General features: G+C 35.8%; 3 protein-coding genes and 1 pseudogene across 7 annotated transcripts; 1 reads left to right on the forward strand and 3 right to left on the reverse strand.

The window, feature by feature from the left end:
* Nucleotides 1-1,022: 1,022 nt before the first annotated feature.
* Nucleotides 1,023-77,954, reverse strand: TOGARAM1 (TOG array regulator of axonemal microtubules 1). Of its 3 annotated transcripts, none has more exons than XM_041758433.1 (21): nt 75,699-77,954; nt 60,419-60,575; nt 58,923-59,057; nt 52,360-52,653; nt 50,947-51,209; nt 48,152-48,384; nt 45,370-45,467; nt 41,164-41,316; nt 36,553-36,651; nt 35,159-35,334; nt 34,326-34,479; nt 30,880-31,033; nt 24,420-24,525; nt 23,565-23,800; nt 23,006-23,164; nt 19,006-19,132; nt 18,210-18,328; nt 8,731-8,920; nt 6,457-6,676; nt 3,989-4,075; nt 1,023-3,161 (listed from the first exon to the last, which is right to left on the reverse strand). In XM_041758433.1, the coding sequence occupies exons 1-21, from the start codon at nt 77,739-77,741 to the stop codon at nt 2,908-2,910; spliced, it is 5,457 nt and encodes a 1,818-aa protein (XP_041614367.1). In that variant the 5' UTR covers nt 77,742-77,954; the 3' UTR covers nt 1,023-2,907. The 3 variants fall into 3 exon arrangements, with proteins under 3 accessions (XP_041614367.1, XP_041614365.1, XP_041614368.1); XM_041758431.1 differs by having other exon boundaries at nt 52,348-52,653; XM_041758434.1 differs by lacking the exon at nt 41,164-41,316 and having other exon boundaries at nt 52,348-52,653.
* A 205-nt stretch (nt 77,955-78,159) lies between these two features.
* On the forward strand, nt 78,160-111,699 carry KLHL28 (kelch like family member 28). 2 transcript variants are annotated; one of them, XM_041758436.1, is made up of 6 exons: nt 78,160-78,319; nt 80,686-80,848; nt 94,257-95,155; nt 103,311-103,754; nt 105,701-105,909; nt 107,138-111,699. In XM_041758436.1, the coding sequence occupies exons 3-6, from the start codon at nt 94,257-94,259 to the stop codon at nt 107,299-107,301; spliced, it is 1,716 nt and encodes a 571-aa protein (XP_041614370.1). In that variant the 5' UTR covers nt 78,160-78,319; nt 80,686-80,848; the 3' UTR covers nt 107,302-111,699. The 2 variants fall into 2 exon arrangements, with proteins under 2 accessions (XP_041614370.1, XP_041614369.1); XM_041758435.1 differs by lacking the exon at nt 80,686-80,848.
* Nucleotides 111,700-121,537: 9,838 nt separating this feature from the next.
* Nucleotides 121,538-131,668, reverse strand: C6H14orf28 (chromosome 6 C14orf28 homolog). 2 transcript variants are annotated; one of them, XM_041760051.1, is made up of 5 exons: nt 131,531-131,668; nt 128,253-128,777; nt 125,896-125,985; nt 124,416-124,550; nt 121,538-123,452 (listed from the first exon to the last, which is right to left on the reverse strand). In XM_041760051.1, exons 2-5 carry the CDS (start codon nt 128,774-128,776, stop codon nt 123,269-123,271), a joined length of 933 nt encoding a protein of 310 aa, XP_041615985.1. In that variant the 5' UTR covers nt 128,777; nt 131,531-131,668; the 3' UTR covers nt 121,538-123,268. The 2 variants fall into 2 exon arrangements, with proteins under 2 accessions (XP_041615985.1, XP_041615986.1); XM_041760052.1 differs by lacking the exon at nt 131,531-131,668 and adding an exon at nt 130,999-131,137.
* A 9,041-nt stretch (nt 131,669-140,709) lies between these two features.
* On the reverse strand, nt 140,710-142,085 carry LOC121493600 (annotated as a pseudogene).
* Between the last annotated feature and the right edge of the window lie 2,094 nt (nt 142,086-144,179).

Consider the following 144,179-nt stretch of genomic DNA (forward strand, 5'->3'; position numbering starts at 1 on the left):
TCCGTGTTAAGCTCTTTATATCTTGCTTCCCTTTGTCATCTCCTTTCTAGTTATTTTCACTTCCCTTAATACTAATATTCACTCTTTTTTGCCGTATTCTTTCTCACATTACCTTTTCTTCAGATTCTCTTCAGACTTTCACTTATTGTAATTTAAATTATATTACATAAGCAATACATGTTGCTCATTTCTGAAAAAATAGAAACTGCCTAATAGTAAACTAAAAAAATTAACTTCTTTACTCATAGTTTACTATAGTTTAACATGTTGTTAGAGGTATATAATTCCAGTTCTATTTTCTGTCTGCATATGTTAGAGAAACTGTATTTATTTTGAGGTCAGGTTTCTTTTTTTTAACACACTATGGATATTGCCCTGTGATTAACATTTTCAACGACTATATGATATGGATTCCACTGGTTATTTATGCCATTTAAATTTTTTTAGTTTTTAGTTGCACTGATGATGGGGATAAACTTTTTTATTATTGTTGCTTGTACAAAGAATTCATTCCAATTTATTCAGTCTTTCGGCTCCTTTAGTTCTTTCAATCAGTGATCAGTCCCCCAAATTCTTTGTTGACTTCTGGATTGCTAACAATTCTTGATAACAGAGTGCTAGATTTCTGAGTGTTCAATAAGTTACTAAAATAGAGGAAATCTTTAAGGCTTGGGACTCTGTTACACAATGAGTATTTTCTATGTGAAGTCCTATTAGTAGTAGTGATTATATTTATTGTACTTTTATTTTTAAGATTTTATTGATTATTTTTTGAGAGAGAGAAAGATTGTGCACATATGAGCAGGGGGGAGGGGCTGAGGGAGAGGAAAAAGGAGACTTCCCGCTGAGCAGGGAAGCCCAACACAGGGCTCAATCCCAGGACCCTGCTATCATGACCTGAGAAGAAGGCCCACCTGACTGAGCCACCCAGGCGCCCCTTTACTGTACTTTTTCAATGGAAAATTCGTAGTATACATATTTTTTTAAAAGGGATAATTAAGCTTATACATAAAGTAATGGTCTTTTGCCTTTGAAATTTAAAATTTACCTTCAATATATCCAACAATCAATCAATGCAAATTTAGTAGGCACATTTACAATGACACAAGGACAATGGTCAAAATTAACAATACTTGGAATCTGTGACTATTGTTTCAATGGTGCATACCACTGAGAGCTAAAGCAAAATTTAATGATGATTTCAGATTTACAACTGACGTCAAAAGAGTCTAAACCAGGTGCTGACAAACTATTCCAGAGATCTATTTTTGTTTGATTTGAACTAAGAATGTTTTTACATTTTTAAAGGGCTATAAAAAAAATAAAAACAAAAAACAAAAAAAAAAAATATCACAATCTCCTTGCCAAAAATATTTACTTTTTGGTCCTTTAAAGAAGGTTTGTCAACTTCAGACCTAAACTATAGAAACATAAAATACACTTAGAAGAAAAGATAAAGCATTTTTAAAAAGCATATATGTAACTATGAATATATATAACAATACCTACAAACAGAAAAGGTAACCAAGTCTTTACTTTCCATTCAGCTTAGCTTCGAATTGCTGTAAAACCCTTTTTTCCCTCAGCAGTCATGGAGTAATACAAAGAATCACAATTTAAAAGGCAGCCAAATGCATTAGAAAACCAGTCAATGACATAAGAAGTAAAAAAGAACGAGGATAGTTCACAATTGTAATAAAGTGATCACCAAGTAATCTACGACAGAAGCACAGAATTTTAGAACAAGATAGAACCTTAAAAATCATCTAATCCAGCCCTCACATTTTAGAAATGAGAAAACTGGACCTAGACCTGGCAAATGACTTGACCAAGGTCACATGGATCATTTCCTCTAAAGCTGGAATTATAACCCAGGTCTATTGTTAAGTCAATAGAAATAGGTCAGTATTATTATCAATTATACCAAGTGAAAGTAATAAGTCAATATTAAAATATATATATTTTTAATTTTAACATATCTGGAAGGTGGAAAAATAGGACACCTCTCACACATCTACAGAAATAAATCCTTTTATTTTTATAACATCCTTTTCTTTTTCAGATGCATACAGTACTTATAGCCCAAGAATTCTGAGAAAAGCTATAGAAGACCTGGCACTATTTTTGAGAATTACACAACTGGGCAGCAAAATAACACCTTTATAAATGTTGGGACATATAGAAATAAAATTTAGTGTTTGCACACAAAAATAGGGAAGTTACATTCAACACGTTTTCTTTACCGTGCATTTAAAATGTTTTAAGTGTTTTCTAAAACTTTGGTCATCATGCTTCATTATAACTTGTTAAATTTCACAATTATGTAGATGATTTAACCCAAATGGTAAGCAAATATATCACATTAACACAGCAGCAAAAGCAAGCTAATACTGCACAATCATATTAGCAAACTGATTTTAGAAATACATGTTTTTCACAAATAGCACACAAAAGATAGTTTGTATTAACATAGTTCAATGACTTTTCTTTCACTTCATTAAATAAGGCTGAGTAATGAGACATAGCAGAACATGATTACATAATAAAAAGTATATTTTTAATTACAAATCTAATTGTACATATGGGGCAATGAATTGTGATTTCTATAGAATAGTGCAAATGAGCAGGACTTTCCACAAAAATAATATAATTGGATTCATTCTATGTGCCTCAGATTTCATGAATATTAGGGTTATATTAATTACTTTAGGTTTTTACGTGATGGGTGCAAATGGTAAGGTTGATAGAAGGCAGATGTGTACTCACTGGCTGCAAATACAAATAACCATTGCCTTAATTTACTAGATGAAGTGCAGGCACTGAAAACGTAACTTTAAAAAAGTTCCATTTGTCATTATGTAAACAATTTTCTTCATATTATATTTCATCAAAGATGCATAATTCATTTCATATTGTCATATCAAGCAATTCTTCTAAACTCTTTTTGATATGTGGTGGTTGAGATGCAGCCTGATTTAATAGATTCTGGCCCATTTGTGCAAAAAGTGCTTTTGATAATTTAGCTGTGGCTGTTCGTATATTTCCTCCAGCTCCAGGCAAAGAGCCACTATTTGTCATGTTCCCTAAGAGATGCCATAAAACAACCAACACTTTCTGTTCTGTGGCGTGGGGCTTCCTTTGATAAAGTTCCATAACAATATCTGAAATGTAAAAATAAATAGTGATGTTTAAAAAAAAATTCAAGTTCTGTTAATTAAAAAGGATACAAAATATACTAAACTTCTTCCCTATGCCATTTGTTCTAAAATGTCAGGCATTTTAAAGAAAAGTAAGGTCAGAAACATTCCTTCCAAAAATTGGAATTTTTAAATATTAGAATTTCATATATGTCAACTTAATTCAGGCAAAAGTAGTAAGGACAGGGCAGCCCGGGTGGCTCAGCGGTTTAGCGCCACCTGCAGCTCAGGGTGTGATCCTGGAGACCAGGGATCAAGTCCCACATCGGGCTCCTTGCATGGAGCCTGCTTCTCCCTCTGCCTGTGTCTCTGCCTCTCTCTCTCTCTCTGTGTATCTCTAATGAATAAATAAATAAAATGTTTAAAAAAAAAAGTAGTAAGGACAGGAATTAGATCCAAAACTCATCTCATGTAGTTATATAAAATAAAAACATATATATATATATATATATATATATATTTTAACTCACTGATCTTTTATAAAACACATCATTTGAAATAGTTTTCTAAGAGCACTAAACTGATTTTAATGTCTTTTTATTTTTCCTGTATTATTTCTACTGACAAGAAGACAAAATAAATACTGGGAAAAAAAAGGTTAAAAACCTTTATAAAAATTTTTTTTGTTAAGTCTTAAAAGTTTCTCATATGGATCATTATGCAATTTATTTCTACACTGTGATTATTGATACTGAATTTGGTAGTTATCCCAAAGTTAAATTGAAATGCCTATCAGTTTATCCTTAGTTAATAAAATATTTCTTTGGAAATAGCAATTAAAAAATACTTACCAGCAAGCTTTTCAGTCATATCCTGTTTTGCTTTTCCATTTAAAAACTGAGCTTTTGTGCAAAATGGCTGTAGAAGCAAGTAATTGTCTAAAAAAAAAGAATACAGATATATAAAGAATTATGAGATCTTAGTTTCCATTACATAGCACTGAAAGGAAAATATATTCGTGCAAAGATTTTAAATTTATGCAATCGCTACTTAATATGATCTATAAAACCTTAATAAAATAATATAGCAAATATATAAAAATATCTCACAGAGTATTAAAAGAGATATCATATGGTATAAAAAAGCAAAAGAATTGCCCATCTTCCAGGCATCTTATTCAAAAAAATATTACATAGGTTTATCAAAAACAAACAAAAAAAGCCCCCAAAAAACAGAAAAAAAAGGTTTTCTGAGAGTAGTTTTTATCTTTACTGATTTTTTCAAAGTTTTGATTTTGTAATAATTATAGATTTACAGGAAATTGCAAAGATAGTACAAAAAAGGTCCTATGTACCTTTCACCAAAGGTTACATCTTATATGGTTATAGTACACATCAAACAAGGAATCTGACATCAATACAATACATGTACAAAGTTCTAACCTGCATCATTCACCTTCTTTATTAATTTTTGGTTTTTTTTGTGTGTGTTTTTTGAATTTTTGTTTTTTTTAAAGTAAGGTCTACACACAATGTGGGGCTTGAACTCATGACCCTGAGATCAAAAGTCACATGCTCTAACAAATGAGCCAGCCAGATGCCCCTACATGTGTATGGTTCTGTCATTTTATCACATGTGTAGATTTGTGTTATGATCACTGCAATTAACATACAGAACTATTCTATCCCATAAAGATCTCTCTAGTGTTCTCTTTATTGTCATATCCAATCCCTGCTTCCACCCCTAAACCCTGATAGCCACTAATCTGAGATAATATTTTGAGATGGAATCCTATGCATGTGAACTTTTGGGACTGTCTTTTTTCACTGAGCATAATGCCCTTTAGATTCATCCAAATTGTTGTGTGTATCCATCATACTACTTTACTATTTAAGTAGTTTTCTATGGTGTGGATGCATCACAAATTTTTTCACTATTAACCCACTGAATTACATTTAAGTTGTCTGCTATTTTTGGCTATTGTAAATAAAGCTGTTATGAACAATAGTGTATAGATTTTTGGATGAAAGTGAGTTTTCGTTTCTCTGGAATAAATGCCTAAGGATGCAACTGATGAGTTATATGATAAATGTAGTTTAGCTTTTCTATGAAATTGCCAAACTCTTTTCTAGAGTGGCTACACCATTTTATTTACATTCTCACTAGCAATGTAGAAGATATTCAGTTTCTCTGAAATCTTGTTAGCATTTGGTGTTATCCCGCTTTTTAATTTTAGCTGTCCTAATACTGTTATAAACTGAATGTCTGTGTCCTCCAAAATTCATATGTTGAAACCCAATCCCCATTGCTATGGTATTTGGAGGTGAGGCCTTTGGGAGGTGATTAGGTAATGAAGGTGGAACCCTCATGAATGGGATTGGTGCTCTTATTAAAGATGCCCCAGAAAGCTTCCATGTCCCTTCCATCGTGTGAAGACAAAAACAGAAGATGGGGCCATCTAGGAACCAGGAAGTAGGCCCTCACCAGACACTAAAACCATTGGCATCTTGACCTCAAACTTTCCAGCCTCAGAACTGTGAGAAGTAAATGTTTGTTTTCACACCATCCAGTCTGTAGTAGTTTGTTATAGCAGTCAGCAGACTAACATATTTGTGTAGTGATCATGATCTTAACTTGCATTTTATATTTCCCTAATGACTAGGGATGTTGAACAGCTTTTCATGTATCTATTCACCACCCATATATTCTCTTCAGTGAAATGTTTCTTCATGTCCTTTGTCCATTTTCTAACTGGATTGTTTGTTTCAATGTTCCATTTTGAGAGTTTTTTATATACTACGAGTTCTTCCCAGATATGTGGTATGCAAATGCTTTTTTCCAATCAGTAGTTTGTCTCTTTATGTACTTACTAGGGTCTTTTGCAAAGCAAACATTTTTAATTTTGCTGAGGTCTAATTTATCACCTTTTATGGAACATGCTTTTAGTGTCATCCGTCATGTGTCATGCTAACAACTCTTCACCAAGCCCTCAGGTCCTAAGGATTTCTGCCTATGTTATCCTTAAAAGTTCTACAGTTAAGTTTTACATTTAAATCTGATCCATTTAAAGTGAATTTTGCATCAGATGTGAGACTGAGGTAGACAAAAGGAACTAAAAAGTCAAAAACAAGGGGAGATAAAGTCAATTTAATAGTAAAGCATTTTATCTCTAAAAATAATTTAAAATACTACTGAGACTATTACAACATTAAATGACAAAATATTGACTATGATTTCAACATTATAAAAATATATCACGTGTAAAATCAGAAAATACAAAATTCAAAATAATTTGAGTGCCAAAGTAAAGATTTCTTACCTACATGCTGACTCAGTGCCTGAATAACATTTGTGGCAGCAGCATAGATGCCTGGATTCTTAGAATTCAGATTGTTATCTACTATTGCTGGAATTAGCATGTTGATTATAGGAGATAAGTTATCTCTAAGCAAAGGAATCATTTTGTGCATTGTTTCTAGAGCCACCAGATTTACTTTACTATTGGAATCATGAAGTCGAGATTTAAAAGCATCAAAGATCTGAAAGTAAATTGGTAAATTACTTAAAGTGAAGTAATGCTTATAATCATTTAAATTCTTTTTGGCATTCTTTAGTATTTATCCTGTTAATATACTGTTAAAAACATACACACAACATTCTATTTAACCTGAACTTAGATAATAGGAATTTTATAAAATAAAAAATATATAAATATGTACATTTTAATATAATTTCACATACAAAATTAATAATATATAACAAATACAAAAGTTAGGATGCTAAATCTAAGTCTCAAAACTACTTATAGGAAAGAGACAAGTCTTCAAAAATCACCCAAAAAGACATACTAATAATAAATTAAGGTTGAGAAATTTGGCTTAGTAGGAAGATGACTGGCGTACTGTAAATGTGACAAAAATGCTATTTTTTGGAAGGTACAAAGTTAGCCAACTCTAAGAACTCAAGAAAAGTTTCTATTTTTATCCCTATTCATAACAAAATTAGACATGTAAGTTTTACCGCAGACAGCTGATTTAGTTTCACTTTAAGTGAGTGTCTTATGAGAATTTTATATGCAATTTCACAGTTAAATTTTTATTATTACCTCTTAATACCTACTTTTTTTTTTTTTTTTTTTAAGATTTTATTTATTTATTCATGAGAGACACAGAGGGAGAGAGAGAGGCAGAGACACAAGGCAGAGGGAGAAGCAGGCTCCATGCAGGGAGTCTGACATGGGACCCAATCCCGAGTCTCCAGGATCATACCCTAGGCTGAAGGCGGCGCTAAACCACTGAGCCACCTGGGCTGCCCTTAATACCTGATTACTTTAACAATTATTCTTTGCTCTTTAGACTCCTTAACTTTCATAAGCTTAAGGTATATTAAGGGAATGGTAAGCAAATATTTAGTCACATCAAGTGAGTGAAGAGCTAATCTGTGAGGCTAAGATATATACACATACATCTTTCACATAATATATACAAATAAAATTTTTCATGGTACAAATAGGCTTCCCAAAAGATTTATATTTACTCAACAGATATCAGAAAATGTAACTTTCTGGTGCCCATGGCATGATAATATGGTATTTTTCTTCTGAAAATTAAGACACAGCACTACTGGAATTAGTAGTAATGAGGGATGCCTGGGTAACTCAGTGGTTTAGCATCTGCCTTCTCAGGGCGTGATCCTGGGGTTCTGGAATGGAGTCCCACATTGGGCTCCCTGTGAGAAGTCTGCTTCTCCCTCTATGTCTCTGCCTCTCTCATGAATAAATAAATAAAATCTTTAAAAAAAAAAAGTAGTTATGGTACTTTGGCCAAGTTTAATGAACATAAATACAAATTTAAAATGGAATTTAGTTAATAAATTACTAATGGAATTAACTGAACTCTGAAGAAGCATAAATCATCTACACTCACTTATTACTACCTTCTTTTCTATTTCTTGGTATCTTCCTAAAGGGTTGGTATATAAATTAATGTATACAAGATTTCTAATCTTGGGACGCCTGGGTGGTTCAGTGGTTGAGCGTCTGCCTTCAGCTCAGGGCGTGATCCTCAGGTCCCGCATTGGGCTTCCTGAATGGAGGCTGCTTCTTCCTTTGCCTGTGTCTCTGCCTCTCTCTGTCTCTCTCTCTGTGACTCTCATGCATAAATAAATAAAATCTTAAAAACAAACCCCCCCCCCCCCCCACGATTTCTAATCTACACATAAAAACTTTAATATCTATTCTTAAATAATATGAGAGCTCTTAAATGCCCTGGTTCTTAAAATATTTATTGATTCACTCAACATATAGTCACTGAATGTCAGGTCCCAAGAGCTCTGAGAATACAGAGCTTTCAAGAAGTTACCACCTAGTGGGAGAATTTAGATAAATAAGCAGCTATTTTCTTATTTTTCTCCAATTACTTTGAATTGGTCTAGAATGTTTTTAATACAGCAAAACCTAAGCAATCCATTCTTCTCACTAAGTTTAACATTTTAAAATAATATATGTAAGGTACTAAGATTTAGGGCAATTTTTTATACAAATGAGCTGTTAGCCACATATTGAGAATGAAAATTAATTTTTATAGTTCATTACCTTCACAATGTTTCCAACAACAAGTTCTTGATTGTTTTCAGTATCTGATAAAAGCTGCTTAATCCCATTAATACGATCACGGAAGTCTTTTGCATTTAATAAACTGGTTATGACTTTAATATATTCAGCACTTTCTAAGGAATTACGGGGAACTGATTTTCTGGTGATGTCACGGACTTCAGTTACTTCTCTAAAGTCAAAGAAAGGTAAATTTATTTTCATTATTAAATTCCAATAAGAAATATAAACATAATGAACAGTTCCTTTTTTTTTAAATTTATGATAGTCTCACACACACACACAGAGAGAAAGAGAGAGAGAGAGAGAGAGAGAGGCAGAGACACAGGCAGAGGGAGAAGCAGGTTCCATGCACCGGGAGCCCGACATGGGATTCGATCCCGGATCTCCAGGATTGCGCCCTGGGCCAAAGGCAGGCGCCAAACCGCTGCACCACCCAGGGATCCCTGAACAGTTCTTAAAATACACATTTATTTTTCAATAATTCACAAAGTGATCTAACCGTTAGCCAAATAGCTGTGTTCGTGGCCCCTAAAATCTCCTGAGTGTGGTGATTTACTAGAAGGACTCATAGGATTCAGCACGTAGTTTTTACTCACAGCTAAGATTTACTACAACAGAAGGATACAAAGCAAAATCAGGAAGGGGAAAAAGTACAAGGCTCAAAGTCTGGCTAAAACTAGATATAAGCTTCCAGGGGTCCTTTCCCAGTGGAGTCATACAGAACAAATTTAATTACTCCAGCAGCAATCCATAACAACACATGGGAAATGCTGTCTACCAATGAAGCTTATTAGAGACTCACTGCTCAGGGTTTTTACTGGGCGTTGGTCATGGTTGGTCCTCTGCCTAGGATATACTGAAATTTCAGGCTCCCGGAAGCAAAGCTGGTCTTCCAGCATAAAACATATTGTTTACCCAAATTATTGTGGTACAGTAAACTACTCTTACTAGTTAAAGAACAGTGGCAACCCTCCTTAAATCCTAGTTCCTGGATGCCAACCAAGGGCTAACATTTTAAGTAGGACTTTCCAAAAATAGTAGTCTCAGGCTTCCTATGTTAACTCAAAATATCCATTTGATTTTGCATGAGAAAACTAGAATCTTGACACTAGCAGGATTTGCTATTCCAATGACTTACTATTACTAGTATATGTTTTTTATTGCTATAAAGGGGTGACTCAATACAGCAGAGGAATGATACCTTTGAAACTAAAGTGTCATGCAAATTGACAGATCTTAAAGACAATGGTAAGAATTGCCAGTTACCATTTTTCTGACTACTATTATTAAAAATGGCACTAAAGTTGTCTTAAGAGCACTGATTAACGAATGATGCAGAATCATCCTAAAAGTAGGCACAGGATGGTGATCTAGAATGCAGATCTTACATGTATTTACTCATTATTTTTAATTTCCTTAAATAAATTGATCCAGGGATGCCTGGGTGGTTCAGCAGTTGAGCGGCTGCCTTCAGCTCAGGGCACAGTCCCAGAGTTATGGGATCGAGTCCCACATTGGGCTCCCTGCGAGGAGCCTGCTTCTCCCTCTGTCTATGTCTCTGCCTTCTCTCTGTGTCTCTCATAAATAGATAAATAAAATCTTTAAAAAAATGATCTGAGGTTAATTTGTGAAATGATTAATTCTATACAATGAAAAAAATAGAGGATTAAATTTATAAACTGAGAAGTATGATACATAAAAGGTAAATATATTAAAAGAGTAAAACAAGAACACCTCAAGAAGCCTTTTAATTACTGAAACTTTTGTTCAAAGATGGCCTTTTGAAATTTTAAAACAAAATGGACTTGATAGTAAAATAACAGTGATTATATCTTAGAGGGAAAAGATACAGTAAGAGTGAAATGGAGGCAGGTACTCACTAGGTATTAATATCAATAAAATTTATTAAAAGAGAGTATGCATTAAAAATGATCATGGAGCACAGATGCAAAAAACACCAAAATATTAACTGAATCAGCAATACATTAAAAGGATCATACAGAATGACCAAGTGGTATTTATTCCAGGGATGCAAGAATGGTTCAACATCTCCAAGTCAATTAATGTGATACATCATATTAACAAAATGAAGGATGAAAATCATATGATCATCTCAACAGATGCAGAAAAAGCATTTGACAAAATTCAATAGCCATCAACAAACTGGATACAGATGGAACATACCTGAACATAATAAAGACAATATGACAAGCCCAGAGCTAACATCATACTCAATGATGAAAAGCTGAAAGCCTTTTCTCTGATAACAGGAATAAGATAAGGATACCCACTCTCTACACTCTTATTCAACACAATACAGGATGTCTTAACTAGAGTAATTATGCAGGGAAAAAAATAGAAGTCTCCAAATTGGAAAGAAAGAGGTAAAATTGCCTCTATACACAGATGACATGATATTATGCAGTCGACCCTTAAACAACATGGATTTGCACCATGCAGGTCCACTTACATGTGGATTTTTTACAGTAGAGTGCTGTAAATACATTTTTTCTTATGATTTTTATTAACATTTTCTTTTCTCTAGCTTACTTTACTATAAGGGTATAGTATATAAAATATTCAAAACGTGTTAATCAACTGTTTATTGTTTATCAAGTAAAGGCTTCTGGTCAACAGTAGGCTATTAGTAGTTAATTTGGGGGGAAGTAAAAAATTATACGTGGATTTTCAACTGCACGATGGTTGATGCCCTTAACCCCTGCATTGTCCAAGGGTCAACCATATATAGAAAACCCCAAAGACTCTACCAAATAAACTAAGAAACCAGTCAATCAATTCAGAAAGTTTCAGGATACAAAATCAATATACAAAAATCAGTGGCATTTCTACACACTAACAACAAACTTCTGAAAAAGATATTAAGAAACAACTGTATTTAAAATCCATCAAAAAGGGATCCCTGGGTGGCGCAGTGGTTTGGCGCTTGCCTTTGGCCCAGGGCGCGATCCTGGAGACCCGGGATCGAATCCCACATCAGGCTCCCGGTGCATGGAGCCTGCTTCTCCCTCTGCCTATGTCTCTGCCTCTCTCTCTCTCTCTCTCTGTGTGACTATCATAAATAAATAAAAATTAAAAAAAAAATCCATCAAAAAGAGGGATCCCTGGGTGGCTCAGCGGTTTAGCGCCTGCCTTTGGCCCAGGGCATGATCCTGGAGTCCCAGGATCGAGTCCCACGTCGGGCTCCTAGCATGGAGCCTGCTTCTCCCTCTGCCTATGTCTCTGCCTCTCTCTCTCTATGTCTATCATGAATAAATAAATAAAATCTTTAAATGTTTAAAAATAAATAAATAAAATCCATCAAAAAGAGATGCCTGGATGGCTCAGTGGTTGAGTATCTGCCTTCTGCTCAGGGCTTGATCCTGGAGCCCCAGGATTAAGTCCATATCAAGCTCCCTGCATGGAGCCTGCTTCTCCCTCTGCCTATGTCTCTGCTTCTTTCTTTCTCTGTGTCTCTCATGAATAAATAAATCAAATCTTTAAAAAAATAAATAAATATAATGTAAGAATCTTACAGCAGTATACTCCTCTTTCATCTTTTAAGCTATTTTTAGAATATTTTATTTATTTTAGAGAGTGTGAGCATGAGGACGAGCAGAGGGAGAGTGGAGCCCAATGCAGGGCTTGATCTCAACCCTGAGATCATGATCTGTGCCAAAATGAAGAATCAGATACTTAAACAACTGAGACACCCAGGCATCCCCTTACGATAATTTTGTCATGCATTTTACTTCTGATATGTATTATAATCCCCACAATATGTTATTGTTATAATGGCTTTTTAAAAAAGATTTTATTTATTTATTTATTTATTTATTTGGGAGAGAGAGAATGCATGTAAGTTGGGGGAGAGGCAGAGGATATTCTAAGGAGACTTTGTGCTGAGCACAGAGCCTGTCATGGGGCTCAATCTCACAACCCTGAGATCATGACCTGAGCCAAAATCATGATGGTCAACCAACGGAGCCACCCAGGCACCCCAATAATGATTTTTAATAGGCATATAAGGTATATAACATAATGATTGTATATATGTATATATTGCAAAATGATTACCACAGTAGTTTAGTTAATATCCATCACCTCACAGAGTTATAATTTTTCTTATAATGAGAACTTAAAAGTTTTACACTCTTAGCAACTTTCAAATATACACTACTGTATTATCAACTATAGTTACCATGTTGTAAATTACATACCCAGAACTTATTTATTTTATAACTGTAAATTTGTACCTTCTGACTACCTTCACGCATTTTGCCCACCTCTAGCCCCCTGGCTCAGGCAACCACCAGTCCGTTCTCTGTACCTTTGAGTTTGTTTTCTTTACATTCCACATAAAAGTGAGATTATAGTTTTTGTCTTTGTCTCACTTATTTCATTCAAGGTCCATTCGTATTGTCACAGATGGCATATTATTATTCTTTTAGTGACTGAAAAATATTCTATCATGTATATATACACATTCATCTGTCATGGGCACTTAGGTTTTATTTTTTTTGGGCACTTAGGTTATTTACATGTCTTAGGTATTATAAATAATGCTGCTAGAAACATGTGGATTTGAATGTATGACCATAAAACTAGTAGAATAAAACATAGGTGGTAAGCTCATTGACAATGGTCTCAGCAACAATCTTTTGGATATGACAACAAAAGCAAAAATAAAAAGTGGGATCATATTCTTCTGCACAGAAGAATCCATCAACAAAATGAGGAGATAACCTACAGAATGAGAGGAAACATTTCCATATCATATACCTGGAAAGTGAAAGAGGTTAATACCCAAAATATATAAAGACCTGATACAACTTAATAGCAAAGCAAACAAACCAACCAGAAAACAAAAAAAACTACAAAAAAGCCCAAACGGGGACGCCTGGGTGTCTCAGTGGTTGAGCATCTGCCTTCAGCTCAGGGTGTGATCCTGGAGTCCCGGGACTGGGTCCCATATCAGGCGTCCCACTTACATTATATTTAAACTGATTTAATATTATTTGAAAGTAGACTATGAGAAGGTAAAGATGTATATAAAGTATGTTTATTACATAGCCCAGAAGAATCACTTAAAAAACAGAAATGGAAACAATGAGATACATAGAATACGACAAATAACAATCTCACACCTCACTCAATCAATTCAAAAGAAGGAAGCACAAGAGACTCATTTTAGACATAAAAACACCTGCAGATTGAACGTGAGGGGACAAACATTTATCATGCAATTGAACATCAAAAAAAAGCCCGAGTAGCAATATTTAGACAAACTAGATTTTAATTATTTTTTTAAGCCTTTTTTTTTATTTTTATTTATTTATGATAGTCACACAGAGAGAGAGAGAGAGGCAGAGACATAGGCAGAGGGAGAAGCAGGCTCCATGCACCGGGAGCCCGACGTGGGATTCGATCCGGGGTCTCCAGGATCGCGCCCTGGGCCAAAGGCAGGCGCTAAACCACTGCGCCACCCAGGGATCCCGACAAACTAGATTTTAAACTGAAGATTGTAACAAGAGATGAAGAAGGGCATTATTTCATAATAAAGGGGTCTATCCAACTAGAGCTAACAATTGTAAATATTTATGCCCCCAACTTGGGAAGACGCAAACATATAAAACAATTCATAACAAACATAAAGGAATGCATTGATAAGAATATAATAATTGTAGGGGACTTTAATACCTCACTTGTAGCAATGAACAGATCACCTAAACAAAAAATAAACAAGGAAACAATGGTTTTGAATGACAGACTGGACCAGAAGGACTTAACAGAAACATTTAGTACATTTCATCCTAAAAAAGCAGAATATATATTCTTTTCAAGTGCACACAGGGCGTTCTCCAGAACTACTAGGTCATAAATGAGGCCCAAACAAGAACAAAAAGACTTAAGATTATACCATGCATATTTTCCTACCACAATGCTATGAAACTTGAGGTCAGGGACACCTGGGTGGCTCAGTAGTTAACCATCCACCTTTGGCTCAGCATATGATCCTGGAGTCCCAGGATCGAGTCCCACGTCAGGCTCCCTGCATGGAGCCTGCTCCTCCCTCTGCCTATGTCTCTGCCTCTCTCTCTCTGTATGTCTCTCATGAATAAATAAAATCTTAAAAACAAAACAAAACAAAACAAAACTTGAGGTCAATAACAAGAAAAAAATTGAAAAGACTAAAATACATGGAGGTTAAACCACATGCTACTAAACAAAGAATGGGTCACCAGGAAATCAAAGAAGAAATTTAAAAAAAAATACATGGCAACATATGAAAATGAAAACATGAAGGTCCAAAACCTTTGGGATACAGCAAAAGGGGTCCTAAGAGGGCAGCCTGGGTGGATTAGCAGTTTAGTGCTGCCTTCAGCCCAGAGCGTGATCCTGGAGACACAGGATCGAGTCCCACATCGGGCTCCCTGCATGAAGGCTGCTTCTTCCTCTGCCTGTGTCTCTGCCTCTCTCTCTCTCTCTCTCTCTCTCTCTGTGTGTGTGTGTGTGTGTGTGTGTGTGTGTGTGTCTCTCATGAAAAAATAAATAAAATCTTAAAAAAAGGGGGGGCCCTAAGAGTGAGGTATATAACAATACAGGCCTACTTCAAGAAGCAAGAAATATCTCAAATAAACAACCTAACCTTAAATCTAAAGGAGCTATAGAAAGAACAACAAACCCTAAAACTAGCAGAAGGCAAATAATAAACATCAGAGCAGAAATAATAAGAGAAACTAAAAAAAGAGTTTCTAAAATAAAACTAAAAACACATCAATGAAAGCAGCAGTGGTTCTTGGAAAAAAACTAATACAATTGATAAACCCCTAGTCAGAATTAATAAAAAGAAAAGAGAAAGGACACAAATAAATAAAACCATGAATGAAAGAGGAACAATCTCAACCAACAGAGAAGAAATACAATTATAAGAGGATATTATAAGTAATTATATGCCAACAAATTAGGCAATCTGGAAGACATGGATGCATTCCTAGAAACATGTAAACTACCAAAACTGAAATGAGAAGAAACAGAAAATTTGAAGAAACCCATAACCAGCAAGGAAATTGAATCAGTTATCAAAAATCTCCCAAGATATAAAAGTTAGGACCAGGTGGCTTCACAAGGGAATTCTATCAAACATTTAACGAAGAGTTCATACCTATTCTTCTCAAAAGCTTCCAAATTCATTCTATGAAGCCAGCAATATCCAGATTCTAAAACCAGACAAAGACTGCACTAAAAAAGAGAACTACAGGTCAATATTCCTGATGAACGTGAATGCAAAAGTTTCAATTTGCTGGTATTTTGTTGAGAATTAACAGTACATTAAAAGAATCATTCACTGTGATCAAGTGGGATTTATTCCTGGGCTGCAGTGGTGGTTCAATATTCACAAATCAGTCAACATGATACACCACATTAATAAAAGAAAAGAATCACACGATCCTTTCAATAGATGCAGAAAAGTGATTTGACCAAGTGTAGCAACCATTTATGATAAAAACTCTCAAGAAAGTAGGTTTGGAGGGAACATACCTCAACATAATAAAGGCCATAATGAAAAATCCAAAGCTAAAATCATCCTCAATGGGGAAGAATTCAGAACTTTTCTTCTGCGGTCAAGAACAAGACAGGGATGTTCACTCTCACTTAAATAACATAGTACTGGAAGTCTTAGTCTCAGCAAGCAGAAAATAAAAAGAAATAAAAGGCATCTGAATAGGCAAGGAAGAAGTCACACTTTCACTATTTGCAGATGACATGATACTTCAAAAATCTAACAAGAAGTTGCCAACTGACAGATTAATGAATGACAGGATACAAAAATCAATGTACAGAAATCTGATGCATTTCTATACACCCATAATGAAGCAGCAGAAAGAGAAATTAACAATCCCATTTACAATTATATCCAAAACTATAAGATAGTTAGGAATAAATCTAACCAGAGGTAAAAGATCTGTACTCTAAAAACGATAACACATTTAAGCAAGAAATTAAAGATGACACAAAGAACAATATTCCATGCTCATGGGCTAGAAGAGCAAAGATTAATAAAATGTGTGTATCACCCAAAGCAATGTACACATTTAATGCAAATGCTACCAAAATACCAACAGCATTTTTCACGGAGCTAGATCAAACAACCCTTTAATTTGTATGGAACCACCGAAGACCCTGAATAGTCAAAGGAACCTTGAAAAAAGCAAAGCAAAGCTGGAGGCATCATGATTCCAGACTTTAAGTTATATTACAAAGCTGTAGTGATCAAGACAGTATGGTATTGGCACAAAATTCAAAACACAGATCAACAAAACAGAATAGAAAACCCAGAACTGGGAACATCTGGGTGGCTCAGTGGCTGATCCCAGATTCCCGGGATCGAGTTCCACATCAGGCTCCTTGCATGGAACCTGCTTCTCCCTCTGCCTATGTCTCTGCTTCTCTCTCTGTATCTCTCATGAATAAATAAATGAAATTAAAAAAAGAAAAAGAAAACCCAGAATTGAACCCACAACTATATGGTCAACTAATCTTTGACAAAGCCGGAAAGAATATTCCATGGAAAAAAGATGTTCTTCTCAATAACTGGTGTTGGGAAAACTGGGCAGCAACATGGAAAAGAATGAAATTGGACCACTTTCTTACCCCATACAAAAATATAAACTCAAAATGGAGGAAAGACCTAAATATGAGACAGGAAACCATCAAAATCTTAGAGGAGAACACAGGAAGTAACCTTTTTGACATTGGCTGTAGGAACTTCTTATTAGATACGTCTCCTGAGGCAAGGGAAACAAAAGCAAAAAAAAAGCTATTGGGACTTTATGAAAAAAAAATCAACAAAACTAAAGGCATTCTATGGAATGGGAGAGGATATTTGTAAATAAATGACATACCATATATGTCACATGATAATTGTACAGACACATGAAAAGATCACTCATCATCAGAGAAATATAAATCAAAACTACAATGAGATATCACTTAGCACTAGTCAGAATGGCTAAAATGAACAACACTGGTTGGTGGCACCATAGGTGATTGGTTAAATTGGTTAAATTCTTCTTTTAATGTTTGGATTTTCTAAAGTTGGATTTTCTAAATTTTTTTCACTAGTCATAATTATGTACTACTTTTATAATCAAAGGGAAAAAGTAAAGGCTATAAATCAAAATCAAATTAATCAGAATTATCCAACACAGGTCTAATATTGACAAGTTCAACAGCACAAAAGCTTCAATAATGGTTAGTGCATATAAAAGCCAGTTGCTGTGAGAATATAATTGCTTTATTAAATATAATTACCTCACACTTTCTAAGTTCTTACAACCTTTTAAAACTCCATTAATTTTTGACAAATACCCCTGGGATAGTTCATAAAAACATCCAAATGAGACTACTATCACTGGGGAGTAATTTTTCTAATGATGTGGAATATCAAATGATCCTACCTTTCAGCTGAATTAAAAGCATCTCTAGAAATAGATGATGACCTTGTATTTCCAACAGTGCCAGTATGAGATCGTCTTCCTTTCGCTGAAGGAGTATCTAGTGGTATCTCTCCCAAGCCCTTTAAAAGTAATATAAAGAAAAGAAAAAAAAAAAAAAAAGTAATATAAAGAAAGGCAGTGTAATAAAACTCTTAAAACTAGTAAAGTAAAATAATTTACACTATGTAATTTTCATAGAAGACATTATTGATCTTTTTATAAATGAATACATTTTAATAATAAGCTATGCTTATGCTTTAATGGGTATCAATATATAAAATAAAAAAATACATAAAATACCTTCTAATTAGTAAATTAAACAAATATGTGATCAACTAATAGGAAAGATATTGGCTGAGTAAAATTTAAAAATTTTAAAAATTAATATGCTATATTTTATAATTATTCTTCTTAAACCTCTCTATCTCATAAAAATAAAAAAATTCAGGTTAAAGAAATGATGTATCTAACGTTGTATAGTTGGCTAATTCTCAAATCCAAGTCTTGATTCAACCCAAGTCTTGTAACTCCAATAAAGCACATTTATATTCTACTAAATATCAAACTTCTATTCAATAAACACTTAGTGACACTATGAATGTGGATTGCAAGTTGTTCACTTGCAGGTGTTGAAATGCTACTGTAGCTATATTCTGAATGGTTAATAGAGAAATAATCAAAGAAGTTATTACTTCTACCTTTAGCTTCCTGGTACTTGTTTTTAAAGATGTTTACAAAATAAACTTTTTCCACATACCTTTTGCCGTAAGCTTTTAACAGATTCCTTAATATATGGCAAATCTTTGGATGGAACATATTTTTCAAGCATTTTATCAAAGTTTGGATGACACATCATAAGGAAAAGCATCTTCCGACCATAGTACCTATGGATATTTGAGAAATACGCAAATAATTTCATGTATCTTAAGCTCAATTTCTGTCCTTAGATGCAATTTTTTTTAATAGAAAAAAACCTGTTAATATCGTCATCCCTATCTTAAATAAGCCACTGAAATGTAGTTATACTAACTGAACTAGAGTACAGCATTCTCCTGCCCCTCACTTTTAAAACTACTAAGCTCCAAATCTTCAAATCTCTTTTTGGAGAACCAAAAGTTTGAATTCTACTTTTCAGGTACTGTGGTCCATATCAGGGCTGATATTTGGCAGAACTGTGAGTTAGGAGAAGTTTGTCTTTGTCCTGGGCTCTCCGCTCAGTGAGCTTTTGCTGCTCACCTATTGGTCAGAGGTGTTCCGACTTAAGTTAACCTTCCCAAAGTCTGTATTTTTTATATTTCTTATCTCTTTCCTTTTTCCCGCTGCCAAAACTTACTTGGGTTCCAATTCTTTAAAAACCTATTCTTTGCTACCAAAAACACACCCAAAGTTAGTTGATAAATCATGGATGATACATAATGAATGTGTAATGCTCTCCAAACTAAGTTTTTTTGTTATGGTATATAAACTTTATTTTTTTTAATTTTATTTATTTATTCATGAGAGACACAGAGAGAGAGGGGGGCAGAGACACAGGCAGAGGAAGAAGCAGGCTCCATGCAGGGAGCCCGACTTGGGACTCGATCCCGGGACTCCAGGATCACGCCCTGGGCTGAAGGCAGGCGCCAAACCGCTGAGCCACCCAGGGATCCTGGTATATAAACTTTGAAATAATTTTTTAAGTAATTCTTTTTAGGATAAAACCTTATGCCAAGATATCGTTCTGATGGTAGAACCACAGATCTATCATAGAAGTGCATATTGGAGATATTTTTGGATAGAGAAGTCTTATAGTACCTTGTAATCATACCATATTACAATTCTTCAAAGAGGCTTGGTCGTAAAATTAATTACAGTTATGCTTTTTTCTGCAACTTGGAATATATGGGACTAGAAGAACCAGAGAAGGCAAGGGGGTTGGGTGGGGAATACAGAATAATCTCAGGAATATGTGTTATCAACCAGGCCTCTTTGATTGTAATGAAATTACAGAAAGGGAGGTAGTATCAGAAAATAAAAATTACTGTTCTCTCCTCAGAATCAGAATAAGGTTCACACCTTGATAAGCAGTTCCTAATCAGTTATAGTTTCAAAGATGATTATAACTTTTAGCCCAGAACGTTAAGGACTATAGGTCCATCATAGGCCCCATGATAAGAGATTGGCTAAAACAAACAAGTAAACAAGCAATAGGGACACTAAATATGAGAAATAGTAAGACTGGAAAGTTGTAGCCATTCTATAATTTTAAAACTTCAAATATGAAACCAAGAAATGACAAAATGGATTAGAAGAACTACCATGTCATTAAGGAAAAGTTACACATAACAACTATAAATTGTTTTTTTTTTTTAGATTTAAAAAAAAAAATTTTAATTAATTAATTTATTTATGATAGTCACACAGAGAGAGAGAGAGAGGCAGAGACATAGGCAGAGGGAGAAGCAGGCTCCATACACTGGGAGCCCAACGTGGGATTCGATCCCGGGTCTCCAGGATCGCGCCCTGGGCCAAAGGCAGGCGCTAAACCGCTGCACCACCCAGGGTTCCCTATAAATTGTTTTGAACTTTACTGTGGTATACACAACTTCCAAAATGGCTCCCCAAAGATATCCTACTCTAATTTCTACAATTTGTAAACATGAGATATAACTTCTAGGATTGGGGATCCCTGGGTGGTGGAATCCCACGTCAGGCTCCCAGTGCATGGAGCCTGCTTCTCCCTCTGCTTATGTCTCTGCCTCTCTCTCTCTCTGTGTGACTATCATAAATAAATAAAGATTAAAAAAATAACTTCTAGGATTATGTTATGTTATACGATATAGTTGACTCTAAGTTATGGAGATTTCCTGGGTAGACATAATTTAATCAAATAGGCCCTTAAAAGCACAAAGCTTACTATGGCTGGTAGCAGAAGAGGAAATCAGAGATCTTCTAAGCACAAGGAGTAGGTATTCGACATACTATTGCTGGCTTGAAGATGGAGGGGGCTGCACAAGAAGGAATTTGTGTGGCCTTAAGGAGCTGAGTGAGGACCGTGGTTAACAACCAGCAAAGAAAAAGAGACCTAAGTCCTTTAACTACAAAGAACTGAATTTGGCGAACAACTAAAATGAGTTTGGAGGCAGATTCTTCTACAGAGCCTCTAGGTAAGAGCTCAGCATTATCATTATCTTGATTTCAGCCCTGGAGACTTCAAGCAGAAAAAGCAGTTGAGCCATGCAAGACTTGTACCTTAAAGAACAGTAAGGTAAAAAAAAAGTCTGAGTTGCCTTAAACCACCATGTTTGTGGTAATTTGTTACACAGCGATAGAACATGAATACACATTGACTTTATTAGTTTCTGGAATCATGATTTCCGTAAGATTAACTCCAATTACCTAATCATGGATACTTTTGTCTTAAAATGTTAATAATTTGTTATCCTTTACTTTAGTCTCTGAACTCAGGACCCACCCTCCTCCCTTTAATCTATCTTCAAATGTAAGTGCCATACATTTTTAGGTTTCATATTAGACATTATCAATCACCTAGCCCCACCTATCTAATTTTACATATGAGGAAACCTAGCCTAACAGACTAAGTAATTTGCTTAAGGATAAAAAGTGACTGGGGTTATGAATTGAACCTAGGCTCTTGACTATATCCAAAATTTGTCACCAATACAGCTAGGGGCACCTTGCCCAGTCAGTAGAGCATATGACTCTTGCTCTTGGAGTAGTGAGTTCAAGCCCACATTGGGCATAGAGTTTACTTAAGAAAAAAAAACATGTTATCAATACAGCTAATGTACCATCCACATCTTAATTATTTTGTTATTTTTCTCTGACTGTTCTTGACCTTCAAAAATTGTTCTTCAAGTACAGCAATCAGAGATTTTTTTTTAAAGATTTTATTTATTCATGAGAGACACAGAGAGAGAGGCAGAGACATAGACAGAGAAGCTGACTCCTCACAGGGAGCCCAGTGAGGGACTCAATCCCCAGACCCAGGATCATGCCCTGAGCTGAAGGCAGATGCTCAACCACTGAGCTACCCAGGCATCTCCAGCAATCAGAAATGTATGGGATTTTCTAAGAGCAGCCATCTCATGTCTCAGGAGACAATACATTATCCATTTTGCTTTCTGTCTTTTCCATGTGTACCGATTTCCTTGATTTCACCTAATTGCTTGGAAAATCTATCATTTCCCGTAAATGCCCATAAGGAAGTTCTTCTGCCACTTTTCTGACCACTCCTTTTCTGACACTCTTGTGTCGTTTTCCTGCAGTTCATCCCTGTGACATGGCATCTCACTACCCAGAAGAATGTAATGTCATCTGTAAATCTGGAGAATTCACTGTGCACTCCCTTAACATCATTTACGAACTGGTTAAATAAGTCTATGCTCCAGCACCAATCCTTGGGAACCTCACTTGTGTGTGTGTTTGTGTGTGTATATATATATATATGTATATATATATACACATATATATATTATTTTAAATATTTTTATTTATTTATTCATGAGAGACACACAGAGAGAGGCAGAAACATAGGAAGAGAGAGAAGCAGGCTTCATGCAGAGTCTGACGTGGGACTCGATCCCTGGATTCTGGAATCATGCCCAGAGCCAAAGGCAGATGGCTCAACCACTGAGCCACCCAGGTGTCCCCTCACTGTCCATTTAGAAAAAATGTTTATTCTTTTTTAATCCTTGCTGCCTACTTTTAAGCCCTTATCCTAACAGACTCAGCAAATATTATTAGCAGCTATTCACCTGGTTTCTTGTGAACTGTCCTGAGCAAACCTGGCAGCAGCTGGTAATATGCGGTCAGCCATATCCTTTGTTCCAGATAAAATACGCTCTGGTTCCATATATTCTACTACATCTGATAAGTGTTGGGCTGTACATCTTCTTACTGCAATGTGTAAATGGCTACAAGGAAACATGATCAATTGAAACAAAGCTAATGTATGAACTACTTACCAAAGATTTAAATTTAAATGATTAAACTACACTTAACCCTCAACAATCATCTTTGAAAGCTAAAATGACAAATTACATTATTCACCACTCCTCAAGAAGTTAAAAACACAATACTCATAATAACTGACATTTATTTAGTTCCAGATCTATGAATATAAATAAAATTATTGGAATAACAATATTATTATTTATTTGCTCTGTATCTAATATGATGTTTATTACATAGGAATTGGTTGTTTTTTGACTGAAATAATGCTAAAGTATTATTGCCTGTGTTTTTCCTATATCCTAGAGTGCAAACAACTGCATTTCTAGTTTAAGGATATGTCAAGATTATTTTGAACATTACCTCTGTCCTCCATTGATAAGAGAAACAACTGCACGTGCAGGAGTTACATTACTGACCATAGCTCTCAGTGCTTTGTCAACATCTTCTCTTATAAATGTATTTGATTCTCCAGCCTTGTGCAACAAAACTTTTACTGTAGTATCTAATTCTTGATCCATGCTTTTTTTCAGGTAAGTGAAAAGATCACTTAAACAGACCACAGCAGCACGAGAAACTCCAGAGCGTAAATTTTTCACCTAAAAAAAATTTCCAAAATGTACATTTTGCTGATATTCTGAAAGAAAATCAGTAATAATGACTTTGAAACCAAATTTACTATTAAATAATATGTTTTAATACATATTTTCTTATGTCCTAAAAATAAATATTTAATAAAAATTTTTAAATGTTGCAAAGTGAGGTATAATCTACTTTTTTACTTTTAAGTAAAATTTACCCTCAACATGGGGCTTGAACTCATGACCCTGAGATCAAGAGTTGCATGCTCTCCTGAGTCTGCCAGGAGCCCCAAACCTGAGCTACTTTTAAGTATATATAAGCCTACTCGTATCATTTAGTACAGAGGGATTTTGTTTTGTTTTGTTTTTGAGAGAGAGCGGGGTTGGAGCAAGGTACAGTGAGGGGCAAAAGGAGAGAAAGAGAATCTTAAGCAAGCTCAATGCTCAGTGCAGTGCCCCATGGGGGGCTTGATCTCATGACCCTGAGATCACAATCTGAGAAAAAATCAAGAGTCAGATGCTCAACCACCTGAGTCACCCAGGCATCCCAGAGGTACTTTTTAAAGGTCAAATAAATGTGGCATATTTATCCTTTGTTATCCAAACAATACTTAATTCAGCTTAAGAATAAGTTTACCTCTTGAACTACTGCGAAATTTGTTTCATGTAACTTTGTATTCAGTATTTCAGAATGATAAGCAGCTAAGCATCTAATAAAATTCAGCCCTTCGATTTTCTTCTCCCTATGGGAAAAAGAAATAAATGACAAAAATCACTTATTAAATGGGGCCCAACTGGAATAGGATCTCAGATGTCTTCTTTTGTGTGTATAAAAAACCGCCAATGAGGAACTCTTGTTTTTCTCATACCATTTAGGAATTCAAATAAAAAATATGTAAAATCTTGTTTGCTCAAATAGTTCTCTTTCATGATTCACAAGATTTTAAGAGCTAAAATCACCATTAACAGTCAAACTAAGTTAATGCTTTGTAAATAAAAAGGAATACTTCCTCCCTAGTGATAAGAATGTCATATTCTTTCTAGAGAACAGAAGAGAAAGGAATGACAAGAGGTGAGTGAAGCAATAAAACAAAAATGGAAGAAAAGTAACTACCTTATTGGCAAATATATAATCCAACAGCAGAAACCACCAACAGATGGTTCTGTAATTTGTATTTTTCTTTCATTATCTGCCCTAATAAGGCAGACGAAGAGTAGGTGGATACTAACAAGACAGTGGGATTCAAGTGGGATGGATTCAAGTAGAATTTAGATAGAACATTTCTAATGTGATGATTTTCATCTTGTAGGTTTGAAAAATGTGAGCCAAAATGAGTTCCATTAGTAATATTGTTATATTTCCTTAGGTAATATTGATTGCAGCCATTTTTTAAGCATTCAAATTCCCTGAATGACTTATGGAAAACTCAGAGAAAGGACAAGACCTAAGAATCCAAGGTAGCAAGAGTAAACCTATTTAATAGCTGTCTGATTCAAAATTCTTATTTTTTATATAAGCATAAAATAGTTTACAATTATAGAAACAACCCAGTTCTATACAAGTAACAGAAAGTACAGTTAAGAGATGGAAGCAGGAAAAGAAATTAAGAAAAAGTGGTGAAAATTTTTCCAAATTTGATCCAAACTACAAAAACCCCCACAACATGGGATATCATAATCAAATTGCTATGAGAGGTATAAAAACACAAGGTCAGAGAGCAATATTAAAAATAGAGCAGTATAAGAGGATAAAGAAAAGAACACTAATTTAAAGTCATGAGAGAAGACTTTTCTGAGGAGGTGACATTTGGCAGATACCCACATGAAGTGAGAGAGAAGGCACTGGTAGAAGGTTCAAAGAATTAAATACAAAGATCTTGAGGCATAAATGAGCTTAGGTATTCAGGAAATAGCCAGTTGTCTAGAGTAGATAAGTAAAGCAGAGCATGGTAGGGGATGAGTTTACAGAGAGGCAATGGACAGAAAATGAAGGGCTTTGTAAGCTATAGAAAACAGTTAATATTTTTTTCCCAGTGTTCTAGGGGGACCCTAACATGTTTTAACAGTATCAGTCTGGCTGTTGTTATGAGGCAAGCAATAATAAAAGTATGCCAACCAGTGATGACACTACTACAGCCAGGTGTGATTTGGATTACAGGATCAGCAGCCAAGGTATGTTCTGAAAATAAAAGAATTGATGGAATGTGAAGAAATGAGAAAGTCAACACTGACTTGGTATGAACAACCAAATGTTCATGGCAGAGCTATTAACTAAGATGATGAACACCGGGGGAAAAGAAGATTTGGGATTAGGACGAGAGGAAATAAAAACTTGTTTTAAAGATTTTTACATCTAGCCCATTTGGGATCACATAAATTATTACAGTGTTTATCTTTTCATATAGTTAGCTGATAAAAAGCTTTCATCTGCACCCTGCATACTCATGATAATGGTAATAAAAGTCAAATTGAGACAGTTTTCATCCATAACTGAAACTCAAATCTTGATCAACTGATACCAAATCTCACATAGCCCAGTCAGATTTATAAAATGAAGGTTAACCAGTCTATTCACAGCATGGGATTAGTAGAATCAAACATTTTGAAAGTCCTTGAAGGACTAAGAAAAGTATGTTCTAATCTTTACATGAGGACTCTACATTCTTTAACTCCCATTACCATGTAATGGCAGTTATATTTGCAGTTCCCATACTAAAGACCTGAGAATTTATCCCTAAAAGCATGAGCTTAAAATATAAGATTGCCATATTAAATTTTTTGTTGACATTAGTCCCAGCAAAGGCTCTGGAAAAAAGAAACAAAAGCGCTGGCTGTCAATGTCTTCTGTTTATCTAAATGTGGATTCCTAAGGAAACTCGACTCTCCATTAAAAGTATTTTTAATGAATTGGGCCAACTTGTAAAATGTATGCCACATTTAAAATCAGGTATACTTTCCTAATTAGTGTTTGCTCCTTTACCTAAGTCAAATAGACTTGAGGGAAGAAGACACTTAAAACTTTGTATTTCAGTATGAGTTATCTGATTTGAATTTTCTTTACAAAACCCGAACTCATTACAAAACCCGAACTCATTAGAGTCATGTTTATCTGCTTAGCAGTTTAGAGAACAATTTGGCAAATTTTTTTGTTTTTTTTGAGATTATTCTCTTTTTTTTTTTTTTTTAAAGATTTTATTTATTTATTCATGAGAGACACAGAGACACAGGCAGAGGGAGAAGCAGGCTCCAAGCACCGGGAGTCCGACGTGGGATTCGATCCCGGGTCTCCAGGATTGTGCCCTGGGCCAAAGGCAGGCGCCAAACCGCTGCGCCACCCAGGGATCCCGGTTTTCTATTTTCTTGATTTCTCGTGCAATCTTTACTATTTCTTTTATTTTGGGCTTCATTTGCTCTTCTGTTTCTAGCTTAAGGTTAAAGCTGAAGTCATTGATATAAAATGTTTCTTCTTCTGTAATACGGGTGTTATGGTACTATAAATTTCCCTGTAATTTAGCTGCATCTCATAATTTTTAGTATGTTTTATTTTTAATTTCATTAAATTCAAAATACTCTGGGGGTGCCTGAGTGGCTCAAGTTGGTTGAGCATCCAACACTTGATCTTGGCTCAGGTCTTGATTTTAGTCAGGGTCATGATTTCAAGCCCTGTGTGGGGCTCTAAAGCTGGGCATGGAGCCTACTTAAAAAAAAAAAAAAAAAAAAAAGAACAGTTACAAAATACTTTCTAATTTCCCCCTTTTTATAAAAAAAAAAAAAAAAAGAAAGATTTTATATATTTATTCACGAGAGACTCAGAGAGAAAGAGAGGCAGAGACACAGGCAGACGGAGAAGCAGGCTCCATGCAGGGAGCCCAATGTAGGACTCAATCCCGGGTCTCCAGGATCATGCCCTGGGCTGACGGCAGCACAAACCGCTGGGCCACCGGGGCTGCCCTAACTTCCCTTTTGATTGCTTTCTTAGATCCATGCTTGCTTCTAAGTGTGCTAATTTCAAAACATTTAGAGATTTTCCAGGTATCTATTCCTAATTTCTAATTTAATTCCACTGTAGTCAAAGAACAAAATGTGCATAATCTGAATCCTTTTAAATTACTTATTTTATGTTCCAAAATATTATTCTTGGTAAATGTTCCTTGCAGACTTGAAAAGAATGTAAATTCTGTTGTTTTAAGTGGAGCATTCTCTAAATGCCATTAGGTCAAGCTAGCCAATCATGTCATTCAAGTCTTCTATATATCCTCACTAATTTCTTTCTTCTAGTTCTATCAATTAATAAGAGAAGGTTGAAGTTCCAACTATAATTATGAAATTTATTTCTTCTGGCAGTTCTACCAGTTTCTGCTTAATGTACTAATAAAATTCTGTTATATGATAAATAAAATCAGCATCACTTGATGAATTAACCTTTTTATCATTATCATTATAAAGTAATCCTTTTTATTCTCAATGTGAAATACAGAATTCTAAGATGGCACCCATGATTCCTGCCCCCTGATATATACCACCCGATAATACCCTCCCGCCTTGAGTGTGAATATAAGGGGATATTATTTCCCTCAATCGTGTTATATTATATGGCAAAAGGGATTTTGCAAGTTGTCTGACAGCTGATTCTCTGTCCATGTCTTTCCTGTAGCTTCTTCAACACATGGAAGAGAATTATTACTATAGCTATAATGTCCTTGCTGACTAATTCTATCATCTGTATCATTTTTGGATTGGTTTCAATAGTTGGCTTTTTTTTCCTTCTCAGTATGGGTTGTATTTCCCAGCTGCTTTGCATGCCTGGTAATTTTTTTTTAAAGATTTTTATTTTTTATTTTATTTTTTTATTTTTTTTTTATTTTATTTATGATAGTCACACATTGAGAGAGAGAGAGAGGCGGAGACACAGGCAGAGGGAGAAGCAGGCTCCATGCACCCGGGAGCCCGACGTGGGATTCGATCCCGAGTCTGCAGGATCGCGCCCTGGGCCAAAGGCAGGCGCTAAACCGCTGCGCCACCCAGGGATCCCTTAAAGATTTTTAATTAAAAAAAAAAAAAGATTTTTAATTTGTTTATTCACGAGACACACACACACACACACACACACACACACACAGAAAGAGAGAGAGAGAGAAAGAGAGGCAGAGACACAGGCAGAGGGAGAAGTAGGCTCCATGCAGGGAGCCCGACATGGGACTCAATCCCAGGTCTCCAGGATCATGCCCTGGGCCGAAGGTGGTGCTAAACTACTGAGCCACCGGGGCTGCCCATGCCTGGTAATTTTTTATTGGATATCAGTCACATAGCATTTCACCTGAGATAGTTTTGTATTCCTAAATCATTTTAGAGCTTTGTTCTGGGATGGAATAAGGTTATTTGATAAATTTGATCCTTTTAGGCCTTGCTTTTATGCTTTGTCAATAAGCAGGGCCAAACCAACCTTTAGCCTATGGTTTATTTTTCCACACTAAGAAGCAAAACTCTTCTGAGTTTTCTACTCGATGCCCTGTGAATTATGAAGTTTTCCACTGTGCTGATGGGAATAAGAAGTATTCAGGGATTGTTCCCTGTAATAACTCCATTCTAGCTCTAGCTTTGGGTAATTTATGTACATTTATGCCCTGACTAGCATTCAGCTAATATTTGAGAAGAATCCTCTGAAGGTCTTCAGAGTTTTTTGTGAAGCTTCATCCTCTCTAGCACTCTGCCTTGCAAACTCTAGTTACCTTGGAACCCTCCTAAACTCTCAGCTCCATTTTCAACTCTGTGGTATTTACACAGTTTTCCTTTCTTTGAGCTGTGACCTGGAAACTCTGCAGAAAGTAAGTCAGGGCAACTGTGGAGTTCAGCCTGTTTGTTTCCTGTCTCTCAAGGATCACTATTTTTCATTGTCTAGTGAAGAATATTTTGAAAACCACCGTTTCATATATTTTATACAAATTTCTTTAGTTCTTTCAGATATGTAGACAAATCTTATGCCTGTTAACTCACCTTGCAGGAAGTGGGAAATCAAGAGTTCTATTTTGGATATGTTAAACTTAAAATGTCTATAAGCATCAAAGTGAAACTGTCAAGTAGGCAGATGGATTATAAGCTTAGAGCTCAAGAAGATACCCAGTATCCAGACATACATTCAGCTGAATGTAATCATTTAGGAAAAGGGTTGGCAAACTCTGACTAACAGATCAGATCTGGTTCCATAAGATTTTCTTGTAAGCAAAGTTTTGGAACATAGCTATATCAAACCAACAAAAGGAATAAGAACATACTAAAGAAAAGAACCAATAGACTCTGATTTTTCCAAGGTGAAATCACAAAGAGCGTGTCGATTGTGTCAAATGTTGCTAAAAGGTTAAGATGGCTGCTAATAAGTAACCAGTATAGATTTAGCAAGATGATCACTTTCATAGTTTTATTGATGGAGTGTCATGGTGGGGAGTGTTAAGAGAGAATTAAACGTTGAGAAGAGAATATGAGAAAAAAGTAGACAATGAGCCAGCCTTTTGGAGCACTTGGCTAAAAAAAGGGGAATAAAAGAAACGTGAAGATGTGCAGTTTAGGGTGGTTTTATAAAAAATAAGAGATATTATAGCACATTTTATTGTTGATGAATATAGTCTAGTAGAAATAAAAGTGAGGATATGGAGGATGGGGATGCAGAGAGATATTGGAGGAGAAGGGAAGGAAATGGGACAAGTGCAGCCAGTATACACTCCAACTGGGCTGGGTTGAGTGGCTGCTGCAGCTATGCTAGTAACAGATAATTATTTCCAGGATTGTTACATGATGCATTTCACAAAGAGACACTTGGAGAAATAATGAAATTTGTATTCTAGTACCAAAAAGTTTATGTGATCCATAATAAAGCTAAACTATGTCCTTATGGTATATAAATTATAACTGGTAGTAATACAGTGCTATTAGGATCAGAGTTCAGTTACATTAATATGTTGAAACAAACACAGACTGTCTAAGAACTATAATAATCATTTCTAAGACTATTTTAATAGGAAATGTTTCAAAGTTTTCAATAAAAAATTTTCAGAAAACTTCTGGAACTCAGCCTAATTTTAAGGTAAGGATGGTGAACTTACCAATCTTCATCAGCTAAAAGCCTAAGGGCTTCTGTCAGCGCTATTTCTGGTTTGGAAAACGGCCGTAGTTCTGATGTATCCATTATTTCTGGACTATGAGTGACAGAAGACATCCTTTCTTTATATTGTGGAACAGCTCCAGGAGAGGCTTCACCTAAAACAAAAAAAACATATTAAATAAAGCATCAGAGAACTCTGATACAAAGGATATTCTGACCAGATTCCATGAATATTTCTTATGGAAACTAAAATTATCAATTTAATCTTTAACAAAAATGTAATACCCTATTTAAAACTTTACTTTTTATATACAAAATTATTAAATTATATCAAATACAAATACGTAAGTGGTTTTTCACAGTCATGAGTCATATAATAAAAGTCTAGCTTTAAGGGATCCCTGGGCGGCGCGGTGGTTTGGCGCCTGCCTTTGGCCCAGGGCGCCTAGCTTTAAGAGCCAAAAATCAGTAAGAAGTATTATGGTCTCATTTTTTAAAAACATGTGGATGTACACTCGTTTTACTATACAATTGACAGCTGAAAATGAAGCTTCATAACACCCATGTAAAAAATTTTTTTTTAAGATTTTATTAATGAGAGAGAGAGAGAGAGAGAGAGAGTTCCAGCGCAGGCAGAGGAGCAGAGGGAGAGGGACAAGCAAGACTCCACACTGAGGATGGAGCCTGCCAGGGGGACTAGATCTCAGGAACCAAAGATCATGACCTGAGCTGACCAAGAGTCAGATGCTTAACCCACTGCGCCACCCAGAAGCCCCAGGGTAAAGAATTCTAGCTGAATTCCAAAAATACCAATTTTTTTGCATGACCAGTGTTAAATTAATGGTCTATTACAAATCCTAAGACCAGGTGTGGTAATAAGAATGATATTTTTTCCATAATCAAACATTTATAAACTATTTTCCAGATGTAAGGCATTGTCTTAAACAGTAAGGAAACAAATCATTGTCATTGAGTGCTTAGGGTAATGCCCTTGGGGCACCAAACAATGTAAGACACCTGCAGTAGAGGTGTTAGGAAAAGATCAAAAAGATCACATAAAATGTGAATTAGCATTTTTAAAAAAAGATTTATGTATTTATTTGAAAGAGAGAGAGAGAGCGCGCACCATGTGCAAGTGGGAAGGTGGGGAGAGGGAGGGGAAAGGGAAAGGATCTCAAGGATCTCAAATTCAGAGCAGAGCCCAATGTGAGGCTTGATCCCACAACCCTAAAATCATGACCTGAAGTGAAATCAAGAGTAGGACCTTAACCGACTGAGCCACCCAGGCGCTCTTGTATTGGCTTTTGTAAATGGGTAAAAATGTATTATTTTTTCATGTTAAGAGATATTTTTTAAAAAGGTAATATCAGGCACTAGAAAATGACTATCATAAACATATTTATCAATTTGTACTATTTGCTACTATCTGCACTTCTCTTCCTACTGTTAACAGTACTAGCCAGTATTTTTAGGGTCTAGGTAAGAAGTTTGGTGGGTTTTCTCCCCCAAGATTTTATGACATTAATAAATAGTGAAATTATTTAAGAATGTTAGCAAATAGACTTAAATTTCACAAATGCCTACATTTAACTGGTTTTTAAGGATATGTTTAACCAGTAATTTTACAGGTCAATATCTGTCATCAGTCATACTTAATGATTATTAGTTTTGAGAATACAGAATTTTTTTTTAAATTTTTATTTATTTATGATAGTCACACAGAGAGAGAGAGAGAGAGAGAGAGAGAGAGAGAGGCAGAGACATAGGCAGAGGGAGAAGCAGGCCCCATGCACTGGGAGCCTGATGTGGGATTCGATCCCGGGTCTCCAGGATCGCGCCCTGGGCCAAAGGCAGGCGCTAAACCGCTGCGCCACCCAGGGATCCCGAGAATACAGAATTTTTTTAAAAAATATTTTATTTATTTATTCATGAGAGACAGAGAGAAAGAGAGAGAGGCAGAGACACAGGCAGAGGGAGAAGCAGGCTCCATGCTGGAAGCCCGATGTGGGATTTGATCCCAGGATTCCAAGATTACACCCTGAGCCAAAGGCGGATGCTCAACCACTGAGCCACCCAGGCGTCCCGAGAATACAGAATTTTAACAAGTTTTCTAAACTTCTTGCATTACAAAAGAAATACAAACTAGGATAAATCAGTCATCTAGTTCAAATCTCTTTTACATTTATCTTTGAGAGCTATTAAGTATGTTGTCCAAGATCACATTTATATATTTATTTTTTTCTAGATTTTTTTGTTGTTGTTGATACCTAGACTTCAGACCCAACATAAATTTTAAAATGTTTATGATAGTTCGGTTTACTCTTCAGTAACATTAAACAATAAACAAAAATAATAAGCAATAATTCTTTTTTTTTTTTAATTTATGATAGTCACACACACACACAGAGAGAAAGAGAGAGAGAGAGAGAGAGAGAGGCAGAGACACAGGCAGAGGGAGAAGCAGGCTCCATGCACCGGGAGCCCGACATGGGATTTGATCCCAGGTCTCCAGGATCGTGCCCTGGGCCAAAGGCAGGTGCTAAACCGCTGCACCACCCAGGGATCCCAGCAATAATTCTTAATGTTTATTATAGTTCATGTGATTTTTTAATTTCAATCTCTCTGATTTTTCCAAGTTGCTACTACACCTAAGACCTATTTAATATTTTTAAAAATAGCACTGAAAACATGGAAGTCACTCTTCGACAGGTACAGAGAACCCAGTAAGTACAGAACAGCAGGTTGAATAAGTGATAAATACAATGCTTTTTTAAAAATCACGATCTAATATAAATCAACTTCACAATTTCTTTTAACCTCAGCTATAAAATGGGATACCACTTCCTAGTGAAACAGGACTATTTGTAGGGAGTAGAGGAGACTTTTGAGATAATCTGGATCTTTGAGATAATTTGGATATTTATAGAGGCAGAATATTGAGGCCTATTTCCAGGTTACAAAGTTCATTAAAAGGCAGGCCTGATAATTATGAAGCCAGGTCTGTTTACTGACTCCTACTAGTTTAGTGCTCTTTTCATCACAAATGCAATTAACCATACGGTTCTCTTCAGCTTAACCAGCATTTGTGACAGTATTCTTTATATTTAAATAATTTACTTACCTGAATCTGAAAATACTAAAGATGGTGACCTTTTTAAATAAGTCCCCCCTTTCAATGGAGGCCTGAGGACAATATTTTCTAAAGGGGAACTCTCATTTTTGATATTCCCACCTCATCTCCAAAAATATTTAAGTCTAAAAGGGAGAAAAACAATCAACTTCCTTTTTATGAGAAATAGTATTTATTATAATAGAAGATACTGGGTCTTGCAAATTTCAGTGTTATAGTTCAACATATTGCATTATTAGCCTTCAGTTAAAGCACAGGTACACGATCTTTAGAATATTATCAGTTAAAAAACACACCAAAAGTTAAATTACACTTACTTTCAGATGTCATTTTCTCAGTTCCTGTATGTTTCATTTGCTCCCAGGAATTCTGTTCCTTCTTTTCACAATCTTTAAGGTCAAAAAGTTCTTTTTCCTCTTTTCTCTTTTGTCTCATCTTGTCATAAGTAGATTTTGAAATAGAAATTTTAATCTGAATGAAAAAGTTGAAATATCTGAAAGTATTCAGAGAGTTTGACATTTAAAATAACTATCTTGGATCCCTGGGTGGCGCAGCGGTTTGGCGCCTGCCTTTGGCCCAGGGCGCGATCCTGGAGACCCGGGATCGAATCCCACGTCAGGCTCCCGGTGCATGGAGCCTGCTTCTCCCTCTGCCTGTGTCTCTGCCTCTCTCTCTCTCAGTCTGTGACTATCATAAATAAAAAAAATAAAAAAAATAAAAAAAATTTAAATAACTATCTTTATCTCAGAAAACTTTATATAAAGTGTCTACATATAAAAAAATAAACTATACATTTTTTAGCCCTTATTTCAGGATTCCAAAATTAAATTACATAGCACTAATATCGTAACTAAATTTGTGCTTGAGGATACCAGTCTGTTAGTCCTAGAGTGTCCTAGAAGATTGTTGAATATGTACATACATACATATATATATATATAAAGTACATGTATAGTATAAAATACACTAGATATTTTATACCAGAATGAGAATGTATTTGCTGGAAAGATGAATAATCCATTACTTAAATGATTAAGGATCAGAAATTTCAATTATCCTGAGATTTTAAAAATTTTAATCAAAACACCTTCACCCCAAATCTGATGAACATAGGCTTCAGTTTATCCTAATAATCAGCAAATAACCTTACATCTTTTTCATTCTCAATATCAATACATGATGGAATACTTTGCTGGACTGCTCTTCCATAAATTCCTGATGGTGGTTCAAAGCTTTGTTTAACTGAAAATGTATCTCCATTTTCCACAGAAGGTATTAGTGATTGGCTGCAGGCCACTGGTGCTGAATTTGGACTTCCAAATACACCTGAAATTAACCAACCATCAAATTGCCATTAAGTATTTATGTGATGTCACTTTGATAACAAAGTTAAACACAAGGCTCTTGACTTTAAGAAATAAATAATATAATTAGCAAGAAAAACATGTTAAATAAAAAATATAAAAACAAATACCCTAACAGGACAATCACATAGGAGGTATCACTGGCCATTTCACAATATTAAATGAGAACTACATATTGCAATAATTAGTTCACATGAAGGAAAGGTTGGTATGAGCTGGGTGTTTAAAATGATTTCAAGGAGCAAGGATTTGAGCTGGGATTGGAAGACACAATGGATTTGGACAGGTAAGTGAAGAAGGAGGGGACATCCTATGAGATGGGAATGCTTACAAGCAGAGCTGAACAAGTATAAAGCATGTATGTGAAGTAAATAACTTAGTTTGGTTGGGTACAAGGCAAACAGAGGAATAACAGAAACTAAGTTTGCAAGGATAGGTTGAAGCCAAACTGAGAAGGGTCTCAAATTAAATTCATGAGACTCTACCAAACAATTAAGAAAGCTTTCCAAGCATTTCATTCTATTCCACTGTATTTACCAAAAATAAGATGTGTATCTTCAATGTCTATCATCACATTTTAGTTTTTTTATTAAAAATGAAACTAATTGAGATGTGGTAATTAATGATGGGGAAAACTTTCACAATGTATGTGGATATCAAATAATCATTTTAAATGCTTACAATTTTATTTGTCAATTATACTTAAAGTTTAAAAGAAAAAAGTTTTATTTGCAAATATATTGTTCCAAAGGTCCCCTAGCCCTCCAAAATATATATAACAAGTGTTAATTTTGATTTGTCTAGGCTCTATGGAAAATAATAAAATTATATTAATTACTAAGCTGATAAATGATAAATAAGGGCTATTATTTGAACTTAAAATATGATAAAACTGTCTTAGCTATCCTAAAAAGATCTTAGAAGTACCTAGACTGAAGCTGTCACATAATACATCGCTCTGAAAATTACTAACATCAATTTACTGTTAGGTTAGAAGACAGAAATGTAAAATTAAGTACTCACTTCTAATTTTTTCAATATAATGATTTTTAAAAAAGAAAGTTCTAATAAAAAAAGTTCTAATCAACACTTGAATCACACTCTTCTCTGTTTTTAATGATATCCTTTGCTTATGTGCGGAGAACACATATGATTAACAAGCTAAATAACTTGGAAATACCTTTTCCAACAACAACTACTGAGTCTTCTGGGAAGGTATTTGTGGATGTGAAGTCAAAACTGGGAATTTGCTGTAAATTTGATGATGACCCTGTAAATGCTTAAAAAAAAAACAAAAAAACCCAACATTTAAAAATTGTTATTATATAGTATTTTAGGATGTTGTAACATGTCCTTTAAAACAGAAATTTTATTTCATATACAAATTCTACAATTTACAATTTATTTGTTCACACTTATTTAGTAATTCAATAAATACTTGAAATTAGAGGGGATCCCTGGGTGGCTCAGTGGTTTAGCGCCTGCCTTTGGCCCAGGATGTGATCCTGGAGTCCTGGGATCCCATGTCAGGCTCCCAGCATGGAGCCTGCTTCTCCCTCTGCCTCTTTATGTCTATCATGAATAAATAAGTAAGATCTCTTTAAAAATAAAAAAATTAAGAAATTAGAATACCTCGTATGGACTAGGCAGTAGAGAAAAAAGAAATCTTTCCCCTAAGGAGTTTACACATGCCAAAGTTAAGAATGAAAAACGTACATAATAATCACAGAATGATAACTGAGCAACAAAAGGGTAACCGTAACCATGAAGGAAAACCTCTGACTTCTGAAAACAGACCAAGTCAATCTCACAGCAATCTGTACTTTTCTAGTAAAAAGTACAGATTAACTTTCACCTCAGTTTGTGATTATTTATTTAATTATTCTACTACTAGACTGTAAGCTCTATGGAGATAGGGCCCATTTCTGGTTTTGATTATCATTCTTTTCCAGAGCCTCTTAGTAGGGCATATAGTATGTATTCAATAAATATGTTAGATGAATGTTAGAAGAAAAAAAAAAGCAAAATATAATTAAATTAGGGTCAACAAATAGAAACCTCAGGTAGCCTCAATGGTGGTCAGTGACAAAGGAAAGCCTATCTAAGTAAATGGAACAATTTGCTCAACATCCATCCGCAAACATAAAGTGTATACATAGTCTGTCAAGAGATGACTGAATAGGGATCCCTGGGTGGCGCAGCAGTTTGGCGCCTGCCTTTGGCCCAGGGCACGATCCTGGAGACCCGGGATCGAATCCCACATCGGGCTCCCGGTGCATGGAGCCTGCTTCTCCCTCTACCTATGTCTCTGCCTCTCTCTCTCTCTGTGTGTGACTATCATAAATAAATAAAAAAATAAAAAAAAAAGAGAGAGATGACTGAATAATTAGACAAACCTCATGAGGAAATATATAAAGAACATGTAATCTTTAAGTAGTTTAATTTCATTTATCACAGAAGCTGATATAACTAGTCATTTTAAATGTTACTTCTACTTTTTACACTTTATTTTCTTGTAAACAAAGAAAATCTGAAAGAATGTTGCTCATTGAGTCTCAATTCTAAAATACAAAGAAAAAATAAGCTTAAAAGACTCTTGACGTATAAACTACTTTTATATAACTTTTTTGTTACTTCTATCTCATTCATCCAAATAGAGAAAAAGAGAATATTAATTTATAACAGCTAGTTTGCTAACACTCCAAGCAACATCACTAATCATTTCTCAAGTCATTAACTAGGGCTCTACATTTGTATGTAGAAAATGGGCAGGTTCAAAGGAACAACCAGCAGAGGAGTGGAATGGGAAGAAGTGGTTCTGAAAGCTAATCAATCCTTTTTTTGTTTTTTTTAAATATTTTAATTATTTATTCATTAGAGACACAGAGAGAAAGAGAGAGAGAGAGAGAGAGAGAGAGAGAGAGAGAGAGGCAGAGACACAGGCAGAGGGAGAAGCAGGCTCCATGCAGGAGCCCAATGTAGGACTCAATCTTGGGACTCCAGGACTACGCCCTGGGCCAAAGGCAGGTGCTAAACTGCTGAGCCACCCAGGGATCCCCAAGCTAATCAATCCTAAAACTGTCTGGGGTTTCTTGCAAAATGAATCCATTCACATATACCATCCATTGCTGATATTTCTTTCAGAAGTTGTTTTATTCCCTTTAACACTGCACTCAAAATTCATTTTAACCTGATTATTCAAGGATGCAATGTTTGAATGACTGTATCCAAGGCTACATTGTTAGTTTGGGTTGGCTCATCACCATTTCATTCATTTAACATGTGACAACAGACACCATTACATGCAAAGCCTAACAGGAATATAAAGATGACCATATCTTTACTTCTAATTTATACTATTATACTATTAATACTTTTAATTTATATTATTTATACTATTATTTGAACTTAAACTATGATAAAACTGTCTTAGCTATCCTAAAAATATCTTAGAAGCACCTAAACTGCAGCTGTCACATAATATATCTCTCTGAAAATTAGTAACATTAATTTACTGTAGGTTAGAAGACAGAAATGTAAAATTAAGTACTTTAGGCCAGTTAAGTGGGGAAAGCTTTCTGAAGAAATGGATTTCAAGCCAGTATCCAAAAGCCCACATGATGTGAACCATTAAGATTGGAAACTGTATTTAGGCCAACCGCACATGCTAACTAAGAAAACTTCTAGTATTAAGAATGCCAGAGATGGGATCCCTGGGTGGCGCAGCGGTTTGGCGCCTGCCTTTGGCCCAGGGCGCGATCCTGGAGACCCGGGATCGAGTCCCACGTCGGGCTCCCGGTGCATGGAGCCTGCTTCTCCCTCTGCCTGTGTCTCTGCCCCTCTCTCTCTCTCTCTCTGTGTGTGACTATCATAAATAAATAAAAATTAAAAAAAAAAAAAAAAGAATGCCAGAGCACGGTGAATGAAAAGAGGAGTGAAAGAAAGTTAAGCTGAGGCAAGATTAATAAGGATTTTAAAAATTATGCCACAGAGCACAAAATTCGTTCTGTGGGAATTGGGAACTACTCAAGTAGTTCCATATTGAGTATGGAGATGGTAACTATATTTCAAAAAGCTAATTCTGGAAGGGTATGCAGTATGGAATAAAAAATGGATAAAATAAGAGGCAAGATATCTTACAGAAGGCTACTGCAATTAACCAGGAAAGAAGTAATGAAGGCGCAGATTAAACAGAACTGGCAGGATGGGTCATTGCCTGAACTTGGAGAGTAAGGAGAAGTAGACAAAGATGACTCTAAAGTTGTAAGTCCCCATAACTGGGAAAACGGTAATGCTACTAATAAAAATGAAAACAAAGGAAGAAGAGCAGGCCTGGAAAGGAAGGTAAGTTTGGTTTTTAAACATGTTCATTCTTATTGACCAGACAGATATAGTAGGTATTTGGTTTAGAATTGGAAGTGTGAGTGTGAAGCAATTTTCTGGAGTAGAAATAACTGCTGGTCAAAAGATAAAATATTACTATGGTTCAAAAAAAAAGGGTACACTAGTAGTGAATGAACATATTTAGCAATTATTTCAAAATAGTTTTTTAAAAAAGAAATTAAGGGGATCCCTGGGTGGCTCAGTGGTTTAGTGCCTGCCTTCGGCCCAGGGTGTGATCCTGGTGTCCCGGGATCAAGTCCCATGTCGGGCTCCCTGCATGGAGCCTGCTTCTCCCTCTGCCTATGTCTCTGCTTCTCTCTCTCTCTCTCATGAATAAATAAATAAAATCTTTAAAAAGAAAAAAGAAAATTAAAAAATTATATGTTAGGGTTTGAGTCATACCCTCTTTACATGAAAAATAAAATATGTATATAAATAGGAAAAGAACTTTGTCATTCTCTTTTGTAAAAACAATAAGAGAAGAAACCTTCCACAAAGAACAGATACTAAATTATATCATGGATGAAACTTTAAAATCTTACAAAAAAAAAAAAAAAAGAAAAGAAAATCATCCCAGCAACTTCCCTTTACTTAATTTATTTCCACAAAAAATACATGTGTCCTAAAATGTCTGACTGCCTACACATATATATATATATATGACTTCAGATGATCAGAAATAATAAAGTTGACCTATTACACTCACAATTGCTACATATAAGAAAATGACAGTTCCTTACAGTTACTAGATTAAATACTTAAATACAGTGACTTCTAATTACACTGTTTAGATATTTATACCCTTTAAAATAACTTCCTCTTTACCCTAAGGATAAGTTTTAAAAATGTAACTATAATAGGATCTCTGAAAAAATGGACAGAGCAGTCACAGAAGAGTTAATTGCTACACTAAATTTAAAGAAAAAAAAAAGAATGTAAATTATTAATAATGGTTAGTGATAATAAAGAAGCCTTCCCAGGTTCTACCACAGGAAAACTATATTTGTGTTTCCACAGTTTTATTCCATGGTTACAATCTAAGTAGGCATCTGGGCTTTATTTATTTATTTACATGATTTTCCTGCCCCATTTTAGTGGTAAAATGTCTTGTAAAACGTGTGTGTGTATAATCTGAGGAGGTAGAGGTCAGAAGAAATTCCCTAGTTTTAATCTTTCAGGTAATCACCCCCTGCTTTGGCTTTTCAGGCCAGTCCATTAACCAATACATGAACCTGTATGTTCTATTTGGCAAAATTATTGAAGCAATGACACATCAGCAGAAGGGTAAGAAAAATCTCAAAATTGAGAAATCTCAGTTTATTGGCATGCTTAGTGAGATACTCTGAGACATTTAATTCAGTATTTAGAGACATTCAATCTTAAAAATTAACCTGTGAAATTTACTAACCTTTTGTATGTTTATAATATCTTGGGTGTTCTTTATTTTGTATTTTGAAAACACTAGGTGAAATGTCATGGGACCTATCATCTTCAAAATCACCACATCCAAACCCATAGTTCATACGTTGACCAATTATGCTTACATTGGATGTTGTAATCCCTATAAAATAAAATACATTAAAATATTTATGTATGTATGTAAATATTTGAAAAATGATTCAGGTAATATTACAGATAGGTGCATATCTCCCTTTTAAATCTACCTTGCCTTATAAACTTTTAAAGAGGTCAATGACATAATATTAGAAATTATAACATTATAGTAATTTAAAGTTTTATTTTAAATTTTGTTATACCTTTTACTAGCAGTTAAGAACATTTTTATTATTAGCTATATCTAAAACATTTTATAAAACAGGCTTTAAAATTACAATGAAATACAAAATTCAGTGTTTGGAAGAGATAATCAAATATAAATATATTTAAAATGATAGGCATTTAATGTTTAAATGACATATGAAACTTTAGAGCAAAAAGATAAATTTATAAATCTAGAATTTTTAAACTCTATCCTGAGAGATATTCCATTTCTCTATTTCCTCCCACTCTTGTGTAATGGGTCTATAGCGGTCTAGCTGGTGAAGGAGTATACTATACAATGACTGAGGTCAGAATCTAGAATCATGCCTCCTGGCTTTAAATTATAGTGTTGCCACTTAAACTGCTGAGAGAACCTGGGCAAGACACTTAATTTTATTTGTAAAATGGGGATGATATATTACCTCTTTCAGAATCACTGTGAGGATTAAGTGAAGAAAATACATGTAAAGGCCTAGCATAGTGTCTAGCATACTGTAAATACCCATGTAAATGTTATATTCCTAACTAAAAATAAAAGAAATCAGGGCACGTGAGTGGTTTAATCAGTTAAGCATCCAACTCCTGATTTTGGTTCAGGTCATGATCTCAGGGTGTTGAGACTGAGCTCTGCATCAGGCTCCATAATCAGCAGGAATGTGCTTGAGATTCTTTCTCTCTCTCTGCCCCCCTGCCCATCGCCCAAAATAAATAAATAAATCTTAAAAAAAAAAATAAAAACCCTAACTTGAGCTTCCTTTTAACAACATAATAAATTTTAATCTTCATTTGAATGTTTCAACTGACTACCCTATACCAATACTTTGAAGCTATTAAAACCACAAAATATCTACCTACTAAATGGAAAATCCTACATGATACACATTTAAGTCACCATCTATTTACATATATATATATATATAGCTCCTACAAATAGCATTACTTAATAATGACAAAATGCAATTTGTTCTTAATATTATTGTAGTTTTTTTTTTTTTTAAATAAAAATAGGATCGTTGGGAGAAGGGGTGGCTGGTGGCAGCTGGGCAACAGAGGATTGCAGAGTAAAAGGCACTGAGTCAGTTCAAAGAGGGTCAAAAAATACCTAGTGTTAAATGATAGCTTCTGGGAGTAACATATCTATACACTCTTCTTAGTTTTGATAGTTAATTCGTAAAGGTAGCCTCATAAAGATACTGGCTTTGGGTGCAAACGCTTTCTGTTAATAATTGGTATTATTAATCCGATGCTACAGGAAAAAAAGTTTAGATAACATAATTCAAGAGATTTACTTATATAAATTACTAATAGCACATTTATCTGTGTTCTATACTAGGTAGTGGTGGATTAGATGTGGAAATATTATTGGAAATGATGATATAAAGACAAATTCAACTTATAGTTTTTACATAACTATTTTTTATTTTGGTTTCATATAGTCTTTATTCTAAGCATTACCATTTTTATGATTTGCCAATTAAATGATAAATTTGTAGGAATCATATGCTTACTGAAAACAAAACCCTATCCCACAAAAACAGAAAATGTAAACCCAAGTTTATAAAATCGTAAACCATTAGCCATTTTGGCTAATGTATATGTAAAATGTAAAAACCATTTACATTTTGAGGGCATAATTAAATTTAACCAAGAATATCTCATAGTGAACTCAACAGTAAGTTTCCAAAACTTGATCTTAGAAATACTTATTTGTTAAAAACACAGATTTCTAATTCTGAAGATCGATTCATTAGTTGTGAGTTCCCAGAATCTGTGTTATAAGTATCCCTGGTGATTCCTAGGACTAGGCAAGTTTGAGTAATACTAAATATTAGACAAGTTTGGCAAACACTAAATACTATATATAGAAGTATGTACTGGCTTAAGAACTTTTTCACACTTCACTAAAACAAGTGACTTACTAGTACAGGGCAAAACTCAAATCTAAGTTTTCTAAATCTATTCTTTTCTAATTCCAAAGATATTCTTCCAATAAAAGGCTCCACTTTTGTAAACAAGACACAGCCTACCATAACTTATATATTTATAAAGTTATTAATAATGTACTATAATAATCAGGCTTTTAAAAGGATTAAAGAATAAGTTTATATGTTATGTGTCTTCTCCTGTAAGAGAATACCAAATGTTCACTATGCATTAGGTGCTTATACTTATATGTTTATTACCCCTTCTCACAGTTTACATTACCAAATGAGGGAACTGAGTTTCAAAGCAGTTAAATAACTTGCTCAGCTCATGAATATGGCCAAATTGGGATTCTAGCTGGGGTCTTTCAGACTCCAAAGCACATATACACTGTCTTCCTGTGCCTAGATTAACTCTTTGTGGAACAATAAGGTTTGTGGAAGCCAATATATTAGGCACGCATGGTTGAATGAAACATTCATGATTATGAAGGCACTTGGTAGGTAATAAGAGGTAAATAATCTCTGGGAATCTGAGAGTCGAAAATAGTAAAATAATGGTAATATCACTATAAAGATGTCAGTGCAAAATATAATGATATCACAAAAGAGATAATAATCAATTTTGTTTGTGAATGGGAAAGGTTTCCAGAGAAAGCAACTGAACTGTTTTTACAGCTTAATCAAGTGTGTGTGGATTCCAGATTTCACCCAGAAGAAATGGTACGTGCAAGTGCAAAAAGAGAGGAAACGGTACTTAAAATGGTCTGATTTAACTGGAATACAAAAATGCAAAGAAGGGACTAAAATATGAGGCTGGAGAGGTAGACAAGGACAGATCAAAGAAGAATGTCCTAAAAAAAAAAAAAAAAAAAAGAATGTCCTAAGTAAATTAAGGCTGGACAACACAGTCTGACTTGCATTGTGGAGAATGGATTATAGTAGAGAATGAAACTGAAGCTGGAGAAAAATCTTAGGAAGCTAGGAAGGTAAGAAACGAGTAAAAGTGATAGTGGAGACTAAAAAGAGGAGATGAAATTAAGACATACTTAGGAGCAAGAAATTTAAAAATCTTAATAGACAATTAAATACATACATATATATATTTTAGAGAGGAAATTATAATGTAAGGTAGAGTAGCCTTAAAGTCATTAGGACTTTTATACTGAGATCATGTGAAAATAAATTCCAATTTGTGATATAATTCACTCATAATCCAATACAGTTTTACCAATCATAAAGAAGAATCACAGACAGTTCCCATCCTAAATAGATCAGAATCCAAATATTTTCCAAGAACTAAGTCTATTCTTTTTTACATTTTTAAAATTTAAATTCAATTTGCCAACATACAGTATAACACCCAGTGCTCATCACATCAAGTGCCTTCCTCAGTGCCTATCACCCAGTTACCCCATCCATCCCCCCACCTATAACTAAATCTATTTTCTGAAAAATTCTATGTTAGAGACTGCCAAGTTAGTTCACAAAATTCTTAACAAGATACAAATGAACTTAACTACTAGTTAAGTGTTGTTTTTAAAACAAATTGTCTTTTGTGATGCCTAGTGGCTTCCAAACTATGCTGCATATTAGAATCATCCTGAGGGTTTTCAAAACTCTGGCAGCCAGGTCACATTCCATATCAATTAAACCAAAATGTCCAGATGGAAAAGCCAGGGATAGGTACACCTATGGGCTTAAAGGGGGATCCATTATTTAGGTAAATATTTTTACTTCCAAGAACAATACAATACTTATTCTTGCTTTTTGGCAAGTATAAGGCCTTTTAAGGAGTTGAAAAGATGATTAGTCTTAACTGGTTACTACAAAAATTCTACATCTGAAATGTATTTTTTTTTTTACCATTTTTGATATTATTTAAAAATCATACTGTTTATAAATTACATTTTAAAAAAGTTATAAAATACCTGCAGTGAGGCTTTGGTCTATTTCAGAGTTTTTATTCTTTGCAGAAGAAAGTCTTGTTGGACAAGGTTTTTTTCCAAATGTTGGAAATATATCTGACCTAGAATGAAACAAAGTAATTTTAATAAGCTTTTAAGGCCTAAAGCTAATTCAACATTCTTATATAGTAAGGCAGGAGCATTATAAAAAACTATAGCTAAAAATATTTATTGGTATTCCTAGTTCACTTTTTGAACTCTCAACCATTTAACATATAAGCAGTTCTTAATTATTCATGAGAGGATTGCCAAAGGCAGGGAAGATTCTCCAACTTGTACTTTATAATCTTTTGTTGGGTCCAAAAAAAAAAAAAAACTGATCCAAAGAAAGTTCATTCTGAAACTAAAGCAAATGATTCCTATGTATCTACTATACTATCTTTCCTTATAGGTAATAATGCAAAAAAAGAGACTTGACTACACTATATATTAGAGATAAGCAACAAGTAGGTTGATTAGCAAATGCCACTTTCTTCCTGGATTATTCTTTTAAACTTCCCTGACATTATAAAGACCTACAGGCTTTTTTTTTTTTTTTTTCCACAAAGAAAGCAACTGAAGAATGTTAAATCTGAATGTAAAGAAACTTTTAAATTAATTAAGCATTGTAATATCAAAAAGACAGTGATGGATATTACAAAGAGATTTTACAAAGGAGTATATTTCTTAGTAGTTGGGTAAGCATATTTGTTAATTGGCCTAGTGAGAAGTCAGTGCTAAATATTTTTAAAGAATAATTTCTCAGGGATCCCTTGGGTGACTCAGCGGTTTAGTGCCTGCCTTTGGCCCCGGGCATGATCCTGGAGTCCCGGGATCGAGTCCCACGTCGGGCTCCCTGCATGGAGCCTGCTTCTTCCTCTGCCTGTGTCTCTGCCCCCCTCTCTCTCTGTGTCTCTCATGAATAAATTAAATCTTAAAAAAAAAAAGAATAATTTCTCTAGAATTGATGACAAGTTTTTAGTCAATTTACATTTATACTATGTATCTGACTTGAATGAAAGAAAATACTTTAATCTCTAGAAAAGTGGTTCTCAAGAGTTTTTCCTTTCCAACCCACTTAAAGATGAAAGCTCCACATGAGGTAGTACTAGCTCTCTTTGCCATGATTTGTAAGGCAAGATGCAAGCTGGATAAGAATAACTGTTTTAAATCTATTAAATTTAATGTGGAAATATGAAATCCATTAAAGGTAATTTGGTCCAGAAATGAGGGTATATAGAACTCTTTCTTACAGAGTTCAGTATCTAAGGGAATAATTCCATGAGACAACATAGGGAATAGCAAATTCTAAATATTATAGTATAAAATGAACTTTTCTACCCAGCTGGGTTCCAAATTATTTATAGGACCTTACAGCTGTAGGAGTATTTAACATAAAATTTCACATTCATAGAAGATAAAGGAAGGACTTTAGGTCTAAAAGATAAATACCTATTTCAAATGTCTGGTAACTAAACATAAATGTAGTCACTTCACTAGCCCATGTAGCTGTTCCAAGTTAATTTTGTAAATATACTGCATTATTTTACCCAGGTAATTACAACAAAGTAATTTCCAGTAAGAAAACTTTCCAACTGTAAAATAAGCTGCTACTTAAGTTAAAAATGTAGAGATTGGTTCAGGATAAAATCAAAGGAAAATAAAGTTAAAAAGACTGACAACAAAAAAATAAAAATAAGACTAGACTGACAACAACAAATATAAACAAGGATGTGAAACAACTGGAACTCTCTTACTTTGCTAGTGAGAGTATAAAATTGCACAAGTATTCTGGAAAACTGTTCAGCAGTTATTTAAAAAGATAAATTCTATGACCTAGCAATTCTACTCTTAGGTTTTTGTCCAAAATAAAGAAGGAAGATATTCCCCAAAATCCTAGAATAGAGTTACAGAAATTCTCAGAAATCAAGGTGGGATCACTGTTTAAGACTTAGAGGTCACTGAGGTAATCTGGAAAAGTTTGGTGAACTGCTATACTAAAAATTCTTTGTCAGTTGTGGGGCAGTCAAGACTCTAATTTGAGAACTGCAATAAAGAGGCTTCTGGGAAAGCTGCAAAAGCTATGGCATGGAATCCTAACCTTCTAATAGAAAATGTAACAACAAAATGTAAGAAATAGCGAGGTAATAGCTGGGTAGAGTTTATCTAACCAATTACAGGAAATTGGTGCTGAGTTTTCAATGAAAGCAGTAATATCAGGTATAGCTTTACTGCAAAAGATTCTATGATCCAGAACAGAGCTAAAGAACTCAGAATATTGGGCAGCCCCGGTGGCGCAGAGGTTTAGCGCCGCCTGCAGCCCAGGGTGTGATCCTGGAGACCCTGGATCGAGTCCCACGTCAGGCTCTCTGCATGGAGCCTGCTTCTCCCTCTGCCTCTCTCTCTGCCTGTATCTCTGCCTCTCTCTCTCTGTGTCTCTATGAATAAATAAATAAAATCTTAAAAAAAAAGTCAGAATATTAGGGTAAATCTTAGGCAGGAGAACAAATAGGGCTTGGGGAATATGGGCTCATATTATTGTAGGTGCTCTAAGTTGCACTAAAGGTTGTGTTCTCTCTCTCCATCTGTTCCAAGCGAAAGCCATGCAAGACAGTATCTGTAAATTTTTCCACTGTCTTTTAAATGTACTTCAACATTTTAAAACCTAGAATATACATAGTTTTAAAGTTTTTTTCAAATATGATATTAGGGGTCAGACTACAAATTAAAGATTGGCATTAATTTAACATGTCAAAAAATAAAATACATTATTCTCTTTCCCTGGGGAGTTGTAGACAGAGAAGAAGTCAATGATTCTTGGCTGTAAACTCCACTTTCACTGTAAGAGCTGATGTTTGGAGAGGAAGATCGAGATGGTGAGTCCATAATCAAGTCGAGCTTAATTGCTGAATCAGGGCTTTCAAGATCAGAAGTACTGCCACTCAGTTTTGCTCTTTTCTTAGCTGCACTATTACGAAGGGACCTAAGAGAGCTCTGCATCTAAGAAAAAAATAAAAACAATTAACTTTACAAGACATTTATGTGAGTAAAAGTTATCCTTAGATTTTAAATTCCATTCACTATACCTAGCTAGCCATTCTCCAATCTGGTACTAACAAGATGGATATTAACATATTTGTACAGAGTAAAGATACATATTTTATAAACAACCAATTTATAAACAAGACTGTAAGCGCCTTTAAGAGGAAGGATCTTAAGCTATTATTCACCATGGTATTTCCAGCACTGAGAACAATGACTAATATAATAAAATTTAATTAGTAAAGGACTCATTGAATCAGATGGTAGACATCAGAGTTGAAGTCAGTGAGGTCTCGCTAATCTTAGGGCATTGGTGTATGGATGTGGCCATTTAAAAATTCTGTGAAAAGTAATCAGCTTTATAAAATTTGAAGTTTATATCAAGTTTGTCATTGTTAGAGTTCTGAGAACAACAGATGACTGTATATGACTTATGAAGCCAAGTATTTCTAGAAATGTAGAGTAGTAATTGCCATTGCAAACAAATATATTAAAGTCGGGAATGGAACCTTGAATGAATTAAGGAACCCTGTGCCACCTGGATGGCTCAGTGGTTGAGTGGCTGCCTTTGTCTCAGGTTGTGATCCTGGGGTCCTGGGATTGAGTCCTACGTGGGGCTCCCTGCAGGGAGCCTACTTCTCCCTCTGGCTATGTCTCTGCCTCTCTCTGTGTCTCTCATGAATAAATACATAAAATCTTTTTTTTTTAAATTTTTATTTATTTATGATAGTCACAGAGAGAAAGAGAGAGAGGCAGAGACATAGGCAGAGGGAGAAGCAGGCTCCATGCACCGGGAGCCCGATGTGGGATTTGATCCCGGGTCTCCAGGATCGCGCCCTGGGCCAAAGGCAGGCACCAAACCGCTGCGCCACCCAGGGATCCCTAAATACATAAAATCTTAAAAAAAGATTAAGGAACCCAGAAATACATAAACTGTATTTCACTTACATTTTGATTATAACAATTATAGTGGTTGATTCAACTATATGGTCACTTCCCTAGTAAATCCCTGGAAGGTTGAATATTTAAAAATAGTATAGTATTTGACTATTTAAAAATAGTACTATCCTCCTATATTTACCAATAATTAAATAAAAGAAATTACCCTTTCAATTATTCACTAAAGAAAAAGGGTTATTTTTAAGATATCATACAAATAACGCAAAAATACATAGCATCAGATGAAATTTATGAGTTATGAAGGAAAATGTCTCTTCTAGAACTTTCTTCCCTTTAAATGAATTCTCTTCCTAGTACCAGTGGAATAAAATTAGGAGTCGAGGGGAAAGGAAAGATTTTACATGCAGTCAGAAGTGGGAATGACTAATTAATTCATTAAGAACCAATTTTGGTACACCAGCTTAATGTTAAAGAAATGTCCTTAAAATGAATATGCATTAATATTAATTTTATTAAGCAAACTATCAGTATATGATGCTTACATCTTAAAAACAGGCAAAAATAAAACCACAAAATATCATTGAGTGTTTCAGTTTACATATTTAATGTAAAACACTTTTTTAAACCTGACATCAGGCAGACTAATATGATAAAAAGAAAGCATCTATGGAAATAGTGCATATAGTAGTAGTAACATAGTAACCATATTCCTTCTCTGACATAATTAGTATGTACAGAGTTGTCATATTGGCAATGGATTTTTATAGTATAAATGAAGTAACTGAGAATTCAAAGATGAGTATATAGTATTTCAGTTTCATAAAGATAAACTTGTACGTATACAAAACAGACATACTCAGGAACGTTCAGCATTGTTTCCAATAGCAAAGAATTAGGAATAAGCCAAAATAAATTATGGTTATAAAATAAATATCAAAACATTAATATATTAAAAGTACAAAAACACATAAAACACAAGTTAATGGTGACAGTGGTTGCTTCCAGTGGAGAAGGGGGAGTAACTAGATTGGGAAGGAACTATGTTAGGTTTCATTTATTTAAAAATAGAAAACATGGCAGCCTAGGTGGCTCAGTGGTTTAGCGCCGCCTTTGGCCCAGGACATGATCCTGGAAATCTAGGATCGAGTCCCAAGTCGGGCTCCTTGCATGGAGCCTGCTTCTTCCTCTGCCTGTTTCTCTGCACCTCTCTCTCTCTCTCTCTGTGTCTCTCATGAATAAATAAATAAAATCTTAAAAAATAAAAAGAGGAAACAAATATGCAAATTGTTCATTTGGGAGGAATTAGTGTATGAATATATTGCTGTATTACTCATACTTTTAACTTAAAAAGAAATAGTATATGCATAGAAGAAATACTGAAAGGAAACACATTAGATTGTTAATGGCAAATTAGTCTGGGTAGTGGGATTTGGTATGATTAGTTTTCTTCCTAATACTTCACTATGGTTTCTGCATTTTCTATAAGGATCATGCAATATTTTTATAAAAAAACATGTTCTGGAATTAAAAAGTACTTGATTTTTCCTTAAATAGAAGCTATTGTATTATAGAAAATTACAAGCATTGAAAAATTATTAAAAATTATTATTTGGCTCTAACCTCTTCTTGATCCAAATCTTTATCTTTGATATCTAATTCTGAAAAATCAATCGTAAGACTATCTTTTTCACTCTTCCAAAAATCATCAGGCTCTTTCTTTTTGGGTCCAACTGTGCTTAAGTCAGCTTTATCAGGCAAAAGGCTGATTCCTCTTGGTATGGGAGGGACAGGTTTAGTTCCATTTAGGCCTCGTCGGGAAGATGGTGATCTCACCAAGGCAGGTGTAAGCTGAACTGGAGAAAGTTTTTCTTGAGAATTTTCTCCTGTGTGAAAAAAATATATTTTACTTACTTTTTTTTAATTTCAGGGAAGTGGGAGTTATAATTACAAGTGTTTGGAATACAGTATTTTTAAATTAAAAAAAAATATCTTTTATTAGACTGCTATTTCAAATGAGATCAAAGTATCAGTGTCACCTAGCCAAATAAAACAAAAATGAGTCATCAGAAATTCATATTAAATATAAGAAGTTAAATTTCTATTTTTATAGACATTGTCATAACCAGTATTTGTATGGTAAAGTCCACAAGTAAGCCAGAAGGACTATTCTCCTGGCTTCATTTAATTATGTAAGCAACATGTGAATGACTATTATATGCAAAGTAGTAATGCTGGGCACACGGGAGAACAAACTGAATAAACTCTCAGCTTTCAATACAATATTTGATCTTGTAGGAAAGACAAACATAGGAAGAAATTAATGGAGGAAATGAAGGTTTAGTGCTAAGAAAAAGGGATATAACTGACTAACCATGCAACAAATTGACCTAATGGTAATGTTATAAACTGGAACACCAGTGTTACAGCATAGTTTAAAGGTAGAACATTTCATCTCAGAGGATGGGGATAAGAAAGTATGTGGGATACAAGGGCTGCTTTTAATAGACTTTTTATTTTGAGATTGATCTGTCTTGAATAAATTTAAATGCTAATTTCAATATTTTGGAGAGGGCTCTTGGTAAGAAAATAATATTTTAGTTAACAAATAATAGAAAACCCTTTAAAATAAATTTAACATACACTAAAATTAAAAAAAATGTAGAATAAATGGATACTAAACATTAATTATAATAATTATATGAATGACATTTTATATTTCTAAAGCTAAAATTGTTACTTAGGCTCTCAGGCTGTTCACATTCATGTTCATTACAAAGCATTATTAGTTGCCTAATTCTGAAAAAGGATTTTGAAGTATGAAATTAAGAAAAGAAATAACAACTTCATTTGCATTTTATATTACATGTTTGATCTTTTTAACATACTTTTTAACATTTTCCTAGATGCTTATTAATTCAGAGAAATAAAATGCAGTTTACTAGCTTTCAAAGATCAAACAACCTAACTCCAAAGCAATAATTCAAAAACACAAATAAATTTCAATAAAGTATTAATTTTTACCATCAGTTCTACCTGGAGGATCAGATGATTTTTGGCTGACAAGCTTTTTCTGTGGACTTGGCTTTGGTAGTCCTTCAAAGCTTTTAAGAGGCCAGGAATTAGAGAAGTTAACGGAATTATCCTGAGACTTCTTTGGAGATACGGTAAGAGATGTGTGCTTTGGACTAGTTCGAGGTGATGAGAGAGGATAGGATGGAAGGATGAAGCCTCCTGGACTTGGATTTAGACCAGAGTGTGATGAAGTACGTTCTGTTTGGCCACCAAATGTCTGCTGTGTCTTAGGGGCAAAATTGAGGCTTGCATACACTGTAAAAAACCAGAAGAGAATATGTTTTTTATGTATATACACCTAAGAGTTTAAATTGTTTTTGTTTTTTAAAAAGATTTTATTTATTTACTCATGAGAGACAGAGAAAGAGGCAGAGACATAGGCAAAGAGAGAAGCAGGCTTCTCTTGGAAAGCCCAATGTGGGACCCGATACCTGGACTCTGGGATCATGACCTGAGCCACAGGCAGATGCTCAACCATTGAGCCACCCAGGTGCCCCTGTTTTTGCTTTTTATGTTCAGGTTTTTATCCCATCTGGTGTTTATTTCTCCTTGTGTAGTATAAGGTAAAGATCCAATTTAACTTTTTCTGTACAGATAGTATAATTTTCCCAGTGCCGTGTTTTAATTTTATTTTTTTAAAGATTTTATTTATTTATTCATGAGAGACACAGAAAGAGGCAGAAACATAGGCAGAGGGAGAAGAAGGTTCCCTGCAGGGAGCCTGATACGGGCCTCGATCCTAGGACCCCGGGATTATGACCTGAGCTAAAGTACCCTGGGATCATGATCTGAGCTAAAGGCAGATGCTCAACCACTAAGCTACCCAGGCATCCCCCAGTGCCATGTTTTAAACTGTCCTTTTATCTATAAAGCTCCCCTCCCCCCAACACACACACATGTGTATGTATACACACACACTTAGAGGCTTCTTATTGGTTCATAGTCTATTTTGTCTATCCCCACACTAGTATTACAATGTTTTATTTATCATGATTCTATCCAACAGGATTGGGTGTCCTTCTATTTTTTTAATCTTCTTTAACTTATTTTGGCAATTCTTGGCCTTCTATTCTTTTATATGTATTTCAGGGTCAGCCTGCCAGGTCCTATACAAGATCCTGGTTGGGTTTTTTATTATAATGACACTGAATTTAAGATCAATCTAGGAATAACTGCCATTTTCCTGATAATTAGCCTCCCTGTTTAAAAATGTGGGATCTCCTTTAGTTTATTTAGGTCTTTTTTAAAGTCTCTCAGAAATATATTTTAGTTTTCATAATAAAATGTATGTAAATATTGTTAGATTTCCATATACTTATTGATTTTGTTGATATTATAATTTTTTTAAAAAATTATATTTTCTGAAAGTTACTAGTGTCTAGTAACTTTATTAACCTTATATTCTGGCTTTATATTGAGCTACCTTGCTAAATTGTTTAATATTTTAACAGTTTTCTATATATCCTTTCAGATTTTCTTTGTAGATAATCTAGTAATTTTAATAATATAATTATGGGAGCTAATGCTTATTGAGCACTTTACTATGTTCCAAGTGGTATTCTAAACACTTCATGGATATTAACTAATTTTTTTAGAAAAGTGTATTTTTATTTATTTTTTAAAGATTTTATTTATTCATTAGAGAGAGCAAAATAGAGAGAGAGCACATGTGTGCATACACACACAGGGGAGGGGCAGAAGGAGAGGGACAAGTAGACTTCCCACTGAGCAGGGAGACAGACCTGGGGCTGGATCTCAGGTCCCAAAATCACGACCTGAGCTGACAGCAGATGCTCAACTAACTGAATCACCCAAGCACCCTGTGTATTAACTAATGTAATCCTCACGACAACCTTGTGGGTACTATTCTTATCTTATAGATTTAAAGAAAAAATGTAACTGGGATAAGTAAATTACCAAAATCACATACTAGGAAATCATAAAGCTGGGATACAGACCCAGGCACTGTGGCTTCCAAGTCCTCTTAATTACCATATTGTATCACATTTTATTTGAAAGTAATGATAATTTTTGTTTCTTCCTCTACAGATTTTATACTTTTAAGTTTGAGCTAGGCTCTCCCTAGATAGAGAATACAATGACTCCCAAATTTTTAGCATGGATTTTCCTTTGTATCCAGATCTAATAACAAAATGCCACTCAATATCTTCATTAAAGAGACAGTTGTCCCAAACTAACATTTTCAAAACAAAACTCTTGATTTCACAGTCAAATCTACTCTTCTCCTAAATTTCCTCTTCTTGGTAAAGGGCAGCTCTATTCCTCAAATTGCTCAGGCCAACAGTATTGGACTAATCCTTGATTCTTCTCACAAACTTCACATCTAGTCCATTAATAAATCTTCCTGGTCCTACATTAGCAACACAAGGTGATTCCTGAGTCTGAAAACTTCAGTGAATACAGAATAAATGGCTTATTCATATTATATTAGCATACATTATAAACTTAACTATGTTTCTAAACTTTATGGCCACCTTGTATATCAGAACCCACCTAATTCTCATCACTTTCATTGCTTCCTTACTAATGCAAACCATACCATCTCTTATCTTTACAACTGCCATATCCTAACTAGTTTGCTTTGTACCCTGCCTCCATTGCTACCAAAATTATTCTCTATATAGCAACTCTGATCTTTTATTTTATTTTTTTTTTTTTTGTGATCTTTTAAAAAAATAGTCAAACCATGCTATTTTTTTTTTCTCCAAAACCTCTCATATCTTCCCTTCCCACTCAGGATAAACTCCTGCAAGGCCCCATGTTATCTTTGAATATTACTCTCCTCATTCCACTGGCCTTGCTACTGGCCCAATAAGCCAATATGGTCCTACTTCAGAGCATCTGTACTTTGTTCTCTCTTTCTGGAATGCTCTTTCTCCAGGTATCCATGTAACACACACCCTCACTTCATTTGGGTTTCTGCTTAAACATTTTCAGTCCAAAGAAACTTTCCTTATCACCTTCTGTCCCCTGCCTTATTTTTCTTCACAACTGTCATTTTTTTTCTTATTATTCCTTTGTTTGTTTTGTCCTCTACTAGATTTTGATCTTTAGATTCTAGAACAGTGCCTGCTTCCCAATATGTACTAGAGGGATTAATAACTAAATGTTCAAAAGCAATGGTAACAGTGAACATTTTTATCTTACTCTTGACTTTAAAGTAAATTCCAGGGGCACCTGGGTGGCTCAGTGGATGAGTGTCTGCCTTTGGCTCAGGTGGTAACCTTGGGGTCCTGGGATCAAGTCCCACATCAGGCTCCCCCCAGGAAGCCTGCTTCTCCCTCTGCCTATGTCTCTGCCTCTCTCTGTGTGTCTCTCATGAATAAGCAGAATCTTAAATAAAAATTAATAAAAAAGCTAAGGTTTAAAAAGAATTAAGTGAATTCTAATATTTTAACACTAAACCTAGTTGCTATAGGTATTAACAGATATTAATCCGGTTAAGAAAGTTATTTATAGTTTTGTTATGAATTTGTAATCATGCAGATGTTGAATTTTAACCACATCCTGACACATTTATATGGTTTTCTTCCTTTCTGTCATAGCATCAAAAATACAGGTGCTGAATCACTATATTGTAAACCTGGAACTAATACTACACTGTATGTTAATGAACTGGAATTTAAATAAAAACTTTTAAAATTGGAAAAAAAAATAAACCAAAAACCCCCCAGCATTTCAATTTTAATAAATAAAACCATCTATGTTATTTATTTATTTATTTTTTAAAAAGATTATATTTATGTGTCATGAGAGACACAGGGAGAAAGAGGCAGAAACACAGTCAGAGGGAGAAGCAGGCTCCATGCAGGGAGTCTGACGTGGACCTCAATCCCGGGTCTCCAGGATCAGGCCCTGGGCTGAAGGCAGCGCTAAACCACTGAGCCAACCACGCTGCCCCATCTATGTTATTCAAATGGTAAGTTCTATCCACTGATATTTATGGTGACTACTGATATATTCGGCTTTAATTCTACCACCTTATTTTGTGCTTTCTATTTATTGTGTGTTTTATTACTTTATCTTGATCTTTCTTGATTTTTAAAAAATTATTCCTCAACTAATACAAAAGTCTATTCATAACCATTTATGGTTCCCTTAATTTTTCTTTAATATTTTTTGGGAAGATTTTCAACAACAAAAAGGCCTAACTTATATACACTAAAAAAATTTTCTTCTGAAGACTTAAAGAACTACATATAATTATATATCATTTATTTTTAATTCATATACAACATGGTTAGGACTTTTATTTCTACCTAAATCTTATTTGGGTGGGAAAGGGCACTACAGGGGATTTAAGTCACAAGTTGACATGCAGAATGAAAACTTTCAAGTTCCTGATTTGAACTGCAATGCTCTATTAAAAGATTCTGATGCTTCCATGTCAGTGTATCATTATATATTCCTTTTATTAAGAGATTTAAAAAAATATTTCTTACAAAGAACTCAAATATCAAATCTTTTTATGCACATAAACAGAACCAATAGAATGCCAAAAAATATACTAACATTTTCAATGTTTGGTGTGAATCACTGCAACATTTAAAACTGGCATGGAAGCTTCTGGATGGTTTGGTATCTGGCATCTATACCCAGGTCTCCACAAAAATCCCATGGAGAATATTAGTTGACATGGTAGTGGTCCTAATAGATTTTTAATCTACAACCTATTATTAAGTTAAATGCTGACTTTGGAAGAATATGATATCCCTTTACTAGCTGGTCTTATAGGTGTTCGGAGAGGTCACAGAAAAGCCAGAGCCTCTGTGAAGTACTGATTAAACATTGAGAGTGGAGGTAGTTATCAAAGGTAATGAAATCATTTGGGGATATCCTAAAAAGGATGAGACTAAGCAACAGAGAGAATCCTTGCTGCTTCTACTAATAGATAATCCCAAGTCTATCTAGTCAAAATTCAGGAAATATCTGTATCATTAAGAAAGATGAACTGTTTTATGGGGAGTAACACCATAAAGAAAAACTTTATGTAGTCATGTGACCCTCTGTGATGAGTGGAGGACTAAAATGTAAGTGCTATATTAATTAAATCTTCCTTATTGATTTCAAATGAGCATTACTTTTCATTAACAAAGATGGGATACATCCAACCCTATTATTCCAAAAACTTTAGTAAAGGATATGCAACAAAAATTAAAATACCGCTAGAAATATTTCATTTGATCTACCTCTAAATAATAACTGATAAAGCTATTAATTAACATAGACATTAAAGAATTCCCTTCAAATCCAAAATTCATATAACTGTCAGCCAGCCTGAAGCCCTTCCTTACGTTCTATATCTTAGAGACATATAAGATATCTGAAATGATAGCTAGTCAGGAAGTTATGGTTCCTTACAGGAGATTTAATAAATTCTAAGCAGCCTTAAAGTTATAACTGCAAAAAAAAAAAAAGTTATAACTGCTAGGGTGCCTGGGTAGCTCAGCTGGTTAAGCATCTGACTCTTGATTTTGGCTCAGGTTGAAAAAGTAGTTCTGTTTTTAGATGGAGGCCCTCATGCTTCCATGCTTAAGATTCTCTCTCTCCCTCCCCTGAAATTTGTACAGGCACACACTCTCTCTCTCTCTCAAAAAAAGTTAAAACTGCTATAGAAAATAACTGTCTTTTGCTAACACAGTACTTCTTAATGAATAATGTTTTTAATCAGTTGGTATTAAAATGCTCATCTTCACCATGAGTTTCTATGGGCAGCCTGGTGGCTCAGCAGCTTAGCACTGCCTTCAGCCCAGGGCATGATCCTGGAGACCCGGGATCGAGTCCCATGTCGGGCTCCTTGCATGGAGCCTGCTTCTCCCTCTGTCTGTGTCTCTGCCTCTCTCCCTCTCTCTGTGTCTCTCATGAATAAATAAAGAAAATCTTAAAAAAAAAAATAAAATAAACTCTCTAATTTTCACCAGTCATATTTACATTAAGATTATTATTATTTTTAAAAGATTTTTTTTATTTATTCATGAGAGACACAGAGAGGCAGAGACATAGGCAGAGGGAGAAGCAGGCTCCATGCAGGGAGCCTAATGTGGGACTTGATCCTGGGACTCTAGGATCACGCCCTGAGCCAAAGGCAGATGCTCAACCACTGAGCCATCCAGTGTCCCTACATTAAGATTATTAAATCTAACATTTTAGGGGAAATTATTTTTAAAAAATTATTAAAATTATTAAAAATACAACATCAGGAAGCCTGGGTGGCTCAGTGGTTGAGCATCTGCCTTTACCTCAGGGCGTGATCCTGAGTCTGGGGATCGAGTCCCGCATCAGGCTCCCTATGAGGAGCCTGCTTTTCTCTCTGCCTTATGTCTCTGCCTCTTTCTCTCTCTCTGTCTCATGAATAAATCTTAAAAAAAGAAAAAAATACATCGTTTTCTTTTTTGCAATGAATAAAAAAAATTATGTTTCACAAAATAACATGCAAACAACATTTGGAAATCCCACATAATATTCATAAATCATTTATATTCAAATAAAGTTGAAATTTAAACCTTTATCTTGATGATTGTTAGTTGTCCCGAGGTACTGTAAGTCAGAATCCACACTTCCAGTTTTCCCAAATATCTGTGAAAATCCAAGTTGTCCATATTTGCCAGAAACATTTGTCTGATGAGTCCCAGTACTGCCTTTGGAAGGAAGAGAAAAACATAAAAGCAAATGTTAACTTTATTTCATAAATACATCTAATTTCAGAAATATTGATTTCATTTGTATAGGAATAACTATAGGAGTAAATTGTACAGTGAACTAGGCAGGCAAGAAAGGGATAGTTTTGCTATTGGCATATCTGATTAGTATCAGGGGTTCAAGAACAGAAGAGAGACCAGAAAAGTACAAAAAAAGGTATACTGAAAAATATATACAAAAAACTTTCTTTCTACATGTTTCCTCCTCTTACCAGGGAACATTTCCCCAGATCTGGCTTTTCTTCTCCCCTCCCAACCGAAGTTTGTATTTAAATTCTAGTTAGTTAAAATACAGTATAATATTAGTTTCAGGTATAGAATTTAGTGGTTCGTCACTTATATACAGTACTCATCCCAACAAGTGTCCTCCTTAATATCCATCACCTATTTATTTATTTTAAAGATTTTATTTTATTTATTTGAGAGAGAGAGAGAGAGAGATCACAAGCAGGGGTAAAGGCAGAAGGAGAAGCAGACTCTCCGCTGAGCAGGGAACCTGATGCAGGGCTCGATCTCAGGTGCTACCCCAGGATCATGACCTTTGCCAAAGGCAGACACTTAACTGACTGAGCCACCCAGGTACCTCTATACCACATCTTTTTTCTTTTTTTTTAATACCACATCTTCTTTATCAATTCATCAGTCAATGGACATTTGGGCTCTTTCCTTAATTTGGCTATTGGTGATAATGCTGCTATAAACATCAGGTGCATGTGTCCTCTGAATCAGTATTTTTATACCTTTGGGTAAATACCTAGCTGTGCAATTACTGGATCATAGGGTAGTTCTATTATAAACTTTCTGCCATAACCCCAGTACCTAGCAGAGTATCTGACATAGAGGAGACACTCAATAAATGTGGATTGATTAAGTAAATATTACTTTACATTACTATTTAAAGGGTTTCAGTGAGAAGCCCTTCCAGGGTCTTAGGAAACAATTATATCAGTGTCCATTCTTACCAGATTTTTTTTTTTTTTTTTGAGATCAAGTGAGAAAAGAGCATGCACAAGCGAGTGGGGGAGGTGGGGGAGACGAGAGAGAGAAATTCCAAGCAAGCTCCATACTCTGCTGGAGCCCAACACAGGGCTGGATCTCCCAATGCTGAAATCATGACCTGAGCAGAATCAAGAGTGGGCCACTCAATCGATTTAAGCCACCCAGGCTCCCCATTCTTACCAGATCTTTAGCAAATAAACTACTACTAGATTATAAATCCTTTGAGCTCTTAAATGAATTATTAAGTTTAGCGAGCTTTAACTTAGTTTCTAACATGTCCATTACCAGCATCTTTTACTTACCAGCAGTACATACAGGAAGAGAATCTGGGTTATAATCCCGGCTATTCTGAAATAAGTTTCTTGACACTCTTTTTCTGCTAAAACATAAATCATCATTGACTGGCATTCCTTGAGAGGGCTTTAATTTTGGAGATGGGATGAAATCATATGCTGAAAACTATAAGAGAATAATAAATTAGCAAATTTGTGTTACATCTACTTGGTAATAAATATGACAGGATAATTTAGACCTAATTGTGAAATTCAGATTAAAAGAAAAATATTAAATTTATCAAGTATACAGTGATATAAATAAACATCCACATATATTATGGTGAAATACTAACAGTATTTTTTATTCCATGATAGAAATTCTATAATTTTGCTTCTTTTTATTACTTTACCCCAAACTTTTTCTGTACCTACCTTCCTAAAGTACACATCTGGCAGCTAGGAAGGAAAGAATGTAAATGACAGAATTAAAAAACAACTTGAATAGAGCAAAGAATATTTCTGATTTAGCAGTATAGACTGTCACACTAGGCCATCCTTGAGCATTACACAGTAAATGCCAACTAAAAGTCATTGAACCAGTAAGCACCCCACTCTACTAGTCTTACTGTGGCAAATTCAGTATCCATATTCTATAGCTCAAATAAAAATGTATACATGGTAACCCATGTCACAGTTCCCTTAGGAGATTTTCTTATAATAGATCTTTTAGTTAAAACCAAGTGTCTGATCCTTTTATATATGTAGAATTTTACAGCATCCAATTTTTTTTTCACATGCCCCTTTTGAAGGCATAAAACTGCCAGGATAGAATTTTGAAGTTAAAGAACAATCATAGTTAAAGAACTAAATGAGAGATGATTCAAGTGTTCAGAATTCTTCACCAATGATGACCTCAATTGTTCTGGATCACTTCACATTCAATATGGCTATAGCATATTTTAAAAACTGAGTGAACAGGGGTGCCTGGCAGGCCCAGTCAGAAGAGCATGTGACTCTTGACCTTGGGGTTGTGAGTTTGAGCCCCATTTTGGGTGTAGAAATTACTTAAAAATAAATAATCTTAAAAACTAAAAAAAAAAAATTTTTTTTGAGTGAATAGAAATTATATTTATTATCTGTATATTTATTTGGAGCTTATACACAATCAAATCTAGACAAGTGATAAACTATAAGCTTTTTCATTATGCTTCTTTGCAAACTTTGCCAAGTATCAACAATGAAAAACAATAAAATTAAAAATATGTCTATTTGAAAACTTCTTAGCTACTTGACTCTTAGAAGATATCAACTACTAAATCCTCAGATAACTTGTTACACTTCAACAAATTCTGTGAAAAACCAATTAACATCTTCAAAAATTAACCCAGAAAATACCAAAGAAAAATAAATAATGCCCCAAATGAAAAAAGGACTTTACTTTCTCAAAGTATTTCTAGGACTGATTATACAGTAGTTTGTATTAAATAGAATAAAAATTAACCAATCACGACAACTTTTGATTAGCTACATTAAAAGAAGACATATTAACCCAGTTAAAATAGTGAGCAATCCAGAATAATTCTATAATATGGAATACATTTTTTTTTTTTTTAAGGTAGGCTCCACATGCCCAGCATGGAGCCCAACACAGGACAGGGCCTGAACTCATGACTCTAAGATCAAGACCTGAGCTGAGATCAAGTCAGACACTTAACAGACTAGACTGAGCCACCCAGGCGCCCCTGGAATACATTTTATTTTAGATTTTCTCTGTCATTAATTTCTGCTTAAAGGACAGAACATTAGTGTATATGCCAGATACATATAACAACTAGTGATGGTGTTGGGGATGGGAAAGGGGGGGGGCAGTGGTAGTGACAGAGAATGTTTGTAAGTGAGGAATTTTCAAGAATGTAGAAGTCAGTCATGGATTAATAAATTTTGCTACAGAAAAATCTACAAATATTTGAGGAACCTGGGAGGCTCTGTTGGTTAAGCATCTGACTCTTGATTTCAGCTCAAGTCATGAACTCAGGGTCATGAAACTGAGCTTCATGTTGGGCTCCACAGTGGACGTGGAGCCTGCTTAAGATTCTCTCTTCCTCTGCCCCTGCTCTGCCCCCACTTGCTCACTCTTTAAAAAAAAAAAAGAAAGAAAGTTTATTCTGATCGCTAAAGGCTCCTTCTGAAACATCTTTGTGTTTATTCAAATCACTTTTTATGTACACTTGAAAATATAACTGTTACTAGATATGAAGTATTACTTCCCACTCAACATTACCATTAAAGTATTTCTCATGTCATTAAACCCTCTTATAGGAGCTATAAACTTTAATTACAAAAGTAGTAAACAGCTTATTGTAAAAAAATACAAAAAATATAGAAGTAAATAAGATATAAAATCAAATTATTCTTTGGTACCTCTTTCATTAGCTTTCTATTGATGAACTCTGTCTCTATATATAAACATATTTCAATAAGCTATTTTTATCCATTCATTTTAGACAGAGTGTTTTTAAAAAATAAAAAAAAATCACATAATACTCTGGCACACAGTAAGTGTTCATCATGTTGTAGACATCATTCTGTATTAATCCATATATATCTGCTGATTCTAATGGTTGGCCAGTATTTCATATCATTATTGGACTCATAGTTCCTGACATTTTCTTTGTCACAACTTTTCACTATTATAATCTTGTAGCGAACATTATTATGCACATATTATTGTACATTTTTGTTATTTATTTTTTAAATATTTTATTCATTTATTCACAAGAGACACAAAGAGAGAGGCAGAGACATAGGCAGAGGGAGAAGCAGACTCCTCACAGGGAGCCCAATGCAGGACTCAATCCCAAGACCCCAGATCACGCTCTGAGCTTAAAGCAGATGTTTGATGACTGAGCCACCCAGGCGTCCCTCTTGTGCATTTTTAAAGGCTATCTAATATTTCATCGACTAGATATGCCATTCTCCTATTTGCTTCTAAATCTTTTTTTTTTTTTTTTAATGATTAGGAAGAAATTTCAATGAGGGAAATGGTGCATATCTGGCTTAAAGTAACAGTGCTAACTGAAGGTGACTGGCAGACCTTAGAAATGTTGTCATATATGTTATATAGCTAAAATATCTTTTTAAAATAACTAAAATGGTTTCTTTAATATCCTCAGGCTTCCTACAGAAAGGCAGAATAACTTTTTGTAGCTGTCAGCTAACCAGTTTACCCACAAAATATGCAAACAAGATTATTTCTAGTTTTTCCTTAGTTTAGCCAATTAGTTGATTCTCCTACATGTAAGAACACAAACTGCACTGCAAAATAACAAACTAAGTATATCTGACTCCTTGGTTTGACATTTATTTCTGGGGATTTCACTAATATGCTGTCTTTACATGTCTTAAAAGAGAATCAAACACATGGCCTGAAAGCATACCTTTTCTGAGACTTAGGCCCTTGAGTCCTCAGCTAACCTTTCCTCATATAACTGACTGAGCAACATGGCTCTTGCACAGTAAATCTGATTCTTGGTAAAGCCTCATTCTGGTTCTGACTTTAAATGAACAAATGGTTAACAGTTGCTACACATATGGCATCAGGGCAGAAGTGGGTTTTGATTTCATGATCTATTATGTGATTTCTGCTGGATGACAGTATCCTGGGCAGGTGACAGCTAAAAGGGAATCTACAATATCCTTTCCTTATTGGTGTGTTCTGTTTATGTTCATTTTTAAAGGTAGTGATGTTAGCTCCTTTACTCTCATAACCAGAACTCTCTTTCCCCATGTAAACCTTTCATGTTTACTTAGAATGGGCCCAATATCCACCTGTCAATAAAATCTACCTGTCTACAAAAATCAAATTCCCATACCAAAGATGAAAGGAAGCAAAACCTATAATATTCAATGGTCAACTTCTTCCTTCAATTTCTCTAAATAACTAAGTGTAAATTAAATATTACTTTAAAACTCTGAAGCTAAAAAAAGGATAGTAAAGAAATTATACAATAGGAACCCTCAGAGAAATCACGGTTTCCAAAAGCCAAACAAAACAATATTTAATAGTTTTCCAAACCTCAAAGTTTATCCTTTTTAAAAACTAAGAAAATTCAATGCCATTACTGTACAAGATATGGGCATTGGGAAAAAAATAATGTCTCTCCAAATTCTTGAGAATCACAATTCTCAGTCTATTAGTTATCTACTGCTATATAATGTGTTATCCCAAAGTACAGTAGCTTAAAACAATGAATATTTATTATCTTTTTTTCTGTGGATCATGAATTTACAAGTGGCTTAACTGAATGGTTCATATACCTTGGACACTGCAATCAAGATATTGGCTAGGCTGTTGTCAATGGAAGGCTTGACTAAGTGAAGGATCCTTGAACTTCACTCAGTGGCTCCTGGCAGAAGGCCTTAGTTCTTTGCTATCTGGGTCTCTCCAGGGCTGCTCATGATGGGGCAGTTGGCTTCTTCCAGAGCAAGCAATCCAAGAAAGACAGCAACAAAGATGGAAGCTACAGTGCCTTTTTATAACCTAATTTCTAAAGTCACACACCATTATTTCTACTTTATTTGGTAGAATTGAGTCATTAAGTCCAGACACGTGCAAGTAGAGGAGAACTGGATTGCAACTCTTCAAGAAAAGAATCTCAACAAATTTGTGGTAGTTATATTTATTTATTTTTATTTAAATCCAATTAATTAACATATAATGTATTATTGGTTTCAGAGATAGAGCTCAGTGATTCATCAGTCTTATATAATACTTGGTGCTCATTACATCAAGTGCCCTCCTTAATGTTATCACCCAATTACTCCATCTCCCCGCCCCCAGCGACCCTCACTTTGTTTCCTATGATTTAAGAGTCTCTTTTGGGTTGTCTCCCTCTCTGATTTCATCTTGTTTTATTTTTTCCTCTCTTCCTCTATAGTAGTTATATTTTTTAAAAAACAATCAATAATGATGAATCTAACAGTGATTAAGTATTTTTTTGTTTCTTTACCTGGTCAACATTAATAGACTGGCACCTGCTTCTACCTTAAATTTTGCTGCTCTATCATAATTAGATCTACTAAGTTATTCGGAAGGTAAAATTTTTCCATTTTATGAATATAAAATATTTTTTAGCAAACAGATTGGTATATCATTTCTTTCTATAGATTCTATTAATCTATCAGAATAAAATCATGTTGTTTCAGTCGACATACTAAAATCTTTTAAGAGGGTAAGTGCTTATGTCACATTAAACTAAATAAGCCAAAAGACTTCTAAGATTTCTTTACTTCTTATGACTGTTTAAGGAAAACAACAGTCTTGGCAAAAGCTGTACATTCAAGAGAAAACACAGACTAGCTGTGAGTTTAGTTAACAACCTTGGTTAATGAAGAAAAACAATGTTCTTTTTTTTTTTTTTTTGAAAAAAAATGTTCTTAAACATACTTCAAAGTTTTAATTTCCAGTATATAACTATACAGGAAAGGTTCATGTAAAACCCTTTCAAAAATAGCACTTTGGACAAATAAAACTAATTTAAAAACAGTTATTTGTCTTTGCCCATATTTTATCACCATATAGAATAATATTGCACAAACAATTATATCAATTGCACAAACAATGATATAATTGTGCCAACTTGAATTTATCTTCTCAGGAAAAGCCTAATAATATCAGTATGATATAATCACACAAACTTGAACTTATCTTCTCAGGAAAAGCCTAACTAACTCAAATTTCTTAAATTTCCTCCACTGGCTCCACAGGTTGGATATGTTAATCACTCCTTTTCAAAATAAAAATTGTAAAATCATGAGTTCAATTAAGTTTTATAATAGGTATCTTTATTAAAAGGGATCAATTCCTATAATGCCACAAATCCTATAAATGATTAATATGTTAGCCTGTGTTGTAATTTTCAAACCCTTACTTAACTTTAAGATTTTAAATATAATATTTATAGATCCTGAACTTAAAATTAAGATAAAAATGCAAATCAGAGGTCACCAAATATATTTTTAATTTACCCTTGTCTTTTACATATTATTGAGTAACTATCAAAAAAACAGGTTAAAGGATATGTAAATAACCTTCAGGGATGTTAAATACATGTTTTTATTGCCACTTAAATCACTGTAAAAGGATATGAAATATGTACTCATATAATGAAACAAAATTCTTGGTTATATGACTCTTGTTTTTTCTGCATCTATGAGGAAAGAAAGTTGGTTTCTTTGAGAAAGGTTGCATTTAATATATACAGCTGATATGGCCCTAGGTAAAAATGTTAGGTAAAAAAATAGGGAAATAAAAATATGTATACAAGGTATGGATATGTGCTGTCCATTTATCAAGGGCATTGGGGTTTTTTTTGTTGTTTTTAAGATTTTATTTTTTCAGGAGAGACACAGAGAGAGAGGCAGAGACATTGGATTCCTTGAGGAGCTCAATGTGGGACTTGACCCCAGGACCAAGCCACAGACAGACACTAAATCACTGAGCCACCCAGGTGTCCCTATCAAGGGCACTGTTATAGCCTTTTTCAAGATGGGAAAATACATATAAGTATACATTGTTTTATTTAATATGTTTTTAAGGTTTATTTTTAAAATTTTATTTTAAAATTATTTTAAAGTTTTTAACTAGATCATCTACAGTGAGAAGCCCATCTAGGGTTTTGGGTTGTTAAGGATTTTGACAAGCATTAAACTTAAAAAATTTTCAAATTCTTTCTTTCTCTCTCTCTTTTCTTTCTTTTTTTCTTAAAGATTATTTATTTATTTGAGAAAGAGGGCAAGAGCACAAGCATCTGGAGGAGCAGAGGGAGAAAAAGAAGCAAATTTCCTGCTGAGCAGGGAGCTGGGGAGGGCTGGATCCCAGGACCCTGGGATCATGACCTGAGTCGAAGGCAGATGCTTAACTGATTGAGCAATCCAGTCAAATTCTTTAGACATCTAGTAAAATTAAAAAAAGAAAATCAGGGATGTCTGGCTGGCTCTATCAGTAGAGTGTGTAACACTTGATCTTGGGGTCATGAGTGCAAAAATTACCTTAAAAAAATTTTTTTAAAGGAAAAAAGAAATCAGTGACGACTACTACTTACTGAAATCTAACATTACAATCTAACATCTGTACTGATATTGAATACTGTTTTCAGGGCTGTTCATGATTTTGACATGCTTAATCTAAGAAGTTTTTCTTTGAGATATTCCAATCATTTTAAAAAGAAAAATAAAAAACAACTTATTAGGGGCAGCCCGGGTGGCTCAGTGGTTTGGCGCCGCCTTCAGTCCAGGGCATGATCCTGGAGACCTTGGATCGAGTCCCACGTCAGGCTCCCTGCATGGAGCCTGCTTCTCCCTCTGCCTCTGTACTCTGCCTCTCTCTATATATGTCTTTCATGAATAAATAACTAAAATCTTAAAAAAAAAAAAAACTTATTAGAAACAATCAAGCCTCCAAGAAAAATCTCAATTTTTAAAATTAATTCACAATAAACGCATTAGTGCAGCGTAATAATTTTCACCTTTAAATTTGTAACATATTAACTTTTGTTTTAAAATATTTTATTTATTTAGAAGGTGAGTGAATATGGAGGGAAAGGTACAGGGAGAGGGAGAATCTCAAGCAAATTTCCCTCTGAGTACAGACCCCAATTCAGAGCTCAATCCCAGGACCCTGTTATCATTACCTGAGTTGAAATCAAGATTTGGACACTTAACTGAATGAGCCACCTAGGCACCCCTGTCATAATAAGTATTCTAAAACTTTCCCCCATTCTTCAGACCCTTGACCCTTTATTTTTCATTTTCAGCTTGCCTCTTAAGTTTACCAGAATATGGAAGCTTAATATTACTTAAGCCTGGCTCTCAATATGTGGTTCACAAATAAGAGCATCAAAAATACCTAACAGCTTATTAGACATGTGGTCTCAGATCCCATTCTAGACAAATTGAATCAGAATCTCTTTTAACAAGATCCTAAGTCAACTCACATGCACATTAAAGTTTAATAAGCATCGTTCTAGAGCCACATCTTCCTTCCTTTTTTTTTTAAGATTTTATTTATTTATTCATTCATGAGAGATACACACACACACAGAGGCAGAGACACAGGCAGAGGGAGGAGCAGGCTCCATGCAGGAAGCCCGATGTGGGACTTGATCCCGGGTCTCCAGGATCACACCCCGGGCTGAAGGCGGCGCTAAACCGCTGAGCCACCGGGGCTGCCCCATCTTCCTTCCTTTTGACTTAAAAATAAAACACATCCTTCTTGTTATCTCAAAATTTTTCTGTATCCTAAGTCACCTTCTTTTTGTTTTTCCTGCAGTTCCAAAGGAAAAGACTTCCTCTTTCCACAGCTAAGCTCCTTATGTATCCCTGTGTTCTTGACTCATTCAGTCCTTATTTAGAAACATTAATTCCTTGCCTTTCTCTCCCAAATATGCTTACAGGGACCAAATCTTATGTATTTTGCATATCTAACATCTATCGCGGTATAATACACAGAGTAAGCATTTTGAATTCATAGGAGACTCCTTTTTCTGCCTCTCTCAAATCAAGTGTTTCCTATTCAAATATAAACCAGTAATAACTCATCCTGCTAGATCTTGCTTGGTCTTTTCTTTCACTGTCAAATCCTTAGAAGTTTTCTCACTGAACATATTATTTATTGATACTAAGTGTGGATAGAGCACTATGATTAGTACAGTTGCGAAAACCAAAACCAAAAGAAACAGTCCTTATCATCCTAGTGCTTACCATCACTGAGGAGAAAGAGGGCAGGGCTCACATGTGTTAAATAACAAAAGAGGAAAAAATGCTAGGCAGTGCTTTAAAGAGTAGGCTATAAGCTCGTACTTGACTTTACACATAGTGGAAGATCAAAACAATGAATAAATGCTTACTGCCTGTATTTCCTTATCAACTCACCTCATAAACTTTTAAATTTGGTTTCTAAACATTCTTCTAAAATCACTTTTCCATGTCCCAATGATCTTCCAATAACCAAATCCTCCATTCTGAAAAAACTACAGACCTCGTAACTACATATGCATGAAACAAGTATACTCCTTATTTTTCAGTCTATGTTACTGACTACTAAGACACTCACTACATTGTTAGGAAAAATACAGCTAATATGGCAGCCAGCTAGTAAGCCTGATTACTGACCCTACTAATCCATTAAAACACTCACAAAAACAAAAAAGGAGATGCAGAGTTAGAATAGCACAGGAACCTGGTTATCAGTGATTTGATTTGTCAGGTAATCGGAGAATCAAAGTAATCATCTAAATGGTGGAAACACAAAATCCTAGAGGAGAACACAGGCAACATCCTTTTTGAACTTGGCCACAGTAACTTCTTGCAAGATACATCCATGAAGGTAAGGGAAACAAAAGCAAAAATGAACTACTGGGACTTCATCAAGATAAAAAGCTTCTGCACAGCAAAAGAAACAGTCAACAAAACTAAAAGACAACCTACAAAATGGGAGAAGATATTCACAAATGACCTATCAGAAAAAGGGCTAGTATCCAAGATCTATAAAGAACTTATTAAACAGCAAAGAAACAAACAATCCAATCATGAAATGGGCAAAAGACATGAACAGAAATTTCACCAAAGAAGACAGACATGGCCAACAAACACATGAGAAAATGCTCCACATCACTTGCCATCAGGGAAAGACAAATGAAAACCACAATGAGATACCACCTCACACCAGTGAGAAGGGTGAAAATGAACAAGACAGGAAACACAAATGTTGGAGAGGATGTGGAGAAAGGGGAAGCCTCTTGCACTGTTAGTGGGAATGTGAACTGGTACAGCCACTCTGGAAAACTGTGTGGAGGTTCCTCAGGGTTAAAAATAGAGCTACCCTACGACCCAGCAATTGCACTGCTGGGGATTTACCCCAAAGATACAGATGCAGTGAAAGACTGAGACACTTGCACCCCGATGTTTCTAGCAGCAATGTCCACAATAGCCAAACTGTGGAAGGAGCTTTGGTGTCCATCGAAAGATGAATGGGTAAAGAAGATGTGGCATATATATATATACACAATGGAGTATTACTTAGCCATTAGAAACGATGAATACCCAACATTTGATTCAATGTGGATGGAACTGGAGGGTATTATGCTGAGTGAAGTAAGTCAATGGGAGAAGGACAAACATTTTATGGTTTCAGTCATACGGGGAATATAAAAAATAGTGAAAGGGATTAAAGGGGAAAGGAGAGAAAATGAGTGGGAAATATCAGAGAGGGTGACAGAGCATGAGAGACTCCTAAATCTGGGAAACAAACAAGGGGTAGAGGAAGGGTAGGTGGGCGGGGGGATGGGGTGACTGGGTGACAGGCACTGAAGAGGGCACTTGACGGGATGAGCACTGGATGTTATACTATATGTTGGCAAATCGAACTCCAATAAAAAAAATATACAAAATAATAAATAAATGGTGGGAAAAAAACAGAATTTAAAAATCTAAATATTGTAAATCTAAAAAATTTAAATATTCAAAAGTAAGAGAGTAGTTAAATAGACTATGATATTATATTATCTAATATTAAACGGGTACTAACAATCTTTCTACAGATTACTGGATGTTAAAGAAAAAAATGTTCATGGTAAAGTGAATAAATGAAAGGGGGAACCTCTGTGTATGGGCAACAAAACACTCAGAGCATCCCTCTCTCAGCAGTGGGATTACTGAAAAATCTAAATTTCTTCTTTGTCTCTTTTTATATTTTCCAAATTTTCTATAATGAGTACATATAACTTTTTTATAATCAGAAAAATTAAGAAGAAATTCAGAAAGAAAAAATTAAGAGGAAAGTGCCTTCAAAAATCATTTTACAAGTAACAGCCTGACTACGTAAGAACAAGTCCTGTTTCAGTCCTGTTTTAACTTCTCCTGCATTAAATGGTACAGATGTACTTCCTGAAACTTACTGCTCCTTTAAAACTTTTAAAATTTAAAAGTTCGTTTTTTCTTGATTCTCTTCCAACACTTAGGCACCTGTCTCTGCCTTGTTTGGTTCTATTTCCTATTGCTATTCTCTAAATGGGATTGTATGCCAAGAATGAGTCCTAAGCACATTGCTCTTGCTCTATATGCCCTTTTCTGGAGAGCCCATTCATTCTCAGTCTAAGCAATTATTTCTCAGAGCATTACTTCCAAGATCTACATCTCTAGTTCTTTCCTTGCCTGTTGAATAGTATACTTCAAATTCAGCTGGAATATTCTATCTTCTTCCACCTAAAGTTCATTTTCCCCCAAATTAATTTCCTTGTTTGGGGCCTTCCTATGTGTATTCATTTGTGTATTCCTATGCGTATTCATGGATTATACATTGGTTATCTTATTTAAATCTTAGTTACCTCTCTCTCTCTTTTTTTAAATTTTATTTGACAGAGGGAAAGAGAGAGAGAGAGTGAGCACAAGCAGAGGGAGTAGCAGAGGGAGAGGGAGAGATGTGGGTCTCAATCCCAGAATCCTGGGATCATAACCTGGGTTAAAGGCAGATGCTTAACAGACTGAGTTACCCAGGCATCCCATTAGTTATTGCGCTTTCTCTCTCTCTCCTCCAATATTTTGCCACTAAATGCTTTGAAATATCTCTAACGTCCATTATTTTCTTTCTAGTCTAATCCTGATACTCTACTAATCCTCATAAATCTCAATACCTCACACCAAGTAGTCCGGTAAGTATTAATCTAATTAATCTTCTAAGTCTCCAGTCTCTGGCTTTTTTTAAAAAAAGAAACAAAACACAACACAACCTATACATTGCTGCTGTTGTGATGAATTTTCCTAAAACACACTGCTTAAAAAAAAGAAAAGTAAAACATGGACAAAAATAAAAACAAAAAAACACAACTCTTTAGTCTCAAACAACTGTCAAAATTACAAGCTAAATTCTTTGGTCTGATATTCAACAGTCTCCAGTGTAGCTCCTGCTTCCCTTTTGTAAACTTATTTCCTAACACTACACTACAAAAATCATCTTTCTAAGCAAACTAGTCTATCTTCAAAATGAGCTCCAGGAATATGTAATGTAAACATTCATGAATCTTCCTAAAAGCATTGCTGTTTAATGTCACTAACCAATGCTATATGTGGACAAGACAGAAATAGCAGATTAACAGTAGATAGGAGATGTTAAAGCAGCAGAACTTGGGCAAGAGCCAGCACAAATCAGACCAGGGGCTGACTATGACATTCTGGAAAAAGCAAATTCAATAGTTGCTGGGAGGGAGAAAAGGAGGGATGAAGATGCAGAGCACAGATTTTCAGGGTAGTGAAACTATTCTGTGGGATACTACTGGACATGGACTATGGACTTTGGGTGATAATGATATGCCAATATACATCAACTGCAATAAATGTACCACTGTGGTGACAGTCCAGGAGGTTGTGCATAGGTTGGGGCACAGAGAATAAGGGAAATCTCTGTACTCTCTCTTCAATTTAGCTGCGATCCTAAAACTGCTCTAAAAAAAATGTTTATTAAAATATATACATACTGGGTGGCTCAGTCGGTTAAGCATCTGCCTTCAGCTCAGGTAGTAATTCTGTCCTGGCCTCTTTGCTCAGGATTTTATTTTTAAAATTGGATATTTTGGAACTGGAAAGAACCAGAGAATATTTAGTTCACCTCCATCCATCTGAGGTCTGCTGCAAAAAGTACAAACTCCATAAAAATGATCTCTGTATTTTTGTTTCTGTCTACATTTCTAGTATCATCTTCTGCTACCTCTCACCAGTTTCAGCTGTGCAGAAACTCACCATTTCTTACTCATTTGCGAAGTCCTTTCATAACTCAGCATCTCAACATATATTCCCTCCATTTATGAGGAGGAAATGGAAATTTATGAGGACACATCCACACAGAGCAAACTCTTTACATCTTTTATCACACAGTTTAAATAATCATAATCACCCAGGAAACAATTAATTTAAGAAGAATTTGAACATAAAACTCTGTGGGATAATTCTAAGCAGAAAAAGAACCGCAAAGAAATCTTGACCTTTAGTAAGTAGTTAGTTGTTATGTTATTGGTGTAGTAATTATTTTTTTGTATTGTAGGATACAGCATACGGATAAATATGACTGACACTAGGAACCAGGGTTTTACCGTGGGAGAAAGGTCTAAATATGGGCTAAAGGAAGAAAAGAAAAAAACCCTGTAGTGCTGGATTTGAAGTGGAAGTATTAATATGATTTGGAAAAAAAAAGGTACTCCCTGGTTTTGTCCACTGAAAGGACCAATCCACGTAAACAATAGCAATGAGTACATTTATACTTAAACTTTGGTTTTTAAATTCTACTTTTTTTTTTTAAAGATTTTATTTATTCATTTGAGACACAGACATACAGAGAGAGAAAAGGCATGAGCAGAGGAAGAGGCAGAGGGAGTAGCAGACTCCCTGTTGAGCCAGGAGCCCATTGTGGGGCTTTATCCTAGGACCCCGAAGCAGATGCTTACCCATCTGAGCCAAAGGGCCCCTAAATTCTACTTTTAACTAAAAAAGTAGTTCTAGAGCTCTTGAAAAAAATGGTTGATTCCAGCTCTAACACATGAAAGGTACAAGGTAAGCCTGGGCATCCTGTATATTTACCAAAGTGTTCAAAGACTGAGTCACAGCAAGGGACATAAGAGTTGGTCACTGGTCAAATTTGAGCCCATTTTAGCATCAAAAGGAATACTGACATACTTAACACACAGAACAAAAAAAGAATGACAGATAACAAATATAGAATATAAGAATAAAAAAATTATCCTTTCCTTGTAGCCCTTGATGTAATAAATGATACAGGTAAGGATCATTACTGGATGCCAACAACAGTGGCTGACAGGTTGTTGGGTTATCCATAGGGTCTCAAAGTATCATCCTACAGATCATGTGCTAATTACAAAGAGGAAGGTAAACCTTACAATAGTGATCTGGTTATCACTACCTTAACCAAGTGGTAAAATTTAGCTCACCAGTAGCGGGACAACTCGACATTATATGTCTCCTGATGTGATGTCATGTGAAGTTCACATCTTCCATGTAATATTTTTGCTAAAATTGTTTATCTTGAATGTAATCATAAAGAAACAATCAGATAAATTAAGAAATGTAGAAAATTCTACAAAACTACCCCTCTTTAAATAAATCAATGTCATGAAGAAAACAAAGAAACAAATAGGCATTATTGTTCTAGATAAGAGACATATTAACCACATGAACCTTGATTGGAACCTGGATGATAAAAGTAACACACTATAAAACATTTTTTATGGGACAACTGGAGATACTTAAAATACAGACTATATATTAGATATTACTGAACTACTATTGATTTTCTGAGGTATGATAATATGATAAAGGAAAATCCCATTTTTAGAAGATACATGTGGAATATTTAGGAAGGAAATATCAAGATATCTGCACTTGCTTTCAAATAGCTCAGCAAATATGAAGCATATATGGGGCAAGAAAACATCTGGTAAAATATAGAAGGATGAGATGGATATTCCTTGTACAACTCTTTTCTCTAAAGATTTGGAATTTTCCAAATAAAACTTGGGGAGAGGGACGCATGGGTGGTTCAGTGACTGAGCATCTGCTTTTGGCTCAAGTTATGATACTGGAGTCTTGGGATCGAGTCTCACATCAGGCTCCCCGCAGGGAGCCTGCTTCTCCCTATGCCTGTGTCCTTGCTTCTCTCTCTGTGTCTCTCGTGAATAAATAAATAAAATCTTAAAAAAAAAAAAAAAAAACTTTGGGGGTAAAAAACAGTTCTCATGTCACCTCTTCTTGGAAGGCTTTTAAACTTTCCTAGTGAAATTATTTTTTCTCTTTTCAGTATTCCCACAGGATTCTTTATATCTCTACTTTAGCACTTAACAAATTTGAAACTGCCTGTTTACAAGTCTGCCCTTTTCCCCAAACTTCATGGAACCAACCTCATCTTTATTACTAGAATTCAGCTCTCTATCTGACATGTACTAACCATTTAGTGTTTGTTGCATGGATGAGATAACCAATATGCCAAATTGACAGGACAAAACTGAAATCCAGGCATTGTTACTATCATATTGTTACTCAAATTCAATGAAATCCATTAGGCAGTAAGCCTATTAAACGTTCCTACGTGATTTGTAACACTAGAATAGGTATCTACAGCACCATTTAAACCAAATTAAAAACAAAACATAAGCCTAAAACAGTCTCACCCTTAAGTCATTAGAGGCCTATTTTCATTTTAAATTCTTTCTAGTCTCAACTCAAGGCAATTAGAAAAGATGCATACCTGTTCTATATCCTTAGAAATGGAGGTCTGATTTTCTCCCACGACTCCAGGCTGCTCATTTTCCCATGGTAATTTATTTTTTCCTTTTCCTGCACTTAATACCCTTCGGGTACAGATAGTTGGACTGTAAGATCCATAAATTTGCATGTTGTCCCGCGTGTTGTCACCACAGTGACAGTGTGCACTCTGAGTTCTGTTACCAGCCAAAAGCCAGTCTGTATCTGCTCCATGTGCCAGATGGCTTGACCTACCCTGGGCAGATGATGGCATAAGAATTGCATATTCCACAAATCCCTGTTCTGTTAACCTGGGGAGGGTTTTCCTAGCCAGTCTGGCCTGCACAGCATTCATCACTCCATCTCCATTATCCTGCAGTTCAACAGTATCCACAGCTTTGAAAAGGATGCTGGTTTTACCTGAGCCCATTGACGATGCCAACACCGCAAAGGCTTCAAGAGCTGCTTGGCGTACCCTGCGTTTGCTATCCACAAGAGCTGGGGCAAGACTAAAAGACAGTTTGGGTAAGTCAAAATCCTCGCTGGGATAGGTCAGTAGAGAGCAGATGCAAATGTTCACTACCTCCTCTCTCACTCTGGAATGCTTATGTTTGAGATGTTCCAGGAGTAAACAAAGCACCTGTTGAGGACCTACTTCCTTCATTAGCTTGAGGAAGATCTTCATGTATTCTTGTTTGATTACCAACTTGTTGTCTGCCAGCACTTTGACAGAAGCTGCTATAACTGGTCCTAAGAACTGTTGTACCTGCTCTCCGAGGCGAATAACCAGTAAATGCAGGACCTGGAGTGTACCATGAACCACTTTAAAGTTGGAATCATCTAACAAATTATACAGCAAGCTAATGAAGCCGACAAGACTGGAATGAGGGGTAGAGCTAGGGTTAAATCTTCCCATCACCTGTTTTAATTCCTCAACGGCCTGAGTCCGGTTCTTATAGTCTTCCTGATCTAACAGTCTTGAATGCAGCTCTTGAGGAATAATCCCAAATTTAAGATTGCTGTTAGAAAGAGTCACTGCACCGGGGAGAGGATCTTCAGGAAATGCAGAGGCTTCCAGTTCCAAATAATAAGGAACCTGACTTCCAAACTGGGACTCTAGGCGGCGATTGTAGTGTCTCCTAAGGGCGGATGGCAGGCGAGAGATGTAGGACTGAAATCTCTCTTGGCCAAGTCGTTCTCCAATTTGCTGAAGTGCAGAGAAAGCAGTCTCAGATTCTTCTTCTATCTCCTGTTCTCCAAGCTTTCTGGCTAGGGCTATTATTACCTCGGTAAGATCTAGACTGAGCAACAAATCCTCAGGAGTAAGCAAGATCGGGAACAGCAGTGCTGTGGCAGCTCGAAGCCGGGCATCCGTACTTTCTAATCCTTGTTGTATAAGTGTTCTCAGCACCTGTCCAGAACTACGTTTCAGACATACATGGAGGATCTGCAGCGCATCTTTCCGTAGGGCTGGATTCTCTTCCCGTAAGGAGACAACTAGTTGAGGCAGAAGTGCTAAGCTAAAGGCCTCTTCCAGCTGGCCTGCCTCCCCCTGACCCCGGAGAACGTCCGAGAGGAGTTGCAAGCAGAGTCGCTTCTCATCACTACCTCCTTCCAAAAGCACTCGGCCCAGGGCCCGATACAATGCTTCCTTCCGTCGGGGAAAGCCGAGCCGGCCGCCCCGCCGCGGCAAAGCAGCCTGCAAAGCCTGGAAGGCCTCGGAAGGGTCTGGCGCGGTCCGGAGGAGTTGGAGAAGCCGAGTCTCCTCTTCATCTCCCGCAGACAAACCACCTCCAGACCCAGACCAACTACTTGTGATCGCCTCCGCGGGCATTAAGAAGGTCGAGGCCAGAGGCGAAGGTGTCGGCGGGCAGGAACCGTGGTCTCCGGCAGCTCCACGGCAATAGTTTTTCTCGCCTCTCATGGCGCCCCCACCTCGACTATCATCAGTCTCTGGGGCGGAAGAACGACTGCAGCTCTGGAGGCGATACGCACAGAGGGCTGGAAGTTGCGGCAGCAGGAGGGGCGCAGAGGGCACAACCGCCATGGAGGGTCGTCAGGTGGCAGAGGCTAGAGGAAACCATCATCTCTGAAGGGCTCGGTGGAGCCCAGCCTTCCAGTTCCTCTCCAAGCCCCAAGCTGCAGAGGAGGAAAAGAAAGAGCTTCAGTTAGCTGCCAAGCCACCCCCGAGTCTGGGACGCTGCCTTCGGCAAAATGGCCCCTGCCTGAGCCCCAGACCCCACAGCAGCCACCGGGCGTAACCAGGACCACCACGTGACCAAACCGATGGCTTCCATGGTGATCTAGCCAGCGCGGAACTCTTGACCCGGAAATCAACCTGCCGTGATGAATGCTGGGTCATGTAGTCCACATCAGGTGTTACGACTAGACAGCGGTCTCCTGGAAAAGGAAGTGAGAACGTTACGAAAGTAGCAGACGTATCCAGAGCGGAGCAGGCCAAGAAGGGTGAAGGCATTAAGCGGAAGTGACGTTTCCGCTCCAAGCGGAAGATCCCCGCCCCACCCGAAAGAATTGGGGTTTGACTGGAGAGAAGTGAGAATCCTGCCCCGACTTCGGTGGTCCACGAACCCTCCTGTCTTTGCCGGCGTGATTCCTGGGACTCAGGTATTTTCCATTTGCTGTCTTCTTGCGGTGTAGGCTTTTTGGTAGAGTTTTGCCAGCGTGACGCTGGTGCTGCAGTAAAAGGTAGAGAAATGACGGGAGCAAGCAGGGAGAGAGGCGACATCTTCTTGTGCACGGCTTGTTACCCTTGTAAATGCGTTGCTTTCTACAACCCTGAGTTAAGTGCGATTCTTTTCTCCTGCGGTTCCCGTACCCTGACAGGAAATTCGGACTAAGGCCAAGCTCATAGCTCCCGATATTTTTTTTTTTTCCAAATTCTGGTCTTTAGGGCCCTTACACCCTCTTGCGCCCCTCCTCCCCTTTACCCTCCGGTCGTGGAAGGTTAATGATTTTCTTACATCTTTCCTTACTTTTACCACTCAAAATTCTCTTTGAAAACGTAATCTGTTTTTCCCCCCCAATATCTCACCACTTCTCCCTTAAACGTTCTCAAAGTCTCCTAATGCAGTTCCTCTCTGAGACTTACTCCTTCCCTCCTCCTGCGTCCTCTGCCACCCCAACCTCCCTGCAGGATCCTTGCGCGTCTCTGCAGCCTCTCAGTCTCCTGGAAACCGAGATTGCAAAGACGATTTCAGTTGCGGTTGAAGTTCTTGGCATCATGGTCCTAGGAGAATTCTGCTCTGTAGATTTAGGGCAAATAATAGCCATTTCATTGTTTTAGGCGATGTGTGAATTGGTGAGCGTTCTCTCCTTTTTTGTAAATGAAACTTAAGCGGACACAATTGAAGAGCAGGCGTGTGTGGTATGAGGCTGAATTCTTTGGAGTGTGGAAGAGTTTGTTTTTGTTTTTTGTTTTTAGAAGGGATAACGCAGTAAATTACTTTAGAATTACCCCCTGAGAAAAGGCTGAGTTATCATTTGAAGTCTCAAATTTATGCAGTTTAAATACAAGCGAAGTCTTAGGATAATTGAGTTACATATGCCAAACCACTTTATAATGTTGCTAGATAATGCAAGTTCAAACATAATTTCTGTTTTTTTGTCTTAAAGCAAATTTTGAATATCATAGGTTTCTTTTTTGTCATTTGGGAATAGAATAAATGTAAATGAGGTTTGTGTAAACATCCTTATGTTTTAGTTTCGGTTTTAGGTTATTTTGACTTTAATCATTTTGGATTAAGTATATTTCAGTAGATCAAAGTCCACCCCCAGCCCCGTGCCTTTTTCTCCCTTTTTTTTTTTTTTTTAATTTTAGGGACAAGGTAAGGGCTGGGGATTGAAAACGAGATTGTAGCAGTAGCGGTAAGAAGGAATGTCCGTCTGGTTCTCATATTTCCAGTGTAAGCAGCTCCTATCTATACTTTACTCATATATGCTCAGCCTTCAGGAACCCAGTTCAAACTAAACTAAATAAGAGAATGATGTACACATTAGAATGTACATATTAGAATGCCAGTTTATGTTGGAATAAAAGATAACCCTTTCCAACAATCAGAATTTTCAGGTTGAAAAATCCTGGGCACTCTTTCCTGTATTGAAGAACTTGGGAAGTGGCGGTTGTGTGGTAATCATGAAATCAAAGAAAAGGAACTTGAAAAGTCTTGAATGATATGTCATCATCATAGTTAATGGTAGAAGCTTAAGAATTACTCCTTTTCTCCAGAGAATACTTTTCAAGGATTGTGGATCCTTAAACCAACCAGTTATGATGTCCTTTCTCTTAGAACAAAGGAAAATGAGTCTTCATTTTGACCCCTTTTCTCAGGACTCTGTAGATCACTATGTTATAGATTGCAATTTATTTTGTATCTATTACATTTAATTTCTTTGATAAAGACTTGTTAGATGGATTAGCCTCCATGGTGGGTATTCAGGAAGTGAGACCTTATCAGCATCGTGTATCTTACTAGTTATCTTTTAAGATTATTTTGTGGAAGATAAATCTCATTCATTAATGTATATTTTATTTATTTTACAAAGCAAATTTTTAAAAAATCTTATTCATGAATTCCAGGAATCCAGGGAATTGTAGGAATTGTGTATTAACTAGAAAAACCTTTTATATTTAGCCATAAATAGAGATAGGATAAAAAATTTTAAATCAAATTTAAGAATAGTACAATACCCTATGTGTTTAATAGTATACCTTTGAAAGTTGAAAGGCTGTAATACATTGAAGATACCGATTTTAGGTAAAACAAATTAAAATATCTATATTTTATTTAAAGTTTAGTTAAATTAATGGATTATAGGCATATTTGTGATATATTAATTTTTGAGCTGGATTTAAGCAAGGTAAACACAGTTGCCTTAACAGCATCTTTTATTTCAACAGTTAGAGAGATAAGCTATCAGTTGGTTGAATAAACCACAATAGTTTTTTCCATGTTTTTACTCAAATTTTACAGACATCCAGGAATATTGGAAATCAGTGTGAATTCTGTAAACTCTTAAGAGTTTTGTATGTTTAAGAAGTTACTATGAAGAAATGCTATGCAAAGGAAAGGTGTTATTAACAGATTGTGATAAGACTACCATTTATTGATTGTTTGCTGTGTGTCATACAGGGTGGTAAGTACCTAATGAATATTGACTCATTTCATTTTCACAATTTTTTGAAGTTAAATCTGTGTTTGTGCTGTGGCACATGTTATGGTGTATCAGAGATAACATTTTCATTTATTTAGGTTTATGTTTCAAAGCCATTGTGCATTTCTGACTGAGTCAAAACTATAATTTTAAACAAAAATCCAATTTTCATTGCATTTCTGGTACTAATCTATATAAGTTAACAGGATTTCACTTTCATTGCAACTGGTTTTTCAGTGCACAGATTAATTATGTAACTTATAGCTTTTGCTGGATGTAGAAGAGGCTTTAAGGACTTTCTTTTGTATTATTTCTGACTTCATTATATAATGATTTATATTAGAGCAGGCTTCTAATTTTACTTTTGTTTTTCCAGACGTAATGAAAGTCAATCTTAGAGAACAAGAAAATATGCCAACTTGTTCATAAGGTCACTAATAAAATAGTTGCCATAATTATTTGAATTCTTCTATAAGGAGAGTTTAGCTGTGGGGAAAAAATGTAAGAAAAGAACTGATCTGATAAAATATTCTCATTTTCATAAATCACACTTTTTACAGCAAAGTATATGTGTGTTTGGATTTTTTTTTTAACAATTCTTATTTCTCATCACCATCTATTTGCTCTCGTCGTAGCAGATAATTGCCTCCCAACTGATTTCAGTACCACTGTTTTGTAGCTTAGGTGTCAATTAAGTAGCTACCAAACTCATAGCTTGACCTTCATTAGCTTTGTTTCAGAACCTAAAATTATGAAGCTGCTATAGACTATGGAAAGTTTGATTTTATCTTACGTTGTCTTTGTATTGTATATAATTATGTAACAAGAATGCTGCCATTATATAAATAACAGAAGGGAATGATCCATAGATCCCTCTATATTTCATTTTAAAACCCTGCTGTACTTTTGTATCTAATCTACATAGTATGTGTCTATATTTTATATATGTGTGTATTTGTATGTGATCTATCCTTTTTGAGTTTCTGTCCTGCACTTTTTTAGATTCTTGTTTAAGTTAAAAATTTAATAACGTTAAGAAATTATGAGTTTATAAGTGAGACTTTATAATATAGTCATGAAGAACCCTGGAGACCGCATGCTCAGATTTAAATCTTGCCTAAGCCTAATTTCTCTGTGCCTCAGATTACTTGTGTAAAATAGGAATAGTAACAACAGTACTTATCTCATGCTGTTATTCTGAGAATGACAGTAGTTAATACATGTAAAAAGCTTAGAACAGTAACAGGCACATTTTAAGTCAAAGGTCTTCCAGTAGCTCTTTATAGAACAATTTAATTTTCTCAAGAGTGGCAACAATTGTAAATTGGTTCACTAAATATTTTGAGCAGGCCTATATTGTTCAGTATTGAAATGTTTTTAATGTAATGTATAGAGAATATTGTTCTAAGATTAAGGAAACATTATTATAGTCCTAGTAGTGTCTCTTACTACTTGTGTAATCTTTATTAATTCATTTAAACTCTCTGAACTTCAGATTCTTCATCTCTAAGTCTTAGGGCAAGTTTAGCGCCCTATACATACATTCTTTTTCTTCTGTGCAAAATTTCAAAAACATGCAAAAATAGAATACTACCATAAGCGCTCATGTACACCCAGCCTCAGCAGTTAGCAGCTCATGGCATCATCTACATCTCCACTTACTCATCCCGTATTAATTTTTTTAAATATTTATTTAGAGAGACGGTTCGTGCACATATGAGTGAGGGGAAGAGTAGAGGGAAAGTGGGGGAAAGAGAGAGAGAATCTCAAGCAGACTCCTCACTGGCCATGGAGCCTAACATGGGGCTAGATCTCAAACCCTGAGATCATGTCCTGAGCCAAAATCAAGACTTGGATGCTTAACTGACTAAACCACCCAAGCACCCCTCATTTCGTATTACTTTAAGCAAATCTCTAATATATTTTTTTCAATAAATATTTTAGTATGTACAAGATAAAAACTCTTAAAAACATAACTACAGTTATCATTTTTCAGCAACTAAGTTAACAGTGATTAATTAATATAATCAGTATTCCAGTTAGCATAAAAATTTCTAGCTGTCTCCTTAATGTATGTGTCTGGGTATATGTGCACCTGTCTGCATGCATGCACACACACCTATACAGTTCCCAAGTTGTATTTGTTTTATATGTCTTACAAGTTTATTTTGATCTGTAGATTCATTTTCTTTTAATTTCATTCAGTTTATTTGTGGAAGCATCTAGGTTATTCTAAAAGTTTTTCTCAGGATGTTTTTGCTGATTGCATCCTTCTGTTACAGTTTAACATGCTTTGCCTGTTCTCTGTATTTCTTGTAAATTAATAGTTGGATCTAGACTTTTGACCGTATGTTTGATTTTGGTGTGTGTGTGGGGAGGGGTTGGGGAGTTCAAGAATATCCATAGATAATTTTATGGTCTTCTATCAGAAGGTCCTGATGTCTGGTTGTCTCTGTTTTTGTGATATTAGCAGCCCTTCATAATCACTGCTTTTGATCAATACTTAGATTTATTCATTAAGATTACGAAATGGTGACACTCTGTCATCCCTTCTTTACTTACTAACTGGAGTACTTTTATGAAAGAAACTTCCCCTCATGTGTTCAGTAACCCAGTGGTACAGTTAGTATCAGAAAGATGTGATAAATATTCGATTCTTTCCCTTTATATTGTAGGCTTCTTTCTTTTTCTTTTCTTTTTCTTTTTTATTTAGTGTCCTCCAGTGGTGATAAATTAGTGTCATAATTGTATTATAATTATGGACTCATAGATTTAAGCATATCTGATATGTTTTAGTCAATTGCAGTTATTGATATTCACTTTGTCCCATCTTTGACTAATAGCCATTCAGTTTCTCCTGTTTTTTATAACCTTAGTTGTCATTGATAGCTTTTTTGCTACCTACTATGTAAAGATTCCAATTTACCTTGATATTTTCTTGCCCAGGCCTTGAATCAGCCATTTATACAAGGAGTTCTAATTCCTTGGTGGGAAATGGTATTTAGGAACCACATCTAGGTGATAGGAGTGCTCCTTGCTACTGGGTTGGTCAGTTTCTTTTCAGTAAATAGAGCTAGGAAATAATAATTAACTTTTTCCTTAAAATAATGTATATATTTTATACATTTGTATATCATATGTATCTTATATACATAAAATATATATTAGTACATATAATTAATGTTGTTTCTGTATATAGATTTGTTCTTATACTTTTTATTCAAAATCTGAGTACAAAGTTTGTATTATTTAATATCTTAGTCTTATATCTTCATCTCTTTTCTCCCCTACTGAGAATTACAGATCACAGTGACCCTAGGGATGATGATATTAGAAATGCCATGTAATTATGCAAGGCACACATAAAAGTTTCAGAATACAAATAACACTTTCACCGACAATGTGATTACTGAAAATTGGGCCACTAAGGTAGATAAATATTGGATTCTTTTGCTTCCTTTTATTTTCAAGTTTCTTATGGATTGTGTTTTTTAAGATTTGACTTTTGTTTTATAATTATGTAAAATACTTTACTGATTCCACAGGCAAATCTATAAAATGTGATATATTCGGAAATGTCTAGCTTCTATATCTCCTCTACTCTGTACCCTCCCTTGCTCCTGTAGATAACTTTTTAAAGGATATTTAATATTTCCTTTGTTCTTTAAGATAAGTAAATCTGTATACTTGTAACCTCCCCTTAGATAAATGGTGATGTACGATACACATATTTCTATTCCTTGCTTGGATCAGGGAGATCACTCTAGAGCTGTACGTACAGAGATTCCTTATTCTTTTTCCACAGCTGCATACCACTCCATTGTATGGGGTCGTCATAGTTTTTTTCAACCATTCTTTTGTTGGTGGATGTTAGAGTTGTTTTAAAATTTGTGGTCAGTTTCATCTTAGTCTCTCAAGCATGAAAATAAGCATAAAGAATTACTATTTTCCTTTTATAAATACACTTACAATTACTAGCTCTTTGCAGTTGTCATTATATATTTTTGCCATTGTATTTTTTGGGTAAATTCTTAGAAGTCAGATTGCTGGGTCAAAGAGTAAATGCAAATGTAATTTTGCTAGACTTTCCAAATTTACCTCCAGAGGTCTTTTATCATTAAACATTTGCACAGCAATGTGTGAGAGTGCCTATTTCTCACAGTCATACCAACAGAGTATATATTGCCAAGGAAGAATTATTAACTTGTTTACTCTATTTCATCATAGGTGAATTTGAGTGATTTTTCATATAGTTATGAACTATTTGCATTTTTAAACCAACTGTTCATTTCTTTAGCCTATTTTTACTATAGGGCTAGAGTATTTTAGAAATGTTATAAATAGGGATGCCTAGGTAGCTCAGTGGTTGAGGGTCTGCCTTTGGCTCAATTTGTGATGCTGGGGTCCTGGGATCAAGTCCTGTGTCAGGCTCCCTGCAGGGGGCCTGCTTCTCCCACCGCCTATGTCTCTGCCTCTCTCTGTGTGTCTCTCATGAAAAATAAAATCTCTTAAAAAAAGGAATGAAGGAAGGAAGGAAGGAAAGAAAGAAAAGAAAAGAAAAGAAAAGAAAAGAAAAGAAAAGAAAAGAAAAGAAAAGAAAAGAAAAGAAAAGAAAAGAAAAGAAAAGAAAAGAAAAGAAAAAAAGAAAAGTTAGGTTATAAATAGAGGTGCCTGGGTGGCTCAGGTTAATTGTCTGTCTTCAGCTCAGGTCATAATCCCAGGGTCCTAGGATTGAGACACACATTGGGTTACCTGCTCAGCAGGGGATCTGCTTCTGCCCCTCTTCTCTGCTTGCATTTTTCTCTTTCTCTTTCTCTGTGTCTCAAATAAATAAATAAATCTTTAAAAAAGAAATGTTATACTCTAATATATGTTTTACATATGTTGCAAATATTTTTCTCAATCTCCTATTTCTTTTTGGCTTATGATTTCCTTAGCTAGTCAAAGTACTGTAGCTAGTTGAAGCTTTGTAATGTAATCAAGTTGATCTGTCTTTTCACTTGTTACTTCTGGGTTTTGTATAGTAGTTAGGAAATTATTTCTAATCTTGGTTACAGAGGAATTCACCCTATTTCATTGTAATAGTTGTATGATTTCATTTTTTACATTTATACCTCTGGTCCATTAGGAATTTGTACTGGTGTAGATAGATTTGTGGAAGAGGTCTAATTTTTATAGTTTTTATAAGGCTATTCAGTTATTCTACATATTACTTAAAAGCCCTGTTTTCCTCATTGATTTGAGATAGTACCTTTATCATAAGCTAAATTTGCATATGCTAAAATGTTCTTTTTCTGTATTTTAATTCTCCATTGGTCTGTTTCTCTAAACCAAAGATTCTATTTAATCCACAACAAATTTTACAAATGACATAGTTCAAGTCAAGAATAAGTAATTTGCCCAAATTATACAGCTATTAAGTATCAAATGTAGACTTGAACTCAGATCTCTCTGGTTCTGAAATTCAAACTTTTGTTCACTGTTCTTTCCTGTTTTCCTTGATACTTGCTTTTCCTTCTGTACAGGTTTGTTATTGAGATGAAATGGTCAATATAAACCATCAAAGGTGAAGTTTTAAAAATTAGAAGTTAATGCTTCTGTGAGTTATTGTTAGCCATTTAGAGGTAAATAGCTGAGAACCAAGTATAGTCATTGTTGTAATTTATAATTTTGAAGAAGTTACAGTATGACGTAGAATAAGTTTTTAGCAGTTACACTTGTGCTGGCAATATTTTAACTGGTTCTCAAACATTAGCATGCATATCACTTTGCCTGGAGGGCTTAAAACCCATATTGCTGCCCCTTCATACCTATGTGGTTTCTAGTTTCTTAGATATGTGGTTGGGCTCAAGAATTCGCATCCCTAGCAGGTCCCAGGTAATGCTGATGCTGGCAGTACAAGGATCATATTTTAAGAACTGTTGTTTTAAAGCTTCTAAAAAGATTTAAAGTTTTGTGAATTTCTCTTAAGTCAGATTTCTACAGAGAAGAAAGGGTTCAAATTAAAAATTTTAAGAGTGATGTTATGACAGACCTCTGGTGTAATTCATTTTAAGTTCCCTATTTTTACCTTGCCCTTTTAAAGTTTTTAGTTTGAGTTGTTTTGGTTAACCATTAAAAGTATTATTTATTTATTTATACTTTGTTTTCAGTATTTTTTAAAGAGAGTGAACATCATGTTATTTGTATCCTGTACAGTGATGTGCAGAAGTATGTATGGGTGTTCTTTTACAATGTCTTCATTGGTACCCTTTCTTTGAGTGGTTTTTAAAACTTTGATCATTTTTATTATTTGAGGGGATACTAAGAAAGTAGAATAAAGGAGAAATACAATAGAGGGTATAAGTGTAGGAAAACAGCTTCATCATGACCTTCAGTGTAACCTTGTATATGTCCATATAGGCAAAAGCTTAGATCCTGGGGCCACAGCTTATTCTGAGTGTTGGAACACCTTGTGATTCTCCTGAAACACAGGAAGTTGAGAGGCATTTAAGGAGATGCTACAAAGCCATCTCCCCTTGACTCTTAATAATCCCTTGAGAGTCTATCATGAGACAACTTCCTTTCAGTTCCCTGATTATGATGAGATGTGGGTCTTTCATGTCCCCCTACCCCAAAGAATAGACCTGCAGAATATAGTAGTGCCTAGCTGCAGTCTAGTTTGTGTTCTTCACAACTTGTGTTGCCATCATCCAGCCCCTTTTGTTTTGGTGTCGTCCTTTTTGGTGTGTGGGACAAGGACTCAGGAAGCTTAGTCTTTGGCTTACTCTTCATTGTAATTAAACTCTTGAAATTTAAAAGTGGGTTGTATCTTTTTTGGCCAAATTAGTCAGGCTTTGGTTATGTTAGTTCACTTGATAGTAAGTAAGCTTTGTTTCTTTTTTAGCCATGAAAGGAAGTCACATGCTGGCAAAAATTCAGCCTTTTTAAGGATGATAATAATAATAGTAATAGTCTCTAACAGATACTGAGTTCTTATGTGTACTGTTTTGTCTGTGTTTTACAGATGAGAAAACTGAGAATTTAAGATCACTTTCCCAAGGTCATATAGCTAGTAAATAGTAAAGACAATGTTGTAACCTTAGGACCTTCATTCCTGGTCCCAGTCTCCTCAAATCATACTGTTCTGCGTATGTGGATATTTGTGATATATACATATGCACAAACACGTACATATATGTTTGTGTGTATTTTTATAAGTCAGTATTGTATCATGCTTTCATATCATATGTTAATGGCAATTTGTCAGTCTTGAATACACAAAAATTAGTTTTATATAAGGATCTGTCACTATATGATTCCTTTTTTTTTTTTTTAAGGTTTTATTTATTTGTTCATGAGAGACAGAGGGGGTGGGGGGCAGAGACACAGGCAGAGGGAGAAGCAGGCTCCATGCAGGGAGCCCGACGTGGGACTCCATCCCGGGTCTCCAGAATCAAGCCCTGGGCCAAAGGTGGCACTAAGCCGCGGAGCCACCCGGGCTGCCCTATATGATTCTATTTACATGAAAACGAATGTAGTCAGTAACTCATTAACTTGTTCTAAAAATCAACAATTCGAGGCCCCTGGGTGGCTCAGTGGCTGAGCATCTGCCTTTGGCTCAGGTCTTGATTCCAGCCCTGGGATCAAGTTCCGCATCAGGCTCCCTGCAAGTAGCCTGCTTCTCCCTCTGCCTAAGTCTGTGCCTCTCTCTCTGTTTCTCTCATGAATAAATAAATAAAATCTTTTAAATAATAAAGAAAAACAAGCAATTCTGCGGTATTCTGTGGGGCACAGGATATCAGTAGTACAGGGTGGATTTCTTACCTAGTTGTGAAAGATGGTGCAACATAGAAAGCAGAATACCTCTTAAGTTGACAACTTGAGAAATTCACTAGTAATACAATAACTTATTGGTAAATAAAGTAATATTTATCAAGAGCTTGCTTAGTGATAAACACTATTCTAAGCACTTTATATGTATAAATGTATTTAATTCTCAAAACAGCCCTATGTTCTATGATTATTATTGTTGTTGTTGATGATAACCTTTAGGTTTTTCACATGATAACCATCAGATTTCCTTCTCTTCAGACTCAACATCCTCAGTTCCATTACCCATAAGACATGTTTAAATTTCTTCTTTTCATCATGTGTCATACTTTGTTTAGTTTTCTTGTAAAGGTTGGTACCCAAGATTTGTACTCCAGATGTGGTGTGACATTTGCAGAGCAAAGTGAGAATATCTTCTTTAGTTCTGCATGTTACAGTTCTATTATTGCAACTTAAACCTACATAAGCTTAGTATACTAAAATAATCCTGAAATAAAAATCCCCAAGTCCTTTAAACACATCCTACAGATGACTCTTTTCTCTCTTAAGCTATACTTACGTAGTTGTTTTGGAATCCACTATGAAATCTTAACATTTATCCCTTTTAAATTTTTCTTGTTAGTTATCAGGTCTTTTTGAACCCTTGATTTGTTAACCAATGATTTTCCTGTCTTTGGAAGCTTCATGTCATCTGTAGAGCTGAAGGGCATGCCCAAGTATCTTCATTTTGGCTTTATAGTATACTCTAGAAGCCTTCCTCCAAGGAGACCTCATTCCATTAAGTAGTATGCTCTAGTATTGCTAATTTAGCTAACTGAACTAGTTTATATTTTTTTAGTTTTACTGTCAAGAAAATCATGGAAGTCATTGTAAAATTCTTTACAAACATCAAGTTTACTTTCTTGATCTCCAAGTCTTTTAAATACATCAAAAAAGAAACAAGATTAGTCTGTGACATGTGTTGTTATTAGTTCATCCATCCTAGTCTTAGAGGTCACTGTATCCTCTTCTAAGTATTCACAAATCAAATCTTTAATAATTTATTTTATTTTTTAAAGATTTATTTATTTATTCATGAGAGACACAGAGAGAGAGTCAGAGATACAGGCAGAGGGAGAAGCAGGCTCCCCGCAGAGAACCTGATATGGGACTCCATCCCAGGATCCAGGATCACACTCTGAGCCAAAGGCAGATGCTCAATCACCGAGCCATCCAGGCGTCCTAATAATTTATTTTAAAATGTTATCTGAAATTAACATTAACCTTACCAGAATGTTTGTAGAGTTTACTGTGTTATTTTTGAAAACAGTCTCCAGTCTTGTGGCCCTGGCAGTGATTCAGGGAGTTCATTTGCAGATTCTTTTTAAATATTTTGCAACATTTTTTAGTCTGGGAGAGATGTGAGCTAGGTGTAGCTAGGTGTCTTTTTTTTTTTTTTTTTAAGACTATTTTTTTTAGAGCAGTTTTAGGTTCACAGCAAAATCAAAAGGAAGGTACAGAGATTTCCCATATATACCTTGCCCCACCACATGCATACCTTCCTCCATTACCAACCTCTCCACTGGAGTGGTACATTATATTACCTACCTACATTGACACATCATTATCACCCAAAGTCCATAATTTACCTTAGGGTCACTCTTGGTGTTGCACATTCATGGATTTGGACAAATGTATAATGACATGTATCTACCATTACAATATCATACAGAGTAATTTCACTATGTGCTTCACCTGTTCATTCCTCCCTTCCCTCTAACCCCTAGCAACCATTGGTCTTTTTATTGTCTCCACAGTTTTGCCTTTTCCAGAATGTCATATAATTGGAATCATGCAGTATGTAGCCCTTTCAGTTTGGCTGCTTTCGCTTGGCAATATTCATTGAAGTTTTCTCCATGTTTGAGATGCCTGGGTGGCTCAGTGGTTGAGCGTCTGCCTCAGCTCAGGGTGTGATCCCAGGATCCAGGATTGAGTCTCACATCGGGCTCCCTGTGAGGAGCCTGCTTCTCCCTCTGCCTATGTCTCTGCGCCTCTCTCTCTCTTTCTCTCTCTGTCTCTATGAATAAATAAATAAATCTTTAAAAAAAAAAGAAAAGTTTTCTCCATGTTTTTTCATGGCTTGATATGAAGCATTTAGTTTTATAAGAAACCATCAAAGTGTCTTCTAAAGTAGCTGTACCATTTTGCGTTCCTACAAGCTATAATGAGAGTTCTATTGCCACATATTCTCTCCAGGATTTGGTGTCCTCAGTGTTGTAGATTTTGACCATTCTAATAGGTGTGAAGTAATACTTCATTCTTATTTTAATATGCAGTTCTCTAATAACATGATCTTGAACATCTTTTCGTATGCTTTCTTGCCATCTGTGTATCTTGTCTGATGAGATGTCTGATAAGGTTATTTATTTTTGAATTAGGTTTATTTTTAAATTGTTGAATTTTAAGAGTTCTGTCTTTGAATAATAGTTCTTTTTTTAAAATTATTTAAATTTAACTTAGTTAACATATACTGTATTATTGGTTTCAGGGGTAGAATTTAATGATTCATCAGTCACATATAATACCCACTGCTCATTATATCAAGTGCCCTCCTAAATGCCCATCAGCCAGTTACCCCTTCCCCCCAACCAGTTCCCTTCCAGCAACTCCGTTTCCTAGAGTTGTCTCTTATGGTTTGCCTCCCTCTCTACTTACATCTAATTTTATTTTTTCTTCCCTTCCCCATGTTCATCTGTTTTGTTTCTTTAATTCCATATATAAGTGAAATCATATGTCTTTCTCTGACTGACTTATTTCGCTTAGTATAAGTTACATCCACATTGTTGCAGATGGCAAGATTTCATTTTTTTTGATGGCTGAGTAATATCACACTGTGTGTGTGTGTGTGTGTGTGTGTGTATGCACATATATATACATCTTCTGTATCCATTGAATAGCAGTTCTTTATCAGATATGTCTTTTGAAAATACTTTCTCCCAATGTATGTTTTGTCTTCTTGTTCTCTTGACATTGTCTTTTTCAGAGCAGAAGTTTTTTTATTTTAGTGACACCCAGATTATCAATTCTTTCTTAAATGGATGGAACCTTGGTGTTATATCTAAAAAATCATGGTCATACCCATGGTTATCTGGATTCTTCTCCTATGTTATCTTCCAGGTTGTTCTATAGGTTTGTATTTTACATTTAGGTTTATGATACATTTGGGTTAATTTTTCTTAAAGGATGTAAGTTCTCAACATTTCTTCCCCCTTCCTTTATATTCCCTTTCACTATTATTTATATTCCCCAAATGAATGAGAACATACACTGCTTGTCCTTCTCCGATTGACTTATTTCACTCAGCATAATACCCTCCAATTCCATCCACGATGAAGCAAATGGTGGGTATTTGTCGTTTCTAATTGTTGGGAAATATCAGGAAGGGAGACAGAACATAAAGACTCCTAACTCAGGGAAACGAACTAGGGGTGGTGGAAGGGGGGAGGAGGGCGGGTGTTGGAGGGGCATGGGTGACGGGCACTGAGGTGGACACTTGACGGGATGAGCACTGGGTGTTTTTCTGTATGTTGGTAAATTGAACACCAATAAAAATTAATTTAAAAAAAAAAGGATGTAAGTTCTGTGTCTAGATTTATTTTTTAACGTGAATATTCAGTTCTAACATTTTTTTGTTGGAGAGACAATCTTTTCTCCATTGTATTTTCCTTTCTGCTTTGATAAAGATCAGATGACTATATTTATGTGATTTTTTTTTTTTTAAGATGTTGTTTATTTGAGAGAGAGAGTGTGTGTGCACACGAGAGCACAATCAGGAGCAACAGAAGGAGAGGGAGAAGCATGCTCCCTGTGGGGAGCCCAATGCAGGACTCCATCCCAGAACCCCAGGATCACTCCCTGAACTGAAGGCAGACGCCCAACCACTGGGCCACCCAGACGCCTCTGCTTATGTGGTTCTATATCTGGGCTCCCTATTCTGTTTCATTAGTCTATTTATTCTTTCACTAGTGCTACCTTGTCTTGATTACTATAGCTTATAAGAATTCTTAAAATTAGGTAATGTTAGTTCTTCAACTTTGTTCTTTTTTTCAATATTGAATTAGCAATATGCATCTTTTACCTCCCTATATCAACTTTAGAATCAGTTTACCATAGCCATAAAATAACTTGCTGAAAAAAAATTTTTTTTAAAGATTTATTTATTTATTCATGAGAGACAGAGAGAGGCAGGGGCACAGACAGAGGGAGAAGCAGTCTCCATGCAGGGAGCGTAATGCAGGACTCGATCCCAGGACTCGAGGATCACACCCTGGGCCAAAGGCAGTTGCTAAACAGCTGAGCCACCCAGGGATCCCCAACTTGCTGAAATTTTTATTCAGATTGTGCTGAATTATATAGTTCCAAGTCAGGAAGAACTGACATCTTGATAATATTGAGTCTTCCTATCCATGAACATTGAATCTCTTCATTTATTTAGTTCTTTGATTTCTTTCAATAGAATTTTATAGTTTCTCTCATATAGTCTTGTGTACATTTTGTTAGATTTGTAGCTGTTTCATTTTCTTAGGTGTTAATGTCAATGGTAATAGATTTTTAATTTCAAATTTCACTTGTTCATTGCTGGTATATAGGAAAGTGATTGACTTTTGTATATTAACTTCGTATCTTGCTACCTTACTGTAATTGCTTATTAGTTCCAGGGATGTTTCTGTTGATTGTTTCAGATTTTCTACACAGTCATGTCTCCTGCCAACAAAGACAGTTTTATTTTTTCCTTTCTAATCAGTTTACCTTTGTATTCCCTTTTCTTGTATCATTAGATATAGCTCCGTTTTCGATCCCTTCTCTTACTTCCTGTATCCATTCACCTTTCCTGTTTATTCTGAACTTTTCAGTCTGATTTGTTAAATCAGACAAATGAGAATTGAGAGTTGAGAGTCTCAGACAATGGAAGAGTTGTTTATGTTATGCAAAGCAGCATATAATTAATTGCATGTAAAGGAGTTGAGTACTTAAATGTTTACAGGGTTACCCATGAAGTTAATTTTGGCCCAGCCTTTTGAGAATTTGAATTGAATGAAAAGAAGATGCGAGGAGAAAGGTTATAGACAAAAATCTGGCTTATGGGGGTAAGAAAATATTTGCATAGAGCTATAATAATTACATAAACTTTATTGGAGTGAAAGGTTATTGTAGAAAGGGTGAGAATTAGTGGAACTGAGGATATGGGAAGAGGCAACTTAATAAAATGACACTTAAGTGCTGTATTCATGGCACTTAAAGTTGTGTAGAACTTTACATTTTCTTGGCAGAGTCGCAGTCCAAAAGTCCATTGTCAAGAGACTTTTGTGGTTTAGGGCATTCCGCATAATCTTTGGGCCTCTATTTCTTAATATCTATAATATAGGAATTGAATTATATAATTGCTAAAAGCCCTGTCTAGTATTTAGCATAAAGTATTTGAAAACCAACAAACAGGCCAATAAATAACAAACTTCGTTTATTTTGTACTGTTTGAAAAAAGAATCATACTGGCAAGATTATTTTGAAATAATTGTTCATGCTTTTTGTTTTTCTGCAGATGGACCACACATCCCCGACCTACATGCTTGCTAACTTAACCCACTTACATTCTGAACAGCTTCTGCAGGGCTTGAATCTTCTTCGTCAACATCACGAACTCTGTGACATCGTTCTTCGAGTCGGTGATGTTAAAATCCATGCTCACAAAGTGGTACTTGCCAGCATCAGCCCATATTTCAAAGCTATGTTTACTGGAAACCTTTCTGAAAAAGAGAACAGTGAGGTTGAGTTTCAGTGCATCGATGAAACTGCTCTCCAGGCCATTGTAGAGTATGCCTATACAGGGACTGTTTTTATTTCACAGGACACAGTTGAATCTCTCCTTCCAGCAGCAAACCTGCTCCAGATAAAGCTTGTCTTGAAAGAATGTTGTGCGTTTCTTGAAAGCCAACTTGATCCTGGTAATTGTATTGGAATTTCTCGTTTTGCAGAGACATATGGTTGTCATGACCTTTATTTGGCAGCTACTAAATACATATGCCAGAATTTTGAAGCTGTGTGCCAGACTGAAGAGTTTTTTGAGCTTACACATGCTGATTTGGACGAAATTGTTTCCAATGACTGTTTGAATGTAGCTACTGAAGAGACTGTTTTTTATGCGCTTGAGTCTTGGATCAAGTATGACGTACAAGAACGTCAGAAATACTTAGCGCAGCTACTTAACAGTGTGAGATTACCATTGCTGAGTGTTAAGTTTCTCACTAGACTATATGAAGCAAATCATCTTATTCGTGATGATCGCACTTGTAAACATCTTTTGAATGAAGCCCTAAAGTACCACTTTATGCCTGAACATAGACTCTCTCATCAGACAGTCCTGATGACACGACCTCGCTGTGCCCCCAAAGTACTTTGTGCAGTAGGAGGAAAATCTGGACTATTTGCCTGTTTGGATAGGTAAATCGAAGGCTTTCTTAAAGGATTTATGCTAAAAGATTTTATATTTTTTAAGTGTGCTAATTTTTTCTATTTTTTAAATAGTTTGATTTTGCTATTTATTTGCTTCTTTCTGTTTATTCTTTCTGAATCACATAATCTAGTTGTTTTAATCACATTGTCATTGATTCCTTTCAGTAATCTCTGTTATTAACAACCTCCCCCCACCCCCCCGTGCACAAACTTTATGAATTTTGGTTACTTTTCTACTATTTTATGTCTTTTTTTTCTTTTAATTTGTGAAACTGCTTACATTATTATTTGACCAGGTCAGCAGGGATTTATTATTGCTAACTATAACAGAAGATGCTAGTAATAAGGAGAGCTAGGAATATTTGATGAGGGCAGACTAGGGACAAGAGTGGGTTTAAATGAAAATCATCAAGGAGAAGAATCATGAAAGAAATAAGAAAAAGTAGGATACTGAATAAAAATCATGGACCTACACATTTATTTTTTTCAGTGTAAATATTTTTAATGGCAGTAGTAAAGAGTGCTTTCTTTTCTAATAATCTACAGTAGGAACTGTCGGACTTTTTCTATAAAGTAAATATTTTAGACTTGGTGGCCATATGGTCTCTTACATCTACTCAGCTCTGCATTGTAGTGTGAGAGCAGCCATAGACAATACATAAACAAATGAGATGACTGGGTTCCAACAAAACTTTATTTACAAAAGTCCCTGGTGGGCTGAATTTGGCCGTTAGTCATAGTTTGCCAGTCCCTGATTTGGAACACTATACAGGTAACTTTCATACATTGAAAATAAAGCTGGATGTTACCTTTCCTTTATTCTTGAATGGGAATGCTCTGTGAAAACATTCATGTTTGATAAGTTTATTTAAATTGTGATTTCTTTCTGGCCATTTCCAAAAATTTAGTAGATTTTTCTCCCTCCAATGGTAGGAAACTATTGATGTCTTAGCAGTGTCAACTGATACATCTGTATCTTTTAGAAAGTCTCAGTTGATTTTTAATTGTCTAAATTAAATTAACTGCAAATTCTAAAGTTAGTATCATTGAGATTGGACTATAGGTAGAATATTAGTTATGGTCACTACAAAAATTGTTGACTCTTATTTTTAAGGGCATTAATTATTGGTATAAAGTAAAAAATATTAGTAAAATGTCATGACAAAAAATTCCAAACGTGAATTTACATGGTAAAAATTCTTCACCAGTTGCCTCTTGGTCTCTCAAGTATTAAAGATGATATACATAAATTATTAAAAAGTTATAAGAACTGTTCATATGTTTATAACTAGTAATTTTTTATCGTATATCTGTTTTTTTTTTTTAAAGAAAGAAACCTTTTTTAAAGTAGATTCTATGCCCAGTGTGGAGCCCAACGTGAGTCTTGAGCTCATAACTGAGATCAAGACCTGAGCTGAGATCGCGTCAGATGCTTAACTGACTGAGCCACTAGGACCCCAGAAAAAAAAAAGTTTAATGTCTTTGGACAGAGCCATTTATTGCAGTATTATTTACAACTATGGGAAAATTGGAATCAGTGTAAAAAAGTTTATTTAATTCAACAAAGAATGTTAAACATATGCGTGCATCAGATACCATGCTGGATAATTGATATTTAACATGTTTATAATTTACTTAAGGAGACAGATATTTAAGTAGATAATTATAATATGTAATGTTAATGCAGTGATAAGATAATACCATGAAAGTATTAAGGAAAGGCATTTATCCCATTTGGGGGGCGGGGGGTTAGGGAAGATATTGTGGAGAAGTTAATGTCAAAAAAAAAAAAAAGAAGAAGAAGAAAGAAGAAGAAGAAGAAGAAGAAGAAGTAGTTAATGTCCAAAGTGAAATGTTGAAGGCTAATAAGCAAGACCCAAGCAAAAGGTCACAGGACGTGCACAAAGACACAGTGGAATGATACAATATAGGATAGGAGATGCAGGAGACTAAAAGCTATTTGGTATTCTAGAGTATAAAATTCAAAGATTGGGGCCCCTGGCTGACTCAGTTGGTGGAGCATGCAACTCTTATTCTCAGGGTTATAAGTTCAAGCCCCACGTTGGGTATAGAAATTACTTACGAATAAAATCTTGGTGGGGGGGGTGGAAAACCAAATTAAAAATAAAGTTCAAAGATCTAAACAGTAAGGGGTAGACAGTGGTCAGTATGGGCCTAGTCAAAGAAGTATTGTGTGCCATGGTAAAGAAGGTTTTTCTTATGTGGATCAAAAAACAATTACAAGGAGGGTAGTGAAATGATCAGATTCACATATTAGATCATTCTTTGCTGCCTTATGGAGAAATATTAAAGAGCCAGAATTAGTATCTAAGTCATTAGTAAGTGGCTATCATAAAAGTATAGGCAAGAGATTATGAGGTCCAAAGTAGAAATAGCAAAGATAGGAAAGGGGGCATTAATTTTAAGAAATGTTTTAAGAGAGCAAATTGACAGGATTTAATGAATGGATATGGGAGGATAATGAGAGGGAAGAATCAAAAATAAGTTAGATTTCATGGTTAGATATTGGATGAATGGTTATATATCAAGAGAGAATATAGGAGGAGGAGCCATTTTAAAGGGGGGAAATAATGTGTTCAGTTTTGGACATACTGAGTTTAGAGTGCCAATTAAATATCCAGTGAAGGATGTCCTACTAGCTAGAAATTATTGCAAAGCTCACTGAAGAGATCAAAGCTAGTTATTTGGAAGTTACTAGTATATAATAGCATTTGGAGGTATAAATTAAAACCGTGAAGTCTTCTGGACTTGACTGCTTAAATGTCCCTCTTTCTACCCACTGAGAACATATAGAAAGGAAAAAAGATTGGTTCATAAATGAACCTCTGGGGAATGTTAATATTCAAGATGAAGGCCTCAAGAACAGTCTTAGAGGTAGGAGAATCAAGAGAGAAAGGTGTCATGAAAGCCAAACAATTTAAATGTGTCAAGAAGAAAGAAGTGTAATTAACAATGTAAAATGGTAAGGAAAGTTCCAGACAGATAAAGGTAGAAAAATGTCTCTTGTACTTGGCTATATGGAGATCATTAATGACTTTTGGTGGAGTAATTTCAGCAGAATTGTAGAAATGTTGTGAATATATTATAGCAGATTGAGATGTGTATAAAAATAAGGAAATAAACTGTGAAGACTTTTAAGAATCTTGGCTGAGATGAGGCAAAATGAGTAAGGCAAAATGATAGAATCGGGAAGTTTTTGTTTATTTTGATTTTGAAGAGAGAGACATGAATATGTTTATTATCAGATGCCAGTGAAGAGAGGTAAGGTAAAGGTACAGGACAGAGGATTGGTCACTGATAAAGCAAGATTTTAGAGACAATAGGAAGGGGTTGGTATCAAAAGCAAAGATAGAAGGTTTTAAATATGAGGAAGAGGGACTCTTTATGCCCCCAAACCAGAATATGAGGATAGGTTTACTGGAGGGGGGAGGGATGGAAGAAGGAGTTTAAGATAGATACTAATAGCCTCAGTTTTTCCCTTTAACTAGGAAAGGAAGGACACCTGCAAAAAGAGGAAAGTAGAGATTGGGTAGTTGGCTTAAGGAATCTCAGGGAGCTCTGAGTTTTGTTTCTATTTACACATAGGGAGTCATAAGGATGACAGTACATTAGAAGTGATTTTGAATAACTGTCCAAATACATTAAATGTTACATGGACTTTTAACCACACCACTCATGACACTACTCACCTCAGTGCTCTGAGTTATAGGTCATATTCCAAGAAAGAAGCTCTCGTTACAACTAATTATCCCTTTGCCCTCAAAAACCATAAGGACTAATACCTTTATATCTTATATCTGTGTTTACCTAAATCATCTACAAAAATCCATCCTCATAGCTGAACTCTTACTATCATTGAGAAGTTTTTTCTCACACCAATCAATTGTCCAGTTCTCCAACACTAACTGCATGTCTAATAATTCTGACACTATCCAGAGTTATATGAGACCCCACTGCTTAGAGTCTTAGTCCCAGAAGACTGTCCCCATTAGAGAAGCTGGCCACAAATAGGGTGCCCAGGCTGCCCACATTTCTGTCTGGAGGACAGAACACTCCCCACTTCAAGTTCGCTAGAATGACTCTTAGAACTTAAGGAAAGTGCTGTACTTACCAGTTTATTACAAAGGATATAACTGAGGAACAATGAAATGTAAGAGACACATAAAGCAGGATGTGGGGAGGAGAGGGAAGGACAGAGCTTCCATGCCCTTTCTGGGCATGCCACCCCCTCCTCCCCCAGCATCCCAGTGTGTCATCAGCCTAGAAGCCCTCCAAACCCCATTGTTTAGGGAGTTTTATGGAGATTTCCTTATGAGGGTTTGATTGAAAATCATTGGCTTTGGTGATTGAGCTCAGCCTCCAGACTGTTAATTACACAATTGATACCTCTGGCTTCCAGCCCCCTGCTGAAGCTATCTAGGTGGCCACTGGCAGTCACCTCAGTAGCATAAACTCAGGCATGGTTGAAAAGGGCTCTTTATAGGGCAGCCCCGGTGGCACAGTGGTTTAGCGCCGCCTGCAGCCCAGGGCGTGATCCTGGAGACCTTGGATCAAGTCCCACGTCGGGCTCTCTGTATGATGCCTGCTTCTCCCTCTGCCTGTGTCTCTGCCTCTCTCTCTCTCTGTCTCTATGAATAAATAAATAAAATCTTTAAAAAAAAAAAAAAGAAAAGGGCTCATTATAAATAACAAAAGGCATTCCTATTACTCAGGAAATTGCAAGAAGTTTAGGAGCTCTGTGCTAGGAACCTGGGACATAACCTGAATATATTAGTTTTATTGCACCATTATTGTATGGTCCTGTATGTCATCGAATTTAACCTAATTACCAGGCCTTTTAAAATTTATTATTGTTATTTTTAAAGATTTTGTTTATTTATTCATGAGAGACAGACAGAGAGAGAGAGGAACAGACATAGGCAGAGGGAGAAGCAGACTCCATGCAGGGAGCCTGACGTGGGACTCTATCCAGGTCTCCAGGATCACATGTTGGGCTGAAGGTGGCGCTAAATCGCTGAGCCACCGGGGCTGCCCCAGGCCTTTTTTTTTTTGACTCCTCAAATCTGCCTGCCATATCCTAGAGAATTCATATTCAGTCATAAGAAAAATCCCCTTTATTTTCAACTTCTTGTTCTAATGAAAGATGACTGATGCTTAAGGATACTGTTTTTGCCGAAGCCTCTCCAAACTGTTTTGTTTTGTTTCCCCATATCTCATGTATCACAGGTCCTAAAGGTTGGGTAAGTGTTTTCTTTGTTTCTCATATCCACTTCCAAAATTTTTTCATCTCCCCTCTCAAAAATTTCGAATCATTCCAAGCATTTGCCATCAGGCTATATCATTTGATACCCCTTCTTGTTGCCAACATCTATCTCTTTAGTAACTTCATTTATTGAAAATTTTTGTAGCTGGCTTACTATCTTTTTCATCATTCTGTATAAACAGTCATTTTTGCTGATTTCAACATTGCCGTAGTATGACCCACAGTTATCCATCAACTTTGGCTCTTTCCTTAGTCTCACTTCTAACAGTCTTTTCTGCCTTACCATAGGCACCTGTTCTCATGATTATACTTCAACTTTGTCATTACTCATGTCTTCAGACCTTGAAAATCTTGGTTTCATACCTTCCATTATCTGACTGCCATTCCTTTCTTGCCAGCTTATTTATTTCAGTACATCCACTGCAATCATTCTTTATTCCCTTCAAGACTTTTAATCCATTGGCCCTATTATCAGAAAACTTACTGCTCACTAATCACTACATGTCCTCACCTTCACTCCTTACCTAGCTTAGATTCCAGAAACATCACTGTTAACATTCCTTTGAATACGCTCAGAGCTCTCTTGCCCTTCTTCCATCATACTCCTCTAGTTAGGATCTTTCTGTTCTCCACTTGTGCCATGGCTGTACCTGAGCAGCCGTATGAGGCTAGAGAAACACATATATCTGTCTTAAGTGGTCTCACTTAGGGCTCTGAGCACTGGCAGCAATCCCTTTACTTTCCCTAAGCAGTGTACTCTTACTTCCCTGGAGGACTGTTTTATACCTCTTTTCCCCATTAAAATAAAACGTCCAAACCCCCACAATCCTCACCTTCCAACTCTCAGCTGATGACTTTTGTCTCTAACTCTACTATCATAGAAACAGAAGAGAACTATCTCATCTTCTCATCTCCAAATCCACCTAGTTATTTCTATCTAAGACCAATTCCTCCATTTCTTTGCTTACTGGCTTCTATTCCCTCTCCACTACACAAGGACTCTGCTCTTGGCATTGATCCCATCTCTCTTACGTTACCTTCTCCCTCTGTACTACATCATTGCCATTAGCATGCAAACATATTCTGGTTTAAGCTCCCAGGTTCAACCAATCTTCCCTGGACACCATGATCTTCCTCTGCTTATCCTTATATCTGCTTCATCTGTTTTACTCTCTATAGTAATGTCCTTTGAAAAGTCAATATCCACTGTTTTCACTTCATCTCCCATTCTCTCTTGATCTACTCTAGTCAAGATTTGTCCCCACGACCTCACTAAAACTGCTCTCATTAAGGTAAAATAATTCCTTAATGTATCATTCTCATTGGAGCAAATTCATTTTTAAAACTAGCAATATAACAAAACTGTATAGAGGCATTCAATAACTATTGAATGAATAAATATTCTTTGATCATTCTGGATAGAGAATTTATATTTTTATGCTATTGCACTTTTGAGTTTGGAGACATGGAAATGAAACATGTATACTTGAAAGAGACTGTATATAATTTGCATGCAAGGTATAAAGAATAGAAATCCAAGGACGTATCAACCAGTTTAAGAAATAGACAATACCTTTAAATTCCTTTGTGTCCCTCCTTGGTGCATCTCCTTTCCTCCCCAAGAAGTAACCACTATTTTGAATTTTCTATATGTTATTTCTTTGCTTTTCATTACAGTTTTGCCACATATTTCTGTGCCCCAATACAGCATTGTTTCACACCTTTTTAATATAAATACAGTAATGTTATACATACTCTTTAGAGATGTGTTTTCTTCCTGAACATTAAGTTTATGAAATACATCTGTGAGATTGCATGAAGCAATAGTTCGCTTAGTTTCATTGGTGTATGATATTACAATATATGGGTTTAATACAATATTTTTTTCTACAATGAACTTATTAATTATAAGAGTTACTTAAAGTGTTGCACACATACAGAAGAGTGCACAAATCCCAAGTGTACAGCTCAGTGAATTATCACAGAGTGCATGTTACAAACCAGTTCAAGAAATAGCATGGGACCAACACCCAGAAACCACTCTGGACTTCCCTTCCTGCCCTCCCCAAAGGTAACCACTATCCTCATTTCTAATCTCTGGATTAGAAATGTTTTTGGACTTGGTATAAATGAAACTATGCAGACTATATTCTTTTGAGTTGGGCTTCTTTCCCTTGGCATTATATGTGTAAGATTCATTCCTGTTAAAAAGGAAGAAAAAAATTCATTCCTGTTACATGTAGCTGTAGTTTATTTTCATATTTTCTGATCTGCCATAATTTATTTATCTATTTCTTATGGTTAATGAAAATTTGAACTGTTTCCAGTTTTTGACTGTTAACAAATAATGCTGCTGTGAGCATCATACATATACATGTGTGCATTTCTCTTGGGTACATATCTAGGAATGGAATTGCTCAGTCATAGGATGGATATACCACATCTTATTTATTCATTCTCCTTTCAATGGGTGATTTTTGCTGTGCTGCTGTAAACGTTTCTGTATGTATGTCTTGATGCAAAAACTGACTATAACAGGTATTCAATAGTGTAGATACACATGAACGAAATTGCTATGTCAGAACATTTGTATATATTCAATTTACCATATAATGTAAAATTGTTTTCCAGCATAGGTTGTATCAGTTTATGCTCCCACCAACAGAGTATGCATTCCTTGCTCACATTCTTGCCAAGAGTTTTGATTGTCTGACCTTAAATTTTTGCCAGTCTGGAAAGTGTCATAGTTTGTTGTGGTTTTGATTTGCATGTCCCTGGTTACTAAAGAGATTAAACATTTTAATTTGGTTTTGGGTCATTTTGATTTTTAAAATTTAATTTTTTCTGCTTATTCTTTAGTGTGGAGATGTACTTTCCTCAGAATGACTCTTGGATTGGTTTGGCACCCCTAAACATTCCTCGCTATGAATTTGGAATATGTGTTTTAGACCAAAAAGTGTATGTTATAGGTGGTATTGAAACTAACGTGCGTCCTGGCATCACTATCAGAAAACATGAAAATTCAGTAGAATGCTGGAATCCTGATACAAATACCTGGACTTCTCTTGAGAGAATGAATGAGAGCCGAAGTACTCTTGGAGTGGTAGTACTTGCAGGAGAACTTTATGCGTTAGGTGGTTATGATGGACAATCTTATTTACAATCTGTAGAGAAGTATATTCCTAAAATAAGAAAATGGCAACCTGTGGCACCAATGACTACAACAAGAAGCTGTTTTGCTGCAGCCGTGTTGGATGGAATGATATATGCCATTGGTGGGTATGGTCCTGCCCACATGAACAGGTATTTAACCTAATGAAGTTGTATATGCTTGTAGATTTTTAAAGTCTCATTAACAATGATTCATACACAACTTGTATGTATGAATGAACTTCCCTTTTTAATTTTTTTTTCCCTTTTTAATTTTTAAAGTAATATTGTTAGGCATTTAAGAAATATCTGCTCTATGAGTCTAATTGTTTTACATGAGGATTTAATGCAAACTTAAGAATCAAATCTCTCTTACAAATTTTTAAATACACTCATTTAATATAATTGGATTAGATTTTAATTCAAAGATTCAAAATAAAATGAAGTTAGTGTTAGGTTTTGGGTGGTGAATATATATAAATATGTATATGTCTGTGTACAAATGGTCTGTTACTGCATTGCTTAGCAGACTAAAAAGTGAAAAATGTAATTCCTGTATGCTTATATATTATGCAACATAAACGTTAAGCCTTATTTAAATATTCATTTTTGGATTCTTATTCTATAATCATGTGTTTATCATTGTGTACCTGAGTTCTGCTGGTGTCTGAATTTGAGATTTCTGTATTTTGTAGTATTCTCTTAATAAAAGAGAAAAAAATATGAGAAAAATAAAAGCATAAAGTGATTTGCTTATATGGAAAAATAATTACAATTCTGAACTTCTTTTGAAAGTTCCTGTTCCAAAGATTTTCTCTGATAATGACTAGAGTGATGTGTGTATTATTGATTGTGAGCATTTAATGGAAGAGTATATTGTGGTTTGTTAACTGAGAAAGCAAGGGCACAACAGCATTGCATCTATGAATTTTTATTTCTCTGTAAGCCAAAGTATTCCTATTTTTATTGCTCCCTTCATTGAAGAAAGAGTATTTGGGGCATAGACATGCATTTTTATTTGAAAATGTGCTGGCAGAAATTTATAAGAAAAAAGGTTGAGTATTTCCATTGGGAGATCATGCTCTTGAAGTTTAAATTCTTACTATAACTTATCAACTCTTCTTGTCCAGTAATTGGATTCTGATGGCTTTTATCCCATATCTTTTCAGAAATGTTTATAGTTTAGTATATGTTCTAGTCTATAGTCTAGTCTTAGTCTTGAACTCCAGAATTATGCTACTGACTCTCAAATGCTTCAGGCTTTTTTTGAGAAGTTAGGTTGGGACCATAACAAGCTCAACAAGCCTGCCTTTGTGTCCACTCAGGGCAATATAGAGATTTAAAGGCCTTCTGAGATTTTCTAGGGAAACTTTTTAGGACATTCTGATTTGATTTAGATATCAATAATACAGCCTGGAAGTGCCAAGAGTTCCCTGGAATGCAGACTTGACTTAAATCCCTGAATTCTCCTAAATCACTGAGATTATTGTGATTAGTCAGTTTGTGTTATGAAATCTTCAGTGTTTGCAGTAAACCATCATGACTTCTATAAAACAAAAAATTACTCTCCTTTTTTTCATCTTCCCTTTTCCTTAGCCATGTAGATGATCTTTAGTGTCTTTAGAAAACACATTTAATTTGTGATTTTCAAAGTCCTTTGGGAACATGCATACTCATTTGACTGTATTCTTACATGAATTCTCTGAGGTTAGATTATCCCCCTTTTTGCAGGCGAGAGGAAAGGGCTTATCCAGGATTACATATACCCAAAGTGTCAGGGCTAAGTTCATTTGCTCTAAGTGTATAGCATTAGTACTTGAATCCAGGTGTCCTGACTCCAGAAACACTGTGTCCTTAATAGACCTTGCCCCTAGTATGATATAATGGAATAGCACATGGGTATTATTGTCCTGGTTCACAAGGTAAGCTTTTATCCCTCCAATTTTATCAGCAAAATGTAAACCTCTGGAACAAACTACTCTTGCTTTACAGCTATCTGTTAGAACTTCTAAAACTATGGTAGGTTTTAATTTTACTTTGGTAGGAAGAATGGCACAAAGAATATGCAAATTAATTCTTTCTTTTGTGAATATTTGCAGTGTGGAGCGTTATGATCCAAGTAAGGACTCCTGGGAGATGGTTGCATCTATGGCAGATAAAAGGATTCACTTTGGTGTGGGTGTCATGCTAGGCTTTATTTTTGTGGTGGGTGGACATAATGGTGTCTCACATTTGTCAAGCATTGAAAGATATGACCCTCATCAAAATCAGTGGACTGTGTGTAGACCAATGAAAGAACCCAGAACAGGTAATAATAACTAACTAATATCTAAACATAGAGGATATTTCTTATATTGATGTTCTTAGAATAAAAGTTGGAATATAATAGTATTACTTGTCCAGCAAAAAGACCTTTTTTGTGCTAAACTTGAGAGACAACTAGTCAACAAAACTACATCGATTTCTTTACTGTTCTTTTAATAGGCCAGTGTGCATATTATTTCTTAAAATTGGGAGAAAACATTTTTAGAAATGGTGCGAATAGAATGTCTCTTATAGAAGCTCTTCTGTCCATATAACAAATGCCATCTTTTTATGTTACACACATACACACACACACACACACACACAGAATCTTTGGATTGTTCTGTTTTATTACTGTACATCAGCAGTCCATATGTTCACTTTCAAATGTTCTCACCTACACAGGGGGTTGGGAGATCTAGAAAGGGTTGGATTTCAGGTTCCCAGAGAAAAACAAAAACATCTTTGAGAATTGGAAGAAATTACCTTTTAACCCAAACTCAAATCACATTTTAAGGGGAAATCTTTTAAGTTGCTGATGGAAATGCTTTAGGGATATTTCTTGCATAAGAAATGACAAAATGCATAAAATGACAAAAATGTGAAAAAACGTTGGATAGTCTTGTTCTCTTCAGAATTTTAGTATATGTATATGTAGTAGAATTTTTTTTTAATATTTTATTTTATTATTCATGAGAGACACACAGAGACAGGCACAGACACAGGCAGAGGGAGAAGCAGGCTCCATGCAGGGAGCCCGGTATGGGACTCAATCCCGGGACTGAGATCGTGCCCCAGTCAAAGGCAGATGCTCAACCACTGAGCTACCCAGGTGTCCCTATATAGTAGAATTTTTAAAGCAGAAGTTATATAGTTCAAGATATGTTTCAGATATTTCAACATATTCAAAAACCTGGTAAAGACGAATGATTTGTTGGAAAGTATGTAAATATAAATTGAAAAAGCATATAAAAAGACATATACTATATTCATTGTATTTTCCTGTGGGGGAGGAGAGGAAGAGTAGGATTGGGGAGGAGAGGTAAAGGAGGACTTCAACTCTTGCTTTCATGTTAAGGGATTTTTTTTTTCCAGTAAGTACCTATGGCGATATTGCTTGTATAATTAACCATAGAGTATTGAAACATATTTTAAGAAAACATTAAAACACAAATTTATTTTTAGTGATAAGTTAACATGTTTTTTTCCCTATTTTTACCCATTTTTCCTAGGGGTTGGTGCTGCAGTAATTGATAACTACCTTTACGTAGTTGGTGGTCACTCAGGGTCTTCCTATCTGAATACCGTGCAGAAATATGACCCTATCTCAGATACGTGGCTGGATTCAGCTGGCATGATATACTGTCGCTGCAACTTTGGATTAACTGCACTTTGACAAGTGTGGACTGGTGGAAGTAGTGTGGTAATGAACCTTGTGCCGCATGAAAGGATGCTCAATTTTCTGAAATCCAAAAGCTACATTACTTTTCTTTTTAACTTGAAATGGCATGAAGACTCAAAGTTCTGTTGGGTACTTTGAACTGGCAAGTAGCTTTGGTTGCTCTTGATTACACAGTGAATCAATAATCAAAAAAAAAAAAAAGGAAAAATCTTGCCAATTTAATTGTGCACTTTTCCCCTCTAATACTGGGATAGAGTAGTTTTATGTTCAGAAGTATACATGTGGAGAAAATCTTGCTGCTTTAAAAAAAAATGTTAGCTCTCTTTCTTCCTTAATATATGCACCATGATTTACTAGGATGAGAGATGCTGATGTTGGAGTGTATTGAATGACTAGACAGAATGCTGATACTGCTTGTTGGATATAAATTCATATGCTTCACGTTTTAAACAAATAAAGGGCTGCTTTTTTGAGGGGGGTACTTTTAAGGGTTGTAAATTATATACCATAGTGAGTCACCTGGATACTCTTCCTACGAAATGGCTTTAGAGCTGGGGATGTAATAAGTTTGCAAAACAAATGCTTTTACTATTGTAATATTTGGGGGCTTATTTTAAGAAGTCAGATATTTACTGTTTATGCCTTTTTTTATATGGGCAGGTTAATGCGGGATGAATTTGGTTACCCACCTGTGCTATGCTGAGCATGGATAGAAAGTTAAGCATATCATTTTGAGTTTTATTTTTTTCATAGTACAGCAGGCTTCCCAGTGTTGATGTAAATATTTGACACATGTTTAGTACCACCCTTAGTACATACTGATTTTTTTTGCATATCCTTATAATACTTCAGTTTTTTAAGACCTTTGGTTGCTTTTTCAGAGTTCAGATATAAAAATGGTGCTAACTGTAGGATCTATAACAAGGCTATAATAATGTTCTTTTGGATGTTCAGTATGAGATATGCATGACATGTTTTGATAGTATTTTTTCATTTTTACTGGCTTGGTTCATTTGTGCTTATTAAAAATGTTAGCGATTATGCTAATGTTAACATCTAAAAATCGTCTAAATGGCCCATGTTATGCTTTTCATGGTTCCTGAGTAGTGATTTAAAGAAAGATGCACTTTTTAATCTTTCTTCTTGTACTAGATAGATGTCCTTTTTAAAAACAAATATATGCATTATATATAAAGCACCAGGCAGTTATGCATTACTTTGTACATTTCTTAGGTAATTGAATATTTTAAAGTTACTGAGGAAAACTGGAACTCAATGTTTACTTGAGTAATGGTTCTAAATTTGGTTCTATTTTGACTGAAGAAACGAGCAAGACTGTTTGCTATAGCCAGTGACAGCTTATTTAAAATAAGTGGTTATTAGCTCATTTTGTTTTAGCATGTTTTAGTAAATACCTGTTCGTCTTGAACATATTACTTTGGATTTTATTAGGATGTCGGTACTTGTATTTTGGTACTGTAGTTTTTTCTTTTCCTTGATTTGTTTTTTAACCTGCCTATTATCTCTTTATAGTCTCTGCAAAGCCAATGTAAATTTATTTCCTAAGAAAAAATTCATACTGCATTCTTAAGTGCCATAATATTCCAAACTACTGTTAAGAAGCCATTTGTAATTATAAAACATAGGTTCATTCATTAGCATATTTGTTATTTCTTGAAACTGTTTATAGCCTGGCAATTTGCAGTTTTTCTTGTTCTTCCATAAACTGCCAATGTAGATTTAAATATATAGTACAAAACTATGTAAAGTCATCTTAATCATGTAAGTAGTATGCTTTATGACTATTTGCACAGATTATAAAACCTTGCAAGTGATTTTTAGTCTCTTCCAATTAAGAACTCAACAGGAGCTACTAATAAAATTGACAGGCTGAATATTTTCTATGTTGCTTGTTTGAATAACATAATGATATATAGCAATAACTTTTTAATTGATTTGAATAAACCTATTGAATAGAAACAAGGTGCACTATAGTGATTGGCCTAGACTTTATTTAAAGAAAAGCAATTTGAAGTACATATTTGAAGTACATATTCATTACATATTTAATTTTAATCTTCAACTCAATTTTTTTGTTAATATTAAATGCATTCTATTAGTACTTTTCAAATCTCTCTCCCAAAGATAAAGGAATTTGAAAGACTATAGAAATTTATTTTAATTGTAAGCAGATCTATGCTATACATTTAAACAGTGTTTTACTCATATATCATCCCCACTATCAAATTGTTATAAAACATATAATCAACTTGGTAAATTAGACCAAAGGCATATATTGATCATGGTTTTGGAAAAATCTAAACTTTATCCTGCTAAAGACTAAATGTGAAACATCTTGGGCGAGAGTGGGAACCATATGCCAGAGAATAGATTAGAAAAACCTTTAAAAAGAAGAGAAGAAACCCCAAACTTCAGAAATACTACTATTTTTGGGTTTACTAAATCTACGGTACTATTCCTAATAACCAGAGGTATTGTAACCTGACAACTGATAACTTTACAATAGACCTTCTCATACAGATTTGTGAGAAGTTTCATCATGAATATTTTGCTGACAAAATTTTGTATTTAGAGTCACATGTTTCTTATGTTAAAAACCATCAGAATGTTTGGTTATAAATTCCCACAACTACAGATATTAGATATAATTTTATATACTCAGGCAAGGAGAAGAAAGCTATTTAAGATTGTCCAGAAATACTTTGGAAAAAAGGTGACAGTGGAAATACAAATTAATCTTATCACTTGGAAGATTCTTGCCTTCCATAATTATGAAGACTTCATCTGGTAGGAATGTTTGGCTATTTAATATTTGTTAAATATAGTAATAGAACTTAAGTGATTTTTAATGTAGCCCAAAGGATGTTTATGTAAGTTCTATAGGTTATTGCTAATATTGTTTTGCATATGAATGAATAATGAACTATAGGAAGTGGTATCTAATGATAGGAAAATGGCATTAGGTTTTAAAAAATTATTTTCATAGCTTGATAAATTATGGATCTATGTGTATGTGATAGATATTGTGCCAGATTCTGTCAGGGTTAGAAATATTATAAATAAGATATAAGTCTTCATTCAAAGAGTAAAGTATGGTGAGGGAGACCTGTACCCAAATAACTATTATGGTTAAGTGTGAATTTAATTCCTTATAGCCAATATCACCAGAAGTGATTAGAGACCTAATTTATGTGTAAACATTTGTGTCCTTTTGTGTCCAATTAGGTTTTATGGACATGAAAAAGAATTATAGAAAACTTAATGTTTATAGAACTCCAAAGTTCCTGGAATTGGATAATATATTTTCTATTAGAAAAACAAAATGATAGAAACTTTAAAAAATTATTCACTATATTATCAAGGCTCTGGCTAGCACTGAAGGAAATATATGTACATAAAATGTTGTGTTTGTTTTCAATTTTGGTGTTGGATTTCTGGTATTGTCACCTAAGTGCTCATTTTCAGGAAAATCAGATTCTACAGCAAATATACTGCTTAAAAGTTCAATAAACTTGTGATAACCTCTATAACCTCTGTAGTCTGAAAGTTAAGAAATTATAAGATGTCACATGTCAAGTTAACATCCAGTTCTACTTCTTAACCTTTTTTTTTTTCCTTTGTAAAACAGCACTTTAATTAGACATAATTTAATTAGATATATTCTGTGGCTGGATACATATTGGATTTTCACTTATAGTATATTGATTCAGTGTTCATACACATTTGAAAAGAGTGCAAAATACAGTTAAGTTTTAAATACTATAGGTTTACAAGTTTCTTACTGGTGTGAATATGGAGTCAATAAAAAATCCAGTTTACATCTCTGTAGAGAGAAAAATTGTTATCCATATGTCTTTTATATTATGCATACTTAACTAGAGATAATTTATTGTTAATTTTGTCAAGTTATCATGTGTAAGTCCCGTTTATTTTAAAATACTAAGCAAAAAGTTCCAAGTTTGCCTTAAAATACAAGTGAAATTAAAGAACTGGATGATAATGCCTCTATTTTTGCCTTATGAATTGTGCTGTATCATAAACCAGAGATGGTTTTGATTTTAACAGGATTCTGAAATTTTGTAGATGTAGAGTACAAAATATTTGTGCTCTCTTGCAAAGAATGTGATCTAGTGGATTATGTTAGTGTTTAAGTGTTTTTGTAATGTATTATACCTCTGAACATGTATCTTTTAAGCATCAGGGTTTTATTTTTGTTTACATGGTAAAGTGGCATTTAACTTGTTGAAGGTTGTATTCTTTTGTCTTTTATTTTAAAAGTTCTTTGTGTGTACTATTGTGGTGATGCTCTGTAATGACTATGGTTAAATTTCATTTAATGTGAAATGTTTAAAATAAATTTGAGAAACATGACTTTCTGTGTGTCAGTTGTTGTGAACTGACCCAAGCTAACTTTTATCATTCTCAACTCTTAGATGCTTTTTGGTAGGTAGGTGGTGGCCACAAGTGTCGAAGTGGGTGTGGGATAGCCAGTCTTTTACATCCTTATTACCAGGTTATAATGAAAACATCTGTTAGGCTAAATTCTGCCACACGTTCAGGCACTTTTTAAGGAAAACATTCTGTAGCAAAGCTGGCACAAAAGAGTTCAATTGGTAAGTTCAGTGCAGTCCTAGGTTTCTATCCTTTTATAATCTTTATTGCCTTGTAAGAGGGGTTAGTTGAGGCAGACAAGGCCAGCATTCCAGAGGATTCTGTTATGTTTATGGCCAGCAGCAGATAACCAGCAGTCCTAAAAGAAAGGGTGTAAACAAGAGGTTAAGCCCCAGGTTGCATCTTTAAAGAGATTGTAAACTAGAGGCCTGCATGGATTCAGATAACCTGTGCATGCAAGGATTGGAAATGTATTTAGACAATCCATATATCTTAAAACCCTAATTTCACCAATAAGAGCAATGTTTTGATTTCACGTTAGTCTGTGAGCCACTATTCCCCAATAATGTCCCTGACCTTTAATATACTACTGAGTAAAATATTGGATGCTGATCAAATCATGGATAACAGAAGTGTTTGTAACTACCTTGAGTATGAATTTCTTGGTTAAAATAACAGCTAACCATCCCTCAACTACATTCTTAACAAGGCAACTCCTAGAGTTTAAGTAGAAACTTAACAGATATATACTGAAGTATATTATAGAAGATGAAATATGCAAATATCCATTTTAAGAGTATTAAAATACTGAAATTAAGATTTCTTGACTGAGTGGATGGATGCATTTGAAGTTCTGCTTGTGACTTCTAAGACATGTGCAGATAGCTTTCATGTTACTCAGAAGTCATTGTAAAATTTTCAGAGAAAGGGGAATCCTCTTAAGTGTTAGTGGGATTTCAAATTGGTGCAGCTACTCTGAAAAAACAGTATGGAGGTTCCTCAAAAAGTTGAAAATAGAGTTACCCTCTGACCCAGCAGTTGCACTACTAGATATTTACCCCAAAGATACAAATGTGATCTGGAGGGGCACCTGCACCCCAGTGTTCATAGCAGCAATGTCCACAGTAGCCAAACTGAAAGACCCCCGTGTCCATCGACAGATGAATGGATAAAGAAGATGTGGTACATGTATATACACAATGAAATACTACTCAACCATCAAAAAAAAAAAAAAATCTTGCCATTTGCAACAACCTGGATGGAACTAGAGGGGATTATGCTAAGCGAAGTAAGTCAATCAGAGAATGACGATTATATTTCACTTGTGTGGAATTCAGGAAACAAAATAGAACATAGGGGAAGAGAGGAAAAAATAAAATGACAAAACCAGAGAGGGAGACAAACCATAGGAAACTCTTAATCAGGAAACAAATTGAGGGTTGCTAGAATGTTGGGGGGGGGGCGGGGGGGATGAGGTAAATGGGTGTTGAACATTAAGGAGGGCATGTCATATAATGAGCACTGGGTATTCTATAAGGTTGATGAATCACTAACCTCTACCTCTGAAACCAATAATACATGTTAATTGAATTTAATTTTTTTAAAGTTAAATTATAAAAATATCTGTCAGCAGAGAGTTGTTAGTATGTGTAGGATGTGATGGAAGGTGCAAAGGAGTAACAAGCCATATTCTACAATCTGCTTGAGGGATAAAAAATACACCTAATTTCCCCCCTAAGGAGAGAGAATAAAAGAAGTGCTACTGTGGCAGAGCTCTTAGCTGTGCCTCTTGTGTTCTTTCATAAAATTAGTAGATGGTTCTCTTATCTGGGGCCAGTGCAGTAATGAGGATAGAAGTTTCAACTTTAATTTGGATATGATAAGTGGATTATACAATAGACTTTTTTTTTTTTTAAGATTTTGTTTATTTATTCATGAGAGACACAGAGAGAAAGAGAGGCAGAGACACAGGCAAAAGGAGAAGCAGGCTCCATGCAGGGACCCCGGGACTCCAGGATCACGCCCTGGGCCAAAGGCAGGCGCTAAACCCCTGCACCACCCAGGGATCCCCTATACAATAGACTTATAATGGAAAGCAAACATTATTCCAATGAAGAGTCCAAACTCAGGAGGCTAGGCATAAAATTCAGCTCTGTGATAAGACAGTATTAGAATAGCTCAAGTGGGTTTTGATGTTTTCCAGGCCTTTTTTCCTTCATTTTTAATAGTAGTGGGACCTCCATGTGCCCAGCCCATTACCCAGCTTCGAAAATTAACCTTTTAGCAATTAATTTTGCTAATTAATATGTGCTACTCAGTTATTTCATCTATTCACCCTACCTTTTTTTTTCTGAAATATTTTTAAAGAGAATCCCAGACATGCAATAAAATATTGACAGTAAATAATTGAGACTACATCTCTAAATAAGGACACTTAAATTTTTCATCCTATAAACCACATTGATGATAATCTCACTTAAAAATATAATACTCCTATAATACTTTGTACACATCCATATTCAAATTTCCCTAATTGGGCAGCCCCGGTGGCTCAGCGGTTTAGTGCTGCCTTCAGCCTTGGATGTGATCCTGGAGACCCCGGATCAAGTCCCACGTCGGGCTCCCTGCATGGAGCCTGCTTCTCTCTCTGCCTGTGTCTCTGCCCACCGCCCCCGCCCCATGAATAAATAAATAAAAATTCTTTAAAAAAAAACAAATGTCTCTGATTGCCCCAATTTTTTATCATTGTTATTTGATTGAGGCAGGATCTATATAAAGTTTGTACCTTGCATTTGATTGTTAGGCCTCTGAGTCCCTTTCAATCTCTACCATCACTGCACCCCTCCCCTTTTTCATGCCATGAGATCATTTGTTGAGTAGATTGTCCCACATTCTAGATTTGGCTACTTACGTTTTTGTGGTATTGCTTAGCTTATTGTCCTATTCTTCAAATTTCTTTCTTTCTTTCTTTCTTTCTTTCTTTCTTTCTTTCTTTCTTTCTTTCAGCAAGCGTGGTTGATGCTGTGTATTCTTCCTATTGCATTACAACTGGGGCACATTATGTCTGGTTATTCCACTTTTAATAATGCTAACATTTAATCATGGTTTGCATTTATGTCTTGTCATAAAGACATTATCAAGACATTATCATACCTCCATTATCAAGTTCCCCATCAAACTCTCATTTGATGGTTTTGGTAGCTATTAATGACTATTGCTGGATTTATTATTATATTGAGTTGCAAAGTAGTGATTTTCTAACTGCCATTTTTTTTTTCTGCATTAGCTGGAATTCTATAAAAGAAAACATTTCCTTATCACTTATTTGGTTACCCTGATAAGATCCACTGGAAAGGCTGAGGAAGATGTTTGATTCATTCGCTTAATCTTTATTTTTTTTTTAAGATTTGATTTATTTATTCATGAGAGACATACAGAGAGAGAGGCAGAGACACAGACAGAGGGAGAAGCAGGCTCCATGCAGGGAGCCCGATGTGGGACTCGATCCCTGGATCCCGGGATCACAACCTGAGCTGAAGGCAGACACTCAAACCCTGAGCCACCCAGGCGCCCCATTCGCTTAATCTTTAGAGTAATGAATTGATGCTCTAGAGACCTCCAAAGGTGATCAAGTATCATGAAGTCATGATTTTTTTTAATATTTGTTTTAATATGTGTATTCCAATTAATAGTCCCATCTTAGTCCAGTGAATATCTCCATTAAGTTCCATTGAAAATTTCCTTTTAAAAATTTTTACTAAAATTATTTTGACATGATTTAAAATCATGTCAAACTTACAGAGAAGTTGTAAGAATGATAAGTGGTAAGAACTCTTAAATACCTTTTCCGAAGTTCACCAATTTTTAAAAACATTTTGCCACGTGTCTTACTATCCTTTCTCTTATTTTTTTAACCATGCAAAAGTTATTTGCATACATTATGTCCTTTAATACTTTTTTAAAAAGATTTTATTTATTTATAACGTGGGGCCTTTGGGAGGTTATTAGGATTAGATGAAGTCATGAAGTCATGAAGATGGAGCCCTCATGAATGGGATTAGTGCCCTTAACAAGAGTCATGAAAGAACTTGCTTCCTCTCTCTACTCTGCCTTGTAAAGTTGCAATGAGAAGTGGACAGACTGTAAACCTGAAGATGGTATCATCGGAATTGACCATGGTCTTGAATTTCTGGTATCTGGTCTTGGACTTCTAACCTCCAGAACTGTGATAAATAAATTTCTGTTATTTATAAGCCAGCCAGCCTATGGCATTTTTGTCATATAGCAGCTTGAACTAACTAAAGCAGGCAAAATCCAGTAAAATTACATTTCATCTACCCTTTGGCCGAGTGATTCCACTTCTAAAAGTCTATATCCATGGGATGCCTGGGTGGCTCAGTGGTTGAGTGTCTGCCTTCAGCTTAGGACATGATCCCGGGGTCCCAGGATATGAAGGAGGTAGGTTTCAGTAGTATATGAAAGTTGGAGAGACACAAACATTCAGTCCATACTATTTCTCAATTCTCCCAAGATGTTGCATTTTGAGTTCCCATCAACAATAGAGTATCTCATAGGCAGTTTTTAATAATTTACCTACTCAGGACCTTATTAGAAGGTTACATTTGGCCTTAGGTTCCTTTTGGCTCAAATTATATATAACATTAAAATACAATGAAAGAAAAGCTTATTTTTATGAAATATGAAAATCTTTAAATCTCTTATGGAGTAAGGTAGGGTTTAAATAAGGATGCACCAATCACTTCCGCCATCCTGATTAGGAAGAAAGTTTTTTTTTTTTTTTTTTAAGATTTTACTTATTCATGAGAGACACACAGAGAGAGGCAGAGACATAGGCAGAGTTGGAGAAGCAGGCTCCCTGTAGGGAGCCTGATGTGGGACTTGATCCTGGGACTCGATCCTGAGACTCCGGTATCACACCCTGAGCCAAAGGCAGATGTTCAACCCCTGAGCAATCCAGGCATCCCAGGAAGAAAATCTTTTAAAGAATATTCTTGTGTGTGTGGCCTGAGGAGAATTAATAATTTGAGACTAACATGTTGCTGCCTACTGTGCTAAGGAGGCCAAATGGAATTTAAATAGGCAGGGGTCCTAGAATCTAGGAGCGAAGGTGGTTCCCAATGAATAGAGGACGATATCTCAAAAAGTTTTAGAGCCAAATGGTAGATAAACTGTTTTGGTCAATAAATGATGTTAAGCAGGAACAGCATGTGATATTTCATTTTTATTGTCTGGGAAAACTTAAGCAATTTACTTTCCTCCAACACTTCCTTTTTCCTCCAACATGTGTAGTTTTCCTTTTTTGCATTACAAACTAATTAATTTAATATTGTTTTACTCTTTTAATATTATAATTTGTTCTGTGAGCTTAATTGGCACAGAAATACCAGCAATAGTTTTCAGCAACAAACTTGAAATATTCACAGAGGATTTAGTTCATTTTCTGCAGTAGCATTACTTACCCACTAGTTTCATTTCTTAATAAAATATTGAAACAGGAATCAATAATAATGGTGGATAACACTTTCATGGTGCTTACTATCTGCCAGGCACTAAGTTTTATACATAATTATTAAATCCTCACCACAACCTTATGAGATATATTCTATTATCATCTGCATCTTACAGTTAGGAAACAGAACCAGTGGGGTCAAGTAATAGGTTCAAAGCCACATAACCAGAGTCCCAGTTTGAACCCAGGCAATTGGCTTCAGGGTCAAGGCATTTTTTTTAAAAAAAGATTTTATTTATTTATTCATGAGAGATACAAAAAGAGAGAGACAGAGACCTAGGCAGAGGGAGAAGCAGGCTCCCTGCGGCCTTGATCCCAGGAGCCCAGGATGAGGACCTGAGCCAAAAGTTGATGCTCAACCACTGAGCCACCCAGCCAGGCACCTCAGGGTCAAGGCATTTGGCAGCCATATTCTTGCCTTTTCTTGACAGAATGAAAAATTAATAGTTGAGAACTGATAATAATAGAGAAATCCAGTGGTAATTGGTGATCACATGTGATTCACCTGAAACTTTGCAATTCCATGATTTTTTTCTTGGGTGAAAAATGTCAATTCTGAATCAGGTCTTCTGGCATTTCTGTAAGTTCTTAGGGGACAGAAATTTCTAATTCTTTTCAAAAGGAGAGGTCAAGAAAGTTGGAGAGGAGTCTAGAAACTATGAGGGTTGAGGAAATAGGTGAAGAAACCTAGGAGTCAATTTACAAATATTATTTTAGTTGGGGTGTTGCTGGCAGAAAGCATAACCAACCTCGTCAAAGATGTCTCCATTGTATGTTATCCCCAAGCTATAGTGTGTACCGTAACATAAAACAGAAGGAAAACTGGAGTTGTTTCACCCAGATTATAAAGTAGGTTAATATCTTAAAGCCAAAAAGTTCAGACGTGGTTCTTTCTCTCGGTTTTTTTGTTTGTTCCCTGCCCATTCCATACTGTCGAGCTTCCGCCATCTGGTGTTCATATAGAAAACTGCAAGAATTGAGAATTTCCCATTCCTGTCCCTCCAGTTAACTCATTCACCAAGTATTGAAAGAGAACCCGGCCCAACGGTCCTCTCACTTTTCTCTCAAGTCTCTTCCCTTCTATTAGAAATATTAAATATTTGACATTATTAATCCTTGTGGAATACTTTAGGTACAATAAATTCCTTTTTAAATTTGATGTTGTTTGAAACTTTTATCTTTATTTTAGGATTTATAGCTTTCTAATGGGAATTAAAGTTGGTTGGGGGTAGAGAGAGAGGAAATAGGAACTTAAAATCAACCTGAAAGCACAAATCAGACAATCTGTAGTTTCTTTCCTCACAAATCTCTTCTGTGGATGCTGGACAGGCAATTGTGAAAGGCTCATTTCAAAGACCTCAGAGTAGTTATGTGTGGAGCTGTTCTTCCTCTGTACTCTCAAAGCCTGAGGTGCTAACTCTGCTGTAGTCCTTCCTTCTGTACAGTCATCACTGATGGACTCATCTTTCCCCTTTTCTAGGCATGTGGTCATCTCCAGGGCATAAATATGTACTTCAACTAGCAAATACTAGTATGTATTAAATAAATGCTACAGAGAATGTCTGCTTTTAACTTTTTCTAGCTTGTAGAGCCTAAATCAAGCTTACCCTCTCAGGCAAAGATTTCTTTAGCCAGCCAGTTATTTCCTTCCAAGGCTTAACCTAGTCTCTCCTTGATGTGAGCATAATTCAACTTTTCTGTGTTTCCTGTTGCTTGCTTTCCTCTTCTTTTTTTCTGACCTAAAATTCACATATGTTGGATGTGCAGAGCTATTTATCATGCCCGCTTTTCACAAAGTCTCTGTGTAAGCTTTTTTCATACTCTACCCTTAAAGCAAGCCACTTGTGCTCAGTCTATTTTAATCTTTGTTATACTGTTAGGTTAGCAGAGAAACAGAAAATCTATTTGGCTGTATTTGCTTTGGTACAAATTATGTCATCAGGTCCTTGCTCCCCAATGCTGGTACCTGGGATACTAGTTTTGAGGTAGAGGGATGTGAAGGAATGATATCCTTCATAAAACAAGTTCTTGAAGGTTTGAGAAGATGAAAGCTTCTAAAGGCAAGTGTCCAGCTATAAAGAACTATCTAAACAGGTGGCCACAGCAGTTTTCTTCAGTCTTACTTTCCTCTCGAAGTTTCTCCATGTTGATAGCTTGCTATCACCCCTATGCTGGCCCCCTAGAGCATACACTTCTTCAAAGCCCTAACTCCTTGGCTCTTGGTTCTCGTCAGTACTATGAAGTCATGCTGGACTTTTCAAAAAGGCTTTACTAATATGAACTAACGATTATCATTGGGTGAAGAAATCATGGTTGATCATTTTTTAATTTATACTTTTTTTGGATTTACTGATTTTGTTGATTTGCATATTATTATTTTAAATATTTTATTTTTATTCATTAAAGACACACAGAGAGAGGCAGAGACATAGGCAGAGGGAGAAGCAGGCTCCCTTCAGGGAGCCTGATGTAGGACTTCATCTCAGGACCTTGGAATCATGACCTGAGCCAAAGGCAGATGCTCAACCACTGAGCCACCCAGGCATCCCTATATATTATTTTTATAATCATATTAAAAATGGGACTTTACAAAATTCAAAGGGAAAACAAGCAGTAATGAAACTATAAATAAACATATAAACAGATGTCTAATTCTACGATGGCTAACTTGTTTACACAGCTCATTTGCTCTCCAAGCTGCTGTTCCATTCCACATCATTTTTGAGTGTCCTGCCGGGCAGCTCACTTTGCCATTTTCCTTTTTTTTTTTTTTTTTTAAGATTTTATTTATTTATTCATGAGAGACAGAGAAAGAGAGAGGCAGAGACACAAGAAGCAGGCTCCATGCAAGGAGCCTGATGAAGGACTCTATCCTGGAAATCCAGGACCAGGCCCCTGAGCCAAAGGCAGATGCTCAACCACTGAGCCACCCAGGCGTCACAACTTTGCCATCTTCAAATGATATTCCCCTTGGTACCTTCCAGAAGACCTCACTGAAAAAAACAATAGATGAAAACTATGGAACTGATTGCTTACTGAGTGTATGTAAATAATATACATTATCAGACAGAAATCAGCATATAAAGAAATCATCTAGCCCCAGAGGCCTCCCCACTAACTTCCTCTTCAACCTAAGACAAAATCAAAGGTTATGTTCTCTCTGGGATCAAATTAAATTCGAGGCTCAAGGCTGTCCCCATGACCAGATAGTGAACCTTGGGCCAGCTGCATGGGTAGGAACCTGTTAGGCATCAAACCATTGAGATAAACTTCAAAAGCTGATTGTAGCTTTTAAAGCAGAATTTGGTGATTTTAAATGTTAGAACACTGATAAAGATGAGAATATAAGTGTTTGATTTGGCTGTAGTTCAGCAGCAATAATTGCAGTCATTTTTGCTTGAATTGCTTACCTTTTATGCCTATAGCACATTACAGTTATTTTCAAATAATTAAATATCATTAAATCATTTAAAGACTAAACTGTTGATGTGCTCAACATGCACAGCTTTTTGTTTATGGGTCATAGGAGTTATTTGCTTATATAGCTTACTTGTTTGCTCATACTCCAGGAATGAAATAGAACATTAGAGGATACTAGGATGCTAGTAAGCATGTCCAAGGTAGTTATCTTCAGTTTTTCTTCCTCTTTGTTTGGATCAGATCCAGTGACAACGCCTCAGATATTAAATCAACTCTAATAATAACGAAAAGCAACTTTGAAGGATAACTGTAAGATTATTTGCTAAACAAGGAGCAGAGGTTTCTTTTCTTCAAAGAGGTTGGACATTCCTCCCTAAATTTGCTTTATTTGTTCTTTATCTCCCTCTGATTGAGGCCAGGGTTTTCAAATCATTTTTTTTCTTCCATGAGGTATAATTACAGTGTTTGGCATTTTTATTAAGAATATATTACGATTATTTCCTATCTTTCACTGCTCCCCTAACCCCGTCCCCCACACTCTAGCAGTCCAAATTTTTCTAAGGGTGTTTAAGGTTTTAATTTTCCATACCCTCACTTCACATTCTGCAGATAATTTAATTACTTTTCACCTATTTTCTACCCACTATTTGGTCAGCAGGGGAAATTGCTTTTTTCTACAAACCAACCACTACAATAATAATAAATTACCTATTATCCTTAAAATCCAACCCTCTTGGAATCAGGGTCCAGAAGGCATACTTAAAATCTACTACACATTAAGTTCATTACTGATAGAAGCAACTGCCCAAATAAATACTTTAAAAGATCTAAAAAGTTCATTAGTAACACAGAATCTGGGAGACTTACTTGTATATAAAAGAGGTAGAAAAATATATTTTTTATTTACATGTTCAAGGTAGTCAAGATTTTAACAAACATCTTAATCCTCACAACAACCCTGTGAGGTAGGTAAGTCATTATTTTTGTGATAAACTAGTATTATTTCAAATAAAGTGCAATTCTTAAAAGAACAATCTGCATTAAGAATTAACAAACCACTTATGTATATGCTAATATTTGTTTTTGTATATTTTGATTCATGCAATAAGGTGTCCCCAGAAAAACTCAATATAAATCAAATTCTATGTAAATACACGTGGGGGATTATTTAAATAAACTCTGGGGTAGATTTTTTGTAAAATAAATCACTATTTTTTATCCTATGTAAGACATAATATTCAAAGTATTTGCTCAAAGTGAGACATTCTCAGCATTATACTCAAATTTATTCATTCTTTCCTAAGTTCTTTCAATATGGCACAAAGCCAACGTAAGACTTAATTTACTGAATTAAATCTTACCAATTTGGTATACGGCAGTGAACTGTGTTGTCATGTAGTAATCTCCAAGTATACTGCATGCAATCTCAACCCAAAACCTAAGATGGACTGTAAACTGAAATTAAACACTGAAGTGGATATTGATAATTGCAAAAAGTATTTTCCCTTGAGATTACTTTTTCCCTTAAAATTGCAAAAGGAAGAAAGATCTTAGGGTTTTGAAAATAAACATAATTTCTGATTACTATAAAATTCTAGTGATTTATATTGCAAATCAAACCCTCATGCTATCAGTTTACTACTTACAAGGAAGCCAGTAGTTACTCTAAAAATTTAAGTATTCTTTTTCTCTGTGCCAATATGACTTACAAGGAGAAAAATATTCCAGGCACCATTTTCTCTTAAATATATATTTAAAGTACATTTCTATTGTTAATTCAGCATTAGTAAGCATCAGTCAGTTGCCTGATATTTATAGTTGTCTTATCTTCAGAATAGATTTTTATTATATTTCCATTATATTTGTTTAATTATATAATTTATTTGTAACAATAATTATAATTAAGCTTGCAAAGTTTAGTTAACACTTAAAATCTGCTGACAGGTTTATAATACTTTAGAGCAAGTGGTTAAAATAATTTGCCATTATAAAGAAATAATTCAAGTCCAGAAAAACATTCTCACCAAAGTATTTTTAAAAACAGCTGCAGGGAAATTAGGCAAATCAACAGGTAAAAAAGACTAAGCCATCTCTAAGTTCTACATTCAAATCCATACTAGATCCAACAGTGCACTTTGGATTTTAGTGAGGTAGGGCAAAAAAGATAGTCAGATACATTTTGAACTGTTAAATTTATATAAACTGAAATACTGACTTGTACCCAGGTTTTATTTGAACAACCAAAAAGAAAAACTGAGAATTCAAATGGTGAAGTATTTTCTTGGTTTTAAAGACAGAACTGTAAAAATCTTTTGAGTACATATAAATAAAAAATACAAAGGCTACAAGATATATTTTATTTCAACATAAAGTATGCCTGTATAAAAAACCCAGGACATAGAAAAAAGAAATACAAACATTTTTGCATAGATTTTCTATATATAATATTTACCTGGGGCTAAACACCGGAAAATATACCTCTGAAACTAGTATAGTTTAACTATTTCCTTGGATACCAAGTATATACAAAATAAAAGCCCTTCATCTGGGGGAGGATGGGCAGGCGGGAAAACAATTTAATTTAGCATCAGTCTATATTTATTTCTCTGTTGCTCGAATATAAACCAATGATGACAAGAGGAGAAACTCTGGGGGTTTATTTAACAAAATTAAATTCACATTTCTGAGGCCATCATAGTGCATCCAATGTCCATCAATCTGGAAAGCTGCAGAATAATGATGTTCCTCTTTGTTAAATAATGTGGCACCTTCCAACAAGTACCTGCAAATTAAATGACAAAGTGTAGCAAAAAAGACAAAATTCTTGAACATTAAGTTTTTTTTTTAAAGTAGGTTTCATGCCCAGTGTGGATCCCAACACGGGGCTTGAACTAACAACCCTGAGAACAAGACCCGAGCTGAGATCCAGAGTTGGATGCTTAACCAACTGAGCCACACAGGTACCCCTTAAATTCTTAATTAAGGAATAAAAATATTGATAGTTCGCATTCTAGTCCCTAAAAAATATATCCGTCTATAAAAAATCATGTACTATAATTAATTGGTAATTTGGGGTAAAATATTTAAGAATTTAAAAATTGATATAATTTAAGGATTTTGAAAAACATTTTAACAGATTAACTCTTAATCTGTATCATTCTATTAAATAAGAGAAAGTACACACACAAAACCTAATTTTAAAGGCAAAAAGTTAAAAGACCCTGTATGTCCTAGCTTGTATGCAGACATTATTTATGATGCTGAAAGTAACATTTTTTGTTTAAACGATAACCTCGTACTATACACTACTTTGACCTGAAATACAAGTAATAGCCAGTTGTTACTCTTTATGACATATCAGGTACTATTCTAAACACTTTACATGCATTGCCTCATTAAATCCTCCAATAATGTACCAGATAGGTGCTGTCATCTCTGTTTTACAAGATAAGAAACTGATCTGTAAAGCTGGTTAAGTTCTGCCCCAAGGTTATGTAGCTTATAAAACGTGGGGCTGGGATTTAAACTCAATTCTGTTTCATAGTCCAACCACTATGCACACTGCCAGTGACTAACCTCCTGTAGTGGATTCTAATCTTATTCAGAAGACACAGAATTACAGATAGCTATGATTTTTTTCAACAGTATGCCTTTAAGGGCTAGCCATAGTCATGATAGAATAGCAGAGAAATAGAATCAATTTACTTATTATTAATTTTATAAAACACACAAAAAAGCCACCTACTTGTGATCAGATAAATCCAAGTAATATGGTACGTATGCCAGATCTTCAGATTTCCAATGTTGCATATTTAAGACAACAAAAGGGGGTGCCCCATGGCAGAAAACTCGCTGGGAAAATTCTCTTAAGCCACCACACCTAAAATAGAAATAGGCATGAACTTTATTATACTTTAAACTCAACTGCCTTTTATCAGTTCTGGGTTGTCTTTATTACTTAATTTCATAATAAGTATAATTAACTATTTTAGGTATAGGTAGTATTTTATATACCTATACCCAGAAGTATATAAGCTGTGAGATTCTATATATATAAGAAATAATATGTGCAGGGACGCCTGGGTGGCTCAGTGGTTGAGCACCTCCCTTCGCCCAGGGCGTGATCCTGGAGTCCCAGGATCCAGTCCCACATTGGGTTCCCTGCATGGGGCCTGTGTCTCTGCCTCTCTCTGTATCTTTCATGAATAAATAAATAAAATCTTAAAAAAAAAAAAAAGAATACTTGTAAAACTCCAGGAAAAGCTCTAGCTATTTTTTTCTAAGCTTATATAAACATGTAGTGTTTTGAAATGATGTAAAAGCTTTCATGTGTAGATACATTTTTTTTCTCAGCTGGTTTCAAAGGAAAATACTGGCAGATAAATAGTAGGACTCTTCCAGTCCCCTTTATATTGCATAAAATTCCCTAATTGCATCTTTTTGCCATTAGGATGAAACAAATTCTGTTTTCTTAGTAGTATCACATATTAAGCATATGGATCAGAATACCACAAATCAGAATATCACAAATACAGTAAAATCTCGATTAACCGGAATACTCAGGGCACAGTATTTTGATTCACAAATTTTACTGACTAAAAAATTAATCAGAAAACCATTTTGTTTCAGTATTTCCTGTTAAAATACATTAGTTCACTTTCTGGACGTAAGTATAATTAATTGAATGTATTTTATTCTTCCCTTCTTTTGTGATTAAATTAGCTGTAAGATCATCCTTCTAAATCTTAATTCGCATTGTACAATACTGTAGATATAGAAATTGTTAAGAGACTGGGATGAATATGTTCTGCCCCTTTTGAATTTTTTTTAACTACGTTAAATGTTTTGGTTTCCATTTACCTCTTTCTCCTAAATGAGGAATGCAGAAAAAAATCCAGTTAATTGAGGGTCCGATTAGCTGGGTTCCGGTTAACCAAGGTTTTATTGTACCTACTCAGCAGTGGGGGAAAAAAAGAAAAGGCATTTGCTTTGTATTCATCAATTAAATGTAGTATGATATTCTATATAGTGAAGATTGATAATGACAACACAGCATAAAATGGCATAGTAAGCTACAGTAGGTGTTAAGATTCCAAAAACATTAGGCTTCCTAAATACTTGTGAGTTGCTATTTCATAAAGTATCAACATCAAAGAGCATATCTGTTCAGGTTTCTTTATAAAAAACAGAAATACTTTCACCTTAAATGTGTATTATATACTCACCCACTCTCTTCACACAGTTCAATCCTGGAACAGAATAACTCATCCACAGCCAGTCGTATCAAGTTTCCATGAGGAATTTCTTGGGGAGGACTACAACATTACAAAATCTATGTAAGAATTGCTTTGGAATTTTACATGTTGAATACATTATTAGGATAACAAAATTTTACAGGTCAATTCATTAACAGCAAACAAAGTATAACCTCTATTTTTCATCTTTGTATTTGTTATAATTATAGAAATCAGTTGAACTTAATCAACATCAATGCAGGAAGCTTTCCAAGAAACATTATACCTTTCTGTAAAGTGATCCTGAAATATGCAGTTGTTACTTTAAAAAATTTTTGAGAGATTTCAGTAGAGGAGATTGTGGTTTTGGGAGAAGGAGGACCCAGAATTATGAGAGCTGCCAATTAATTACATGACTAAATGCAAGCTATAGCCATTGTTGGCTTCGGTTACCGGATTTGTTAAAAAATTTCTTCCTACATATTTCAGAGATTGTTTTATTTTTTTTAATTTATTTTTTTAAATTTTTATTTATTTATGATAGTCACACAGAGAGAGAGAGAGAGAGTGGCAGGGACATAGGCAGAGGGGGAAGCAGGCTCCATACACCGGGAGCTTGATGTGGGATTCGATCCCGGGCCTCCAGGATCACGCCCTAGGCCAAAGGCAGGCGCTAAACCGCTGCGCCACACAGGGATCCCTCAGAGATTGTTTTAAATATAGGATTAAAATATAGGCAAAAGCCTTAAAAAGTTATATGGAATATATATGGAATATGATGAAAAATATTTCATTGAGATGCTTAAAATATCAGCATTAATATAGTATTATACATATTTAATTATAGCTCTAAAACATACATAAATTGAAACTCATTTTTTAAAAAACAAATTTCTTTTTTTTCTTTTTAAATTTTTATTTATTTATTTATGATAGTCACAGAGAGAGAGAGAGAGGCAGAGACACAGGCAGAGGGAGAAGCAGGCTCCATGCACCGGGAGCCCGATGTGGGATTCGATCCTGGGTCTCCAAGATCGTGCCCCGGGCCAAAGGCAGGCGCCAAACCGCTGCGCCACCCAGGGATCCCCAAAAAACAAATTTCTAAAATGCTTTTTAGTCCATTATAATTTAGAGTAACAAAACCTTTTTCCCTGACAGAGATTTTAAAATCAACCTCATCATATCAGCGGTATAGGAAAATGGACAAAGTGTATTTCAGAAACAAGAGAGGCATTAATTGGCAGACTCTAAAAAGAATAAAATACCTTCAGCTTTCCATAAGTAGCATGATGTTACAATATTAAACTAAATATGCTAAGAAGAAATGCGAATAAGTTAGGGTATCTGATGTATATCTTCAAAAGGGAACATCTATTAAGCTGCTTTTCTGGACCACAGGGCCAAATATACTTTCTGACAACAACATGTTTGGGTTTGTTTTTCTGTCCTGTTTTTCCACTGGCAGTTATCCTTTTCCCAGCTCATGTCCTTTGGGGGCTTTAATATTTCCCAACACTCCATTAGAGCTTGCCAGTTTGGCCTTCCTCCCTATCATTTACCAGTCTAGAGGTCTGCCTTTTCTCTCAAAGCCAAAATTCTCGGCAGGCTATCAGCACCTCTCCTAGTCAATGAAAGAGCTCCTCACATCCTATCTTCTCCAGGTATGAAGATTCCAAGTTTGGGATTTCTGTCTATAATTATGCCCTGGCCATGAAAAGAAAGAATATTTTCAATCTTTTTGTTCATGTAGAAATACCCTATTCAACAGAAATCCATTCCAGAGATGACACACTCCAGTAGAGTATTAAATGTTCTTTAAGAGGTTATGTTTGTGACACAAAAAATTATCTACAGTCATATTAGCAAATTCAATGCATGAGTAAAACATTTTGCATACTAATTCATTACTACCCAAGTTAAATAATAGTTACCAGTTGGTTTTCTAAAGTCAATTCTAAGATATTTGGATTTTTTTTTTTTTTTTTAATTTATGATAGTCACAGAGAGAGAGAGAGAGGCAGAGACACAGGCGGAGGGAGAAGTAGGCTCCATGCACCGGGAGCCTGATGTGGGATTCGATCCCGGGTCTCCAGGATCGCGCCCTGGGCCAAAGGCAGGCGCCAAACCGCTGCGCCACCCAGGGATCCCGATATTTGGATTTAATAAATGGTAACACTTTTGTCATGGGACTTAACTACAGTCCTGCCTTTGTGTGGTTGCTATGTGTAAGTAAATGCACAGGATCTGTACTTTAGGAAACACTTTGACTATATTTATTTATTTATAGCAACATTCATTTAAAATATATATTACTTTTGTTAAAAGTGACAGACTTTGAAGAAACTTACTTTATATTAATTGTGCGTTGCTGATCTTCCTGCACTCGAGTTGGGCATCGCCAGTTGGAACAGTAACTCTCTTGTATGGTAGACATGAGATTTTCGAGATTTTTTGTAAAATTATCATGCTCATTCCCAAATAAATCAATTATTAATGAAGCTTTATGAACTTCAGATTTGTATTGCTGTTTTTCCATCTTGTCCCAAATCCAAAGTAGCTTCACAGTTGTGAAACTGTAGGTGTCCATTAAATAAAGGAAACAGTCTACAAACTCCCGACCTAAATGAAGAGAGAGTTCCCTGGGGAAGTTTTCATTTTCATTAAGAATGACATATAATAACATCAAGAATCCATCTATGGTGCAGGTATTTTTCAGTCTTATTTCAACATAGAGTGGCGTACAGGATACTGCTTTGCGGCCAGCTTTGATAGTAAAAACACCTCCCCAAGGAAGAACAGGCCTCCAAAATGAGCGATCTTGGTTATAGTTATTTTTAATTGATGCTTTGATCTCTTCAAACAGTGTCTTCATCCTGCATTTTAAAAGTTTAAAATAGAACATGTAAATTTGTGATTTCATATGTTAAATGCATGAGATATGTTCAAATGGAAACAAAGCTATATAAAGATTCAAATTAGGGGTGCCTGGCAGGTTCAGTGGGTAGAGCTTGTGATTCCTGATCTCCCGGCTGTAAGTCTGAGCTTCATGTTGGGTATAGAGATTACTTAAATATAAAATCGTTTAAAAAAAAAATCAAATTAAATTTGGTTAGAAGGTCTACCAATATAACAAAAATATTTAAAGTGATTCAAGCTGAGCCTTTTTTTTTTGCAATATGATGGCCTCTGGAAAGACCACTTAAGAAGCGCAATCTTTTTTGAGGTGCAGGATGAGCATCTGATAGACTTTTATACTAATTATATTTTATATAATTTTATCTGTGACATAGGAAGACCCTGAAATAAAAAATCCTAAATAAAAACAGAGCTATTTGAAGATGCAATCTAAATTTGGTCGGGCGCATTCCTCATGTAAACCTCCTTAGCTCTTCAAAATACAAGCTGTGCTTCATTTCCTTTTTAATATACATGATTCCACTTATGAAAATGCTATAATGGAATTCTTAGCTGGGCTACAGAATAATGGCCAATTATCTCTGAAAGACCACATATGAAAAGTAATCCAGAGTACTTAACTGAATAGTGCACAGTTGATAGAAAAATTATTTCTATGCACTTTGGGATTTTTCATTTACAGTTTAGGACTATTCTGGATATTCTATTTTAACCTGCTGTGAAGATCTGACTTGGTAAGTAATCTGATTCCCCTCTTTTTATGTTTTGGGAATGAATGGGGGTGTCCTCCTTTTTTAAACTATTTATCCTTCTCCTAACCTTGAAGTTAGCTAAGCAATTTGTTTTTAGTCACTGAGAGTATTCTAGTAACATGTTCAGGTCATGTGTATTATACAAAGCAAAATTGTAAAAAGTTAAAGAATGAGGTCTTAATGAAACTGAATTGAAAAAGAAAAAAAAAAAAAGAAACTGAATTGAAAATACGGCTTTACTTGAGATAATAACTGCCTAAACTAAAAACATTATAGGGTTCCTCAATGTTGCTTCTATGGAAAAGTATATTTTCATGAAAATAATATTCATGAAAAGTATATTTTCATGAAAAGGAAAAGCAGGCACAACATAAATCCAATATTCAGAAGTGCAGACCTATGTGTTTTTGTGTAAGAAATGAAGTTCACAGAGTAGACTTGCAGAATCACTATGTTGTGCACCTGAAACTAATGTAACATTGTGTTAACTACCGTTAAAAAAAAACCAAAAACTGTTTTTACACTTTAAAGAAATTAAATTTAAACCGATTTTACAATACTAGCCGACTAAAAGTTCAGTTCTACAATATATACAACGCGGGCGCACGCACACACAGTATTTTCAGCTTGAGGCAAGATACTGTGGGCTCTAAAATATTCAACACTATATTTAGTCTTCAGTGTAGCTGTTTATTCATAGTCAGTAACATGCTGGCTCTAGCCAACCATTTAGGAATAAGAGGGCGTGGCAAATCTGGAGCCTTAGGCAAACACCAACTGTTTCTTAATGTTTTTGGAGATTTTTCAAAAACCCCATGGCATTCAAATGCTTTAAAAATGAAAACAACTTTCTTCATGGTTTCATTTATTTCCGTGTAATTTTAAAAAACTTTGTAGCAAGGTCACAAGCCTGAGCTCAGATTCCCAAATGTTGCACTGGGAAGGAATCGTGTAAATCTCTGCACTGTTTTTCTTCAAACTATCTTTTAGACATGACCGAATAAAGAATAACTACAGCAATGGATATACTTAAGAAGGGTAAACTACAATTTTATGTATACTTATATATATATCTGTAAAACGAAACTAACTTCTTTAGCCTTTTTTGCGGGGGAGGGGGGAAGGGAAAGACAGGGGTAGAGAGGACTGGAAGAACTAGAGGACACTTAATCGTTTCAGCATTAAGATGGTGATTTGTTACAAAGAAAATTACAACAAAAATGAGTATTAAAAAAAAAAAAAAAAAAGGTGGGGAAATGGCTGCCAAGAGCTTCACTAAAAATTGTTTTGAGATTTCACCACACCGTCGAAAGAGACTTTCGTTAAGCACTGCATCAGAAGCCCTGGAGGAGGTGTGCTGCTGGCATCACTGTCAGGATTCAACAGGCCCCCTCCAGTTTAAGTAAGCCAGGAAGACTCCACCGACCTCTATTTCCTTGGCAAAACGACACCTTTCTTTTGCGGTCATTTTCAAGGGTGACAGTCTGTACTCCAAGCCGGTCGTGAGAACCTAGGCCGCTCGCCCTCGGCATAGCATGCTGCACTCCCTAAGAGCTCGGCGGTCCTAGGGGTCCTCTCTGGAATCAGCACCCCGAGATAACCTGGAAAACGGCCACGCGCTCCCCCGCGAAGCTGCACGGGGCTTCGCGGCCGGGACCTGCTGGCCGCGGCGGGCGCCCGCCTCCGGCCCCCGCGCTCCGGCCACGCCTACCCCGCCCCCGGCCCCGGCCCCGGCCCCGGCCCTCTGCGCTAGCCAAGGCCTGGCACCTGGGGCTGGCCCCGCAAGGCTGGCGGGTCCCCGAGCCCGGAGCAGGTGAAACGGCTGGGCGGCCTCGCCCGCGTCCAGGTGCTGGTCCCCTAAGCGCCTGCGACTGCGGGCGCTGGGCGGCAGAGCCGGGCCGCGGAAGGCGTCCCCACACCGGCCAGTCTCCGTCCACCAGGAAGCCGACTTCTCGTACCTCCCCGGGGACCGAAAACCGCCGGTGCCGCCGCACCCGTCGCCGCCGCCGCTTGCTCATGGAGAGCCCGTGCCGCCGCCGCCGCCGCCTCATCTACTAGCACCGTCCGCTGTCTGGGCCTCCGCGGCGTGAGTGCTGGGCTCTGGCACGGCCTCCATCGCACCCGCCGCGGCGGGAGCCACAGCAGCTCCAGCGCCCAGGCCCGATCCGACCCGACCCACGGAGCCAGGACCGCAGGACGCGTAGCTTCTTATTACGGAGGAAGATTCGGCCTGACCTCCTCCGGCCCCCTCCCCCCAGCCCCTAGCACCCAGCCGCCTGACGGCGCTGCTGCGCAGGCGCGAAGACGCCCCTGCCAAACGTGCGTGTGTCGGGGGTGTATACAGCATCCAGATTCGCCCAATGGGAGCCAAGATCAGGTGCGGGGGGGCGGGACCTTACGGAGAGGGGCGGCGTTCCAGTGTCAGAGGGTGGGTGGGTGGGGCAGCCGGAAGTGGGCCGGGCTTGCGTGGAGGCGGAGCTTTGTTGGCAAACCTGCTTGGCTGTTTTGAGGTTTGTATCCTTTTAGGACCTTGGTTTTAGTTTGCTTCTAGGTCTTGTCTTCTTATGGGCTTAACTCGGAAGGGAAAGCTTCGTTTTCCCAGCAAATTTTAATTATGCAAGCTTTTGATGTAAGTATGTAGTTAAGAAGAGGTGAATTAGTGGGTTAATGCCTCTCTTTAGTGTTCATAATTTGGCGAGGGTGCTGTAATTTACAGGAAGTTAATAACGTGGATAGACATTAGCCCCACTGTGGAGACGAAAAAACTGAGTGTTGGAAATGCTCAAGTACCACACATTAGGTGATGGCTGGGAATTGAAGCCCGAGCTGCTTAGTGCTGGAGTCCGTGGGCTCAACCACTGTTCTATTCAGAAAGCCCTAGTTCTTGTATCCTCGCTTAAAGGGTCGGAGCTTATATGGCTTAGCTCCTGGAGAACCCAGGCCACCCTGGAAAACTACCTTACCCTCCATTACCAATGCAGATGCTGTTGAGATATTACCCATCCAACTGTTCAACGAATAATGATGCTCTGGAAAGTGAAACCCAACCCCCAGAACATGCAATACAGAGAGCTCAAGGCCCGCCCAACACATCACTGGGCTCCTCGGTCACCGCTGAGTCTGGTGGGTCTCTTGACTAGTGTGATGGTCGGTCAGGGCTATGACAAGGACCTTCCTTGTGGACCTCTCTCAGAGTCTAGTGATAGAGGAATGGAGGGTACAAGTTTGCCTTTCTCAAGATTATTACTGCAGGTGGTGATAGGAAGAAATGAACATCGCTCAGAGGAGGAGGAAAGAGGCTCTGCCCAAAAGGGAAGAATTAATACTTCTGGCACAGTCTGTTGTTTTTAGTTTCTCGGTTTTTCTTCTTTCTTACGGCGTTTCAAGGATGAAGAAACTGAGGTTCTGAGTGATTAAACGACTAGTGTGTCTGTATTGGAATTTACATGCAAAAACTTTAGTCTCAATATTAAAACTATTCTGCAAGTAGAACACCCTTGAAAAGTGTTTTAAAATGTGGATTATATGCTCAATTGATAATCTTTCACAAGACGTGGAAATTAATTTTATACTGATTGGGTTATTCTCTTCCTGAAAACAAAACCCAATAGTGGTGGTTGTCACCATTTCTGGAGAATAGCAGAAACGTGACTCATGCTGAAGCTTAGCTAGGCGAGGGAAGCATGGATTCTTTGCATACTTGGGTAATTCACAAACTTCACTGAAGCCTTTAACCGAGATTTCCATTCCGCTTCCCCTGTGCTCCTCTTAAAATCTGACAAACTGAGTTGCAGGGCTTTTTTTTTTTTTTATTTTTTTAAAGATTTTATTTATTCATGAGAGACACAGAGAGAGAGAGAGAGAGAGAGAGAGAGAGAGAGGCAGAGACACAGGCAGAGGGAGAAGCAGGCTCCATGCAGGCCTGCCTGGAGCCCGACGCGGGACTCGATCTTGAGTCTCCAGGATCCCGCCCTGGGCTGAAGGTGGCGCTAAGGCACTGAGCCACCAGGGCTGCCCAGGGCTTTTTTTAAAGACAGCTTAATTAAGGTATAATTGACATGTAATATGTGGAACATATCTAAAGTATGTAATTGTGAAGTTTTGAGGTATATATCCCTTATATATAAGTCAAGTGAATAGATCTATCATCCTCAAGTTTCCTTATGCCCCATTGTAATTTCTTTCTTGCATTCCTCCTTACCTCCCACACCTAAGCAACCACTGATCTAATTTCTGTCATTATACACTCATTTGCATTTTCTAAAGATTTATGTAAGTAGAATCAGACGGGTTTTTTTTTTGGGGGGGGGGTCTAGTCTCTTTTGCTCAGTATCACTGTCTCAACATTTGTCCATATTGTTCTGTGTACCAATAGTTCATTCCTTTTTATTGCTGAGTGTATTCCATTATATGGTTGTACTGCAACTTACCCACTCATCTGTTGGTAGACATTTGGGTTGTGTCTAGTTTGGGGCTATTACCAATAAAGCTGCTATGAACATTTGTGTACAAGTCTTTGTGTGGACATACATTTCCTTTTTCCTTGGGTAAAAATCTAGAAGTGGAATGGTTGGGTCTTATGGTAGATATATATATTTTTTAAAATTGCTAAATGGTTTTCCAGAGTGGTTGAACTACTTTATATTCCCATCAAGACTGTATTCAGAGTTCCATTTCCCGCGCATCCTCACCAATATTTGGTACGATCATTTTTAACTTTAGCCATTCTAATAGGTGTGCAGTGGTATCTTGTGGTTTTAATATGAGTTTTCCTAATGACTAATGATATTGAATATCTTTTTATGTGCTTATTCACTATCTGTATATCTTTTGGTGAAGCACCTGTTTAGATCTTTGTTCCATTAAAAAAAATTGGGTGGTTGTTTTTGTCTTGAGAGTTCTTTATGTGTTCTGGAATATATCTAATATATTCTTTATTAGATATATGCTTTGCAAAGATTTTATTACAGTATGTGGCTGGTCTTTTTGTTTTCAACAAGAATTTTGAAGAACAGAAGTTTTAAATTTTAATAAAGTCCAATCTGTTCTTTTATGGATTGTGCTTTTAGTGTCATTTCTAAGAAATTTTTGCCAACTCTAAGTTCACAAAGACCTTTTACTATGTTTTCTTCTAGAAGTTTTACAGTTTAGGCTGTATATTTAGGTTTATGATGCATTTTGAGTTACTTTTTTTAATGGTTTAAGACATGGATTCCAGTTCATATTTGTTACATATGGATATCCAGTTGTTCCAGCAATATTTCTTAAAAGGCTATTCTTTTTCCACTATTCTGTCTCTCTGCTTTTGTCAAAAGTTATTTGTTCAATATCCTTTTTAAACATTTCATATTTATTCATCACCACTATATGTCAAACTGTGTGCTAACGCTGGAGATATGTATCAGTAAGTGTTCTTTGGTTGCAGAAACTAGAGATCAAATATTCCTAACTTAAATAAAATAGAAATTTATTAGAAGGATGTGAATAATTAAAGGAAAAGTTGAGCAATTGGATCTCAGCTGACCTGATTGACCAGAAGGCAGATACTTCCATCAAGGACAGTAAGATCCTATTCTATTAACAAAAGAAGAGGGAATGGTGGTGGGCAGATATCTTCTGTAGCAGTGCTTCCCAACATTTTTTACACCCCTACATGATAAATGATCAGCTTGGGCAGTGTAGGAGGGTAAACTGGTGGAGATTAGGAGGTGTCTAAATTGGGCATGGTGAAAAAATCCATCACATTTTCTTTATATAATGTAAGAAAAAGGCAAGTATTAGGGAGATATGAAACATTGAATTTATATAAAACTTCTCAATAAAATATATTTAAAAATTTTATGAGAAATTTGAACTTGTTTCCATGATACAATTTTTATTTCAAACCTTTATCCAAACTTAATTATGATAGTATGTTAGGAAAAGTGCGTATATCATAATTATGTAGCTTAAAGAATTTTTTATTTTTAAATTTATTTTATTTTTTTCTAAGATTTTATTTATTGATTTGACAGAGAGAGAGCATGCAAGAGAGCACAAACGGGGAGAGACCAGAGGCAGGCTCCTTGCTGAGCAAGGAGTCTGATGTGGGGCTTATTCTGAAAGCCCTGGGATCATGATCTGAGCCAAAGGCAGATGGTTAACTGACTGAGCCACCTAGGCAGCCCTTGAAGAATTTTTATAAAGTGAGCACACCTATTGTGTGTTCCAGTTATATGTACTCGCATAACAAATTACCCTTAAACTTAGTGGCTTATACAACATTTGTTTTGCCTTTGAATTTGCAATTTGAGCAAGGCGTGGTAGGTTAACTTAAAGGCTTGCGGCTGGAATCAATTGAAGGCGCCTTGCATCAGTTACATGTTTGGCTGTTGATATTACCTGTTGGCTGTGATTTTAGCTGGGTCTATGACCAGAACACCTCCACAGGGCCTTTCCATGGAATTCCTTGATTTTTTCATTGCATGGTGACTAGGTACCCAGGGTGAGCGTCCCAAGAAAGAGGGCCAGGTGGACACTCTAGTGCCTTTTCTAACCCTTCATTGGAAATCATGCAGTGTCAGTTCCAGAGTATTCCACAGTAGCCAGTTTGCTGGAGGTGAGTTATAAAGAGCAGATCATATTGAAGTGGAGGAATTGAGCTCTACCTTCTAATGGAAAGGGTGTCAAAGGATCTGTGGATATGTTTTTAAACTACTTTACTTACCTAACCAGCTAGCTCCCTGATCAAGAAGCAGAACAATACCAGTGCTCCAATGTTGCCTTCCTGTCATTACCTGCTGCCCCAAAGGTAACCACTATCCTGACTTCTAATAGCATAGATTAGTGTTGCCTGTTTTTGTAATTTATATAAATAGAACCATACAATATGTACTCTTTTGTGTCTAGATTCTTTCAGCATTGTGAGGTTCATTCATGTGGTTCTGTGTATATCTCTGCTTAGTATTCTATTTTGTAAATAGCAAATAATTTAAGTATGTGCTATTTATGCATGTGTATGTATAATTTATGTATGTGTATGTATCCAATTTATTATCAAATATTTGGGTAGTTTCCAGTTTTGTGTAATCTGAGTTCTGATTTAAAATTCTAGTACATATCTTTTGGTACTTGTATATGTAATATACATGTACATTTCTGTTGAAAATACACGTGGGAGTTGAAATGATTGGTTTTATGGTATGCATATATTCAATCAATTTTAATTGATACTGCTAACCAGTTTTCCAATCTCTGCCACCTGCAGTGAGTAATCATGATCCTGATTTATTAATGCTATGGTTTGTGCTTGGAATGACTATACACAGTCCCCTTTCAAGGCCTATTAATAATTATATTCTCAGATTCTTGATGGTTACATCGACAGAAGGCTGGTCTCAGCTGGCTCCGTTGAGCAGTATTGTAAGAACAAGTGTTTTCAGTCAACAAGGCAGACCCTATGTGACCTTTTTTTTTTATGACCTAACCTCAGAAGTCTACCCAGTTTTTGTCCACATAAGTAGGTAATGACAAAAAGAGATGATTTTTTTTTCAATTGACAAAACATCTTTTATTTGTCATCAGTCAGAATTCAGATATCTTGATCTTTTAAGATTGTAGTCTAATCGTTCTTTCACTGACAGGTGTAAGGTTGAAATTCCTTATGGTAATGACAATGGATTTACAGCCCATTCAAATTTTTCATATCAAGGACCTCAAAGTAATAACGATGTTTTTCCCTAAACATACACAGATGTTGATTTACCCATCTTAATAAGCATTATATGGGATTCTAATTAGTAGTAGTAGTAGTAAACTATTTTTAATATCATTTTTTCCAAAAGTTGAACTTTTGCTTTGAATGTATAAACTTTGTTGGTAGATGTTAAAATAGGTCCAGAGGAATAATGAAGTGAGTATCCTGGGATAGTAAAAGTTCCTGAAAAGGCAAGAGAGAGGAAAAAATTGATATTTGAACTTGGAGACAGAGAACCCATCTGCAGAAGTCATCTTACATAGCCAGCTCATGCTGACCCCTCAAAGGAGAGACCTAGTGGAATAAACACCCGGATACCATTTTTCTCCCCTCTCTGATATTGTGACGTGTTGTCAATGCTTTTACTATTTTATTCTTTGAGAGTGGTACCTTTTCTATCTCCCTGGCTTCATTGGTTGACAGTATTGATAATTTTCATGTTGGTTGATAAAATGGGTTGATTCTGCAATTGCATAAAGTCAGATCCATTTTACTCCTGTCTTTTGTGTTGTGGTTGTCTTATGTTTTTACTGCTACACAGAAACTTAAGAAATAAGAAAAAAACACCTCTTTTTATTTACCTACAGGTTTGCAATTTCCAGTGCTTTTCATTCTTTTCTGTACCTCTAAGTTTCCATCTGGTTGATTCACTGCAGACTGAAGAACTTCATTTAATATTTTCTGTATTACGTAACTGCTAGGTTAGTTTTAAAAAATGGCTGCAAATTCTTTGACACCTTTTCCACTAAGATACTGAGTCTTTATCCCCTCCTCTTGAATCTGTAGATTCACTTGTAGATTAGTGATTTCTTTGACCTGTACAGAACAGCAAAATGAAACACTATGACATCTGAGGCTAGGTCATAAAAGACTGTGAAGTTCCTGCTTTATTCACTTGAATGCTTGCTTTTAGAGCCTTGAGCTACCATGTGAGAAGACTGTCATTCTGGAGAGACCATATTCTGGTCAACAGAGCAAGTTGAGCCCAGTGGTATAGTCATCCCTGTGCCAGGGTGCCAGGTATGTGAGTGAAGCTGTCTTGAATCCTCTAAACTTCTCACTCACCTGGTGAATACCCCTGAGTGACTTCCTTTAATGCCACAAGGAATATAAAGATCACCTAGCTGAAACTTGCCCAAATTCCTGATTATCTTAATCATGGGATATAATAAAATCATTGTTTTAAGCAATTATTTTTTTGAATAGTTATATAGTATGAGATAAGTGGAACAAAATTTGGGGTGCTGTTGTAACAAAAACCTAAAACATGGCACTGGCTTTGGGACACTTGTGAGGCAGAAGTTGACAAGATTTTGAGAAGACTGTTAGTGGGATCCTGACAGGCATTGAGGATGGTGTCAATGAGAACTTAGAAAATAAGGGTAGCCCAGGTGGCTCAGCGGTTTAGTGCCACCTTCAGTCCAGGGTGTGGTCCTGGAGACCAGAGATTGAGTCCCATGTCGGGCTCCCTGCATGGAATGGAGCCTGCTTCTCCCTCTGCCTGTGTCTGTGCCTCTCTCTCTCTCTCTGTGTCTCTCATGAATAAATAAATAAAATCTTAAAAGAAAGAAAATCAGAAATAAGAAAAATGTTATTGGAAGCTGGAGGAAAGGAGGATCTTGTTCTGTTATGGCAGGTGGTTTAGCAAATGTATAACATGGACAATCATAAAATATATTTAATGAACTGATGGATCTGGCTTAGAAGATTTTCAGGCAGAATGCTGAAAGTGTAAACTATATTTTGTTTATTTGTTTTATTATTTTTTTAATTTTTATTTATTTATGATAGTCATACAGAGAGAGAGAGAGAGAGAGAGAGGCAGAGACACAGGCAGAGGGAGAAGCAGGCTCCATGCACCGGGAGCCTGATGTGGGATTTGATCCCGGGTCTCCAGGATCGCGCCCTGGGCCAAAGGCAGGCGCCAAACCGCTGCGCCACCCAGGGATCCCTGTTTATTTGTTTTAAAATTATGTATCATAAGGTATGGATAGACAGAACTGTACTAAAGAAAGAATTGTTCACCTTCCAAACATAATTTGGAGGAACTATAGGAACAAGATCTGAAAATGAAACTATTTCTTATCCTTAGTTTCTCTCAGCAGAAGATACTCAAAGAGCCACAGAACAAAGATCAAATTCAAGGCTCTGTTAGAAAATCATGGACTCAAGGTAAAAATGAAGCCAAGAGTATTATTGTGAAACTTTTTGTTATGAGTTCAGAAAGAGGTAAAAAGACTTGTACGGTTCTTAAGGGGTTGTCTGTACTACAGTAAGCCTTCTAAGAATCTTAAGAGTATTGTCCCACAGTAGCTTCACAGAGAGCCCAAGGCAGAAAAGATCTTATCTAGAAGATATTTGTGGATGTGGCTTTTTATCTAATGGAATAGATTATAAATTGATATTCAAAAAAATCCACAAAATTTTTATAGTAATAATATCAGCTTATACTGAAAAAAAAATACCAAGACTGTACAAAATGAAGAGAGACTTTTGGATCCTGAAACTTCTGTGGACAGGAAGTAGGCTCAGTAGGCTACTCAGCGACAGAAATGGGTTAGTTCTATGGAAAAGGAAGGATGACTTAGAGGGCAAAAATTAGATCTCAGGGGTATGAACCAAAAATTATGGAGAATCATTCCTAGGGAGCAGGATTAGGTCCTAATCATGACTGGTAACATACACTCAGCTGAATTTTATAATTTCAATGGATTGGTGACTTTCTATTTTATTCCTTTACTTATTATTATTATTATTATTTATTCCTTTATTAAATGATTATCTATTTATTGCAGTAGTTCTATGTCTGTCACATCACCCTCTCTGGGGTATGTGTAGGGGCAGATAACTTGTCTCTTTAGTTTGCAGATTTCCAGATCAAGGTCTGATCCCAGGAAACTACATGGAGCCTCATCCATACCTGGACTTGATTTATATGATAAGATAATGGACTTTGAACCTGAGCTTGATGTCATGATGGAATGAGACTTGTATGGCATCTAGAGAAGGGGCAAATATATATTACATGTTGGAGGTATATAAACATTTTTGGCTAGAGGGTAGATTCTGCTATTTAAAATCATTTCTACAAATATTTTGGCATTCCTATTTTTTTTCTCATTAAAGTTTTGTTTTAATGGGTCTCAAAATTCTGTGACATATTTTTGGTCAAGTTGTTTCCATTACAAAGTACTGATTTTAAAAAATAATAACTTAAAACTGCCACACACAAACACAAATGGTCCACAAAACATTCTCCTTTCCTTCTGAAGGTTTTATGATGCATTTTATCATTAACCAGTCTTTTACTATTAAACTTAAATGGCCAATTGACACAAACAGTTCTGAGACTGTTCTTCCACCACTGATTAAGACTGGGGTGGCAGGTATTGGGGATAATATTCATTTAGCCTTCTGAGCTTTCTGGGCAGACTTGGTGACTTTGTCAGCTCCAGCTGCCTTCTTGTCCATTGCTTTGATGACACCCACAGCAACCATCTATCTCATGTCATGAACAGCAAAATGGCTCAGGGGAGGATAGTCAGAGAGATTCTCAACACACATAGGTTTGCCAGGAACCATATCAACAATCTTGAAATCTGGCAGCATCTCCAGATTTCAAGAACTTGGGACCATCTTCCAGCTTTTTTCCAGAATAACGATCTATCTTCTTCAACTCAGCAAACTTGCAAGCAATGTGAGCTGTGTGACAATCTAGCACAGGTGCATATCCAGCACTGATTTGGCCTGGATGAGCCATGAAGCCAGCTGCTTCCATTAGTGGGTCATTTTTGCTGTCACCAGCCACATTGCCATGATGAACATCATTGATAGATACATTCTTGACATCAAAGCCCACATTGTCCCCTGGAAGAGCTTCACTCAAAGCTTCATGGGGCATTTCAGCAGACTTTACTTCAGTTGTAACATTGACCACAGCAAAGGTGACCACCATGCCAGGCTTAGGAACACCAGTCTCCACTAGGCCCACTGGGTCAGTAGCAATACCACCAATTTTGTAGACATCCTGGAGAGGCAGACACAAGGGCTTATCGGTTGGGGCGAGTTGGTGGCAGAATGCAATCCAGAGCTTCAAGCAGTGTGGTTCCACTGGCATTCCCATCTTTACGGGCGACTTTCCACCCCTTGAACCAAGGCATGTTAGCACTTGGCTCCAGCATGTTGTCACCATTCCAACCAGAAATTGGCACACATGCTACTGCGTCCAGATTGTAGCCAATTTTCTTAATGTAGGTGCTGACTTCCTTAACGATTTCCTCTTATCTCTTCTGGCTGTAGGGTGGCTCAGTGGAATCCATTTCGTTAACACCAACAATTAGTTGTTTTACACCCAGTGTGTAAGCCAGAAGGGCATGCTCACGGGTCTGCCCATTCTTGGAGATACCTGCTTCAAATTCACCAACACCAGCAGCTACAATCAGGACAGCACAGTCAGCCTGAGATGTGCCTGTAATCATGTTTTTGATAAAGTCTCTGTGTCCTGGGGCATCAATGATGGTCACATAATACTTGCTGGTCTTGAATTTCCACAGGGAGATACCAGTGGTGATACCATGTTCACCTTCAGCTTCCAGTTTATCCAAGACCCAGGCATACTAGAAGGAGCCTTTTCCCATCTCAGAAGCCTCCTTCTCAAATTTTTCGATAGTTCTTTTGATCCTACCACATTTGTAGATCAGATGGCCAGTAGTGGTAGACTTGCCCGAATCTACGTGTCCAATGACGATGATGTTGATATGAGTCTTTTCTTATCCCATTTTGGTTTAGGTTTAGCAGTGGTTTTCACGACACCTGTGTTCTGGTGGCAAACCCATTGCGAAAAAGCAGCACTCCTCCTATTTGGAAACTATGTTCTTTCCCTTTGAAATGCATAAGCTTGTGATTGCTTCAACTATAGTATATGTCAGAGGTTATGCTTTGTGACTTCTGGGTCTAGGTCATAAAAGACCATGTAAATTCTGTCTCATTTGCTAGAACTCTTGCTCTTAAAGGCAGTAGCTAAGAAGTATGAGTACCCTGAGGCCCCATGTTGGTGGGGCTGCATATAGTCTCATTGATCTACAGTTCCTGCCAACCCTCACCTTCTAGACATCTCTGTCAATGTGGTAGATATGTGAGAAGAACCATGTAGATAAAGCAAGATATGTAAATGAATATATCAAGAGAATTTGATGCCACAAGGAAAAGGTTCACCCAACTATGTCTTGCACAAATCACTGAAGATTTTCTCATTATCTTTTATTTTCAAAAATGTGATTACAGTATGCTTCCCCTCCCCAATCCTGTTTTGCTTCATTGAGCTTGGATCTATGGGCTTATGTTTTTCATCAAATTTGAAAAAGGAAACTCCCATTATCTTGAAAAATGTATTTTTCTGTGCCAATGTCTCTCTCCTCCCCAATTACAATTATGTTAGCCACTTAATATTATCTCATAGTCTGTTGAGTATTAATGTTTTTCAACTGTTTGTCCTTTCTCTGTTTACTTAGGATAATTTCTGTTGCATGTCTTCAAGTTTACTTGTCTTCATCAGAGTCTAATCTGCTATGAGGTCCATTCAATAAAATTTTCATGTCACATATTGTCTTTTTCTAGTTGTAAAATATCTTTTGCTTTCTTTTTATACTTAGGTATTTTCTATTTTGAGATTTCTTATTTTTCCTTAATTACACAAATGTTTTCCTTAAATCTTTGACTTTATTTATTTATTTATTTTTAAGATTATTTATTTATTTATTCATAGAGATGCAGAGAGAGAGAGGCAGAGACACAGGCAGAGGGAGAAGCACGCTCCATGCAGGGAGCCTGATGTGGGACTGGATCCAGGGTCTCCAGGATCATGCCCTGGGCTGCAGGCGGCGCTAAACCGCTGCTCAACCAGGGCTGCCCAACCATATTTATAATAGTTATAGAATCCTCTGCTAATTTCATCATCTCAGTCACTTCTATGTCAGTTTATATTAAGTTTTCTTTGTTATAGTTTATATTTTCTTCTCTACATGCCTAGTAGTTTTTAAAAATATTTTATTTTTTAGAGGGAGAGAGAGAGAGCATGTATGAGTGCATGAGTGTGTAGAGGGACAGAGGGAGAGAGAATCTCAAGCAGACTCCACACTGATTGCAGAGCCAATGCAGGGCTTGATCCCAGGACCACGAGATCATGACCTGAGCCAAAACCTAGAACCAGAAGCTCAACGACTGAGCCACTCAGGTGCCCCTAAGCACCTTTAATGCATGCTCTAGGTAATGGATGCTATGCTATTGTGAGTTTAGATCTTGTGGTTAATGGAGTATTTTATTATGGCAGGCAGTTAATTTATTTACATATCAGTTTGATTCTTTTGAAGCTTTGTTAAGTTCAGTTTTGAGATAATTCTACATTCACATACACTTAAAAGAAATAATACAGAGAGATCCTTTGTACCCTCTACCCTATTTTCCCCAAAGGTAGCATCTTGCATTACTATGGTATAATACTACAACCAGTAAATTTACATTGATATAACTCAGTAACTTCATTTAGATTTCACCAGTTTTACATACACTTGTCTGTGTTATTATTATTTTTATTTCAGCCATTCTGATAGGTGTACACCTATCCATTGATTTGTGTACACCTATCAGAATGCTGCTGGTATTATACACCATCTCATTGTGGTTTTTACTTGGATTTGTAGAATGCCGTGTGATATTAAACATCTTTTCATGTGCTTATTTGCTATCTGTATATTCTCTTTAGTAAAATGTCTATTCACATCTGTTCCAGCTTTCTAATAAGATTAGTTACTGTTTTTAAGAGTTCTTTGCGTATTCTAGCTATAAATTTTGTTGGATTTGTGGTTTGAAACTAT

This window comes from Vulpes lagopus, chromosome 6 (genome assembly GCF_018345385.1).
Source record: "Vulpes lagopus strain Blue_001 chromosome 6, ASM1834538v1, whole genome shotgun sequence".
Classification (NCBI taxonomy): domain Eukaryota; kingdom Metazoa; phylum Chordata; class Mammalia; order Carnivora; family Canidae; genus Vulpes; species Vulpes lagopus.

Excerpts from the sequence above, each read along its gene's own strand:
- TOGARAM1 (XM_041758431.1), bottom strand. The coding sequence starts at position 77,741 with ATGGCGGTTGTGCCCTCTGCGCCCCTCCTGCTGCCGCAACTTCCAGCC. Across the intron at positions 45,468-48,151 it reads CCCCAGGGAAAGAGAATAAT|GTCAGATATATTTCCAACAT; the intron begins GTATTTTATTTT and ends GTTTCATTCTAG. Across the intron at positions 24,526-30,879 it reads CTTTTAGCTGATGAAGATTG|GGAGAAGAAAATCGAAGGGC; the intron begins GTAAGTTCACCA and ends TTTTTCCCATAG.
- KLHL28 (XM_041758436.1), top strand. The coding sequence starts at position 94,257 with ATGGACCACACATCCCCGACCTACATGCTTGCTAACTTAACCCACTTA. Across the intron at positions 95,156-103,310 it reads CTATTTGCCTGTTTGGATAG|TGTGGAGATGTACTTTCCTC; the intron begins GTAAATCGAAGG and ends CTTATTCTTTAG. Across the intron at positions 105,910-107,137 it reads AATGAAAGAACCCAGAACAG|GGGTTGGTGCTGCAGTAATT; the intron begins GTAATAATAACT and ends CATTTTTCCTAG.
- C6H14orf28 (XM_041760051.1), bottom strand. The coding sequence starts at position 128,776 with ATGAAGACACTGTTTGAAGAGATCAAAGCATCAATTAAAAATAACTAT. Across the intron at positions 124,551-125,895 it reads GAACTGTGTGAAGAGAGTGG|GTGTGGTGGCTTAAGAGAAT; the intron begins GTGAGTATATAA and ends TTTCTATTTTAG. Across the intron at positions 123,453-124,415 it reads TTGGATTTATCTGATCACAA|GTACTTGTTGGAAGGTGCCA; the intron begins GTAGGTGGCTTT and ends TTTAATTTGCAG.